The following is a 131,603-nucleotide window of genomic DNA, read 5'->3' as shown; positions in this document are numbered from 1 at the left end:
GTGTGCTCGCGCCGCAGGGACGCTGTGCTACATGGCTCCTGAGCACCTGAAGAGCATCAACACACGCTCCACCGAGAAATCTGACATCTACAGCTTCGCCATCGTGGTGTGGGTCATCCTCACCGGCCGTGAACCCTACGAGAGTGAGTCTGCTTCACATCCGCTGGACCGTGTACTAGCAATCTCTTAGAAGGGTGTAAAAGTCATGTGATGTATTCTGTTGTTTAGAGCATTCGTGAGGAACAGAATTAAATATGATTTAAATTCATTTTCACTATTCCGGACAGTTTGCACAGCCCAGTTCCTCTTTCTCAACGACACATTTTTAAAGAGCTGAACGATGGATCATATTTTAATTGTGCTTCTCTCTTTTCATTAAACATAATTATGCAATATTTGCCTGCTGGTTATTTGTCCTAAAAATGTGTCATTTTAATTTGCCATTTGTGGTTTCATGCATAACCTCCACAAGTTTTGACGGCGGTTGCCAGATATCAAGATTTGTAATCCCCCAATCAGAGCTTTTCTCTGAAATCAACCCGTTTTCTGTCCAGTGGATTCATTAAAGGGATAGTTCACACAAAAATGAAAATTCAAAGAGAAGAAAGAAATGCGTACATGTTTGGAAGAACCTGAGGATGAGTAAATTATGACAGTTTTTTTTTTTTTTCGGTGAACTATCCCTTTAATCTTCAAAACCTGGCAACCATGTTTTTTCAGCTATCTTCAGTTAAAGTCTCTTGCACTGATATAGTTCATCATGACCATTTCAGATGCATCTGATCAGTTAAACATCTGTTTCATATTTGCAATGTTACAAACTCAAGGCGAAGACTGAGTACTCAGAAAGTGTGAATATATTTGTGGTGTTTCTTCAGATGCCAGGAGTGAAGATCAGATCTGTCACTGTGTGTGTCAGGGCGAGCGTCCCGACGAAGCGCTGATCCCTCGAGAGACTCCTCAAGACATCACAGAGCTCATGAAGACGTGCTGGAAGGAAGACCCTCGGGACCGGCCCACATTTAAAGGTACAAGCCTAAAGCCAGACGGGTTTAACATTCATTGAGTCTGATTCTGAATGGAACCGAATCCTAGACACAGCACTCATTATTATACTCACACACAGGATTCATATGTCATTTGATTTGGTATTTCTAATCAATTAACAGGTGAAAACTGATTGTTCTTAACTCTGCAGTGTTTCCTCTCACTTGACATCTGACTATTGATTTTGGGCCTTGATCACAATCTCATTGGACTCATTTTGGATCTGAGCTAATGAACCTTTTATCTAATTAGTCTTTTGTTTCTTTTTTTACAGATAGCCATGAAAACTTTGTGAATTTTTACCAGGAGAAGCTGGAAGCAAATGTAAAAGCGGATTTGGAAAGTCTAATGGTGAGTGTTTGGACATCAGAATATATTGATTCACAGATTTGTTGTTTACCCATCATTCATCACAGATATTGAATATATTGCTGCTTTTATTGGATTACATTAATTACACTTAATTGATTAAGATAATTTGATCCCATTATGGTGCATGACACAATATGGGCCGTTTGAATAGTCTACTATCATATTCTATTATGTGCAATATTTCAATTTTCACATTTATGATTTAATTGCATTCAGTTCTCTTTGAATAGATGATTTCTTGAGTATGTGCATTATTCAATCTTAAATAATCATCATGATCGTGACACTTTATGTGTTCCTTTACTCAATCTGCAAACATGATTTCTTCTGAAGTGTCATGATTATCACAATTTAAGCTTTATTCGCTTTCACACACACACACATGCACAGACAGCCGTTGTTTAACCTGGAGATTATCTGTGTTTGACACACTCTCTAATGTAAGAGATGCAGTCAGGAAGTCTGTAAGTGAAGTATAAGACCGTGATGCTAGTGTTGTTTTGCGCAGAGATCTTATGAGGGCCCAGAGGAGATGGTAGAAAAGCTGAAGTCCCTCACAACAGACTCACTCACTCCTGAAGGTATGCTGAAGTATTCACTCCTGCTTTATTTACACCAGCAGCCGTTCTTAATTATCATTGTGACATCAGACCACTTGTACATCAAGTATATGCCGTATTTTCTACAATATCTAAAGCATTTACCATCTGTTACAGTTTCACTTTAGATATATATATATGTTGTTTATAATGAATGCCACTTTAATTCATGTTTGTTTTATACTTACATTTGTCCTTCTTTTTCTATTCTGAATACCATTATATTGAAATAATTGATTGTGTAGTAATGGTAATTAATATGCATGTATTTCACAAAGTTTTTACAAAGCGTTTGTCGTAGTAATTAGATAAACTTCTATAGTGCTGAACAGAAAGTGCAACAAATATAATTTTTGTGTACCCATTTGTCCAATATCAAAAGACAGAAATGTGTTTTTATGACTTTTTAACCATATGGAGAGTGAGAAGAGTGAAAGATGTTGAATTTGCTGTCAGTAGCTGTCACTGGTGTATTAGAAAGACAAGCTTTCTGTAATTTAATGCCAAGGTAATAAAACACAAAGTATGGCGTTATAAAGGTTAGGGCTGCACAATAATAGTTAAACGGTTATTAAGGGTCCATTTCTGAATGCGATAATAAAATTTGACTTTGATCATGTGACCATGGATTTCTAAGAGCGATAACGGAGTGATCTAAAATAAGTTGTTTCCTAATCTGTAAAATGTTATCCCAGCTAAAAGGAAACATTCTCACAACTTTCACTAATGCTTTTTTAAAAGTTATATAAATATTAGGACAAAGCATTCTTAAGGTAATGTTTATATAATGTTATTATAAATGTATTCATATTTGAGACGCGTTCTCATAACATTGACATAACTTGTCATTCTGGTGTTTATGATGTTACTTGTAACATTCTAAGAAATGTTTGTGTAACCTGTAAATAATGTTCTGATCACAGCAAGAAAACGACACACGTTAACATTCGTAGAGCAGTGAAAATAAATGTTCAAATAACGTTATATTTTGGGATTAAAATAAAGTTAGCACAGTGCTGTAAGAAACGTATTTGTAACCTTTAAATAGCATTGTAATTGCGTTTCAACGTGGACAATTCAACGTTTTTAGAAACGTTTCAAAACGATGGTTCCACAACATTTGTATAACCCAACTTTGTTACCTGGGATCAGGTGCTTGTAAATGTAATGCTGACCGTTGTTCATGTGTGTGCAGATCCTTCGCTGTGTTCCAGAGACTCTCCAGGGCCCTTGAGGAGCTCAGACATCGGTCCGGTGGAGGCCAGCATTGAAGACCTCAGCTTCAGGACCCCTGAGGAGTCTCTGCTGGAGATAGACGCCGCGCCTCCCAGTCCTCCCAATCTAGAGCTCAAACTGGCACAAGAGTACAACTACCACAAGTACGGCAGTCGTATAGTGGATCAGCCGGACGGCAGCGTTTATAACCCGCTCCCGCAGCAGCCGGCCAGCAGCAGGTGGACCGGAGAGGCTTCTTCTGTCAAGTCTTGGACTAAACCCTCCACTCATCCAAACCCAGAGGAAGAGCTCCATCCCAGACCTGCAGGCTCTTTTGAGGGCTTGCACAGGCCAGAATTAGCAAGTCAGCTCTCCGTGCCGTATTCTGAGCGACTCCCTCATCATCCGCTCTACAATCGAATCAAGTCCTGTCCAGATAGTGCATCTCCTGCAGCCGAATCTTTCATGCTGGATTCTCAGCCTGGCCTGCGTTTCTCGCCCGTCGTGTGTCCTCCATCTGACTCAGGTACAGTTCACAACTAACAAATCATTTCTCTTGCACTTCATACAATACTGATTGTGTCAAAGCAGCTTCACAGGGATAAATAGGAAATAGCAGAATCCATTATCAGCAGCTCTAAAGGACTATATTGTCATTATTCACTCACCCCAAGTCAGATTAGTGTTGGTTCTGTTCAGAAAGGGCACAATTTTATTAAACATAGTCATCTGTAATATTTGCTTGCTGGTTATTTATCCTGAAAACATTTCGTGTCAATTTTAATCTTGCACTGGTAACAGACCTCTACAAGCTTTCATGATGGCGGTTGCCAGATTTCAAGAGTTTAAATCCCCCAATAAGAGCTGTTTTCATAAATGGATCTGTTTGATGTTTTTTATGGTTTTAGTTTCAGTTAAAGGCAGGGTAGATGATTTGGTTCAGAAACATTTTTTGTTATGCTTGTTGAAAGTCTGTTCACATCTCGATAGCGATCACTTAAGTTAAGTGCGCTTAATGTGTTTATATCGTCTGTGGAAGGTGTAGGACCATAAAATGTTCGGTCCTTGGTCGGAGGATTACGTTCATTACGCTGTGTGCTTTTTGCTTGATGCCGTCTGTTATCGTGTCACTAGTTAGTTTCATCTTTGCGCGTGTTTCAGAAGAGGCGTGGCTTCGGAGAGTGATTCTGCAGGAGGAGTGGGATCTTATGCTTTCAAAGCCAGCTTGCTATTGCTAGCCTTTCTGAAATCATCTACCATACCTTTAACAACAGTGTAATCCAAGAAAGTTTTATTTTGGGTCGAGGGGTGGGAGTGGTGGATTTGGGGTAGTTAAATGAATGTATATATCATTTATTTTTTTCCTGATTTGTTTGGTTTTCCATTAGGGTGGCCTGTGGCCATCTCAAACGCCAGTGCGATTCAGATCGGGAGTTACAACACCATGAATCTGCGAGTCTCTGATAACAGCCCCTTCAACTCATTATCCACTGGATCCATCAGCAGAACCAGATATAATGAGCTTCTTCTGAAGTACGGTAAGACACACTCTGTTTCAGACCTAGCGAGCTGCTATCTAATTAAGTATTCACTAATTTGCATACATTTTCAGAACCAAAATCTGAACACTGAATAAAGTAACTTGTTTCGTTAAGTTAACTTGTTATGTTTTTTTTGACACATCAAAGGTCTTCACGGAGGTCATTTTGGATTTCTATTATTTGTCACTCTATTAATCAAAATATTCTGCCAACCGCCAGAAAAAATATCACAAATATTTAGGGATAAAATGTTAATTGTATATGCAATATACTTTAATATACTAATTTCCTTCAGAAAATAAGAATACAAATGTAAAGTTTGTTGTATGTACGTGCAGCTGGAGACTGTGACTGATGCAAATAGATGAAGTGTAAATAAAGCAACACCTAAAACACTAGTTTGAAACAACAAATTATGAAAACAGCCCAAAATTGACCAATGCATGCTTTTTGCCTCAACAAAGCCCTTGTTTTATAGTAATCCTGTTCAAATGAGTGATCTCTCATTGCTTCATGTGTGCTGGACCTGATTGATTTCCTCTGTCTGATTGTGTTGTGATGATCAGAGGAGTATACAGTCACTGAGAGCCACCTGGAGGTCGTGCGTCAGAACGTGGGTGGAAACTGGAAGCAGGTGGCTCGGAAACTGGGGCTGACAGATATAGACGTGGACACCATCGAGCACGACTACGACCGAGACGGCTTGGCAGAGAAGGTGCACCAGACGCTGGAGCGCTGGAAGATGAAGGAGGGTCTGCTGGGCATCACCGTGGGTAAACTGTGCCGGGCGCTGGAGGGCTGCATCAAGCCCAACGTCCTCCTGCAGCTGCTGCTGAAGTCTCAAGACGCCGTTGGAGGGCCTTGAAGCACCACCTTGTGCTTGTGTCATAATCCCATCAGTATCTTCTTCACTGGAGGGAATCAGATTGGGTAAAGGGGCATTTATACAACTCTAACAACCTTCATCAAACAGGGAAACGTTTCAAAGACATACAGTATTTCTGACTGTGTTCATGGTGTTGGATGCTGCGTCATAATGATTACAATTTTGTGAACTATTCATAGCACAGAAGTTATCTTTCTGCCATGTGATCTGAGTTCATCGTAGATTCTTTAAAAAAGTGCCTTTTTCCTGAACCTGTTCAGTTGAATCAGTCTTTATATTTCTGACCCAGTCTTCATGAATGTAAGATGCTTAATGATTTTTTTATGTTTAGGGATGTCTTTCAGATTAAATACTGGTATATAGATCCGTGACAGGAGTTTGCATGTTCTCTCTATGAGTATGTCTCAGTGCTGGGTTGCATCAGGAAAGGCATCTGGCGTAAATCCTGTGCCACATCCGTGCGTGGATAACTCTGCTGTGAATCTATGAGATCATGAGAAGGATATGATAGTAACAAATCAAAAGAAAAAACAACATAAAGTGTATGGTGTTGGGCCATCATTTGCCACCAAAACAGCTTTAATGCACTTAGGCATTGACTCTAATATCTTAAAATTAAAGGTTCTTTATTGGTAACGATGGATGGATTTCATGCAATCTTTCCATTGCACAAAAAGTGCTGTATACTGAACGTAAGGTTCTTCAGATTATTAAAAAAGTAATGGTTCTCTGAAGAACGGATCACTTAAAGGTTCTTTGAGGAATCCAGAGCGGTGCATCTGTGACATTACTGTATGTACCCATATGTTTCATCAATGCTGGTTCATCGATCAGCTTTGTGTTGGTTTGCAGGGACACAAACCATGTCAGAAGAATGATGGTCAATGCATAACAGCCAGGATTGTCTTTTCATACGTCACCCATCTTATCATTTATCAATCATCTAAATCTGACTTTTTTATTAAAATGTATTTTTTTCTGAGATGAAATCATCTTTCATTTGTCTGTATTTCTACATAGGAAGTGCCCTTCTTTGTAGCTAGAGGTCAGTAGAGAGTATCTAAACCCTAAATCAGCACTGTTAGTTAAACCTTGATCTTCAAGCAGCAAACACAGCATTTGGTTTTACACTCACTGTTAAAAGCAAGAGAGAAAGTTGTACTTTTTAGACACCTAAAAGAAGTCACATACAGCATATATTGCAATTTTGTGTGTGTGTGTGTGTGTGTGTGTGTGTGTGTGTGTGTCTGTGTGTACTGGTATCCACTATATTGGGGGATCAAATGTCTTGCCTCGCAAGGATAGTGCAGAACCTGATTTTACCAAGTGAGACATGTTCCTGGGACAACATCGTTGTTAACCCTGGAACAACATTGTGATTAACCAATCAGATTTGAAGAACCAGTTTATAGATTTTGTGAAATTTACGCTTAAAATCAGTGTTTGGTGCTTGTACATCAGTGTCATTCATCTATCATTTCCTCTGATTTTAGGGATTACTCATGGTTAAGGTTAGGTTTAGGTGTAGGGATATGGTTAAGAATATATTTTTGGAGTAAAATGTTGTTCCAGGGTCAACAAAAGATGTTGACCTAGGAACACATCGAACTTGGCAAAATCAGGACGTGCTAAGGATAGTAATCCCTTCATTTTGAGCTTGTGGGGACATTTTTAGGTCCCCATGAGGATAAAAGCTTATAAATTATACAGACTGAAGTGTTTAAAAAATCTAAAAATGCCTGTTTGTACAAAAGAGAAACCATTACATCTATGGGATGAGCCAATAATTATAGAAATGCCCTTGATGTGTCATGTATACCAAAGCATGTATGTTTTCATTCATTCAATCTTTCCAAAACCCAGGAATGATTGAAAAAAAAAAAGGTAATTGGAAATGATTTCCAGTTCATTATTGAGTTTAACAGAGTCAGTTTCATTAGTTAAACAAGTCTGGGAAAAAGGAAAGAAAAAAAAAACTGAAGTTCACGAAATATGCCTGTTTATTGATTGCAAGAGTTTTGCAACAGAAAACTAAGCAAACATTACAAATGACATTATAAATATTATACCATGGCCACTCGAACTCGTTCCCTCGAGGTACAAATGAACACAGTGCTGGGTACTGAGTGATTACATGTACTCATCATAATTAGATTATATTACATTTTATTATGATCGTAATCAGATTAGTGTTTTTATTATGGATTACATGATTACATATTCACACAATGGCATTAAATTATTTATAATGTGTATATATTTTTTTAAAGAGTGACTTCAGACGATATCTTTTGTTGTGTGTCCGTGGATTACTGGAGTATGAATGCATTCTCTCTATCAGCTGAAAGCACGGTGTAGTTCTCAATACATCACTGCTCAACGGCTCAGTTTGACAAAATGGTATTAAATGGAAATAACAACAGTTAAGTAAACAGACATCAATGTCACTGATAAACTTTTGCTCCTACCAAACAGTTCTATAGACACAAATTTAAGATTTAGGAACTTGAATTGCTTATACAATGTTCATTAATTTGGATTACTATCAGAAACTAAATGTGCATTGAATTATGTTTACAATCCTGAATAAATATCACTGTCCATGGTGCTGAATGCATCAGATTATTGACACGTACTGAGAAAGCGTGTCCACAAACAGGAAGTTGATTTGGGGAGAACAAAGGACAAAAGTATGGGTTGTCCTCTTTTACCAAGCACATCTCATCTCATCATTTCATATCTTCCTTCACCTTTTCATAAGTTAATACAACTGATCAATATCTGAAAAAAGCAGCTGTAGCTCCTTTTATTGGTTTAATACAAATCAAAAACACAGTCCAAAAACAAAACTCCCTGTTGAAGAACTTTGCTATAAATGTATTTTCATCTGTGTATTTGTGGATCTACAGCTTAATAAGTTTCAGTAGAGAACAAACATACAGATTCCATAGAGTTCATATTTACTTTTAATAAATGCTGTTCTAGAAAACACTGTGAATGTGATAGTAGCCAACTTATGGAGTGTTTGGACTTCAGTACACTGTCTGTTACAACAGTTATGAGTCTGATGAGGCTAATTAATAAATATTACACTCCGATCGCCCAATATTTGGTTCAGCAAGGTACCGCTGGACTTCCACAGTAGCGTCTGCTGTAACGCTGTGCTTTCCTCTGGACTCCATCACTCTGTCACCACAGTTTGTTACCTGACAGGTATACAAAGACCTTGTTAGTGAGTGACGTTATTAATCCAGAAGGACCTCAAAACCAAAAACTGCATTACCTGGGGTTACAAGTTCAGCCCCCTGTGATGCTGATGGTGTGGTTACCGTGGCAGCACACTCTGATGTGAGTCTTTTTATGGCCCCTAAAAATCCCATGGCTTTGAACCTCGGGTCCAGCATTGATGCAAGTGACATGATGCTCATAGACTGCAATGTGTTGAGCGTCTCCCTTAGCTGTAGTTTCAGATGCTCTCTACCGGAGATGTCATATTCGACATCTCTTCCTGCAGATTCACATCGAGCATTTTAAGCAGTGGCAGCACGTTCGACCCTGAAACCGTCTTTTCTTCTGACCGCTCCACGGTGGCATCATTGAAGCCAGAGAGCAATGAGAGGCACGCGCTGACGGAGGTGAATTCGTCCGGGCTCAGTGGGGGTGTCCCAGCGGTCAGACTGGCTAAAACTGCCCCCACAGGCTCTCTGAGCTCCACCAGACGGTGCAGCATCTGAAAGGTGGTGTTCCAGCGGGCCTCCACCTCCTGAACGAGCTTCAGTGCAGGACTTCACATCTCCTCCTGCAGCTGAGCAAGCTTTTCCTGTAAAGAAAAGAGAAACTATTAATCTTATAAAGCGGAGAGTTCCACTCCTTGATTCTGATTGGCTGAGCCCTGATTGACATCTACAGAAGTCATTACTGATGATGAATCAAACCTGTTTGTTGCTCCTCCTCCTTTATTTTGGATTCTTCTGGATCACTGGTGTCTTCACTCTCTTCTTTAATAAACTCCATCTTTCTCAGTATAGTTTCATGAAGAATGTGCTGTTACAGGAGCTAGACCTGATTGCTCCTTAATGCCTGGATTCACTTATTCCTTCACCCTCTTCTCTAATTAGCTCCATGTTTATAATATCATGTTACATATATCTCTGCTTTTTCAAATTGAGTTTTTCCTACTGGTCTGCTCACTGTGTCACGTGATGAGAATAATTACCTGAAATAAATAAAAGCAGAATTATAAATATTTCTGTTACTTGTGTGTGGATGCGCTTTACTAATCATTTATACATAACAGCAGTACAATCATTCTACTTTCATTGCACCACTTAAATACTGACGGTTCCAAACAATAAACAACAAACCTCGTAGGCGACTTATTATGACGTCACAAAAGACACATCAAAATAAAAGTATAATAATAATAATAACAATAATAATAATTCTGAGTGGAATCCCGCTTGGTAGTGTATGTTCACAAATATTAATTACACCAAATAAAATTATCCTGTGACGTATATGTAATGTGGAAACAAGACTTTTATTTTGAGTCGAGTTGACGTCATCATGCTGCGCCAGTGTGTGCTGGGATTCGACTGTGTGAAATTGAATCAGTATTAAATGTATTTATATTGATTTTTTTTACCCCACAGTGATTAAGGTGGAGTGTTGTCTGTGACTAGTGCAACATAACCTTACCTTGTGTTTATCTTTTTTAATTAATTATTTCCCCCCAGTTCTTTATTCTCATCCTCCTAAACATTACATAATGTGGTAAACATGGAGTTTGTTAAAGAAGAAAGTGAAGAAATAAGAATTCCAGACCCATGGAGAGTCAAAGATGAAGATACGGAGAAGAAAATAGGTGGGTTTCTATTCTCATTACACCGATTCTCTCTATAAAGAAATTTATATTTATGACAATCTTTACACTCATATAAACAGCTATCTGATGCCACTGACATCAGAATTACATAATTAGCTTTAAGTTATTTAATGGCTGATGCTTTGTGGCATTAAAAATTATTCCCAGTTTTCTATCTTTTTGAACATTTATTTGGTTGATTTTAGACCCGAGGCCGCCGAAAGAGGAAAGCCAAGAAGACCATGATTTCACAAGAGGAGAAAAATCCCTTAGTTGCTCAGAGACAGAAAAGAATTGCTCGGAAAGAGGAACTCAGAAAACAAGATCTAAGAGTTCTTTCTCTTGCCATCAATGTGGAAAGAGTTTCTCGTGGGAAAGACACTTTCATAGCCACAACAGAATCCATACAGGAGAGATCTCACTTAGCTGCCAGCAGTGCGGGAAAAGTTTCCAGAGACAAGGACACCTTCGTATCCACATGAGAACGCACACCGGAGAGCGACCGTTCACCTGCCCTCAGTGTGGGAAGAGTTTCTCACACAGAGGAAATCTGCGGTGTCACATACGCCTTCACACGGGAGAGACGCCTTACACCTGTCTCCAGTGTGGAAAGAGTTTCGCTCAACACAAACAGCTGAAAAGGCATTTGCAACTTTACTGTGGAGACGTCCTGCAGTGTTCGGAGTGTGGCAAGACGTTTGCAGACAAGATCAACTTCTTCAACCATCTGCGCATTCACCCTGGAGGACGCCTGTTTAACTGCGATCACTGTAGTAAAAAGTTTATTTTGCAGTCTCACTTAGAGATGCACATGAAAAGCCACGCTGACGAGAGAACTTATGAGTGTTCTTTGTGTGGGAAGGATTTTAAATGGCTCTGCAATCTGAAGTCACACCAGAAAATGCATGCAGGTGTAAATGGCTGTGTGAGAGCGAGCCGCTTGAAACAGCAGCAACAGATCCACACAGACGAGGATTCCTCACAAACACAAGAACTGTACAGCTGCGCTTCATGTGGGATGAGTTTCAACACTTCAATTTTTCTGTTGGCTCATAAAAAAAGGAACTGTCAGAAGAAGCCAAAATAAATGTAAATGGTGTAAAAAATATATATATATTGTCTCCAAATAAACAGTAATTTGATTCAAATTCTGCATAGAACGCTTAAAAGAGGTCACAATATTAGTTTAGTAAACTTGTATGGTTGTGCGATACCACAATGTTTAAAGGGATGTTTTTTATTCATGTTGGATTGTGGACTAGCATTGATATAAAATTGATTATATTAGTAACAGACATTCCCTAAAATGTAAAAACTATTGTTTTTACAACTTATAAAATAAATACAATCATCAAACACTAACGAATGAAACGTTGACGCAGGAACTGGTTTAGGACTGGGGCTTTGGGGTGTTGATGGAGGACATCGATCTGTCTTGATCAGCGTCTGAATCCCATCTGGATGTAGTTTTTGACAAAAACATGACTTTCTCAGCTTTTTGATCAAAATGTTAAATTTTTATGAAACTTACCTACATCTAAGTGTTGATAAAAAAGAATGCATGAAGCTTGAATAAAAGCTTATTTGTTATTGTAGCTTATTTGAAGTGTTGAATGTTCAGATATTGATTCAACAAAATATTCTGGAGGCCATACATTTTTTGTGAAAATTATTGAAAATGTTGGCGTTGGCTGGCAACTTAAAAAAATAATAAAAATGATGGTAAAAAAAAAAAAAACAGCTGACAGGGAAAGAGGGGTTTTAATAAAATCAATCTTTTGTTTAAACATTAGTGTGCAATTTATTTGATTGTAGGTACCTAATGTGTCTGTGTTTTCTTCTTCCTCTGTTGAGTGTCTGTGGCAGTCCAAGAATCTCTTGCAGGAAAGTTGTGAAATTTGGCACACATCTTTAGCCATAACTCAACATTAACCATAGCAAGTTTGGGGTCTCTAACTCAAACGCTCTAGCGCCACCAACCGTTCAAATTTGCACTAATGTTTATGCAAATTACTTTTGAACCATAGAGTTTAGAAACAAAATTATCCTTGATTCCAAAACTAAAATTGCTACAGGTCGAGATTTAAAAAAATGTTGAATTATTTTTGAACTCGTCCTAGATGGTTTATCTGATTTCCACCAAAATTGGCTCAGATCATCTTTAGACTTTGCTGACAAAAAGATATGGAATGCAAGTTGACAAGTCAAACCATTCTTGAATAACACGCAAACAAATTCAATGAAGCCGCCATATTGAAGGGTCGTTCCAAAACTACATGCTCAAAACTGCCCCCTTCGAAGGGTATAACTGATGGACACTTCAGGCTCCCATGATCCTTTGTGCAGATTCTTTGCATGATGATGGCATCTCCGTGTGAGCATGTGATGATGACAAAGAAGGGCACTTGTTTGGTCCCCTACACCCTTCAACCCTTCTAAGCTCTCACTCCGAAAGGATTAACCTTTGAAGGGATCAAAGAGCCCTTCTGAAAGTAATGCAGGGTATATCTCTGCAAAGCTTTAGCAAATTCAAACCAAACTCGGTGTGTGTTATAACAATTATGGCCTGAGGCTACACACACAGTTTCAGCACAGCACTACCTAGCGTTCAGGAGATATGAAAGGCCAAAACTCACAATACTGGACTTTTTAGATTTGGTGCAGCATACAGGGTCACACAATATCCAATTTAGATTTTTGCTGTATAATAGCATATTTTACTAACACATTATCGTATTATCAGAAACGTATCATGTGTCATTGGCTCCATGCTCTGGAGGTACACAAAAAGCTTTGGGGCCACGACACCTACAGGTGAAATACACCTCATGGATTTTGTGTGAATAGTTGAAATGGTTTTCGTCTACAGTGTTGAAAATTTTGTTTAAACGAACTGTACTTTCTGTAAAGAAAATCTTAAACCAGTTGATCCTCTTTTTCAATGTTAAGATTTTTTTAACCTGCTTTTACATAATTAAATTTATTTGTTACTTTTTCTGTTGTAATTTAAATTGACATTTATTCATTTAGCAGATGCTTTTATCCAAAGCGACTTACAGATGAAGACAGTGTAAGCAATCAAAAACAACAAAAGAGCAATGATATATAAGTGCTATAAGTCTCAGTTAGGTTAACACAGTACACGTAGCATGGGATTTTAACTAATATAATAAATAAAAAGAAAACAGATAGAATAAAAAAAGAATAGAGCAAGCTATAGAGGTCTTTACACACACACACACACACACACACACACACACACATACATACACAATTGCATAATAAATGAAAAGAAAATAGAATACAAAAAGATTAGAAAGGTAGTTAGAATTTTTTTTAAAGAATAGAATTAGAATAGTGAGTGTTAAAGTTAGAGGATCAAATAAAGATGGAAGAGATGTGTTTTAAGCCGATTCTTGAAGATGGCTAAGGTCTCAGCTGCTCGGATTGAGTTGGGGAGGTCATTCCACCAGAAGGGAACATTTAATGTAAAAGTCTGTAAAAGTGACTTTGTGCTTCTTTGGGATGAACAATCAAGCGACGTTCACTTGCAGAACGCAAGCTTCTAGAGGGCACATAAGTCTGAAGTAACGAATTTAGGTAAATGGGTGCAGAGCCAGTGGTAGTTTTGTAGACAAACATCAATGCCTTGAATTTAATGCGAGCAGTTATTGGAAGCCAGAGCAAATTGATAAACAGAGGTGTGACGTGTATTCTTCTTGGCTCATTAAAAATTAATCTTGCTCCCGCGTTCTGAATTAATTGTAAAGGTTTAATAGAATTGGCTGGAAGACCTGCCAAGAGAGCATTGCAATAGTCCAGCCATAGAACAAGAGCTTGAACAAGGAGTTGTGCAGCATGTTCCCAAAGAAAGGGCTTGATCTTCTTGATGTTGAATAAAGCAAATCTGCAGGATCGGACAGTTTTAGCAATGTGCTCTGAGAAAGTCAGCTGATCATCAATCATAACTCAAAGGCTTCTATTTATGTATTTTTTGTATGTTTTATGGTAGTTCTAAGCGGCAATGCATTATAACTTTTTTCCTTCTTGTTTTCTCGTTATAACGACTTAATTTTCTCTAAGAAGGTACAAAACTGCGCCAGCAGGTGGCGCTATAGACCTGAATATAACTGAAGGGGTGTTGTGCACTGTCCACTTCACTGTACGCGGACCTTCCCCGTGATCGCTATAATTTGTGCAGTCTTGTTCATTACTGACATTTAATTAATTCATAAATGCTAAATGCTTGAATCAATATGATTATTTTGTGTATTAAATTCTTGCTAGATGCATGAGTTTCACCCACGCGTTTTGTGTCATAAAATAATTGCTTATCAAAACCAAAATGATGCACATGATATGATATCTGTCACGGCATATAATGACTACTAAAAATGACAAATTATATATAATTTTATTTCAAATACATACAAATAAAGGGAAAATTAAAAGTGAGTTTAATCCAAGCAGCTCTAAATAGTTCTGCATCCTTCTGAAGTGTTCGCGGTGTTACCATTTAAACATGTTAATTACAAAAACAAAACGTTCGTTGTTCTGTCTCTGGAAAAATCAACAGTGACTGATCAGCCTTTATTTATATACAGTATTGTAGACGTTATTAACTAGGCGAAGCAGAATTAGCAGAAATAGTCTACAGTAAGAGCTCCTGCATGACTGTCCATCAGATGCGAGTCAAAGTTGAGTTTGTTACTATAGCAACAGTAAAACTGTCATGTCGTCATAACGAGAAAACAAACTTTCGTTATGTCGAGATAACGATAAAATTAAGTCGTTATAACGATCAAACAAGAAGGAATAAATTATAATGCATGGCCACTTAGAACTTCCGTATTGTTTAATATAGTAGCAGCCTATTCATGTTGTCAAGCTGATTGTATATGGACGTAAGAATAAAAGAGTATGTTCTAGATTTATTGCACAAAAATACTTAGAAAAATGTGTATTTTTGATCAATTATTAAAGTTGTTATTATTCAGGTTTAAATGATTCGATTTGATTTGACACATCCTCTGTCGGAACTACAGTTCGCGTAATAAGCAGGGGGCAGTAAATATGAGACGGACGCGCTTCCTGTTTTGAATCGGGCTGCTTGTCGTTGGTGAAGATGGTGATGATGTGAGTCATCAGCTGAAGAGCGTCCTGCTGAAGACATGGCTGTGAGCTCGGGCTGCAGTACGGTGCTGATGTCGGTGCGGGTGTCGGTTCGGCCGCTGTCTGTGGGCTCGGACTCACTGCGACTGCAGCTCAGCATGAACCCGAACCGCGCGGGACTCTTCACGCTCACACTCCGACACACCGACCGCGGAGGACGCAGCGTGGTACTCACACACACACACACACTGTTTTCTCTCTCTCTTTCACAAACACACACACACACACACACAAACACAATTATACACTCACACTCACAAACACACACACACACACACACACACACACAGGCTCACTGTCCTTCCTCTCATGTATCACATCAGTTCTGTCTGTTTATGTGTCAGTCTATGTAAACACTGTTATACACCTGTAGTCTAGTCTTGTGTAGCTAAATAGAAAGTTCACTAAACATCTTGATTAAGTTGTTACAAACAGTATCCCTACATTCTCAGAATAGTGGTTCAGAAGCTACTAGTGCACTGTTGTGGTTCTGCCGTGAAGCTGGTTATGATCTGTTCTTCAGTGTCGTGATCTCTTCTCTCTCAGTCTCTGGCAGAGTTCGATCTGCGCTCAGTCAAGTACGAGGTCAAAACGGCTCGATGTCACGAAATGCGTCTCAGCAAGCCGCCCCACGACTGCCTCACGTTCACCTTCCGCAGCGAGCAGGAGGCGCAGGAGTGGGCCACCGTCATGATGTCATCGCTCCGAGAGTCTCACAGAGGTCAGAGGTCACTGCTACTGTCAATCATCTGCACAAGCCTCCAGAACACCTCGCATCTTCTGAGGAGCTTTTCTTTCTTCAGCTCTCAATCATTCAGCATTTCATTACATGTTCGGATCATCAAACTGAGTGTTTAAATATAATCATCTTTTTTTGTGTAGTCTCTTGTTGGATTTTAAGCAGACCCGTGGATCTTAAATGCATGACAAGCCGAATGTGAAAACACAAAAGCCTCACACTCCACAGATGCTTTGCTTCTCTGTTTGTGAAATGATCTGGTTCTGATGTTCATTCACTCTTTTCTGTCTTAGTTGCCAACATTTCTCATCCTTCAAATGATGGAGAGCAGAAAACGAAGTGTGGCGAGAGAAACGCATCAGTCTTGTCACTGTCAATGAAAGGTTAGCGTTCTAACGGAAGTGTTGACATGGTTAAACCGATCCACTGCTGCTGAAGGCACAAAATAACCTGGATATATATTATCAGATAAAGGCACACTTTTGTGATGCTGAGCTGTGATTTATCTATTGACCAACAGCGACAGAAGCCTGGTTTCATCACAAATCAGACAATAGTTATTAAAAAATATTATTTATATAACATATAGATTAGTAGTTTTACAACATGACCTTTTCAGTATTTTTTTTTTTTTTAGATAATTGTAATTATTTCAAACTTGTTTTTACCCTAATCATGCCCTTTAGCTGTTCTAAAATCACTGTAAACCACCGTTTCTTGGGGCTTATTGCTTTATTTAACTCTTTAAAACAAATTAATAAATTTATTCAGAGTTGCTAGACTCATGGAAAAATTAGATTGTATTTTTCAGTTTTATATAAATCAATTTGTTTAGACTTGTTGTTGTGGTCATATAAATATATTCATATGTATTAAGAATTTATAATAAGAAAATAACATTATTTTACTACGTTTTATGAAGATTAATTGTAACAAAAAAATAGTAATGCACTCAAGCCAGAATCTGTTCAGACATCTTCTCACATTATATCACAGTTTATTTGCTAATAGTTTAGAAAATGGTAATAAAGTCTGAAAAGAACTGTTTTGGAACGAATTAATCTCGATGATGTCAGATCACACTTAAAGAACTTTTGGGTATAATGTGACGGTTTACTTTATTTTGCTATCCTCACTTACATAAATGACCTAGAGAAACTAGTAACAAAAGAAGTTCTATCTGGTGTCCAGCTGGTTTTTGGTTTGCCTGGTTGTGGAAGAGCTTGAGTGTGGTCTTCAGATGTTGTTCTGCTCTGTGTGCTGTAGAGGAGCTGTGTCTGGAGCTGTCTCGAGCGATCGAGGCTGGAGATGCTCACGCCGCTGTGCACTACGCCACAGATCTGGCCAAGCAGCAGATCACCCTGAGCATCCAGCCAGCGCCGCGGGACACGGACCACACCGAGATCAGGTCTGGAGATATGATAGTCTTCTGTTGATCGTGTCTTAACCACAGCTGCACGCTTCTGGGAATGTTACAGTGTCACAATCATATGGCCATACACAGCCCTAGCGATGATATTCTGATGTGTGTAACACGGTAATAACGATACTGTGTGTTTATTAATATTACTATTGATTGTTTCTGCAGTGAAGTTCACTAGCAAAGATGCACAACCGTGTCATCTGTATGAATGTGTTAGTGTCTTCGAAGTCTAGAGAAACGAGCTTTGAAAGACAGCAGCTTTAAACCAGTATACAGAGAGATCCTGATGGTGGCAGATTGAATGTAATCTTTGTATTTCAGCTTGGCTGTGGTAATAGAAGACGCGTCGTCCTCCTGCTGTGTCACAGTGAAAGTCGTCCCTCACGTGACCGTGGCCTCTCTGAAGCAGCAGGTGTGAGGTCAAGCCGTCTCCAGGTGGATCTGATGTGTGATTGCTGGTGTGACGGTGTGTTTGTCTGTTGCAGATGTTTGTTGAGTATGGTTTCCACCCCAGGGTGCAGCGCTGGGTCATCGCTCAGTGTCTGTGCTCGGACGGACGCTCTTTAGCGTCGTATGGCATCTACAGAGACGGTGACACTGCGTTCCTCTACCTCCTGTCTGCTCGGCACTGCCTCGGTCAGCAGCAGGAGAACGGTGTGTCCATGCCCCTGAACACCACGCTCGGCCCCACGCCGGCCCCCAGCGGCCCCGTCAGCCACGACTGGAGAGGATACAGCACGCTTCCCCCCCGCCTGAGCCACAGCAGCACAGGTGTGTTCGATACTTGCTCCTCAGCCAAAGATGAGTGAATACAGGACGTTTTACTTGTATGAAAAAATGCAACATAACACTTTTTTTTTTCCCTTGTGACAGTGGAATTATTTAAGTGTTTCCTGGTTTGTTCAGGACATTGTGTCAGTATCATCACAAGCCTTTAAATCAGGCGGCTTTTTATTCTAGCACTTATCCTTCTGTTCAGATGTTTGGAGTCTCTTCTGCTCAGCGAGGCTGCATTTATTTGATCAAAAATACTGTGAAAATTCTGAAATGTTATTATATTTTAAAATATCTGTTTTCTGTGTGAATCTGTGTTAAAGTGTAATTTATTTCTGTGATGCTCCGCTGTATTTTCAGCATCATTCCTCCAGTCTTCAGTGACAGTGTCACATGATCTTCAGAAATCAGAATAATATGATGATTTACTGCTCAAGAAACATTTCTGATTATCATCAATGTTGGACACAGTTGTGCTGCTCAATATATTTGTGGAAACTGATATTTTTTAGGATTCACAGATGAACAAAGTTCAAGAGAACAGCATTTATTAGAAATGGAAATCATTTGTAACATTATAACTTTTGATAAATTCATTTCAGCCTTGCTGAAAAAAAAAAAGTATTTATTTTAAACAAAAGCTAAATATACTGACTGCAACTTCTGAACGGTAGTGTGTGGATGTTCCTCTGTCCGCTGTTTTACTCACCATTATAACTGCTTCAGTGTGTGCTTCTGATTGGTCAGCAGGCAGCAGTGGGTGTGGCCCAGAGAAACCCAGCGTCAGTGACATCATTAACCTTGAAATGTTGCAACTTGGAGGATCCAAACTGAAATCAAGTAACACACAGGTAATAATTAGATACATTCACATGTTCCATTTCTAGACACTAGCAGATGCAGACAGCTTGTAAATAAGTGGATCACGTCCACAGACAGCTTTAAATATTACAAAGCATAGAAAACACATGGATCAGTATCCCCGAATATGGATCTGTCTTCCAGTTTAATGTTCGAATCATCTCTCTGTCTTTAGTCAGGCTGGTCCTGTCCTTCCTGTACGTTCATAAATAAGTCTACGAGACCCGGCTGTGAAATCTGCAGCACAGATCGACCCAATCCTCCCGATCACAGCGGCGTTCAGCAGGTGATTTCACTCTCATCTACACCTGTTCCCTGTGCAGAAACACTGCCTGTGCTAATATTTACTCTGTGTCTGTTCTAGGAAAAAGCAAGAAGATTGAACCAGTGAAACTGTGCTGTAATACACACAGATAGAGACACAACCCCTAAAATAATCTCCCATTCATTCACATTCAAACAACACGTGAGGACCTACAATGCTTAGTTTTAATAAGAGTTACTGCAAACAAAGCTTCAAACTCTCATAGTGGCTCTGCAGCATATTTCATCTCTATTAGTTTACAGTAACGAGTAACTGACCAGCTGATTTGTTGCTTGGCTTCCCTTGAAGGAGTCGTGACGTGGATTGGCTTTTGAGCTCGATTAAATGCTTTGTTTATAAGGAGGAGAATGTTTTAAGATGTGAAACCTGAAGGATGTTTTAGTTGTACAAAGACCTCTTATATGTCAAAAGATCGAGGACAATGTGATTTCTTCTGACGCCTTTAAGTGTTGAGCAGTATTAGGCACCAGGAGTTATTCAGGTTCATTGTCTGAGCTAATAAAAAAAACAAAGGAGACGATGCACATGTTAGAATTTCTAGATTTCAGTCCATTTGCAGACTGTGCTTCTCTTGCTGTTTATTCACCAGCTTGTACTGTAATTTCTGCTCGTGCATCTGTTTAGGAATCTTCTTCCCTCACTTCACGGAGTGTAAATCGGTGTTCATGTCTGCTAGAACTAGAACAGGACAAATATTTGTTTTTAATATATGTTCATCAAGCTCTATTTTAGGGGCTTCAGTTTTAAATGTGACTGTATGTCATTATGTGACGAGGCCAGTACATGGTGAGAAGAACAACTGAATGAAACTTGCATAAATGCATGTTATGTCAAATTTATGGTTAATTATTCCTTATCTAATCGACTGAGAATTCTACAGGGTTATGAAAAACATTTATTTTATTTTTTTACATAGCGTGTTATTTAATGAACAATTGCTTTGAAATGAATTATAATTGCATTGAATATGTGTGTATTGTGAATGATTGTGTTTAAAGTCTACCTGCATTTCTCCATGGCTTTGCTGTGAATAAACATAATAAACGGAGAAGCTTCAGAGTAATCTTAAGTTTGTGGAAAATATGAGAGATTTTTACCTCTGTGGGGGTGTACAGTCATGCTTTTTTTAACTGAAATGATTAACGGCTTGATGATTAACTGCCATGAATTGAAACTATTTAATCTGATAATGTTTGAATATGTATAAAAGTAGAAACAGGGTTGTAGTTTTTTCTGAGTTGGATTTAAGGCTGATAGACATTGCATAATTAGCATTTTAATTTTTCAAAGTTTATTTGTATAGCGCCTTTTATGATACGAATCATTGCAAAGCATCTTTACAGAAAATTAATTTTCTACAATATTAAGTAGTAGCTTATAAGTGCAATTATTATATGATGCAGTCACACTTGTAGCAATATTTCTTAGTTCTGTTTGTTGATTCAGGGTTAGCATCATCTGAGGGTCAGCATCATCTCTTCTCAGGTGTTCTGGATCCAGACTGGAGTTTGTGTAAATCCTAGACATCCCGCAGCAAAACATAGAAACAAATATAGCAATGATTAGCGTAGCTGCTGTTCCAACAAAGTACAATTAATTAGTTTAACCCAAGCTAAAGAATAATTATCTAGTCTCGTTGAGATATATATATAGTTGAGTATTTTCAGCATAACAGTGGAAACTAATCCTGTATTTTCTAATAATATTACCAAGGGGAAAAAGTATATTGAAAATAGCAGAGGACCTAGGACAGATCCTTGTGGCACTCCATATTTTAATGGTGATAAATGAGATGACTCCCCATTTAAATAAACAAAATGGTAGCGATCGAACAGGTAGGATTTAAACTATCTTAGAGCCTGCCCTTGAATACCCGTATAGTTTTGTAATCGATCTATGAGTATGTCATGATCTATGGTGTCGAACGCAGCACTAAGATCAAGTAAAACTAGCAATGAGATGCAGCCTTGATCTGACGCAAGAAGCAGGTCATTTGTAATTTTAACAATGAACTAATTTATGTAGTTTTTAATTTAAAAAGATTTCAAATGAGCCATAAAGTTTGTGCGAAGCAAACGAGCGGAAAGCAGTATGGGAATTTAATTTAATGTAAACAAACTTAGGAAATATGTCAAAATTAAGTATTGGAGCTTTTTTATAGCATTGTGTGTTGTGTGGATTACAGATACTGTTGGTGCAAAAAATGCAACACCTGAAGCATAAGCTTACAGAAGAGAAATTATTGTCTGGGTTCAGTTTATAGTCCAGGGGCCCGTTTCATGGTTCAACCAACTCGGAGTTTAAACTTGAATTCTCCAGTTACTGTTGTAACCTCGGTTCCCTGAGAGACGGGAACGAGACATGGCGTTAACGCTTTGGAAACTCCCTTCCTATTGCACAATGCCAGTGAAGTTGTAACTCTCACTGGGCAATGCCAGCTGAGACTGCAAATGAGGGCGGGCCCCGCCACTATATTATGCGCCGTATTGGCGGCATAAACTCAGAATCTTCCGACTGAGTCGACAGTACAGCAGATCAGAGCAGTGAACACGCCAGCCTATGCCATGTCTCGTTCCCATCTCTCAGGGAACCGAGGTTACAACAGTAACCGGAGACATTCCCTCTCGAGAACTGTCTCTTGACATGCCATTGTATAAAACAAATCCGTGGGAAAAGTGAAAGAACCACGTGTCGTGCTCACTGATAGGACCTGTGAGGCTAATGACTGCACGTCCAAATTGTAGAATCTGGCGAAGCTATTCTGCGAAGACTATCCTGCCGCCATACAAATATCTTTGATAGAAACTCCCTTAGTCCACGCCCACGAGGAGGCGACAGCCCTCGTCGAATGGGCTCGAACACCAATAGGACATTCCATACCACAGCTAGAATATGCCACAGCAATATTCTAGACGACCCAATGTGACAGCCGCTGCCTCCGAAGCATACAAACAGCTGCTTGGATAGCCGAAACGCAGCCGTGCGGTTGACAGAGTCATAAAGCCCTCACCGGACACAACACCTGACTCGGGCCGATGTCCAATGAAGTCTCCGATTCTGGAGAGAAGGCAGAAAGAGCCACCACTTGCGCTCTAAACGATGTCGAGAGCGATTTAGGCATGCAGCCAAATGCCAAAATGCAGCGTGACGTTACAATCACCTGGTCCAAACTGAAGGCAGTACGCATTCACAGAAAGTGCTTGCAAATCCCCCATGCGCTTGCACGAAGCAAGGGCAAGCAGCACAGTGGTTTTATTCGTGAGCTCTTTCAAGCTGACAGACTGAAGTGGCTCGAATGGCAGGAGGGCTAGTGCTCCCAGCACCAGAGCCAGATCCCAGGATGGCACTGTAGGGGGGCGGGAGGGTTTTAATTTTCTCGTGGCTCTCAAAAATCTGATCACTAGATCGTGTTTCCCCACTGAGCACCTGTCAACAGCAGCATGAAAAGCTGAGATAGATACAGTGTAAACCTTAAGCGTGGAGGGCATACTGCCACCGTCCATTAGTTGTTGCAGACAATCCAGAATGTCAGACATGGGGCAGCTTTCCGGGTCCCAACCATTCGATTCACACCATCTCTCAAACACTGTCCATTTACAAGCGTACAGGCGTCTCGTAGAAGGGGCTCGCGCCTCCGTAATAGTGTACGTCACGTGTTGAGACAACGAACCCGGGTTTACCGGTTCCCGCACAACATCCACACCTGAAGTTTCCACCATTCTGGGTTGGGGTGTCGTATCGAGCCGTCTACCTGAGACAGGTAATCTCGTCTCAGCGGGATCGACCACGGGGGAGCCGTTAGCATTTCTAGAAGAAGACGGCCCAGTCTGAATGCGTTCAAAGCGGACATTAAATCTTGTATGCACTCCTGGCTCAGACACACCCTCATGGATAGAATCCAACTGCACCCCTAGATATGATTGTTTGGCTGGGGCGTAACACGCTTTTATGTTCGTTCACACAAAGACCCAAACTCTCCAGGTGACGTAACAGAGCGCGTTTGTAGCTGTTGAGCACATCCTCTGAATGTGCCAAGATCAGCCAATCATCCAAATAATTCAGTATGCGCATTCCGCTCGCTCTCAGAGGGGAAAGTGCTGCTTCCACACATTTTATAAACTTTCGAGGCACTAGTCCTAGCCCGAACGGCATCACCATGAACTGATACGTTATGCCTTCGAACGCAAATCTCAGAAAGCGCCTGTGAGGAGGGGCGATCTGGATATGAAAATATACGTCTTTCAGGTCCACCGAAACAAACTAATCTCCAGGTCGAATCTGTGTGAGTATCTCCTTTAGCGTTGTCATTTTGAAAGCTTGTTGATGGGTCTCGGTCAAATATTGGACAGAGACCACCACCTTTCTTGGGAACAACAAAGTACCGGCTGTAAAACCCACTCTCTCTCTCTCTCTCTCGCTCGGCGGGTCCACTTCTATTGCGTATTTCGTGACGAGATTGAGAATTTCCTGCCTCAGAACCAGCTCATTATGAGCTGGAACTGTCGACATGACCACACCATTGAACCGGGGTGGTCTGCGCCGAAACTGAAGCATGTAGCCGTTCTCTATGATGTTCCGTAATCAAACCGAAATGCCCTTAACATTAACAGCCTTGCCAGATACACGGGGAAGCCTGATTCTATTGACGGTTTCATGGCTGTTTGTAAGGCCGTTATCACTGATGGAGGATAAAAAAAAATTCTTTTTTTGTGAGGGTGTCACAGACTTTGGGCATTTTGAACATACACAACACAGACGTTCTCGTAGTCGCCTGCAACCGCTTTGATGCTTCGCAGTGGACCCGATGCTCAGCACTCTCCTCCTCTGCGCCCTCTCGTCAGGAACAAGGTTTTTGATCTGACGGAGGAGCTCCCGGGACGGTTCCAGCCTTTCTTGGAGCCGTGACTCCTTTCCTTCGGTGTCCTCTGCCACGGAGTTTTGGCGCGAACAGATGGCTGCAGATCTGGTTCTGATGTAGTGGAAGCAGCGGGGGGTCGCTTCAAAGGCCGGTTAGAAGCAGATGAGGATCTACTGCACGCAGGAGGCTGTGCTGCAGCCAGCCGCGGCAGGAAGTGATTTATCACCCTAGAGCATTTCTGTGCCTTTGAGAATTTCCAAATAGGCCAGATGGATATAGAGGAGCATTGAGCAGCGCCCTCCTGTCTGCATCCTTCAGCTCTGTGAGAGCCAGCCACAGGTGCCGGTGGAGCACAACCATGTAGCCCATGCTCCGATTTCAGAAGCTGTGCCTGGAAAACTTGGAGCATTGCCATCATGTGCAGAGCTGAAATTGCTTCTCCCGAGGCAGTGTACAGTTTGTCTGAAACGGCAAGGCCTAGATGGCAGCGTAGCACCTGTCTTCAGAGAGGCAGAGGTCCGCAGCGATGGATTCCTCGACTGTTGGAATGTGCGTATATTCACAGGCTTCCATTCCGTCGACTTTAGTGAAAATCTCCGACCCAACAGTGTGAGTGCAAGACAATTGGGGCGCAGCCCTCGCCTAACCGACCTCGTCGTCCCCAAGAGGGAAATCAGTCTTCTCAACAGCCGTCTCCAAAGGATAATGAAAGAGGAAGATTCTGAGTTTATGCCGCCAATACGGTGCATTATATACCTCATTTACCGTCTTGGCTGGCATTGGCCAGAGAGAGTTGCAACTTCATTGACGTTTTGCAATAGGATTTCAGGTAGGTTAGGAAGGGAGTCCCCAAGGCGTTAACGCCACGTTGAGAGACCATTCTCGAGAGGGAACACTAAACCTAGACAAACTTTAAGCTCCACCCCAGTCATGCTGTAAAGAGACATTTGAGTATCAAAATTATTTGGTTTGCATTCTTAGGTTATTAGGACACACCTCTTAATTCTGGTGTGTCCACACTTTCGAATTCTGGTGTTTCAATCAGACTCATTTCCACATGTGTTTCAAATCAAGCACTAGCCTTTTAGTCTGCATTTACAAACAATAGTGAAAAACACTAATATCACCACAAAAACTGTGCAGGAGCCTCACTTCACAATTTTGCTGTATTTCTAATTAAATGCAGGCTTGATGAGCAGAAGAGACTTTAAAAACATAAAAAATCTTACAGTTCAAAAACGTTTGACTGGTATTGTACGTATTTGTGTTTTTATGATGGGGAGGGGAGATCATATTGAATTAAATAGCTGAAGGACCACTTTACACACTTTTTTCTCACTGAAAAATTAACAATTATTCATTCAAAACATTTGACTATTACACAGTGTGTCTCATTTCTCGTCATCTGTAATTATAGATACTCCCTCCCTTTCTGAGGATTTGTAAAGATCTGGCAGAAAGCATTTTAATTTAATCCATGACTGATTTTATAATTCAGTAGCTTGTATGACGAAACTTTTCCATTAACTGCTTTTCATGTTATTATCTCTCTGTGTTGGTAGGTCAGGATGAATTTACATGGAACGCAATGAAACGAAAGATTTCAGTTACACTGAATCATAGATGTATTATTAAATTCAGTTTTACACAGTGTGTGCATGTGTCTCATGTCAGAAACTCACTTGCTTCAATGCAATCGACTCTGTGAGCCAGATGCTTCTTACTTAGAACGGTGTTTCTGTGCAGAAATCCTAGTTTTTGTTGATAGTTTCATTGAAAATGTTAAACTGGTTCAAATGCTCAAGTTAACGGAGCCACCTGAACATTTTCAACAAGTCAAGTTTAAGGCTTAAAAAAAATAAAAAAGTAGAAGAAAAACAATACTTTTGCATCAAATGACCAGGATATGTTTTGAACGTTTAATTGGACAATAAATTAAGCAAAGTGTTACATTATTTGTCCCGCCCTCACAGACATAAGAGTTTAGTATTATAGCAGTTTTCATTCATCCTCAGGCACGCTGATATTAAGTGAAGATGTATTCTCATGCAAGTCTCCCGACTTTATGAAAATACCTCGGTGCAAAAACATTCTGGGGTTTTGCATCGTCTGCTGATGAGAAATGCCACCAATCTTTAACTTAATAAATAAAAGCAGCTTGACTGATGGAGCCCTGATTGTGTGCGATGTGCAGAAGTGTTGGGAATGTGGATGTTACAGACGCTCAGATCCAGTGTGTTCTGTGCTGAACTCTTCCTGATCGCTGGCAGACTCCGGATCCGTGTTATTCAGCAGCTCCACTAATAAAGCGATGAGCTCTTGGTCCTTCCAGTCGTCCGAGGAGGCTCTGCGGTCGGAGCGCAGTCTGCGGTGGATCATGGCCTGCAGGGACGTGCGCAGATCCCACAGTAACTCCCAGACGTGAGGAGGAAACTCCCATCGGATGAGAGAGTGACCGGGTAACACCACCTCCACACCGTCTCCAACAACTGAGCAACACACACAGACAGCATTTCAGAGCACACATACACTGACCAATACGCTAGTATAGTTTTAGTCAAATAAAACGTAGTCATGCTGCATAATAGTTAAACTAATAATCACAATTATTCTGCACAAAATTATGATTTGAGAAATTGCATGAAAATAACTGCACTTTCTCCGGTAAGCACACATGCTGTATTAAACCTCATCTGGTTTACGGATTTATTATATTATCAGAAATATAAACACTTTCTACATTAGGAAAACTGGTTAAACTGATCTATTTATAGAGCGAAGCTCTGAGTGTGTGGGGGATTAAATGTCTGGTATCTGGCAACCGCACACAAACTTGTGAAGGTCTGAATTTTAGAAAGTAAAAAAAAAAGGTTGAAACTAGATTTTAGCTTCATCTTTTTTCATTAATGATAGTGACCGTTGGCTATAGTCACAGTTAGTGTTGTCTCATCTCAGTAATTGATTAATCAACAGGTCAGTTTTCCTCCACTAGGGGAGCACTGGAGCTGTGCTTGACCTCTCTCGCTGAGGTCACAGTCTGTGAGGAGCAGCAGGGCCAGCGGATGAACCACCGACGAGTCTCTGATGAACACCTGACCGTTTGATTTGACCGCAGAGAAGAAGGTGAGCCAGCGACTCGACAGATCCGGATTTCCTCTGAAAGACACCAACACAAGAAGAAGAACCGCTTCATGATTTAACAGTGCACAGACACTCGAACGATGCTCATCCAGAATCAGAGAGACCAACAGATTAGATCTGATCTTCAGAGGACCAGTGAGATGTAGAGGAAGTTACTTTAATATCACTGAGAGACCGTCATTTAAATTCTGTCTAAACGTCTAAAATTTTATTATTTTCTTATTTTAGTACATCCTGAAACTAAATGAAAATGAGAAATAAACAGGTAAACCAATCATAAGAAAGCATTATAAAGCTGCAATATGAAAACAGACGTAGTTCTGATTTAATGTGTGTAATGCTCAGTGTATCATGTCTTCAAAAACGTATTTTCCTGTAGAAACTCAGGTTTGAGCTCAAAAAACAATAAGACCCGTTTCATCCAGAACTAGTGTGTGTTTACCGGTTGACGGAGGAGCGGTGCAGAAGCACAGGGCCGCTCTCGGTACGATACGACACACTCTCCGGACGAAATCTGCCCCCTTTGGTCACTGTGCCTCTTTTCACCTGAAGGTCAGATACAGTTATTGTGCTGTGGTCAATAAACACTGACATTACAAATCTATACGGTTTTACAATTCAGCTTTCTGCACAAGAAATAACTTCACTGTAGTGCACGTTTAATGAATGCAATGCTTTTCAAATCAGAAATAAGAAGTGATGTGATGTGTGTGCACCTGTATGAGGTGAGGATAGAGGCCGGCGCTCAGCACGGCTTTGACCAGCTGCTCCTGATGACTGTGTAGATTCAGACGAGACGACAGACGCAGAGCTTCAGCAGAAGCCTCCAGAAGACCGGCTTCACACAGATTCTCACTGAACTGCTGCATCAGGCCTGTCAGAGGAAACAGGACAAACCAGGCTCAGATCATGAAGTTGGCATGCTACTGTATTCTCTTTCTTTTACTGTAACTGACAGATTCCAGCCAAAACATATACAATCCGGGAGTGGGTGGAAATGGGAATCATTCTTCTGGTTTTGGGACGGGACTTTCCCCCAGATTTGAAATCCCGTGTCACCCTCTAGTTTTAACGTCATGTTTTGACTGCGTGCCGGTCTCACCGTGTATGAAGCGCAGACTGGCTCCAGACAGAGTGTGTGTGTCCAGAAACTCCTGCTTGTCCTGTCCCTGCTGCTCTCTCCAGCTCTGGACGACCCGACTGAAGACCAGGTGATCGCTGCAGCTGGAGCCGCTCAGAGACGCCTTGGCCTGCAGACACACAGCAGACCACAGGAAGATGAACACAGGCACAGAAACAGTCGAGCGCTGCTGTGTGAGGACTCTCTGACCTTAGAGACGAGCGCCCGGTTCTGCATGCTGTTATAGAAGGGATCTCGCGTCAAGCAGGCCACCACAGACAGGACCGGGAGAACACAGGAGAACAGAGCCGAGAGAACCAGAACCTTCCCCAGACGCGGGTCACACGACACACAGGCCACACGCTCGCCCAGCGGCGTCAGGTTCTCCGACGCGTCCAGCACGCCTGACACACACACACACACACACACACACACAGCCGTGATGTGAGGGAGGCAGCTGTGCTTCTGTCAGGGTCAGCACGGGTCACTAACACAACGAGATGTGTCCTCGACCGCTACTGGACAGATCACGTACTAACAGAGACTAACCGAAAACTAAATCTAAGAAAAAACGAAGAGCGGTAACATTTAAAAATAAAGAGAAATTTTCCTTGGCAGCTATTAGAAAGTTTAAGTACTAAAAGAGACCTAAAAATAAAAAAATAATAAAATATATAGATGCATGAAGGAAAGACAAAAACAGAACTTTAAACTTTAAAATTAAAATGAATACAGATTTTAAAAAGATCAATAAAATTCAAGCAAAATAAGAAAACCTACTACAGTATATCAGTGACACTAAAACAATGAAAAAAGAGAATAAACTAAAACTTAAAAATATAAGTAAATTAATACAAATGTATGAATGACAAAAACAAAAATACAATAAAATGAATACAGAAAAAAAAAACTAAAAATAAAATCAAAGTAAAATATGAACAAAAATTACAATACACTAAAACAACAAACACACAAAAAGAACACACAAAAAAAGAACATGTTTCCTTGATAAAATTAAATATGTTGAAGTACAAAAATAAACTCACCTAAAACTTAAAATAAATAATGAATGAAAGACAAACACACACGAGTTGTCTACAACAGGACTATCAGGATGAACACAGAGATGGCTTTAGTCCAGGCACAGGACAGAATGAACCGGTTTCATTTCACACTGAACACATGCTTTAAAAGATTACACTACACTAACACTACTGTATAAAAACACTGACCAATATCCATCAGGTTCTTCACAGCGACTCGGACAGCTTGAGTGTCCGGGGAATCCAGCACTCGTGACAGGAAGTCCACCGCCTGCAGAGGAACAACAACCGGTTCAGAACATGTTCAGTCCTCGTCACACACAGCTGACCAGAGGCTCGTGTCCCGCTCACTTTGCTGTGGGGACAGTGGATCTTGGCCTGGATGAGGACACTCTCCAGAGGGGTGCGCAGGATCTCTGGGACCGGGAACACTGCCATGTTCTCCAGCTGTTCTCCAGGGAAGAGATGATAGCAGTGACCCGGCTGACAGCGGCCCGCTCGCCCTCTTCTCTGAGTCACGTTCGCTTGTGAGATCCAGACCGTGTTCAGAGCGGACACCTGGCCACACACACACACACACACACACACACACACACTCAACATCTGCCATCTCTGCATCCCAGGACACACTAAAGGGATTATTATTAATAGCTAGAGCCAGACTGTATGTGATCAGCAACCTCTCACTGATGAGTCAATGTTACCATCTTATTACTGCATTTACTCCTCTTTTATTAACTAAAAAACTGAGAAACTCTTTGAAACGTCAAATTATATGATCACACACAAACTCAGTATTGATGAGAAATTTGAATATATATATATATATATATATATATATATATATATATTAACCCCATCAGAACTAATACAATTTTATTAAATTAATTAAAGTTATAACTAATGATTGCTCAAAAAGGTCCAAATTAATGAAACCTACATAGTTTAAACAAAACATCAGAATATCAAATATTACTCTGAAAAGTTTTCAAATTAAATTAATTTGACCTTCAGAAGAAAAGTGATCATTGTCTTTTTTGCAATGGTTTGTCAATAGATCTATACATTCACCTTCATCAACAAAACTCAGTCCAAAAGTGTGAGAGATAGAGGAAAATATTAAATATATATTCATAATTTTATAAATATTTTAACAAATAATAGTAAAAAAAAAAAAAAATTAAAGTTCTGTATTCAGGTCAGTTTGTCTCTGGTATTTATGGATTATTAGGTGTTTCTTAAATAGTCTGTGGAGTCATATATAAATATAAGTTAGAAGTAATATTCTAAGTTTCATTTGTTTTCTTCTAGAATCTTCTCAGTTCTCTCTCTCCTGTGTGTGTTCAGAGTGTGTTCTGTGTGTGTGTGCTCTGTGTGTGTGTTCTGTGTGTGTGTTCTGTGTGTACTCGGAGCGTGTGCTCGGAGCGTGTTCAGAGCGTGTTCAGAGCGTGAGGACGGGTGGAGGACCTTGGTTCTGGGGTCGTAGTTCTGCTCTTTCTGACAGCCGGCGTCCACCACGTGCACGATGTCGTCGATCGTGATGGAGGTCTCTGCGATGTTTGTGGTCAGGACGATCTTCCTCTGTCCGTCTGGAGGACGCTGGAACACCGTCTGCTGGTCCACGACAGCCATACTGGAGTGCACTAGAGAGAAACCCATCATCTAACAGAGTCGAATACAGCACAGAGTCCAGGAACCGGCTGCCGCTGTACTCACACGGTAAGATCAACTGGGACCCGCGTCTGAAGGATGCTTTCTCTTCCAGCTTCTGTTGCACAGCTTTAATATCTTGCCATCCTGGGAGGAAACACAACACAGCTCCTGCAGCGGAGAACAAACACCTCAGTCAGTACACGAGAGGAAGAAGAGCCTGGACTGAACCAGGAGAGACATCTGCAGATCAAGAACCAGCTCTGAACTCATGTGAGACAACAGCTGATGCACTTCTTCACTGGAGGAGTGTTATATACTATGTGTTTGAGTTAAAATCATCTTAATGCATCTTCTCCAGATGTTCACTGGTGGACTGGAGTGCTGTGGATTATTGGGATGTTTTTACCAGCTGTTTGGACGCTTATTCTGACGGCACCCATCAGGGCTATAGACAGAGATTTTGTGATCATTCACACTTGTGCGACCACCTGACTGCAGAGGATCACATGAGTCTGAAGCATCTTTACCTGGCTCTCCGTTTCTGTGTATGTGATCGATCACATCAGCCACCAGATCCAGATCAGGAGCCACATCCTTTTCTTCCTTGAGACACAGAACAGAAGGAAGACGGTTCGTGACTCTGCAGATGATCACACGTCCTCACAGCGTGAAGCAAGCGTCTGAGACTCACCGCTCGGTCTCTCCTCGGCGGCGCTCGACCCATCTCCGTCAGCACCTCCTCCAGGAACCGGGCCTGCACCGGATGCATGAACCCCGGCACACGCACCACCGGGCATCCTCCGAAATACTGCGAGAGGCGCTGCGTGTCTCCGGTGGCACTCATGAGCAGCACTCGCAGCGCTGGGTTGTCCTTGATGCTGGAGAGCAGCAGCGCCAGCAGCAGGTCTGTGTTCACGTCTCTCTCGTGCACCTCGTCCACGATCACGTGACTGATGCCCTGCAGACCGGGGTTGGACTGGAGCTTGCGCAGCAGGACCCCGACGGTGAGGAAGAGCAGAGCTCCACCGCTGCGCTCCGGGGGCCGCGACTCCAGACGCACCTGAGACACACACAGGGTTACAAACCCTCAAACATGAAACACAGACAGACTGAGAGCTGTAGCATGTTCTTGCCTGGTATCCCACGCAGTGGCGGAGCGCAGGTCCCATCTCCTGCGCCACTCGGTGTGCCACAGACACGGCGCTGATCCGGCGAGGCTGAGTGACCAGGATGTTACACTCGGCCCCCTCTCCTCTCCTGACCTGCCCCTCCAGCAGGAAGCGCGGGATCCGTGTGGTCTTCCCGCAGCCCGTCTCTCCTGCGATCACAACCACCTGCGAGGACCTCACCGCCTCCAGCACGCTCTCTTTATACGAGTCCACGGGAAGCTCCACCCCTCGGCCAGGCCCCGCCCTCATCCACAGGCTGAGCAGGTGATCGCTGCGAGACTCTGCCTCCTCAGGGCGTAAAGCACGGTATGGCTTACCGGTGATAGCGTCTGTGATGAAGTCATCATCCTCTTCATCATCAGTGCTGAAGGACCGCTGCTCCTCTTCATCCCACAGCTTCTGAACCTCCGCCTGCACGGGATACTACAACACACATCAAACAGTCAACAACAAAAACCTGAATGCAGTTAAGTGCACATTTAATTCATGGTGTGAAACAAGCAAGAGTGTGTTTTCCTGAATATTAGTGCTTGACTCCATAGATTTTATACAACATTTTACCAAACAATTTATTAATATTTAGTCAATTGCATGCTTTTTAGACACATTATAATTTTTTATCTATTTAGCCAATGAAGATAGTTCCAAATAAAGCCGGATCAGAACATTTGTGCAGTGTTTTGTTGCCGAACGGATTCGTTTATTAGTCAATGATTCAAATATCAGTTCATACAGATATTCGCTTGCTTTGTTTCTAAATGAATCGGTTATTTTGAACAAATCGTTTGAATGAATGATTCAATGAATCAATCATTAATACATGGAATTGCTGCCCCCTACTGGCAGTTTTAATGTCCTTGACTTTTCCATGACATGCCTAAACCAGCACATTAAAACTCAGCAAAATATTGTTTAACCCTTGACCACAAACTATTGAGAATTTTGTGTCATTATTGCACATCACTGGTTTCCGTCTGACTTGTAATTAAGTTGTAAGAGTTCAAGCACAAGCCAAAAATCATCTATCCATCTGTATTCTAACATGCAGGATTATGAAGCCTCCTCTCTGTGCCTGTGATTGGCCGAGGCTGGGAGTGAGACGGTGTGTGTCTGACCTGTGTGAGGTACTCCTGAATCCTGCGCTGGAGATCCGAGGCGATCAGGACGCGACAGGGTCGTCGGTGTCTCTCTCCAGCTTCACGCACATCCCGCTGATGGTACCCGGCGTGAGTCAGAGGATGGTTCTGCTCATCCAGAAGATTCAGCTCCTGTGGACAAAGTGACCGTTCTCAGATTCAGTGAAGCTCGTCGGTGCACATAACTTGTGTTAATATATTTCTGACAAGATGCAAAACCAGATTACAGTTGTGTTTCCTGCAGCAGTGACATACTACAATAAAATCATAGCAGGAGCTGTGGTGTCTGATTCAAGATCAGATGTCTGTACGTGCATGTTTTCATCCCAACCTTAAACCGGAGGCAAGCCAGTGCTGCTGCGTTTGTCTCTGCTTCCAGCCTGCGACGGCCATGAGCAGTGAAGGTCATCTCCTCCGGCCAGCGTACGGTCAACTCACACGTCTTTACCTTTCCACCGGTCGTTCTGTACTGAAGCAGCTCCTGCACGGGAGGACAGAGAGACAGAAACACAGAGGAATGAAAGCAACAGGATTAAAAAGGAAATCGATGTCTCTCTCTCAGATGTGTGCGCTGATCAGAGATGTTTATAACTTACTCTGACTCTGTTGGATGACGTGGCCACCTGAATGACGCTGCCAAGAACTGCCTTGGGTTTTGGAAATATGGAGAGCGCCTCAGTCACTGCTGGATCCTCTTCTATAGGCCTATAACACATCCAACATCAGTGTACCCAGAAATGAACATTATGTCATCATTTACTCATCCTCATCTCGTTCCAAACCTGTACGAGTTTCTTTCTTCTGTTAAACATGAAAGAACATATTTTGAAGAATGCTGGTAATCAAACAGTTGATGGTCCCCATTGACTTCCATAGTATTTCTTTCCCTACTATGGAAGTGGAAGGGGACCAACAACTGCTTAGTTCTTCAAAATATACTTTTTTGTGTTCAACATAAGAGAAAAACTTATACTTCTACAGAAACAATAACGGATATGACTCAAGTCGTGTAAATTAATAAATGGGGTACCTCAGGGCTCACTCCTAGGCCCCATCCACTTTTTAACATACACAAAAATCACTAGGCCTTATTAATCAGGCACATTGTGTTTGATTACATCACTAACAAGCTGATGTTAACATGAAAACATCTTTAATATATCCAACAACCAAGTGCACATCCTTGCAAGCATAATTTGACCATGATCTATTCAAAATTTTTTACAGATTTATTTTTCACCATATTATGTTCAATGTGCCCAGTTTACACTTCCAAAGCACAAGAGTATTTGAATATATGGTGACTTCAATCTTATTGTGCATATCATTCCCCTACACACTTGTATATGACTGGAATGACAAACTTAAAATAATAGACTAATAATAATAGAATTAGACTACCCTTGGGCTCTCTCCTTCTGGGTTTTCTTCTGGAATGGCAGATATTTAAGACGATCGAGGACCGCACCATCCTCTTCATCTTCCCAGACAGACTTCTGCCTCCCTTTCCGTCTCGTCATTCCGGTTACAGACGATCCCTGACTGAGGACGCCCAGCTCCTAAACACACAACGCAGAATCTTCAGGATTGCTAAACATTCAAATAGTGGTCTAATGATCTATCCTTTTTTTGTAAACCACACAGAAAACAAACCTTATTTGTGAAATTACTTTTGCACTGTATTGGTTAAGTGAATCGGAATGTGTTTTCAATAGATTTGGAAAAAGTTTTATGAAACCTTTGTGTCTCCATTTCTGGTTATTATTTCATGGTAAACAAAAAAAAAAAAATATATATATATATATATAATAAAAAATAAACCCCTGCCTTGAGAATATCACCATATAGTTCACCAAGAGATGAGTGACACCGAATGCAATGGGAACAGGTTTGTAGAAATGTAGCACTGCATCAGTGTCTCATCAGTGGATGCTCTGCAGTGAATGGGTGCCGTCAGAATGAGAGTCTGATAAAAACATCACAATAATCCACAGCACTCCAATAATCCATAATAACACTTTAAACAGCTCTAAACTAATCTGTGAGAGACAACAGCAGATGCACTTTTTCACTGGAGGAAGTGTTATTCTGGATTATGGACTCTGTGTGTTTGAGTTAAAATCATCTTAATGCTGGATGTGTTTCATCTTTTGTCTTCTCCAGATGTTCACTGTTGGACTGGAGTGCTGTGGATTATTGGGATGTTTTTATCAGACTCTCATTCTGACGGCACCCATTCACTGCAGAGCATCCATTGATGAGACACTGATGCAGTGCTACATTTCTACAAACCTGATGAAGACACAAACTCATCCTGATCTGGGATGGCCTCAGGCTCATCATACATCAAGCAAATGTTAATATTGGGTTGAAGGTCACCCTCTCTTACTCTGAGCTTGTAGAGAGCCGCAGCTGCCGCCTGACGCTCCGCCTCCACCCTGCGCGCGCCGAAGCCCTCGGTCTCGAGCCTCACGGGCCACTGCAGCGTCACTGTCGCCCGCTGACAAAACACAATCAACACAGTACCCCCGCGTCACGTGTGTAACAGGTCAGGAGCACGAGAAATTCATCGACACACCGTCATCACGATCTCACCTTGACCTCTCCATCGGTGCAGCTGTACTGGATGTACTGTGACAGATCCGACACACGCAGACACTTGGACAGAGTGGCGAACAGCAGGTTCTTCGGCTGGGGAAACTCTCGGAGCAGATCTGGACCTGCACGCACATGTCAGAAGATGATAACGCGCGTCTTGAGATGTGTTTGTATGCGCTGACCTCACGCGTCTTACCTTCTGGACCCGTTTCCGGCGAAGAACGCCGGTGTTTATGTGTGACACCAGCTTTAGTCCTGTAATGACACACCGACGTCCAGTTCGACCAGACGTCTTTCTTGATTTCAATCTGTTTTCTCCCTAAAGTGACCAGTGCGCGAGCCCTCATGAGTGCCGCACAGGACGCCGCCATGTCTGATCTCTTCTTCGACGCTTTTGGCGGGAAGCCTGCTGGCGGTAGCGCCGCCTACTGGAATCTGCTCAAATATGGAGTTGTGTCTTTTATATTTTCAAATACATAAAATAAGAGTCAAAAATACATTTAATTCCACTCCAGTGCATATATCATCTACTCTTTGCATTATGCAGTTTAATAAACAAATAATATTAAACATTATCGTAACCTTTTCTTTGTTTGTTTTTTGATACTGACCTTACATAAAGGTCTAAGCCTCACACTCCTCTGCAAAAACACTCTCAAATGACTAAACTGATTTTAAGTCATTTATTTAAAACAAATTAAGATTACAACAGAAATATAGACAGAACGACAGATAAATAGACAAATGTTTTTCCTTCTGAACAAGAGCAGCTACTGCAATGGCTACAATCTTAAAATACAAACAAGTTTATAGTTTATAGTGAGGATTAAAACATCTTCAATCACGTTTCCCTTCACAACAATGTTCCAGCATCATCACAGAAGTCCAATATAATGAGCCACGCTGCTTTAACTCTTCAGTTCAGATCAACCGAAGGATTCTGTAAAAACAGTTGCATCAGACCATGGTTTCCATCATTGGTGAGCGATAAATAGATCAGATAGTTATTAAAACACAGTTCTGTGAGTCTGTGGCAGGTCTCTTCATCTTCTCTCGAGGCTGGTCATCCTCAGCTCTCGACAGCGCTAGCAGTTCTCATCAGCTGCTCAAAACAAACATACAGACATTTGGCAAAGCATTTGAGAATTTTTTTTTTTTTTTAGCAAAATCCTTTTTTACAAAATAAATTAATACTAGAATATGCATTCAATCGATCAAAAATGTTGTAATGTTACAAAATAACTTTCTTTTAATCTGTGAATCCTGAAAAATAAAATATATCACGGTTTCCACAAAAACATTGGGCTTTTCAACTTAATCAGAGAGCAGTAAATCATCATATTATTCTGATTTCTGAAGATCATGTGACACTGAAGACTGGAGGAATGATGCTGAAAATACAGCGGAGCATCACAGAAATACATTACACTTTAACACAGATTCACACAGAAAACAGCTGATTTACATCATAATAATATTTCACTGTTTTTACAGTATTTTAATTAAATAAATGCAGTCTTGTTGAGCAGAAGAGACTCTTTCAGAAACATTAAACACAGATCTTTGGGCCGCAGTGAGCGGTCTGTGATACTCACGCTCTTCTTCTTCTGTTTTTCTGTGTTTTCTCCAGACACACAGTATGACGGCGGTCACTGTGAGAGCCACAGGAATCAGCAGCAGACAGAAGAGCAGCGAGTCGTCTGGAGACATAAACAGATCCAGACACACAACTATTAACCAATGCATTCCTCTGTGCATTTACTGCCACAGATTAAACTTCTGCTGTCTCAGATGATTGAGGAACTGATTAAGTCCTGTATTCAGAGCCCAAATCAAATGTGGCAAAGCATTAATTACATCTAAACTCACTGCTTCTTCTATTTATGACAACACTGTGATCTGAGGTCATGTGACCTGCAACAACCAATCATGTTTGACGCCAGACTAGATTGAGGTTCCACATGTTTTTTTTGTTTTTTTTTTTTAAGAAGAAAGACATGCATAAATGATGGAAAGCCAAAATATTAAATGTCACCGATGTATATATACAGAGTAATGCACTACTTTGTAGAGTAGGAACAAAATGTCAAGTTTCACCTGAGATTCGAAGCCCAATTACGGGAGGGTCAAAATGACTTCAGGAAGACAGCAGCATGATGATGATATTTTTACACCGAGACTGAAGCTCTGTTATAACATCTGTTCACTTTAGCATTCTTTGTTGCATTATATGACAATAGTGAGTTTTCAAAAATGGCAAAAATATATTTTGATTTGAAGAAAACAGCTAGATTGTACAGACATTTTCTTCTTTTGTATATAAAGCAGCAGAGGGTGAGGAAATGACGACAGGATTTGAACGTTGGGCTGAATTCTGCTTCTAGACGTCAGTGCTCACATGCAGACGAGTGTAGTGTGAGAGGACGAGAACACACCTGAAGCAGCTGGACGTGGCTGGCAGACATCACTGATGTTCAGGAGCGTGCTGTGGTTACTGATGGAGTTACTGACCACACAGCTGTAGCTGTTTCCATCATCATACTCCACATCCAGAGGAAGAGAGAGCGAGCCGCTGGAGTCAGAGCCGCTGACGCTGGACACCAGATCACTGCCCTTGAAGAAGGACAGAGTGGCCCGGGACGCGTTGGTCACCGAACACATGAGGACACACGCTGGACCTGCAGATCGCTCTGAAGCTGTGGAGGAGTTCTGAGAGGAGTCGGTGCTGATGATGGGAACCGGGAGCGGAGCTGGGATAAACACAACCATCCGTGAGTCTCTGACCGTTAGTCACAGCGCTGGCCGGCTCAAATATCTGCTTACCATAGACTACAACATCAAACCTCTTGCGGGAGGTCTTTCTGTCATGGGTGATTGTTAAGGTGTAAGGTCCAGAGTGTTCGGATCTGCTGTTTTTAATGGTCAGGGATCCGGTCTGATGGTTCAGCTTCAGGGCGTCTCTGAACGGCATCTTTCCGCTCACGTATATGGAGAGCATGTAGGACCACTTCATGAGCTCTGCGATCTGGTTGTGTGGACTGTCCGGTCCAAACACCCACACGATGTGATCGTCTCTCCGGACTGTGTCCAGGTCAGTGTGAAGAGTGACCGGATCTCCCAGCATGACCCTCACGCTCTCAGTGTTATCTGTGTCTGCTCCGAACACACCTGAGGAACACACACACACACACACAAACTGAGCCTAAAGCAATTTACATTTTACTATTACTGCACATGAATAACATAATTTGAGTTTCATACCTTTATTTACTATTTCATACAGTTGTGTTTACAAGCACTGTACAGCACACACATTTTACAAGCAACTATCAAAGTTATTTTTGTTGAGTTTCCATATTATATGAAGATTTTCCATAGACATAATAATTCTTGTACTGTGCAAACTGTAATGTTATGCCCCTAATCATCACACAAAACTTTCTGCATTTTTACATTTTCCCCAAAAAAACAAAAAACAAAAATAATATTTTTTTCTATATAAATGAAGTAATAAAAAAGGTTATGCTTTGTCCTAAAAAATATTTTAAATATCAGGTAGGTAAATTGTAAGTAAATAAAAATTAATTATATTATCAAATCTGAGTAATTAATTTATGTATTTAAATATTTGGCGTCAATTTGAGCCCACACATTAAAAACATGGTTGAAATGTGCTCATAACAGAAGAGTTAATACATCTAACTTATTCCTAGCTCAGAACATGTGATTCTTAAACAAAATCTTGTTCAAACTTTCTGATAAGCTACAAACATGTGTTTGATTAAACGTGTGATGTCATTACTTAAGATCGAGAAGAGGGACAGTTTTTCTTATTAAATGCATCTGGAAAGAGAGCGTTTGTAGATCAGCACGGAACTCACCGAGCAGTAAACCGAGGAGAAACACGGGTTTATGAGTCATTGTCCTCCACACAGAATCAGCTCATGTGTGCGTTCAGACAGACTGCTGGGTAATGATCCTTGTCCAGAGTCAGGGATCAATCCGAGCTAATATCGGAGTCGGATCCGGATCCAGCGCGGCGTGTTTACACCTGAAGCGTGTTTGAGTCCGGAGCGAGGACAGAACAGGTTTATAACCGAGTCTGTGAAGTGTGTGTGCTTCTGATCCTCTCTGAGACGACTGCCGAACCTCATCGAGAATGATTTGCTTTGATTTTGAATCCTACATTCAGATTAACTTATTTAAAATAAATGTAAGCCACGGTTGTGGAAGAAAACTGGACATTTGCTTCGTTCGACACTGTACTTCTGTCACTAACAGCCTTGTTTTCATGACAGAAAAATCCCCTTATTGATATATTTTGATGAATATTGTGAAGTGCCTGGCATTTCAAAACATCTGAATGCATATTTCGATTCATAAGGACAATAACATGATTTTTTTTTTTACAGTCTATAATTATAACCAGTCATGTGCTTTCAGGTTAGATCTGTATTAATGCAGAAGAATTTGAAAATGCAACTTTTTAATAAAAAAAGTTTTCTAGTAGAGTTATCTGGTCAGTAACAGCACGATAAATAATAATAATATATATATATATTTTACATTTAAACTTTTTTTCAGTATGAAGATGTTGAAAATAAATGTAATATATTGTAATATGTTATATATAATATGTTAAAGAAAGACTTCATTTCATTTTAATCACAAATATAATTTCACAAATATAGTATTCAAATAAAATTACGTTTATATAAACTCATAAAGAAATCGGATATAGTGCCCTCTAAGGGATGATTTAAGAAATTTGAATTGAAGAGGACATAACAGAAGACACGATGAAGATTTAAACAACTGTTGCTCTTGAACCATAGACAGTAGTCTTGAACGAGAGGCTTTTATTTTAGCTTGACGTCGTGACGTCACGGAGACGGTGCGTGCTGCGTGCGCTGACGAAAGGTTTGTGGTTTCTGGCGCTTCAGTGTTTAAACGAAATGAAACGTTAAAGGTTTATTATAGTTTTGGCAAATGTGCTATTAATAACACGGAATATTTCTGAAGTAATTGTGCCTCAGTAATGTGTAGTGGATGTGTTTAATTGGGGAATGTGTTAATGCAATGATCTGTGGCCTGTTGACATCAAGAATGAAGCGAATCTACAGCGTTTATTATTAAGATCAGTTCACTGTATAATCTTCACACTCACTATTCTTGTGTCACTATATATATATATATATGTGTGTGTGTGTCTTGTTTTAAAGCGAGTGAAGTATTGGAGGTTTTATTCTGTGAAGCATTGCAGCATTCAGTTTGGATGTGACTGTAACCTGTCATCATTTATAGTTCATATTATACCACATAATAAAATAAATAATATATTCTGTTGTACTTAACTCTTTAACTGTCAGCCCCCTTAAACATAGACATGAAAGTGCACTCTCCAAACATTAATTTTGGATATAGACCTAAGAATGGGCTCTTCTTAAAGAAGACAATCAGATTATTGCAGAATTGGATTTTAAGTGTCTAGTTTAACTTTAAATGTAGTGTAAACAAAATACAATTTACTATTATACACACACACACACACACACATACATATATATATATATATATATATATATATATATATATATATATAGATAGATATGTATAGTTAGTGTGTCATTTAATTACAATGAATTTGCGTTAAAAAGGACAAAAGTCTATGTTTAACACAGTTATATAGAACTCATTGTAATTGTGTAGTATTACTTGAAGATTCACCGATTTTCTCATTATTTACATTTGGTTTGTCAGATTTGGATCTCCACAGCACATGTGATCAACATCTGGAGTAAAGCTCATCCCACATTCGAAGTGAAGCTCCTCCCACCTCTGAAATGAAGCCCCTCCCACAGCTGAAGTGAAGCTCCTCCCACAGCCGGAGTGAAGCTGAGGAGGCCAACAGGCAGAAATCACTGTAAACCATTGAAGGATGGAGTTTGTCCGAGTGGTGATTGGAGACGTGAGTGATCCAGAACCATTCACGATATTAAAGGAGGACCCCGAGGAACAAAAAGGTTGGTTTCCAATTATGTTACTCATTTATATAGATCATTTATGTAATTCAATGCTGATTATTTCAAAGGGCTATTCAGAGTGCACTTTTAATTGTTCTAGTTTTTAGTGTGAACACACTGCATGCACCAGAAGAACTCTGTGTTTGTTTCAGACCCGGTGGAGGTGAAGGAGGAAAGTCACGAGCTGAATGAAGTGGAGGAAGAACCTCGTGCGATCATAAACAGCTCAGAGACTGAAAATAAAAGCACACAGAAAACAGCACTGGTCTGTCCTCACTGTGGAAAGACTTTCAGACAGAGAGGTCATCTTGAGGATCACATCAGGACTCACACAGGAGAGAAGCCTTACGCCTGCCTCCAGTGCGGGAAGAGCTTCACACACAAGGGAAACCTGAAGGATCACATGAGGATTCACTCGGGAGAGAGACGCTTCTCCTGTCAGCACTGCGGGAAGAGGTTCACACATAAAGCCAACCTCACGGATCACATCCGGATCCACACGGGAGAGAAGCCGTTCTCCTGCGATCAGTGCGGGAAGAGCTTCACACACGCCACCAGTCTGAAGACTCACCTGCTGTCTCACTCCGGAGAGCGGCCCTTCAGCTGCCATCAGTGCGGACAGAGCTTCATCCTAGCGGCGCACCTGAAGAGACACCTGCGGATCCACACCAACGAGAGACCACACGTGTGCTCCTTCTGCGGGAAGAGCTTCCTGTGGCTCTGCTACTTCAAAGACCACCAGAAGAAGCACTCGGGTGTGAAAGCTCACGTGTGCTCCGAGTGCGGCAGCGCCTTCACGAGAGCCAGCGAGCTGAAGATGCACCAGAGGACACACACCGGAGAGAAGCCCTACACCTGCTCGTGCTGCGGGAAGAGCTTCGCCGAGTCTGGAAACCTGAAGAAACACCAGCGCGTTCACACCGGAGAGAAGCCCTACCAGTGTCCCTCGTGCGCTGCCAGCTTCAGTCAGTTCAGCCATTTACTGAGACACCTAAAACACCAGAGCTGTCCGAAGCTGACGCAGTTCCTCTTCAGGCCTCCGGGGGACCAGTCCTCCTCAGCTCAAACACTCACCATTCACCCGAAGGAGGAGCTTCTGCCACAATAACAGATCAGACTGAGACATTTATAGTTATATGAGAAGACTAAGGTGAAGTTTGGGAGCAGAATGATTTTTAATGTTTTTTTTGTTTTTTTTACAGGAGTTTCTTCTGTTCATCAGGGCTGCATTTGAATAAACGCTGTTCTTTTTCTTTTTTATTTATCAAAGAATCCTGAAAAAAACTACCACAGTTTCCAAAGAAATATTTGTCAGCACAACTGTTGGCGATTCTAATATTAAATCAGTATATTAGGACGATTTCTGAAGATCATGTGACACTTTATACTGGAATAATTATGCTGAAAATACAGCTGCACATCACAGAAATACATTATATTTTAAAAGGTATTAAAATAGAAAACATTATTTTATATTGTAATAACATTTTGCAAGATTACTATTTTTTTCTGTATTTTTAATCAAATAAATACAGCTTTGATGAGCAGAAGATATTTCTTTTAAAAAACATTACAAGTCTCACTGACTCCAGACTTTTGAGAGTTAGTGTACATCCCGCTGACAAAGTCTAGAAAAGAAAAATAATTGTATTAAAAATAAAACATCTGTCGATTACTGTATCTGTTATTATATCGTGTTTTATCTAAACAGAAGCTGACATGTCAAACATGTTTTCTGTGCAAGAAGAGAAGTTTGGAACAACGTTGGACACTTGTGACCGAAAAAATAAATAATCAACCCCTTTAAAATAATCACATGTTGCTTTGCAACCTGAAATGAGATCAACATGCACAGTTTTTGTTTGTATTTGCTGAAAACTGTCCTCAAGCTAGAAACTCTGAAAGATTCACCTGTCGGTCATTAGCATTTCACCTAGAAAATATCTAACATCTGATTAACTCCTTAAAGCACATTTAAATACATTTCTATATCTTTCCCAGACCTCATGTGATCATTTGTGTTTCGCCTTTATATTAATTTAACATTTTGTTCCTGGCTCTTCTAAGCTGTATAAGTCAGTGAATGGATGATATTCATTAGTCCAATAAAGCATAAACCTAGGGTGGCTTATTTGTGTGTGAACTGTCCCTTTAAGCCCCGTTCCATCATCCAGTTCAGTAGAAGGCAGTAATTCATCTTAATTTATTCAAAATTAAAGTCCCTAAGAGCTCAAGGATTGATGAGCGCTGAATGATTGCCCTTGCTTTACTTTATGGTTTGGGATTGTAAATGTGAACAGTGTTGAGCCTGCTGTCTTTCACTTAATGATCTGTATTAAAGTTATAAATCTTCATTAATTTATGATCGTTCGTACACTGTAGAAAAAAATGACGGACATTTCCTTCAACATTACACTCATGCCTGACATTTCAATGTGAAACTAAGTCAACTAAACAGTCTAAATTAAAAGCAGGGCCCCGGGTGTTCTTGAGTATCTCGTGCCATGTGCCAATTGGAGGAAACTTCTTTTTTGTCTTTGCCTGCATGTTCAGTCTAAGTTCTCAGAGTAACTTCAAACCTGTGTCCAGTCACTGAGACAGTGTCTGTGTTTGATAAATGTCCTGACACTCTTTATTCATGACACTTAACTGCTTTTCATTAACAGTATGCTACAGAATCTGTCTGAACTAAGAACAGGCTCTTGAAAAGTATGATGTCTTACAGATGTAAAAAACTCTGGCGTTCAGAGCTATTGAAGCTTGAAAGGTCCATTCAGTGTTTCCTTACAAGCAGAAATTCAGCATCATTACTCCAACAACATGTATGTTAGACCCTATACCATCTAAGCTCCTAAAAGAGGTGCTTCCAGAAGTCATAGATCCTCTTCTGACTATTATTAATTCCTCATTGTCATTAGGATATGTCCCCAAAACCTTCAAACTGGCTGTTATTAAGCCTCTCATAAAAAAGCCACAACTTGACCCCAGAGAACTAGTTAATTATAGACCAATCTCGAATCTCCCTTTTCTGTCCAAGATACTAGAAAAGGTGGTATCCTCACAATTATATTCCTTCTTAGAGAATAATGGTATATGTGAGGATTTCCAGTCAGGATTTAGACCGTATCATAGTACTGAGACTGCTCTCCTTAGAGTTACAAATGATCTGCTCTTATCATCTGATCGTGGGTGTATCTCTCTATTAGTTTTATTGGATCTTAGTGCTGCGTTTGACACAATTGACCACAACATTCTTTTGCATAGACTTGAACACCTTGTTGGCATCAGTGGAAGTGCACTAGCATGGTTTAAATCATACTTATATGACCACCATCAGTTTGTAGCAGTGAATGAAGATGTATCATATCGATCACAAGTGCAGTATGGAGTACCTCAAGGCTCAGTACTAGGGCCGCTACTCTTCACGCTTTATATGTTACCCTTGGGAGATATCATCAGGAAACATGGTGTTAGCTTTCACTGTTATGCTGATGATACTCAGCTCTATATTTCCTCGCAGCCCGGTGAAACACACTAATTTGAAAAACTAATGGAATGCATAGTCGATATAAAAAATTGGATGACGAGTAATTTCTTACTGCTAAATTCAGAAAAAACAGAGGTGTTAATTATAGGGCCTAAAAACTCTACTTGTAATAACCTAGAACACTGTCTAAGACTTGATGGTTGCTCTGTCAATTCTTCGTCATCAGTTAGGAACCTAGGTGTGCTACTTGATCTCAATCTTTCCTTAGAAAGCCACGTTTCTAGCATTTGTAAAACTGCATTTTTCCATCTCAAAAATATATCTAAATTACGGCCTATGCTCTCAATGTAAAATGCAGAAATGTTAATCCATGCATTTATGACTTCAAGGTTAGACTATTGTAATGCTTTATTGGGAGGTTGTTCTGCACGCTTGGTAAACAAACTACAGCTAGTCCAAAATGCAGCAGCAAGAGTTCTTACTAGAACCAGGAAGTATGACCATATTAGCCCGGTCCTGTCCACACTGCACTGGCTCCCTATCAAACATCGTATAGATTTTAAAATATTGCTTATTACTTATAAAGCCCTGAATGGTTTAGCACCTCAGTATTTGAATGAGCTCCTTTTACATTATACTCCTCTACGTCCACTACGTTCTCAAAACTCAGGCAATTTGATAATACCTAGAATATCAAAATCAACTGCGGGCGGCAGATCCTTTTCCTATTTGGCGCCTAAACTCTGGAATAACCTACCTAACATTGTCCGGGAGGCAGACACACTCTTGCAGTTTAAATCTAGATTAAAGACCCATCTCTTTAACCTGGCATACACATAACATACTAATATGCTTTTAATATCCAAATCCGTTAAAGGATTTTTAGGCTGCATTAATTAGGTAAACCGGAACCGGGAACACTTCACATAACACCGTACTTTCTACATCATTAGAAGAATGGCATCTACGCTAATATTAGTCTGTTTCTCTCTTATTCCGAGGTCACTGTAGCCACCAGATCCAGTCTGTATCCAGATCAGAGGGTCACTGCAGTCACCCGGATCCAGTACGTATCCAGACCAGATGGTGGATCAGCACCTAGAAAGGACCTCTACTGACCTGAAAGACAGCGGAGACCAGGACAACTAGAGCCCCAGATACAGATCCCCTGTAAAGACCTTGTCTCAGAGGAGCACCAGGACAAGACCACAGGAAACAGATGATTCTTCTGCACAATCTGACTTTGCTGCAGTCTGGAATTGAACTACTGGTTTCGTCTGGTCAGAGGAGAACTGGCCCCCCAACTGAGCCTGGTTTCTCCCAAGGTTTTTTTCTCCATTCTGTCACCGATGGAGTTTCGGTTCCTTGCCGCTGTCGCCTCTGGCTTGCTTAGTTGGGGTCACTTCATCTACAGCGATATCATTGACTTGATTGCAAATTAAAACAGACACTATTTCAACTGAACAGAGATGACATCACTGAATTCAATGATGAACTGCCTTTAACTATCATTCTGCATTACTGACACACTATTTTCCAAATGAATGTTGTTCAGTGCTTTGACGCAATGTATTTTGTTTAAAGCACTATATTAATAAATAAAGGTGACTCCAGCCTTTAGTGTCACATGTAACATCCAGTCTATCACATGATCATTTAGAAATCATTCTAATATTCTGATTTATTGTGAGTGTTGGAAACAGTTCTGCTGTCTCATATATTTGATCAATAAAAGGTTAAAAAGAACTGCATTTATTCAAAATAAAATAAAAAATCTAATAATATATATTCTAATAATATATTTTCTTTACTATCACTTTTTATCAATTTAACACATCCTTGCTGAATAAAAGTATTTTATTTAAAAAAAAGAAAGAAAAAAAAATACTGACCCCAAATTACTGACCAGTAGTGTATATTGTTATTACAAAATATTTATATTTTAAAAACATTGCTTTTTTCTTTATTTTTCTTTATTTTTATTTTTTTTACTTTTTATTCATCAAACTATCCTAAAAAAGTATCACATGTTCTGAAAAAATATTAAGCAGCTGAACTTTTTGATCAAATAAATGCAGGCTTGATGAGCAGAATGCTTTCAAAAACATTAAAAATAGTAATGTTTCCAAAATTTTGGTCTGTACTGTGTGTATATATATATATATATATATATATATATATATATATATATATATACATATATATATATATACATATACATATACATATATATATATATATATATATATATATATATATATATATATATATATATATATACATATACATATATATACATATATATATATATATATATATATATATATATATATATATACACACACCCTAAAATGAAAATCCTAGAATCGCCCCTGTGAACAAAAGAACACCGCCCAAATATGTACACACCTCTGGTTTGTGTTATTGTGATCCATTGCAGTGAAAACGAAAGTGATAGTATTTACTGGGTGAATGCTCTGAACTTGTTTTCATTAAGCACAAGCTTCACTTCAGATCAGACGCTGTCAGGGTCTAATTGCTGCGCAGAAGAATTTGGTAAGATTCAGCTTAATCAGGGTCCGTGTATCATCCGATCATTCAATTATTCCATTTAATCTGGAAAACCAAAAAACGAAATAACGAATCAATATTTTGTTTTTCTGTTTTTCTGTATGAACCAAATATGAAAAACTGACGTTTGTTTCATTGCTTTCAGCTCGAAACGGGAAATATAATAAACAAGGAAACCAAAGCGAAATAATGGATCAAATTTACGTTTTCTCAATTGTTCTTTATTTGTTGTAGTAGGTCTAACTATTTCCCACGGTGCCGTCCTGCTTGCTTTGCGCATGCGCAGTGGATAGTTTCAAAGGAATTGCGCTTACTTCCGTGTATTCCTCGCGGGGATAAAGAACACGTTTTTTTTTTTTTACGATCACAGGCATAGTTACAGTATGTCCAATAACAATACAACACGCTCTTATAGATTATATTGGTTAATATAATGTAATAAACCAATCAGAGATGGTTTAAATGTCCTTTGAAATCACACTAACCACTTGTTTTGGTATGTGAGGCATTTTAAGTAGATCATTAATTAAAACATTTATATTAGCAGATTATTTTATTAATAATGAGATCAACAAATGCAATCAAAACGATATATATACGATATATATACGATATATATATATATATATATATATATATATATATATATATATATATATATATATATATATATATATATATATATATATATATATATATATATATATATATATACGCCGATTTTTTGAGGCACGCAAACCCAGGGCAAATCTAGGCCCAGTGGACGTAGTAGCACCTAGTCTAAAAAGTGTGTCGGTATCTGAGGCGCTTGCGTCTGCTGCAATGTAGTCATGAACATGATTTATGAATCTTAGAGTTGTATCATATAACTCCCGAGGGTTGCATTTGGGTCGGGATGCTGGTGATAAAGCACAACGGATTGTTATTGACAAACTTTTGGGGAATGTGGATATTTTATGTTTACAAGAGACCTTTTTATCAAAGCAAGATCTTGATAAACTTAATTCTCTTCATGAGGATTTTCATGGTGTGGGAGAATCCACAACTGATTTGAATATGAGAATATTGCGTGGCAGGATACCAGGGGGTGTGGCCATACTCTGGCATAAGAAATACGATCCTCTGATTAGTGTAATTAGATTAGAGGTAGACTGGTGTATAGCAATCAAAGTGGAACATAATAAGAAGGTATTTGTAATCCTGAACGTGTATACTCCATATGAATGTAGTCATAATGAAGATGAATATATGAATAGGCTTGCTTTCATAAGTGCTTTTATAAAGGAAAGTTCATGTACAAGTATATTTATATTGGGGGATATGAATGCTGATATCTCTGATCATAAGTCGTTGTTTGGCCAACAGCTAATTAGGTTTTGTCACGATAGTAAGTTGACTTTTTCCAGCCAAATATTATTGCCTGCAGACAGCTATACATATATCAGTGAGGCATGGAATACAACATCTTGGCTGGACCATTGTATATGTACAGCAGATGCACATGATTCCTTAGATAAAGTTGAAATATTGTATGATCTGGCCACAACAGACCACATACCAATCTCAGTTATGTTAAATATTGAAAGTTTACCTGGGATGACTATTTGTGAAAATTTGGAACAACATGGAAGATTACATTGGGCAAGACTCACAGTAAATGATCTTCTGGGATATAAACTAATGACAGAGAAGAGGTTGAGTAATGTGGAAGTGCCAACTGAGACAATTATGTGTGATAACACAGATTGTAAGAATCCTAAGCACAAGTATGATCTATGTCTGATGTATGATGAAATGATGGATTGTTTGGATAATGCTAGTAGACCTTTTTGTCAAAAAAGGGTTAAAAATTATAATTTAAGGGCTGGATGGAATGAATATGTCTATGAACTGCATTTGCGGGCCAGAGCAGCATTTAAAAACTGGGTCTTAATGGGTAAGGCTAGGTATGGCCCAGAATTTGAGGAAAAGAAGCTGGCAAATGCTAAATTTAAATATGCTGTACGGTATATAAAAAGGAACGAGATGTCGATAAGGGCAAACTCAATGGCCAAGAACTTTCAGCATAATAATGTATATGAATTTTGGAAAGAAGTCAAAACTATCAATAATAGTAAAATACCACTTCCAACTAGTATTGATGGGGTTGTTGGGGCGGGGAATATTGTTAATTTATGGAGAAAATATTATGGAGATATTTTTAATTGTGTTGAGAGGAAGGAATTTAAAGTTGGTCATGTGGCGAATGATGAAGGTATGATAATTACAATTGATGAGGTCAAGTACGCAATTGAGAAACTGGCTGAGAATAAAGCTTGTGGTCCAGATCGCATAACTTCTGAACATTTGAAGCATGCTAGTCCAAGGATCTCAGTGTTACTTGCTTTATGCTTTACAGGATTTTTAGTCCATGGTGTGTTACCTGATTCCATGGTGTCAGTTTTACTGGTACCGGTAATTAAAGATAAAACAGGTAAAATAACTGGTACAGAAAACTATAGGCCAATTGCACTGGCAAGTGTAATTTCTAAAGTATTTGAGCGAATCATTATGGATAAGCTTAAAGAGTATCTAACAACCACGGATAATCAGTTTGGTTTTAAAAGTAAGCATGGCACTGATTTATGCATATATTCATTAAAGGAAGTAGTTAGTAAGTATAATCTACATAATTCAACTGTTTTTTTGTGCTTTTTAGATGCATCTAAGGCGTTTGATCGAATAAATCATACTAAGTTATTTTTAAAATTGCAAGAAAGAGGGGTTCCCCCATACTTTATAAGAATATTATATTTGTGGTATGTACATCAAACCTTAAAAGTTCAATGGGGTAAGAACGTATCGGAACCGTTTTTTATGACGAATGGGGTTCGGCAAGGGGGGATATTGTCACCTCTTCTTTTTAACCTGTACATGGATGGTCTTTCTGTGGAGTTGAATAATTGTAAGACTGGATGTTTAATAGGTGATAGTCTCATTAACCATTTGATGTATGCTGATGATCTGGTTATTATGTCTCCTTGTAGCGCAGGATTACAAAAGCTGCTTCGAGTATGTTCAAGGTATGGTGTGCAGCATGATATTAAATTTAATGTTAAAAAGAGTGTGATTATGATTGTTAAAACCAAAGAGGACCTTAAGCAAAATTTTCCTTCTTTTTATATAGATGACCAAGTATTGAATGTGGTAAATAAAGTGAAATACTTGGGTCACATCATTAGAAATGATTTAAATGATGAAGATGATGTGCAGCGCCAGTGCTGTAGGTTATATGGGCAAGCTAATATGCTGGCTCGTAAATTTTATATGTGTACTGATGCTGTTAAAATAGCTCTATTTAGGGCATTCTGTACATCTTTTTATACAGCTCACTTATGGTGTAGGTATGCTAAAGCTAAAATGCAAAAACTCCAGGTGGCATTTAATGATGCGCTAAGAATTTTGCTTAAACATCCAAGGTGGACAAGTGCAAGCCAATTGTTTGTATCTAATAATGTACCTACTTTGCATGCTGTCTTAAGGAAGTGTATGTATAATTTCATATGTCGGCTGAATGATTCAAAAAATGGTATCATAATGGTCTTAAATGATGTTACATTAAGTGATACAAGGTATTTTTCCAGCTTGCGGAAGCATTGGAATGCAAGCTTGTATGTCTTTTAAATTCTCTGTGTGTATTTTCCTCTTAATTCTTTCTTCTTTTCATATGGACCATGAGTCTGAAATAAAGAGTAATATACGTTTTGGTTTTAGGACAGCTTTGATTAAAAGATTTGATCCACTTCAAACTTTGACTACTTTATACACACACACACAAACACAGAGAGAGAGAGAGAGAGAAAACAAGTAGTTAGAATATAAATATTTAGAATATATAAAGAAAGTGTTTTTGTTAATCTTAGTAGGCTAGATAGAAAACGAACAGAGAGCAAGTAGAGGGTCAAGCGTTTTCTTTATTTAAATGCAAACATGTAAACAAATATGTACAAAATTATGTGAAGTTACATATTTACATTATTTTTACAGTTATATTGTGTTACATATAAGTAGTAGTTTTCAGATGTGAATGGGTGGGGGGTATTTTCTTGACGTCATCAAACCAAATTAACAGCAAGCGTAGACTTATGTATCATTCCTGAATCCTGATATGAATCAGTCTTTGAAAGACCTATTATTATAGACAGTTCAGTGACAAATTATTAAACACAGACACTTGAATTTATTCCTGAAAGAATCTGAATCTTGGACGAAGAGATTGAATAAAATGCTTCTTTATTAACACAGTGACTTACCGACACATAGTGGCGACATTACTTTCAGAATTATCGTAAAGTAGGCCTATCATTTCATTTTGTCATTACATATTTCTGTGTTAAAAATGTTGTATTAAACATTAATCTCATTTCATTATACAGTTGTAATTGCTATGTAAAGGCATGTCTGATCAGCATTAAACTGTAAACAGGCCTAATACATCTAAAATCAACTTCAGACGCAGCTATCTCTGAAGGCTTAATTAATACTGATTTAATTATTACATGTATTCCAATTTAACATTATCATCATCATTAAGAATTTAACATTAAGGATGAGATAAATACAAACCCGATTCTCAAAAAGTTGGGACGCTGTACAAATTGTGAGTAAAAAAGGAATGGAATCATTTACAAATCTGATAAACTTATATTCTATTCACAGTAGAATATAGATAATATATCAAATGTTGAAAGTATTGGCTCATTTTGGTTTCATGAGAGCTACACATTCCAAAAAAGTTGGGACAGGTAGCAATAAGAGGCCGGAAAAGTTAAATGGACCAATTTGCAACTTATTAGGTCAATTGGCAACATGATTGGGTATGAAAAGAGCCTCTCAGTATCTCTCAGAAGTCAAGATGGGCAGAGGATCACCAATTCCCCCAATGCTGGGGTGAAAAATAGTGGAGTAATATCAGAAAGGAGTTTCCCAGAGACAAATTGCAAAGAGTTTGAAGTTATCATCATCTACAGTGCATAATATCATCCAAAGATTCAGAGAATCTGGAATCATTTCTGTGTGTAAGGGTCAAGGCCAGAAAACCATCCTGGATACCCATGATCTTCAGCTCTTAGACGGCTCTGCATCACATACAGGAATGGTACTGTAATGGAAATCACAATATGGGCTCAGGAATACTTCCAGAAAACATTGTCGGTGAACACAATCCACCGTGCGCCGTTGCCCACTAAAACTCTATAGGTCAAAAAAGAAGCCATATCTAAACATGATCCAGAAGCGCAGGTGTTTTCTCTGGGCCAAGGCTCATTTAAAATGGACTGTGGCAAAGTGGAAAACTGTTCTGTGGTCAGACGAATCAAAATTTGAAGTTCTTTTTGGAAAACTGGGACGCCAAGTCATCCGGAATAAAGAGGACAAGGATAACCCAAGTAGTTATCAGCGCTCAGTTCAGAAGCATCTCTGATGGTATGGGGTTGCATGAGTGTGTGTGGCATGGGCAGCTTACACATCTGGAAAGATGAGCTCCATCAATGCTGAAAGATATATCCAAGTTCTAGAACAACATATGATCCCATCCAGACGTCGTCTCTTTCAGGGAAGACCTTGCATTTTCCATCATGACAATGTCAGACCACATACTGCATCAATTACAACATCATGGCTGTGTAGAAGAAGGATCCGGGTCTGAAATGACCAGCCTGCAGTCCAGATCTTTAAAGAGGAAGATGTGACAAAGAAGACCTAAGACAGTTGTGCAATTAGAAGCCTGTCTTAGACAAGAATGGGACAACATTCCTGTTCCTAAACTTGACCAACTTGTCTCCTCAGTCCCCAGACGCTTGTAGACTGTTATAAAAAGAAGAGGAGATGACACACAGTGGTAAACATGGCCTTGTCCCAACTTTTTTTGAGATGTGTTGATGCCATGAAATTTAAAATCAACTTATTTTTCCCTTAAATTGATACCTTTTCTCAGTTTAAACATTTGATATGTCATTTATGGTGTATTCTGTTTTTATTCACAATGTCACAATTTTTTTTGGAATCGGGTTTTATATTTAGGCCTAATACGACATTCTGTTTAAATGGTTAATAAAAATGATTTGTGATAGAATATGACACTGATAGAATAATTTCTAGTGAGTGCAGGTTTGGAGTAAATTAATTTCATTTTTCAGATTTCAAAATTAAATAAAAAAAGATGTGGATGAAACCCTGATTTTATGCTTCACAAAAACTACAGTTTTCTTTAGGCTATTCATTTATTTTAGGTGAGAATTAAGAATAAAAATATTCTGCTGGCAGAATTTGGAAGAATACAAATCATTAAAGCACAAAGCTCTGCATTTATCTTAAAGTAATTAGTTATTTTCCTACAAAGCTGCTAAATATAATTTTTCACTTGCTGCCTTTCCAACCTAAGGAAATAGGCAGCAGAACTCTGCTCACTTGTTGCCAATTCAGACGAGATCTGATAAAGCCATGGATTTACAATAGGCCTACAAAGTGTATAGTTACTTCAACCCTGATACTACATCAATAATTTGATAACTGCAGAACGGCACACAGCAGTAGATAAGCTGATCCTAGGTTTAGACATAACACAAGGAATAAATTAATTTGTTTTATTTGTACAGATTGCAATGTAACTGTAAAATAATGTAAATATTTAACTTTGTAGTTCTGTGCATACAGTATTTGTTTACATGTGCACTTTTCAAAGTACATCTGTGCAATAAAGGTGTTTTATTCTATAAATTCAGTATAATAAAAGGATTTAATATATTTAACTGATACAGTAATTGTAAAATACTATAACAAACATTATTACAGTATGTCAACCATTACCTTTTTAATTACATTGTCACCTTTAATTTTTTTTTTTTAATTGTGCAAAGCTAAATATATATAACATGCAGTACATGCATCTTCAAGAAACATCTAACGCATCTCTTTCATCTTTGACCCTAGAACTCTAGCACTATATATTCTAATTATATTTTATCAAATTTTTATTTATTTATTCTAACAGCTAGTTTTTCATCCAACACTAGCTTTCTGTATTATTTTTCAATTATTATTTTTTTCTATTGTATTGTATGTGTGTATGTAGATAGATAGATAGATTGATAGATAGAGAGATAGATAGATAGTATTTAATAATTAATGATCTACTTAAAATGCCTCACATACCAAAACAAGTGGTTAGTGTGATTTCAAAGGACATTTAAACCATCTCTGATTGGTTTATTACATTATATTAACCAATATAATCTATAAGAGCGTGTTGTATTGTTATTGGACATACTGTAACTATGCCTGTGATCGTAAAAAAAAAACGTGTTCTTTATCCCCGCGAGGAATACACGGAAGTAAGCGCAATTCCTTTGAAACTATCCACTGCGCATGCGCAAAGCAAGCAGGACGGCACCGTGGGAAATAGTTAGACCTACTACAACAAATAAAGAACAATTGAGAAAACGTAAATTTGATCCATTATTTCGCTTTGGTTTCCTTGTTTATTATATTTCCCGTTTCGAGCTGAAAGCAATGAAACAAACGTCAGTTTTTCATATTTGGTTCATACAGAAAAACAGATAAACAAAATATTGATTCATTATTTCGTTTTTGGTTTGCCAGATTAAATGGAATAATTGAATGATCGGATGATACACGGACCAATCAGCTCCATTGCAATGTATTTTTACTGATTCACTGATATTCTAAATGTTTGTAGAATGTTATATATATATATATTATATGTCATTATATATATATATATATATATATATATATATTTATATATGATATAAACTCGTAGTTTTTACTTTTTTTCTCAGACCTGCATGATATAAATTAGCTTAAGTTAGAATACAAAGACATAAATATGCAATCAGGGGCGAACTGGGACCAAAAAGTTGCCCTGGACTTTCCGGCCCACAGCCCACCACATCATAACGCATCCGCCCCTGTTTTGATATAATTTATTAATTTAATATTTAAGTAAACAGTTCGGGGATTTTAACCAATAGGACAACTGATCCTCCGTTGAAAAAAAAAACCCTGCGTGCAGCAGCTGTTCATTTAGCAAGTCCTAGTGAGCGATACATGTTCATTGTAACCCATCTCTCCCGGGTCCTCGCCACCACACCTCGCACTCGCTCCGACTGGGCTTCGAACCCGGGTCTCCGTTATATCATCACGACACAAACATTCTCATAGCACTCACACTCTACATTCAGTTAACAGATCCATACGAATCGTGCATTAAAAATTGAAGTTTATAAACTCAAACGATAGCTTTATGTGCTTTACAGATGAACTTGAAGTCTTTATTCATTCGAGATGTTCAATAATAGATCATCTTTGACTCAATAATACAAGTTAATGATCCGATTTGTGAACAGATGATTCTTTTGAGTCAGTCTTTTAAAATAATAATTTATTTTGTTGAACAAAACCAGTGTGGAAACCAATGGTTCACAAACGAAATAGATCTGAGGTGCAGGGCATGTAAAATCGTAAAAAGTCGGGCTACAAAATATGTAGTATATCTTGAACAGTGATTTAAAATTCATAACATGATTTGTGTTGTTCACACGATTGAAGGGGTAAAACGGATCGTAGATGATCTTTTGCACTTGTTTCTAAATCTTGCCGATTCAAGCATTTTAAACCATTCGTGCACGTTCGGAGCTTGTGCGCACTCGTTCAAAACACCCGCTGAGAGCAGCATTTCAGACAATGCGCGTTCACAGAATTAATTCATCTTTCGCTAAGAACACTAAGAAGACCTCGAAAGATATATCTTACCAAAGTTTTTTATGTTCCTAAGTGTGTTCCCCGAAGTGTCGATAGGAAGTTTCTTAACAAGCTGCCATTTACGTCCGACGTTACAAGAGCGCTGTCCAAAGTGAGGGTGCTTAATTTAGTTGGCATCTATTGCTCAGGAATTGATTTTCCACTTCACGCGAAGGTGCATTATAGCGTTAAGAAAGACAACATATTCTATGAAAATGAAACATTCCTCAAATTATTCCAGTAACATTGATTTTAACATAGTTTAGTTATCAGTAAAATATAGACTATAAATTAAATGATCAAATGGTCAGTAATATGTTGTGACGGTTAGACGAACCGGGTCTCCCTCGCTAATCATCCTCCCTCCTTATCCCGTTGTGCCGCTTGTGCCGCTTCTTGACATGGGTTTAACGACTTCTAAAAATTATATAATACACTTTTATATTAATGGTAAGGTACTTTACAATAAGAATTGATTGGCAGGCAGCTGCAGTTACTTCAGTTTAATGCGGTATTGATTGCCATTGCTTAATGTTTTCAATAAAAAGCAACCTAATGGGCCCCCCTATGCATAGGCAGTCCTAATGCCCCCTGGTAACTCCCATTACTTTCCTGCAGAGACTTACACTTGAAATAAGACGACGTGAAAGGGGGTGTGTCTCAAGATACGCAATGGAGTAGACCAAACTAAACAGGGAGGGAGGGCAAAACACTCACATGCATGCAAACAAAACACACTCCTTGCGCGATTGAACTCACTCATCTGTTTGTGTAGAAAAGAGATGTAATATTATGATTTCCGTCCTTTAAAAAATATGTATATATTTGTGTACCGGGTGGGCTGGCCCACATTGGCCAGCAGCCCACCGGGAAAATTCCCGTTGCTCCAGATGGCCAGTCCACCCCTGTATGCAATTCTGAGAAATAAAGTTCCCTTTCATAGGTCACTTCGTATGGGAACACCTCTCGGTGTGACGAATGTCTGAAGCCCTATACCATCCCGCCAATCCTATTGGCCAAATAGCACTTTGGCACCGCCCCATGCATGCGTACACATTATATACCGGAGTGCCGCGTGCTATTTCGTTTAGATTTCATTTCCTTCAGGAAAGCGAATCATCTGTTGCCTAGGAATCATCTCTCATTCTCAGCGGTTTTCTCCGAGCAGTGTTAACTCCTTTTCGCGGATGCGATGAATTTTCGGAAGTGTAAGGAACCGTGTACCAGGTTCATCACAAAGGGAGACGCTCATGAAAGGTGCGTAGTGTGCTTGGGCTTACATCATGCTCAGGCAGCACTTAGTGGCCTTTCTTCCTGCGTCTTAGAGTACTGCGCTCGAGGGTAGAAGTATTTTCTAAGGTCGCCCCCGTGTCTAACCTCCGCAGTGTCACTTCTGCGGCTGCCGAGGCACCGCGCGAGGCGATGGCTTGGGGAGACATGTGCGACATGGATTATGAGGACAGTGCTGCACTGGGGTTTTTTCCAAAGGGGCTACAGAGGAAGTACACCCCTCTCAGATGGAGTCTATTTTGTTGTACCAAAAAAAGGCGGTGGTTTGCGACCCATTTTGGATCTACGCAGTTTGAATCTTGCACTCAGGACGAGCAAATTCAAAATGTTAATGGTGTAGTCTATTTTGTCTCAGATTCAACCAAACAACTGGTTTGTCACGATCGATCTGAAGGATGCATATTTTCATATTCAGATCATCAAGAGACGCAGGAAATTCTTCAGATTCGCTTTAGAGGGCAAAGCGCATCTATACCGCATTCTTCCCTTTGGCTTAGCTCTGGCTCCCCGAACTTTTTCGAAATGCATGGACGCAGCTCTGGCCCCATTGCGGCTCCAGGGCGTTCGCGTGTTGAATTACTTAGACGATTGGCTGGTGTTAGCACAATCGCAGACTCAAGCACACTCTCACCGGGATCTTGTGCTGAATCATCTAAACAGCCTGGGCTTATGCACACATTTCCAGAAGAGTGTTTTAATTGTAACATTGATGATTAATTCACATTATAAGGGTAATTATGCATTATTCTTGATTGAACTTACTTTTCTTTGTACAGCCGTGAATTTCACATTTGTGAAGGAAACACAGCACAGTCTTCTCAGTCTAATAATTCTTCCTGTCTCTGCTCTGAAACAAAGGTGAGATTTAAAACGTGTTTAGTCAGTTTTCAGGTTGGACCAATTTATTGTTTTATTTGTGCATTTTCATTTAAGATGTACACTTCAAAATCAGAATTAGCTTTATTCGCCAAGTGTGTGCAAATACAAGGAATTTTTTTAGGAGCTCATGGTACATACATATGATATAAGAACAGGAAGAACAATTAAATAAGACTAAACAAAAAAACAAAACATAAATAATAATAATAATAACAATAATGGTGTCAAATCTGGAACAGAAGATGTATGTATAGATTTGTGCATTACTTACTGTACAGTTGTATAAATAAAAATATGCATATGTATTTACATAATATACTTGAAAATCAGGAAATGGCTGGAAATTAAGAAAATTTTAGATTGATGTACACGTTTACTTTGCAATAGCAGAATATTGCTTCCTTTGAAGTGTGCAGGGCAATTTATTTTGAGCTTGAACAATTAGTGAAATATATTTGTATTGAATATACAGTAAATTATTGAATATACAGTATGGATGAATCATACGTCTTGACAAGCTTTATTTAGAGAGATACTTGCTAATTTTCGTTATCTCGGGGAAGAAAGGTAGCGTTAGTTTCTTTTTATAACATTAATGTATTTGACGTGATTGCTTTTTTTTTTTTTTTAGATGGCTATGTTTGATGATGTTGATAGAATAACTCTGGAGGTCCTCGAACATATTAAAGAATCCATATCTACCCAGGACCTTCCAACAGCGGTAAACACGATCAAAGAAGTCCTTGAAAAACAGGATCTTGTAGAACTTAACATTGGTGTGACGGGGGAGTCAGGTTCTGGAAAATCCACATTTGTGAATGCATTCAGGGATTTAGGGGATGAAGAAGAGGAGTCTGCTAAAACTGGCCCTGTAGAAACCACTATGGAGCCTGAAGCTTATTTTCACCCAAAATATAAAAATGTGAAAGTGTGGGATCTTCCTGGCATTGGAACACCAAACTTCAAAGCCAATGAGTATCTTAAACTGGTTAAGTTCGAACGTTATGATATTTTCATCATCATCGCTTCAGATCGGTTCAGAGAATGCCACATTCTGCTGGCCAAAGAGATTGTGAGAATGGGGAAAAGGTTTTATTTTGTTCGTTCCAAGATTGACCAAAGCATTGATGCTGAGAAGAAGAGTAAGAAGAAAAGCTTTGACCAGAAAAAGACATTGGATACCATCCGAGAGGACTGTGAAAAGGGTTGGTTTTTGTTAATAGTTTATTATAAAAATGTAATGACTTATTTCATGATGCACTTTCCTATTTCTGTCTAGGTCTGAAAAACATTGGTATAGAGGATCCTGTTGTGTTCCTGATCTCTAGCTTCGAGCTCGGCAACTATGATTTAAATCTTCTGCAGGAGAGAATGGAGCAAGAGCTTCCACAGCATAAGAGACTTGTGCTGCTGTTGGCTTTGCCGAATATCACACAGGAGATCAATGAGAAAAAGAAGAAAGTATTAGAGGAAAACATTGGAAAAGTTGCCTTACTGTCTGCTTTGGTGGCTACAGTCCCTGTTCCTGGTCTTTCAGCTGCTGTGGATTTAGCTATTGTAACCAGGGAGATAGAAACATACTACAGTGTCTTTGGTCTGGATGATCCTTCCCTGCAGATGCTCTGTGAAAGATCTGGAAAGACCATTGAGGAATTAAAAAGTTTAATGAAGTCCCCACTGATTGGTGGGATAAACCCAGCTTCAATATTATCCTTAGCGAGTGCTGAATCCCTGGTTGTGAGTGCAAACACAGTTAAGTATGTTGTGAGTCTCATACCCTTACTTGGTTCTGTGGTGGCAGGAGGATTGTCCTATATGACAGTCTCAAGAATGCTGAAGAGAGCTCTGAATGACATAGCAGAAGATGCCAAAAACGTGCTAATGGCTTCAGTGCAGACTGAAGTGTAAACACAGAATGTGACACAGAAACTACATGTATTCAATAGCAGCTACTTTTATTCAAACTTATAGCACATTTCTGTTAGCAAACTAAACGTGATCTTGCATTTCTTATTTCCTTAACTGAAATGTACTTTCCCTTTGGAAAAATAATGCAGCATCATGGCATCTGTTGCTATATTCATGATACATTACAATTAAAAACATTTATCACTTTACTGTTGTATTCATTTATTTACTCAGTATGATATAAGGCAAACTTTTGACTATAATTTCAATTTGGTAAAATTTGAGGAACAATACTCCAAGTGCTTATTGTGCTTACGAGGCCAAGATAAAGATCAGAACAGGATGTTCACATGTTCAGTACAGGTTTTAACAATTTATCGAATGGCAGTAAAATGAAAACAAGTTTAGAGCAATGAAAACTCAAAATGTTTTTGCTGCACTTATATTAACAGCAGGTTTTGTTTTACAACATACTGTATGCATAGTAATAAATGATACAACTTGTATTGTATGCTTTGTTGACAGCACTGTCAGTGGCAGTAAAGTTTCACTGACTCACACTCGCTTATTAAAGCTGTAACCTCACTCCTACAGGCTTATACCACTTCACACATGTTTCATCAGGAATGCAACTAAACCACGTAGAAAATTGAGAAAAATGTCTCATATTATTTTTATTATATTTTATCTTAACGATAAAAGAACACAATGACGTGTTCTTTATTTCTCCCGCAGTTACACCCATTTAACACATTTACAGCACATAATTTATCCAGGTCATGCTGATACTTATTGAACCCAATACAACATTTAGCATACTAAAGTTTATTATAACAGTACTGTATTATTGAACAAAGCCAGATTATTTAAACAAGTGTGATTAAGTGTCTAACCAAGCTAATATAGTTAAACTTAATAACACTAATAAATAGCTTCAAAGTGTGATGTGACATTATTGGAAATCAAGTGACATTAACAGTGAGTTGCTCAGTGTTTGAGTATGCTAAATGAATGCTTACTTATGTTCAGAGGTGGGTAGTAACGAGTTACATTTACTTCGTTACATTTACTTGAGTAATTTTTCGGGGTAACGAATACTTTTCGGAGTATATTTAAAGATGGGTACTTTATACTCTTACTTGAGTACATTTTTTGGGGAAAATCTGTACTTTTACTTCGTTACTGTGGGCGACGCCCCTCTCGTTACTTTATCTTAATGCAATAAATGTTATAAATGCTTCAGTTTATTCCAAACGCGCCGTCTACTTTTCTCTGGGCAATGAGCGATGCCCATTCGCGAATGATTCATTCTTTTGAGTCAACTCTGTTCAAAGGCTTGATCAAACCAATTGGCAAACGAGTGAATTGGTTCATGAATCAGTTTGATTGAGTCGTTCAGTTCCCTGCCGCACGCGCTGAGCTCTGAAGCGGTTCACGCAGAGTTGTAACGTTTAAGAATACCAGCAGCGTTGAAAACGTGGCTATGGAACTGCACTGAATTGAAAGCTAATCTGCAAAGGCTATTATTTGCTTGCGATGGAGATCCTTATTAGATGAACGCGTGTGCTGTCTACTGTTTAACAGGTAATAACTTGGGCTACATTCGATTACAGTACACGATACCACTGTGACATTAGTTTGTTGTACGTGTGTGGCTTATAACAGGTTGAATGCAGCTTCCAAAAGACAAAGAATAGCCGATTAAGATTTTATTAATTTTAATACAATCACACCAGTGCGAGTACGTTCAGCAAGTCATATCATCAGCTGCTAAATTCAGATCTGTGATCGCTTGCTGGCGCTGAGCCAGAGACAGAAGCGTTTTTACAGCACTGTGCATTAACCAATCACACACGATTCTGTTGAGCTTTTGAATGCAATGGCCAATCAGAGGTGTTCCGATGAGTCATCGCTGAAATCCCGGTGCTTCCTTCACTCGCTCGCTGACTGAACACCTCTTTCTGCCGAATTCTCTCGTCAGAAACAACAAAGTGCAGATGTGTGTACGAATCTATAATTAAGATATTGATTTCACAGTGTTAACAGTTTCAGTGATTTTAATGGTAGTTTCTGAGAGTGAATGAAATCTAGACTGTCAGTGAAAATTATGTTTAATAATGTAAATGTTATTTGCTCTCTTTCTGAACAATGAAAGATTAGTAGCAATATTTATATCACATTAACTTTCAATGTTAAATTCACATTTAAAATAAAGTCAGTCGTATTAAAAATATGTTATGGCATGATACCTATATTTGTTACTTAAATAAAGGGTTTTATAATAAATTACATAAATTGGATTAAAGGCTGATGAAATATATACATTTATACACACACACATACATTACATACATTTTTTGTCTATATATCTATATAAAAAAAGGCTCCGTATATATGACCCAAAGTAACTAGTAACTAACTACTTGAGTAGATTTTTTTATGCGATACTCTTTTACTCTTACTCAAGTAACTATTCAAGACTAGTACTTTTACTTTTACTTGAGTAAATATTTCTAGAATTACTTTTACTTTTACTTGAGTAAAGTTTTTGGGTACTCTACCCACCTCTGCTTATGTTTATATATATATATATATATATATATATATATATATATATATATTAAGGCCGGGACTCGATTAAAAAAAATAATCTAATTAATTAGAGGCTTTGTAATTAATTAATCAAAATTAATCGCATTTTAATCGCAGATAAATATTTGACCTGAGAACAGTGAGAAGTAATTTTTTTTCACATGGATTTATAGTATACCATTGAATAATGACTGAATACATAAGCTTAAGCAACAAAATATTGTTTATTTTTGTTCAACCAAGTCTAGCAGACCAGTGCAATTTTTGCCATTAAGTGTAGAAATAGCATATTTAGAAACAATTTAGAAATAGTACATTTCAGAAATTCAGGAAGCTTATAGGGTGCTGGAGCCTTATGTAAAGTGTTTTTTAAGTAATACACAATACTGTCAATTACATTCAGAACATTGGAAACCCTGACTATTAGAAAACATCTCTCTGTTGCTTCAGAGGCCATAACATACTAAAGTCCAACTCTCAATAACCTTGGCCAAAACAATAAAGAGTTCAACATAAACTGTTGCACCAACAAAATAATACATAGTTCAACATAAAGTGTAAAGTCCACGCTAGCTGCTATATGTTTTGCGTTGAGGTGATACTTGAGGCTCAATGTGCTGCTGCGGTGATATGCGAATGCTAGTTGGTGCTCCAGTATAATCGGTCCCGCCGAAACTCATCCAGTGAGAAACGTTCCGCGGTGCAAAAATAAGTTACTAACAATGCGGGATTTTTTTCTGTAATTAATTAATCTTAGTTAACGCTTAATTTTTTTGTGTAATTAATTAATCTCAATTAACGCGTTAAAGTCCCGGCCCTAATATATATATATATATATATATATATATATATATATATATATATATATATATTCACGAGTTCACACTTACATATAATTAGCTGAAGTATTATAATGCATATTTGGCGTGCTGTCCGGGGAAGGGTCTCCGAGCTCAGGAATGGCCCGAACCTATAGTACCCCCCAAAAAGCAATAGCGGACAAGACAGCTGCCAGACTAAGGACCCCCCACAATAGCATTGAGATCTGGCGGGGGCTGATATTTAGAAAGTCAGCTGGTTGGCAGGTCGGAAGAGCCTATGTACTCCGATGGGAGCTCAATACTCATGGCATCGAACGGGTAAGCCTCGCTGACTGCAGGAGGAAAAGGTAAGGGTGTGTGACCTGGAGGCTCACGCCAGCATCCCGTGGGAGCTCAATACTGACAGCATCGGATGGGTAAGACTTTTTTGACCAAAGGATGAAAAAAGTTGTCTAGTCGGGAGACTCTCACCAACATCCGACGGGAGCTCAATACTCACGGTGTCGAATGGGTAAGCCTCGCCAACTGTAGAAAAGAAAAAGTAATGTGGTCTAGACGGGAGGCTCTCACCGACGTCTGATGGGAGGTAAATACTCACGACATCAAATTTTTATTTATTTATTTATTTTATTTTATTTATTTATTTTTTTTAACAGAAAAGGCAAAGGTTGGCTCAACCGGGAGCCCTCTTGCAGTGCCTGACAGGGGGTTCAATACTAAGAACAATTTGGTTGTCTAAAGGGTAGACGCTATGAGGATTACTTGCATAATTGTTTAACAAATCCAATGAGCTGCTTCCGATAAAAAGTCACAAAATCTTGGTGGAGTCATTGTATTTGAAAAATTAAGTGTACAAAAATAAATTGAATTTCCTGTCCCAGTGTACCCCAAATAAGTGCCATGAATCAGCGATATGGTCATTGTCAATCGTCATCTTGTCAGCGCGTGAGATCGACGATACGTATCGAGGATGTAATCGTGCTTGGGTGAAGTAAGAGAAAGACTCTGTTCTTGTCATGGCATGACTATTGCAGTTTTAAACCATACAGGTGAAAGAAAGAGAGCCTATGGAATCACCGATAGTCTAAAGAATATATACTTTCAGATGCACTGATAAACTGACGTTAAATATAAAATTACTATATTTAAAACAGCTAGTTCATGTAGTCGGGTACTACTGTCATCTCGTTTTCTTGTGAAAAATTTGCCGCATCTGCACACGGAAGTTATCTGTCTAAATGATCTGCAAATCGATCAATGGTGAAAACAATAGTGGATTTCATTTAAAGTTCAACAATTAAACCCTAATATGGACGTAAATTAATGTGTTAAATATAAAGTATTCAAAGTTTAGTTGAAACTGATGCATTGGTCGTACGCGCTCCGGACCACGCGCCTCATGATGAGACCAACACACCACCACAGAAACAAGAATGAGATGCATTCTAACATAACTGTGGCATTAAACTCAGTTAGTGAGGCTTGTTTAAAATACTGCGCATACCAGATTACCCGTTAAAGTGCAATGAAATACCTTGTATCTGCAGACGATGTACGTCTGTTTGTAGATTGAGACTTCTTCACCACCTATAGACTCAAATCATCCTTGCAAGCACGGGCAAGCGTGAAATGGAATAACGGAGCAGTTTGGTAGCCGAATTATAGTAGGCCACCTAATAATGATAATAAAATACATTAATAGGAGAATGAGCCTAATATTATCTTGACTATAATCGATACGTAAAACTATCACCACCACCTAGGATGAATAGGCATAACTTTGAAGCGGAGGTGATGTCAACTTTTGCCAGAAGAGAACCACGACCCATGGAATGATGAAAACTGTTTTTTTTTACATTTTTTTTAATATATTTTTTTATTTCTTTCTTTCTTTCTTTATTTTTTCTTTCAGGCGATTATGTTTGAAAACGGCGAGTTATGTAGAGCTGAAAGATCGATTAGGAGTTCTGACCCCGGAATTATCGAAGCAGCCGCTCCAATGGCTAATGCAACTGAGAATGTGGGGCATCGAAGCTGATCATGAACCCTTAAAGTAATGAAAATCAGAAAAATTGCAACCTTTGATGTGCATATTCAAGGATTTTATATATATATATATATATATAGATAGATAGATAGATAGATAGATAGATATAGATATAGATAGATAGATAGATAGATAGATAGATAGATAGATAGATAGATAGATAGATATTTGCTCCCCGGCTGCGGTAGTGAGGAGATACGGATAACAGAGAAGTAAAGGGGAGGATGAGAAGAAGAGGAGAGATAGCTGCTTTGGACGCCTGCCGAGCTAGCTTTGGCTGCTGTACTTGTTGAAAGTGAAAAAAGTGAAAGTGACATGACATGACATTCAGCCAAGTATGGTGAACCATACTCAGAATTCGTGCTCTGCATTTAACCCATCCAAAGTGCACACACAGAGCAGTGAACACACACACACACCGTGAACACACACCCGGAGCAGTGGGCAACCATTTATGCTGCGGCGCCCGGGGAGCAGTTGGGGGTTCGGTGCCTTGCTCAAGGACACCTCAGTCATGGTCTTGCCGGCCCAAGATTCGGACCTACAACCCTAGGTTTAGTAGTCAAACTCTCTAACGACTAGGCTACAACTTCCCCCTCCTTGGCTGTGGGAAGAGTAGACAGGTTAGTAATATTTGATGGGGTAACCTAAAAATAAATGCGTAGCCTACTGTGTTGCCAGCTTAGCAATTGGTTGCCTAATTTGACAATTCCTTAAGCCTTGTCCACATTAGTATGTTCCTGTTGGAAAAGCATCATTCCTCTCGTTTTGGCCTTCCGGCCTTTTTAAACAGCCTCCAAAACGGATACATTTGGAACACTGGTTTCACATTGTAGTATAGACTGTGGAAACAGAGGCTTCTGAAAACTATGAATATCATTTAGTCTTGTAAAACATACCAATAGACATGATTATGGTAATAACATTAATTGCAGTTATGTGCTATTAACTTCCAAGCAGTTTCTAAAGATATTTACTTGCATGCTTTTCATATTACAGTCCTAGAAAGACAACAGAATTTTACTCACACTTGCTGTCCTGTGGCAAAACGAAGGTAGTGGTGTATTAGACAAATTCTAAGTGATCACGCCAGTAAATGGTGAAATATGTCCCTAAATAAATTGGTCCTGCCAGAATAATTGCATGAAACTTATGTCTGTATAATCTCAGTGAGGTTTAAACATGCACGGTAAGGCAGATAATATCTTTGGACATTTCAGTGTGGATGACGACTCTGGGAAAAATGCCTTGGCTTGATGGTAAGAAATGGCATTGTCATCTGACAGACCAAGTCATAACCTCATTTAACAAACTTTAAGCCACCTTTCCACAGCACACGACATTCGGACACGATTGGCGCATTTCTCCCTCTAGCAGCAGTCGTGGAGAACTTTCAAATTGGTCGTGCAGCAACTGTTACCTTGGCATGTTCACCATGGTAAAATTAATAATTTTAATGAATATAATGACACAAATCAGATGACCCCCAAAATAAAAAAAGTAGGTTTTATGGGGCTAATCAACGTAAATAATGGAGGCAGCCTCAAACTGCGCCTCGGCCAGAAAAGCCGTGGTAAAAGGCTGAGCCGCGAAGGGAAGTGAGAGTCTTGCTGCAGTAAGAACTGGGGTGCGGTCCAGCCTGGTTGAATGCCTGCTGCTGCTGCGATTCCAGCGCTCGAGGAGAGCCTGGCCTTGATCGGATCAATCGTGATGTCAAGCGAGGCCAAGACGTGTTTCTTGTTGCGATGACGTTTGATGGTGCTCAACGGCTGTGTTTAAAGATCATGGGTAACAGCAAAAGTAGCAGATCTGAAAAATGTGGAGGTGGTGGATGAGGAGATACCCCCTGTCTATGACAGCAGGATAAAAGGGCACAACCGGCCTACACTGCAAAACACCCTTCCTTATACTTGTGACACACACAACCACTCCAATCAGCACTGGTGAAAGAACCCCGAACACGAGGAATCCTACCCCTCCCTTAGGCCTTCAGCTCCTGTAACAAGCAGAAATCAGGTTGTACACTTGAAAAGACACAAAACAAGTAATCGAGCTCACATAAAAAAAAAAAAAAAAAGAAGGTCTAAGATGGCGCCGTTGTGTGTGGAACGCCTTCTGCTGCTCTCTCAAGTCTTCCTTAGTTTTTATGTTTTTTATGTATGCCTTTTATTAATCACAAGCTGCAAAATGGTGTTGGTTTATGATCGCTAAACACTTATGGACATTCAAGCGGTTGTTGAAACTGCCAGGTATGACATCTGTGTGCCTCGCACTTCTTTTCTGCTTATGTACTCATATCTCCCTGTAAACCAGTGCTGGCGTCTGGCTGACTTTCCTTGGAAAAGGAAGCATCGAAGGAAATGTGGAAAGCGGAGTTGAGTTGCTGTTCGACTAAGATCCTTTGCACGGATGTCACCTCCATTGTCAGAATGTCCTGGTTTGGCCTGTGAACACAACACTCGTGGGAGTCAGCTGGATGATGCATCATATTAATGTCTTCGACCTGTGGTACCTAGCATCCTCTCCATGTCTTCACACTGTCCTCCAGCCCATGTTCTCCGCCGTGGAGTGAATACCCTTAATCTTCGACCGCTGTGTCAGACAGTGCAGCTTCAGGGAGATTCCTCTGTATATAAGGTTGCTTTGATCAATGGGCACTCTCTGGTAAACAAAACTTTTTTATTAAACAACTTTTTTACTTCACATGCCTTGGATATACTATGTGTAGCATCTGCTTAGGATCATGTACGATTTTTTGGGCTTTATGTTGTAGGGATTCCTTTAGCCCTTTGATATTTGCATATAAATTACAGAATCTGGGCCCATGGTATTCATTTATATGAGTGCTTAATGACAATGTTTACCCCCATTATCTGGAAGATACTAAACAGGTCTCCCCATCCGACATCAAATGCATTCCGAGATAACTAGTTAGCCCTCGATGCCAGACACCAAAGGGGCCTGCCTGAGCAGCCAACTCACATTCTCACAATACACAACACACTAGGGGTGTCCCTGACTAAGAATTTTCTTAGTCGAATCAGAATTTTCGAATCTTGCTGATATTCGACTCGCAGATAACAAATGCCTCGCAGATACAAACGGGGTAAATAATGTTTTGATGTTTTGATTAAAATATAGTTACCACTAAACATCAGCTAAACCCTAACAATTCACAGTTTTTACAATAGTGTTCTCATAAGTTAGCCTATATCACAGTAGTAATTAATGGTCTGCATTTCTGGTTTGAGCTGAACGCGCTGAAGATGACGAGTAGAGTGAGCATTTGATAGCAAGTTTTTAATCAATGGGATTAAACTCATAATTTCATGTAGAATATGTTTTTTTATTTATACAACATAACATTAATATTAAGACTTATAGGCTATCTGCAAAAAGAGCCCGAATGCACATGAAAATATCTGTGGGGCTCTGAATGCGAACTCCTTTTGTGGACACGTTCTTCACGAAACAATGTGCAGAAACATGGCAGCTAAACTCAAAAAATTCACAGCGTTTTATTATAATGGTCTTCTCATTATAATAGAATGTAACAGTCCCAGTTATAGTTATTAACATTCTGTATTGTAGTTTGTCCTGCTTGTGCTGCGCGCTGAAGAGATATCACCATAGTACTACAATGAAGCTCTTGACTCAAAACCAAATTCATCTTATACCAGGTAAATAATATATCCACAATATATGTACAGTGGCTGAAATGTTTTGAAATCGCTTGTACTACCTGTTCGAAAAAATCCAGTCTCTGCCCGTGTCAGTTTGAGTCTTGGTAGTTTTACATCCCTCCCAAGACGCTCTTCTATCAGTCACAGATTATGGAAAACTATAAGGGTGGTTGGATATATTCACGCACTTTAAAATATTAATTTGAAGCTTCTTTCTTTTCAGAGTCTTATTCATGGCTTTATCATAATAGGCTGCATTTTAACTTATTGGGAGAAAACCGCAAGTTCTATGTGAAATCAGACATTTGAATGCTCACATATAGTCAGAATGGCATAATCATAATAGCCCATGAATATTCAACTTTGAGATTGGAAGTTGAATCAGGCTCCTCGAATTTGGTTTCACCAGTAATCAATAAGCGCCTGCAAACGTCAACTATTTGTCAGGGTGTGCCCTGGCAGCTGTGTCTATTTTGTCTGTTTGGTGTTTCTCTGTTTTCCCTGTGTATGACCACATGTTTTTGTCTTTGTTTATGCTGGCCATGTGCTCCTTTCATCCTGCCACTTTGTTTCACATTACCATGCCCCCCTGGTTTAGTCCTTGTTTGGTGCTCATAAATCGATTGTTCTCACCTTGTCTTTGTGTGCTTTCCTTCACATTTATTGTGCTTAATTTCCCTCATGTGGTTGCTGGTTCATTTTGTATGTGAGTTAGTGTTTGCTTAGCTTGCTAGCTGATCTTTACTAATAGAGTTTTTCCTTGTCTGTTAAAGTCTGGTATTTCACCACTCACCATCATGAACAGCACTGTGACTGCAGTGGAGTCATTCAGATTCCTGGGAACCACCATCTCTCAGGACCTGAAGTGGGACAATCACATTGACTCCATTGTGAAAAAGGCCCAGCAAAGGTTGTATTTCCTTCGCCAGCTGAGGAAGTTTAACTTGCCACAGGAGCTGCTGAAACAGTTCTACTCAGCCGTCATTGAGTCTGTACTGTGTACTTCTATAACTGTCTGGTTTGGTTCAGCAACAAAATCGGACATCAGAAGACTACAGAGAACTGTTCGGACTGCTGAAAGGATTATTGGTGCTCCCCTGCCCACCCTTCAAGAACTGTATACATCCAGAGTGAGGAAAAGGGCTCAGAAAATCACTCTGGATCCCTCACATCCAAGTCACCCCATCTTTGAACTTTTGCCATCTGGCCGGCGTCTCAGAGCCGCAAACACCAGAACAGCAAGGCACAAAAACAGTTTCTTCCCCCAGGCAATCTACCTCATGAACAGTTAAATTTTCCCCACTTATGCTTATGCAAACAAAAGTGCAATATCCTTATATTTATTCGTTACCCCTCCATCCTAGTACATCCCTGCATCTTATTCAATCCTATTCCATTATCATTTATAGCACAATTGTTTATACACTTATTTATTTGCCTAAAATTTTATTATTTTTTTGTCTGTGTGTTGGTGTCCCTGTGTACTGGAAGCTTATGTCACTAAAACAAATTCTTTGTATGCGCAAGCATACTTGGCAATAAAGCTCTTTCTGATTCTGACTCTTTTCAGTGTAAACAAAAAAATGCTATTGTATGGTGTTCATGTACAAGATTAGACATAAAATCAAGAGTCTTCAGACAGAAGTATACATTTCAACATTTATAGAACAAATGGGCAAAGTGGCAACTTTAAAACCATATATCAGATGTGTAGAGGTTAATTAGTTACATTAAGTGTTGCACATAAACTAAGTACTTAATAAAACACAACATGATCAAATTTACCTAGACATGAACAAATATGACGTGTAGATTTGAGTTGTGTAGCATCGATGAATGATGTTCCTCGTTGTCCCATCAGCGAGCAGGTATGTCTGTGTGATCTCTTCTCTGCATCAAGCTGTTCTTGTTAGTGCTTGCAGATAAAAGACAAAAGTAACATTCAGCTCTCCAACTAATTTTATCTATATTAGTTTTTCATATACAACCCATCTGGCAATAGACAGAAATATCCAAATGTACCTTTTTGAAGATGTTTTTCAGTTTGACAGGATGACATTTTTCCAGGTCCCTTGCAGCCTTATGATGATGGTGGAATCAAATGAAGATTTTAACAAAATATACGATTTCTGTCCCCTGAATGATGTCCATGCAACTACCACTTTAATACTTCATAAACTTCATAAAGAGAACTAATCCATAAAGAGAAATAATCCATACGTATCATGTGGTTTAGTCAAAATTTTCTGTTTATGTTCCCTGATCAATGTTTAAATGTGTGTTAAAATAACAAATTTCTTTGTCTTTATATTTCGATGCCGTCTGACCATTCTTAGTCCTAGCATGGGCCCATGGGAAGAAGTAAATAAACATCAAGCCAAGTCTTCTCACAAACTTCTTCCCAGTTTATTATTACATTCAAACCTTATAAGTCGCATTGCAAGGGGTTGTGCTTTAGTTTATCCAATGAGATATGGATTATATATGTGTTGACTATGAGCCAAAACAACAAGTTATATAAAGCATACATGTTATCAGGAATTACTGGATATATAAGGAATAATACTGGCACTGAGCCTTTCAACTTTCTGTAAAGAACAAACTAAACTCAACAACCTTGGCCCTAAAATGTCCCCCCACCAAACTTCACCGATTCACATCTAGGTATCATGTGCGCATGCGGGTATACATTGAGGTAAAGAGACATAAGACTAAAGAATGGAGAGAAAGCACAGATGGGAGAAGACAGAAAGTTAAAGGAAAAGGGAAAAGGAGGGCAGGAGATAGAGAGAAGCACCGGCGACGCTCTGACCCCCCCCCCCCCATTTGACCCCCCCCCCCCATCCTCTTCCTTATTAAAAAAATATATATAACTTGGATAAAGATTAAAAAAAAGTTTATCTTCAAAATACGCAGAACAATAATAAATAATAATTATTTCGACATTTATTCGTACACTGAACCGAGAACCGTTTCTGTCGAACGCGTCCGATTCGAGAACGGAGGAGCTGATGATACTGCGCATGCGTGATTCAGCGTGAAGCAGACTGACACACAGAGTGTCTGAACCGAACTGATTCTTTTAGTGATTAATTCTGAACTGATTCTGTGCTAATGTTATGAGCGCGGGTAAACCGAAGGCTTGAATGAAGGGCCATTTTCTTTCAACTGGTTTATTTGATCGAATTGTCCGAAAGAACCGGTTCACTTGAGCACCTGCCCCTTTGCCACTTAAAGCTGCAGTAGGGAACTTTTGACGCTCTAGCGGATAATAAACAGAACTGCTTGCGTCTTGTGGAAGAACATCGTAGCCGGAACCACTTCTCTCTGTTTATGTCTATGAAGAATCACAAAGGTACTGGGTTACTCCGCCGCGGTACCCCCGAAGCAATCTAAAATAGTCCAAATATAAACACTTATTATAGGTGTACCCTAGTGATTCAGGACAAGCCAAAAACACGGTTTGGAAAATGGATTCATGGTGTACTAAATTATTATATACATTTTGTAAATTTTGAACACATAAAAAAGTTACGGACCACAGCTCTGATTGGTTGTTTCTTACCGGGAGCAGTCCGTAACTGCAAATGGCAATAGACCCCTTTTGCGCGGACGTCACAGGTACGTCACGGCGCTAGCTGGAGGCAAAACAAACCAAAAACTGGAGGCGGCTAAAATACAAACCAACACAGGGTCGGCTACTCAAGGAACTTAAAATGTCGTCTTGTTGTGTTGTTGGTTGCCAGAATCGACGGAGAACATTTTATATACATTGTTGTGATTAATTGTGACCGGAATTTAAGAACATGGTAAGAAAGAATAAATACAGAAAGTTTATAATTAATTAGCAGTCTTCAGAATTTTTATTTCTAGAAAATATTTGCATCTTAATAATAATTTTACTGTAATGTCACTCTTTATTTAATCTAAGGATTTATACGCCCTCAGTTTATCTTTACTACACACGCTCGGTTTCTGTATCAGGTAAGTGTAGATGTCAGGCCACTCAATCGGAGGTAATCCTGTCAGATCGTCCATCCAATGAGTGATTGTGTACGGGTCGACCAATCTGGTTCCGTCCGTTAAAGTTAACTTTTTCAAATAACTATCGCGGTCCCGGACAGTGAGTGACCTTAAATATTCAGATAAAGCAGATACATTCAGATTTTCTCCAGCCATTGTTAAAAAAACAAGCTAAGAAAACTCGCTAGCTACCGTTTGTTCAAGTGTTGAGGGGAATCTTTCTGCCTCCAGCTAAGCCCCGCCCACACAAATACGTCACATTGTTTACCAACTGTAAAAGGGTCTATAGGACCACTGGGAGGAGCCAGAGGAGCTTGATTTTTTTGCACAGATTATCTGTCTCATATTCTACTGTCAGGACATAATGACAGGTTTAACAAATATGTAAAAAAAATACATTTTTACAAAAGTTTCCTACTGCAACTTTAAGTGCCCTTTTGTCAAAGCAAAATTTCCTCGAATTTTTTTTGTAATAACATACCCTTTTGTGAATGCCTGCCCATGCCCAATCATAACATTAGTACAATTTATGAATAATAATTTATTCCGGAAATAAAATGACCAACATGATGACCTTACACCTGACGACAACGACCTCATCCGACCAGGACTATTCCTCACGCCGCACGCACATTTTTTAATTGCTAAAGGATATTTACAACACCGTAGCAGCTGGTAAGTGGTGTTTCATTCTCAGCGAAGTGATTTTTATGTTTATTGACTTATTATTATTTTACAAGAACGATGTGATGTGAGAACATACAGACATGTTGTTTATATTGCTGTGTGTAGCCTGTAGTGTAGAAGTAACACTACAGGCTAGTGCTGTTTGAGAGAGAAAAGTTTCAAGGGCATCGAGGGGTCTTATCTTTTTTATGTTATTTGACTAAACTATTATTATATTACAGTATTTATTTATTTTTTGACATGTAGAGTGCCTTAAAATTAATTATCACAACACTGGTAAGGCTTATTCAGATTTTCTCATTCTCTGAATTATCATTATAAAAATAAAAACAATTCAGAAATTAATTATATAATTATATTTTAAATGTGACACAAATATTTTTTTTATTATTTGTTGCAACAGTGTTTACAACAGCAAGACCACTTTAGCCTGTAAACTCAATAATATCTCCGGAAATAAATGTAAAAATATCAGTCAATAAAAAATGCATAATATACTTGACATCAAAGTGCAGTGTGAAGGATATGAATAACACATGTAGTCTGTCATTTGTTTACATCGCAAAGGTGTTCAATTTAAGACAACAACAACTACAATAGTAATAATAATATTAATCACTATATTCCAGTGTATCAGTTTTTTTAATGTTTTGTATCAATATTTAAGGACTTATTGATTAGGTGCAAGAGTAGTAGTGATGGTAAAAATAATAGATTAATGCTGAAATAGTAAAATGAGCCTTGTTCCTAGATGGACAGAGAGTGGAAAGTAATAGATCAGATGAGGAGATGGAGAAAGAGGAAGAAAAAGAGGGACATGTAGAGGCACAAGTGACAGAAAAAGCAGGTAACAGCAAGCCAGGAGACAGAGGCTGGTGAGAAAGAGGAAAATGTAGAGGCACAAGTGTTTTCTATAGTTTTTACTTTAACCGCTGTTCTTAATTATTCTGTAGAACAGAGAACAAAAAGCCATCAGGTTGGGACAATTTAAGGCATTTCAGTTTTTAATCACAGAGCTATTATTATTTTAAACTTAAAATTGTCTTCTCTGTTGTTTATTTTTCAAAACTGCATCAAAGCATTTGCTGCTGTATAAATACATAACCATCCATATCTATATGTGAATCAGCAAGGAATGCATCACAATATATTGCTGTACTGATATTTTAAACAGTGCCATGTAAAGCCTTGTTCCATGTGCCCCTTTTATACTTTGAGCACCTGCCCCTCCAAAGGTCTCTGCCCGGCCCTGTTCGGAGGGAGTGTCAGCCACGTTAAAAAAGTTAACCGCTTAAGTCATTTGTGGATTAATGCTTATTGGAGACGCAAAACATTTCAAACAATTCAGTTCGATTTGGTGAACTGGTTCAAGAAGATCCAGTTACATCTAATGGTTCGTTCGTGAATCGGATATCACTAAATTTCAGTGTTTTGAAATCTCACACAACAGACACTGAAGAGAAGACAATGCTGAATAAAGTCATAGTTTTTGCTATTTTTGGACCAAAATGTATTTTCAATGCAGTAATATGCAGTTATTAGCCGTGCCCACTGTATTTTTTGTTGGTTTTCATGAGACCCCCCTTGAAATGACCAGGACCCCCCATTGCCCCGCCAATCAGAATGGTCTGGAGCCGCCACTGGAGAGAAGACAAAGACACTCATATGTAGCAAAAACAGGAAACATCTGTGGAAGGAGCGGATAAGAAGGGAAGAGGGATTACAACCTCACAGTAATATCTGACAGATATTGTTTTATATAATAAACAAAATAAAGGATCTCTGCCCAATTCCCCTTCTCTTAACATTAACTCAGCATTTTTCCCATTACACTTAAGATCAGCACATTGAACTATTCTATTCATCCTTTTCCAACTTGTGAACCAAGGCAACAATCATTCTGAGTATTCGATACTTCCCTTGCCTTACAATTCCTAATCATTCCTAGAAATATTCAGTAAACCTTTATCAATCAGCATCAATCAACCTTTATCAATCATTTACAATCCACCACATTATGAGGGTTATCTGTGGAACATGAAATTCCCACTAAAACACATTTTCCCTTTAAACATAATCAGTTCATTTTGCAGTGCAGCTAACTGTAAGCCTTGTTGCTTTATCTTGACCTCAGTATTAACATTATGATTGGCTAGTCACTTCCAAATGTCTAGAGCAAATTTATGGTGTACCTGCATTATCTAGCCAGTTTTACTCAACCATATTTACAAGGAAATATGTACAGGTGAGAAGGTATTCAACACAACCACACTGTAAAAACTCTTTTATTTTATATTTTTTTCACGTAATTTTGAAATACAGTTTAAAATATCCTATGTAAAATCACATGAAAAACATGTCAATGTGCATAACGCCCCAAAAATATTTGTGAAGATTTATTTCACATAACACACCAAAAACAGTGCGCTATTTGTATGTTTATGTGTAGTATGTGCAGTAGGAATCACTCGACCTTCAGTTTCAAATTCAATCTTTGATTTGAGGCGAAAATAAGGAAGTAAAGTTCATGTTTTCTAATTTTGGTCATTACTATATGTTATTTCTACTATATTTGAGTTCTAGCATTTAGAATGTTTACCTTTTTGAATCGTTAAACCAGTGTTTCAAACTTTGGTGCTGACCAGTGCCGTTAGTCGTTAAATCTGGCTAAAACCATTGACCAGTTAAAATCGTAAATGAAAAAAACAATGTCTGCAGTGTGTCATCTGAGAATTCATATAACCTTGTAATCTTGTAGTCTATGCCTAGGGAAAAAAGTTTCACAACTTCTGTTTGTGATGATGACAGTTTTAATCACCCTTCTATAATTAAAGACTGTTATTGAAGCTTATAGAGATTATTGATAGGCTCACTGATAGGGATGAACAGGTGACGCAGATAAGGTTCAAGGTATTATAAGGTATTATATAGATATAATAAACTTATCAATATATTTGACCAAGTCATAGTTAACGACCACATTACCATCTTCTGCGACACTCTGAAGCTGATGCTTGTTTCATACTACTGCTTGAAGATGTCATACCCAGGAATCCAAGGAGAAACTCAAGACACATTTTCTCACATGCATTCACACACACACTCAACAGTAACATATGCATCCTCACACTCTCACATATAGTCTCACACTCATCTTCAAACTCACACACTCTCACATACACACACTCACAAATGCATTCTCACACTCGCACACTCACATCCACATTTTCACACATGCATCCTCACACACACACACACACACACACACACACAGTCTCTCTCAAACGCATCCTCACACTTACATACTCTCAGATAAACACACCCTCACAAACGTTTCCTCACTAATACACGCACTCTCAAAGCAACTGAACAACATTCATTAGGAAAACAGTGTGTCAATAATGCAAAATGACCAGGGCCGTCGCTAGTGGGGAGAAAGGTGGTGACGATTATAGGGGCCCACGTCTGAGGGGGGGGGGGGGGCGGTAGGGGAGCCCAACGATCTCAACCGACTGGCTGAGTCCAGCCTAAAAAGATGCTCAGGACAGTTGAAGGGCCACTGCTGCGCATCGTCACGAAAGCTTATCTTTTTCACATGTTTTTAAGCCTTACCGCTTGTCGATGTAAACATTAAAGCATCCAAACACAAGACGCGGAAAAGCTGAACAGAGTAGCTGGTTACTCGTGCGCTGTGTTTGGTGCGCACCAGAGAGAGAGAGCTGCGTATCATGGACAGCGACACTGAACCGAGCTCTCTTCTGCAAAGTTCTTCTCCAAGTCCCTCCTGCACCCGAACAAACAAATAATTTTCAATTCAATTCAAGTGACCCCAACTAAGCAAGCCAGAGGCGACAGCGGCAAAGAACCGAAACTCCATCGGTGACAGAATGGAGAAAAAAACCTTGGGAGAAACCAGGCTCAGTTGGGGTCAGTTCTCCTCTGACCAGACGAAACCAGTAGTTCAATTCCAGACTGCAGCAAAGTCAGATTGTGCAGAAGAATCATCTGTTTCCTGTGGTCTTGTCCTGGTGCTCCTCTGAGACAAGGTCTTTACAGGGGATCTGTATCTGGGCTCTAGTTGTCCTGGTCTCCGCTGTCTTTCAGGGATGTAGAGGCCCTTTCTAGGTGCTGATCCACCATCTGGTCTGGATACGTACTGGATCCGGGTGACTGCAGTGACCCTCTGATCTGGATACAGACTGGATCTGGTGGCTACTGTGACCTCGGAACAAGAGAGAAACAGACTAATATTAGCGTAGATGTCACTCTTCTAATAACTGCCGCCCACAGTTGATTTTGATATTTGAGTTTTGAGAACGTAGCTGTAACGGATATGCAGTTCATCGATTCATGGGTTCTGAACTAATGAATCATGGTTCGTTGAATCTAAAACAATGCAAACCCAAAGCTTGTAGATTTTGAATTCAGGCATATAAACCCAACTCTCTCTAAACTAAATGCCTGGCCTGGCGCCAGCCTGGCTGGATTTAAATTATTAACGACACTGGACAAGAAATTCCAGAGTCACGTGAGCAGCCTCAAAGGAGAATGCTTTGTAACGATTTGTATTGTAAAAAGCGCTATACAAATAAACTTGAATCTGAATTGAATTGAATTGAGAAACGAAACGCCCACATTCCTAAACACACACACAAACTTTTCTTTATGCTCTTTATGTAAGCCCTTAATAATGTATTTTTATTAGGTTGGTGCTTTGCATAAAATGGTTAATCCTTGTTATGCGAGGATTATAAATTGCTGATTTGTAAATTGGAAATGCCTCTCCTAATTTAATGTTCTCAAATAAGAGTCATGAGTCAAAAAAGATAAATTACTGACATTTACAATGCACATTCTCTTTATTATTAATAGTATGCGGTCCGATTTTTCCCGTTGTGTCTATCTTTGCTATGCAGGGGGTATGGCTTATCTTTAAATAAGAGTCATGATTCTGTAACCCTACTCCTGACCAGCTCATAAAACTTTATGATCCCACTGGGAAACAGGACAGGAAAAAGCCAGCCCACTGGCACCTTCTCTCAATGTATTGCTATGATGACTTCCTGAGGCCAGCCTAAAAAGATGCTCAGGACAGTTAACGGGCCACTGCTGCGCATCGTCACGAAAGCTTATCTTTGTCACATGATTTTACGCCTTACCGCTTGTCGATTTAAACATTAAAGCATCCAAACACAATACGCGGAAAAGCTGAACGGAGTAGCTGGTTACTCGCGCGCGCGCTATGTTATGTGCGGAGAGATCGAGAGTCGCGTATCACGGACAGCGACACTGAACCGAGCTCTCTTCTGCAAAGTTCTCCTCGAAGTCCCTCCTGCACCTGAACGAACAAATACAAATCGCAGTTTGAACAAACAAAAAGATGTGAAAGAGGCTAATTCAGTACTCGCAGTGTTCTGGTGTTCAGGGATCACGCAGATAAAGGCGTCTCTAAACACTTGAACATCGAATTTGCTTTCTTGTGCCGACAAATACATACAAAATATGTCAAAATATCCACCTTGTAAAGTATGCTCGAAAAAACTGTCAGTTATTTCTTAAGTGAAAGTAAACGGTTGAGGGAAAAAATGGGATGTGTATTATATTGGATGCGTTCATCTTCTCATCTTAAAGTGACCGCGCCTAATTTAGCTACTGGCTGCTGTAATGTTAATCCAAGAAAACAAAAGAAAATCACTCACTGCTCTTGACTGAATTACTTTGTAGTTTTAACAGGCAAACCAAAAATTATTCAGATACCAGATATAATTTTTGATATATATGTGACCCGTCACGGAAACCAGTGGCACAAGTTGGCAGCACAACTTTCGAGCAAAATGAGAAAGAAGCGTTTTTTTTTTTTTCAAAATTGGTGATTTTCGTTTTTTTGCAGAATCTGTTAGTTGATATCACAAAGAATCCTCTCCGTGTTTGAGATAGCAGTATTGGTATATTTAAAAGCGTACATTTTGAGGTTGAAATCAGCTAGTTTGTCAGAGATTCTAGCACGCAGTAGGGGAGTTTCATTGTCTGTCTGTATTTCCATACTGGATAAGCCGGCTTTTGTTTCTTTTGTTATTTCCCCCGCCCTCCGAGGGAAGCGTGGCTACTTAGTATGCAGCGCTCTGGCCGGCTGTAGCTGATATCAAAATTCAGTGAAGATGTACGTCGCAAAGATGAATGCAGACGAGCTGAACCGTGGCCGTTACACCGAAAATGCTTTGAAGTACTTCTTCGACAAGCCGAATGCTTATAAACAAGCGCTCACTGATTCTGAAGATGATCTGAGCGACGATGAAAGCTGCATAATAAGACTGTAATATCCCTAATCTACAACTGAGCGAAGATGATGACGAGGAAGAATGTATTGGACTGGCGTCAGACGAGTTGGACCGTAAGATATCAGTGGCTATATCGATAGTAACATTTGATGGGAATAAAAACAGAGAAATGGGGAAAATCCATAACATTTAGAGGCAAACAGACGCACAGTGCAAACTTCGGAGATGGTTACATCCACAAAGAAGACCCCGACAAAGAGAAAGTGTGCCCGAACGACTTATTTCATTGGAGGCATCGAGATCTACGAGAATACTTTTGTTACTTATGGGGTGAGTTTTCATGAACATCAAAGTTTGTCGTTTTGTGTTCATTCTAAGAACACGTACACGTTATCTCATGTTTAGTCCATGTTTAGACCTTCCCATATCTACCTATTGTTATTAGTTATCGGTTATCACAGAATCCTGTTAAAAAAGTCCTAATGCTACACAATGAAATCAATTCACCAAGTTATATGTAGAAAACCAGCAAATAACAAATAAAATTAGCATAAATATGTACTTTTTGTTTAAATAAACATTAAAATAATAACATTAAAAATGATGGCCACATTTTAAAGATTAATGATTTTTTATAAAAAGCTAAAATTCACATATTTCAGCCTCTAAATCATTTTTTATAAAAGTCAAAAAAGATAAATTACTGACATTTACAATGCACATTCTCCTTTATTATTAATAGTATGCGGTCCGATTTTTCCCGTTGTGTCTGTCGTTGCTATGCAGGGGGTATGGCTTATCTAAATGAGATGTAAATGAGCCCCATTGTCACTCGCAGCAGTGAGAACTGCACAATCTTTAGAGGCTATTTTCTACTTTTTGAGTTTTTTTGAGTGCCTACCTTCAAATGGCCACAACTTCTCCAAGTATTATCCGATTTCCATGTGTTACACATCGTTGGAAAGCTTGGAGACTACACTTTCAGAATCTGTGAATAACTCAAAATGCCCCAGAACCCACTTGTGTCCCTACTTTCTGTGATTGGTCACATATAGCAAAACTGTAATAATGTGAAAAATGATGAATAAATGTAGGTTTGATTGTATATTTCTTTTTTACATTGAAGACTATCCAGTGCTATTTTACATTTAATTATTTGGTTTCTGTACTTTGACACGTACAAACTTGAAAAAAACTTAAACATTGGTGTGAAACAGGCGTAAGGTTGTTTGCACCTTGTGCAATGTGGAATTAGTTTACAGCTTTTTCAAGCACATTGTGATGCATTTTGGAAACAGAAAATGAGCCCCTTTTCTAATGCACCACCTAGCTTGATAAACCCCTTCTCAAAGACTTACTGTTTGTCAATTTTATATGGGTAACACACATATTCTGAATGCCTTCGGCAGAATTCGAATGAACCATTTTAATCTAGATTAATCTAGATTAATTTCAAGATCACAGTGAGATTAATCTAGATTTAAAAAATTAATCTATGCCCACCACTATTAAAAACCAATATATATTCATGTTTGCCTCTAAAACGCTCACATTACGAGTCAATGAAATGTCTGATCTTTAGCTACAAGCTCTTTACTTTTAGTAACGAAATTTCATAATGATAGGATAATTTTTTCATTGCCAGAGAATATTTTTCCTTGAATTATAAGGATTTATAACTTTATTTAAAGTTGATAAGTTCATCTTACGGCCGTTTGCTGGACAAACCACTGTTTGATTTGCGGTAATTTACTGTAAGATATATCACTATAATTGATATGAAGAATGGAATATTGACATATTAATGAGTAAATTACAGTGCCTTGTAATGAGTTATTGATATACACAATTTACCTATTTTTCATCTTCAATAATTTTTATGTAACTGTCATATGAGATATATATATATATATATATAGTGTTGGGAAGGTTACTTTGTAAATGTAATAGGTTACAGATTACAAGTTACCCTGTTTAAAAGGTAATAGTAGTGTAACTTTTTCAATTACTTTATTAAAGTAATGTAACTAATTACTTTTGAGTACTTTTTGATTACTTTTCAAAATTTGTGAAAATTAAAGAATAATAAATAAAAGCATATACATCAACTTAAATTCAGTTATCTAATGAGCATGTGACTGTAATAATAAAAACTTCCTAATCATCGGGAAGAAGGAGGCGGGAACCGGCGGACAATCAAAATGACATTTTAATAATCACAAAATAAACATAAAAAAAGCATCAGACCCTCACGGACGACTGATGCGCACAAATAAAAAGCAAACATAAAATAAAGCACAGGCCTGGTCCTCTCTCGTCCTTCACTGTCATCGCTCCAGTTTTATATCCTTCCATCTCCTCTGTGGGACTTGAGACCGGTGGTGGGTCGCAGGTGTCACTCATTTCCCAATCACACCACTCGCTCGTTCCCACATCCCTCGGCCCCGCCCCACTCGCCACAGTGATGTATTCTGTGTAATAAACTCCTGAAACATTGGTGTTTTTTTTAACTGCTGTCTCTTTGTATATGATGATAGTTTTCTCCAAATAAGTTAAATGCACATGAAGTGACACAGAGCAGTTCTAGAAATGATGTTTATGTGCTCGTGAACTCCTATATTGAGGCGGCAGAGGTTGAAAACACTGCAAGCTTCAGTAGGCCTATGTGTAGTAAATGAAACTGCATGTCTTTGCCATTAATTTACAGGAGGGGTGGACTGGGAAAAAAATTCAGATTGGAAAATTCAAACTCATACAAACAAATTCATGGACAAAACTATTTTTTGTATGGACCTGACATAAAACTGCACCTTCACTTCCATTTTTCTCTTCAGTCTCTTTATTTTGCCCTGTTATCCATCTCTCTCATGACTTTAATACCCAAGATTGGACAAAACTATACTTTACAATACTCTACAATACTACAATATCTTTATAGAAAAATCTTAATACTGTACATGAGTCATGTTTTTCCCTTACAAAAATGAACCATGCTTTTATTAGCCTATATAAAAGTAAAATAACCTTTTTTGTTTTTTCTTCTTTTTTTTCAAATGGATTTGTATTTATTTTTAAATAAATACATCTGTAAAATAATTTAACATTTTTGGTTACCACAGTTAAACAAAAGTAGCCATTTCTCTGGATTTATAGTTAAATATTAATATGTTAATTTTCGTAAGGATTGTGTTGTTGTCTGTCATAGCTCCCCCTAAACCTATTTTAAAAAACAGATTTTTTTTCAGCTAAATTACTACTGTAACATTCCAACAGATAATAATGATGTCCTTTATATAGTGATGACTGATGAGCAACGTGCTGCTGCTTGATTAAAAAAAAAAAAAAAAAAACTAAGACAAAAAAGCATCTTTACAGGGAATAGTTCCTGTTCTCCCGGTGTCCAGTCCGCGCCTGATTTCCAACACGCAGAATGTGCAAGTCATATATTGCATTTTTGGGGCTTAATATTCACAGACACTAGTCCATGTCATGTTTTGATTCAAGTGTACTGACCTACTTTTGATGTAGTCATCCAAAATGTGGCATATTCCGTCCGCGTTAGGCATTCCGTTTTTAAGACTGGATTCTTACGAACCAGACTGTGTTTCCGCATCCCGGAAATAATTAGGACGGTATGTCTCAGAATAGTCAGTGCAATTTGGGAAAGAAATCAGTTAAGTCTGTATGTGGATGTGTGTAAATTTTCAAATGTAATCTCCTTTGTAATCGTTAAAAATTTCATAAGTAACTGTAATTTAATTACTAATTTTTCCTTAGTAACTGTAACTAATAACAGTTACAATAATTTTGTAATTAAATTACGTAACGCTGTTACATGTAACTAGTTACTCCCCAACCCTGCTGAATTCAATGATGAACTGCCTTTAACTATCATTTTGCATTATTGAAACACTGTTTTCCTAATGAATGCTGTTCAGTGCTTTGACGCAATGTATTTTGTTTAAAGCGCTATATAAATAAAGGTGACTTGACTTGTTACTCATTTATATAGATCATATATATGTAATTCAATGCAGATTATTTCAAAGGGCCATTCAGAGTGCACTTTTAATTGTTCTAGAGGAAAGTCACGAGCTGAATGAAGTGGAGGAAGAACCTCGTGCGATCATAAACAGCTCAGAGACTGAAAATAAAGGCACACAGAAAACAGCACTGATCTGTCCTCACTGTGGAAAGACTTTCAGACAGAGAGGTCATCTTGAGGATCACATCAGGACTCACACCGGAGAGAAGCCTCACGCCTGCCTCCAGTGCGGGAAGAGCTTCACACACAAGGGAAACCTGAAGGATCACATGAGGATTCACTCGGGAGAGAGACGCTTCTCCTGTCAGCACTGCGGGAAGAGGTTCACACATAAAGCCAACCTCACGGATCACATCCGGATCCACACGGGAGAGAAGCCGTTCTCCTGCGATCAGTGCGGGAAGAGCTTCACACACGCCACCAGTCTGAAGACTCACCTGCTGTCTCACTCCGGAGAGCGGCCCTTCAGCTGCCATCAGTGCGGACAGAGCTTCATCCTAGCGGCGCACCTGAAGAGACACCTGCGGATCCACACCAACGAGAGACCACACGTGTGCTCCTTCTGCGGGAAGAGCTTCCTGTGGCTCTGCTACTTCAAAGACCACCAGAAGAAGCACTCGGGTGTGAAAGCTCACGTGTGCTCCGAGTGCGGCAGCGCCTTCACGAGAGCCAGCGAGCTGAAGATGCACCAGAGGACACACACCGGAGAGAAGCCCTACACCTGCTCGTGCTGCGGGAAGAGCTTCGCCGAGTCTGGAAACCTGAAGAAACACCAGCGCGTTCACACCGGAGAGAAGCCCTACCAGTGTCCCTCGTGCGCTGCCAGCTTCAGTCAGTTCAGCCATTTACTGAGACACCTAAAACACCAGAGCTGTCCGAAGCTGACGCAGTTCCTCTTCAGGCCTCCGGGGGACCAGTCCTCCTCAGCTCAAACACTCACCATTCACCCGAAGGAGGAGCTTCTGCCACAATAACACATCAGACTGAGACATTTATATTCATATGAGAAGACTAAGGTGAAGTTTGGGAGCAGAATGATTTTTATGTTTGTTTTTTTTTTTTTACAGGTGTTTCTTCTGCTCATCAGGGCTGCATTTGAATAAACGCTTTTCTTTTTCTTTTTTATTTATCAAAAAATTCTGAAATAAGTACCACAGTTTCCAAAGAAATATTTGTCAGCACAACTGTTGATGATTATAATATTAAATCAGTATATTAGAACGATTTCTGAAGATCATGTGACACTTTATACTGGAATAATTATGCTGAAAATACAGCTGCACATCACAGAAATAAATTATATTTTAAAAGGTATTAAAATAGAAAACATTATTTTATATTGTAATAACATTTTGCAAGATTACTATTTTTTTCTGTATTTTTAATCAAATAAATGCAGCTTTGATGAGCAGAAGAGACTTCTTTAAAAAAACATCACAAGTCTCACGGACTCCAGACTTTTGAGCGTTAGTGTACATCCCGCTGACAAACTCTAGAAAAGAAAAATAATTGTATTAAAAATAAAACATCTGTCGATTACTGTATCTTTTATTATATCGTGTTTTGTCTAAACAGAAGCTGACATATCAAACATCATCTGAGTGTAATGTTTAAAAGCATTTCTTCAGAGTGAAGATGAATAGATGAGAGTTGTTTTCTGTGCAAGAAGAGAAGTTTGGAGCAACGTTGGACACTTCAAAAAAATAAAAGCTTCAGTGCATCGCTCTGAACAAAAGACTTAATAAAAGTGCAATGCTTGTTCACCTTCAGAAACTCTTGTGGATACAGTTTCTTTGTCATTTATGTGCACTGGGTTTGCAAACATCAGATCTATGCTAGCTTTCAATGTAGAATTCACACTTCACATTTTAAATATTTAGTAAAGATATCCCTTTACTACATTAAACTATATACTGCCACAAAATACACAGCAAAACACAGTTTATTTTTATTAAATGTCTGTGTGTTTGAACCGGTATACAAATCATACAGTGGCTATAGAAAATAATCAACCCCTTTAAAATAAAAATAATGATATTGCTTTGCAGCCTGAAATGGAGATGGACACAGTTTTTGTTTTAGTTTGTATTTACTGCAAACTGTCCTCAAGCCTGAAGCTCTACTTTTAATATACTGCTTGATTCACCTATAGGTCATTAACATTTCTCCTGGAAAGCATCTAATATCTGATAAACTCCTTAAAGCACATTTAAATACATTTGAAATCTTTCTCAGCCCTCGTTGTGATAATTTGTGTCTCACACCTTTATATTAATTTAATGTTTTGTTCCTGGCTCTTCTAAGCTTTATAAGTCAGTGAATGGATGATATCCATTAGTCCAATAAAGCATAAACCTAGGGGTGGCTTAGGAGTGAGCTATGGGGAACTCCTTTATTTTTGTGTGAACTGTCCCTTTAAGCCCTGTCCCATCCTCCAGTTCAGTAGGTGGCAGTAATTAATCTTAATTTTTTGCTCACCGACAAAAAAAAACAACACACAGTCCATAGAAGAAGAACAATAACAACTGGACATCTTCTGTTGTGTTTGGTAAGTGCCGGTTTTAGTTTAGTTAAATCATTGTTCTCATAGTTTAGATGTGAATAATTGTAATGTCTATAAGGTGTATCTCTGTAACTAAAGTGGACTCAGAACTCTCTCCCTCTCTCTCTCTCTCTCTCTCTCTCTCTATATATATATATATATATATATTAATACTGTAGACTATATTACACATACAAAGTTTATTTTTGTATTTTTTCTTCCAGATCTGGTCCTCCATTCCGCATAACAGTGAGCTGTGTCATAAAGATGGAGTTTATTGAAGAGGAAAATAATGAGAATACATGCCATCAATGTGGAGAGAGCTTCACAAGTAAAAGAAGCCTAGAAGAACACAAGTATTCACACTGGAGACAAAACGTTTCAGTGCAGCAGGAGATTCACTCTTTCCAAAACTGCACTGATGCACAGAAAGAAGCAATGCCCACCAGCAATTACCTTTGTTTTACTTTATCGTTTGGGATTGTAAATGTGAACAGTACCCTTACGAAAAATAAGTTTATTCAAATGTGCTATAAGTATACTTATTTTAAAATAAAATTAGGAAAGTATGCTTTTAGTTTACTTTTTATGTACTCCTCAGAAATATACTTAAAATGACATTTATGTACACTTATACTTACAAAAAGTCTAAATATATTTGAGCTATACTCCTAGAATCCGTGTTTTCATTATTATACGGTAGAGGGCGCTAGTACACATCTTGTGTTAAACTTCTAGAGATGTACTTTTATTAAAGCATGAGCACTGTGAGGTTCATGGCTTCAATATAATCCTGAGTGTCTTCAAAAGTGTTTTCTTTTGGCCTTTTCTTGTCACCTAATGAGTGAATTTACTAATTTACTTACAAAATTATACACATGCTACAGTACTAATCAAGGGTAAATATATATATAATCAAGTGTAAGTAAATATATATATATATATCTATACCCAGAAATATTTAGACATAATAATCCATTCTTTAATTTACTTCCACCGCTTTGTGAGCTGATACCCATAAGAAATAATTATTTCTTCCATATTGATGTATCTTGTATAAATTCTGTCTTGATGAAGATTTAACATTCAGTAAATGTTAGAGGAACAGAAATGGAATCAGTTTATTTTAAGGGAGTCTCAATTCACTCAAATTTAACTGTAATAACCCCTGCTGTATAAACTGATACATGATCTGATGTCCTTTCACTAACATGTTAGTTTAGCTCAGTTTAGGCTGTGTTTTAACAAGCCACTTTTGAATCAAAGAACTGTCTATAAACTGTTAAATAAAGTACTATGATTTACTAATGTTATCTTGGTCCTTGAGATACTGTGAACCAGCATTGCGTTTACCACACTATGGGGAAAACTTTTCTCCAAACACTGAAGCCTGTCTGTGTACGGCCTTTATTTTCACAGAGCGTAACATTAAGGCCTCATGACTGCATCGTGATCCCATAACAATTATGAATGAAATGTACTGAACATGCCTATAGAGAAAAAAAAACTGTATTTAAGAGAGTACAGAAAAAAGATTCGAGAGATGGCTCTGCAGTTTTTCTCAGCTTTATTTCATCTGAAGAATAATGTCTATCTTCTGCCATCAAAATTCCTTACAGCACTGGCAGAAGCCACAAGACCTCTTCTGTCAGTTTAAATAAAGAACTGTTCTCTGAGCTTTTTGTCACTTTAATTAGACTGAATAAGCTCTTTTGCACTACAATCATTATATCTGCACTGTTTATTTACTTCTAGAAGCAAATCTTGTGCAAGAAAGTGTTCCTGTGTCTCAGAGGTAGAGCATTGCCTTAGCAGTGATAAAAGTTGTGGTTTCAATTCCCAGGGAACACATAAACTGATAAAAAAATTAGAGCCTGAATGCACTGTAACTATTGTAAGAGTAGATTTACTGTGTGAATATAGTTTCTGTTGCTGGATTTTTATTTTACTTCCTGTGACAAAAATATACAGAAAATGTGATCACCTGTTCAAATTTTTTGTTACGTCCTTCATACCTATATCAACACATCTTTGCCTGTTAGACAATTTGCATCCTATCGCAGTATTCTTAATTATGGGAAGGAGATTATTCCAAGCGTTACATCGAAAAATAATGTGATAAAATGTAACTTTCTGAATAACTACTTTTTACGCTGTTGCTTGCAGGGGATGTGCATCTGAATCCGGGCCCATGTGTGGACAAGATGGGTCAAGATTGGCAACATCAAACTACATTTGCTGGGAGTGTGTATCAGCGTTCGACTTCAGAGGATATTACCTTGAGATATGGTTATTTAATTGACGGTGATTTAATTGACATCCTTCTTTGTTGATTTAACAACGGTGACTACATTTCAGGCCAGCGTTCCACCAGGTGATGTTCCATTAATCTGGTAACTGGACTATCTGACCATAATATAATTTTGATTGTAAGAAAGATAACTAAAATCTGATTTTATTTAATATCTGAAAAGAAGGTAGAAAAATATAAAATACCTAAAAGTAATTTGGATAGTCTTGAAAAACAATTTAAAAAATAGACTGGGACACATTTAACATATGAGGGTATAGATCAAAATTCTACATCTTTTATGACTGAACAAATTGGTTAAAAAAACTTCCATTTACATCTCAATGTTAGCAGAACTGTTTGTATCTTTTGTTTTGTTTTTCAAAGTCTGAAAATAGAGATCTGGATCCAGATGTCACAGTTGCAGGTAAAAGGTTATCAGTAGTTCAAGAGTATAAATATCTATGTGTAATACTTGATTCACAACTAACATTTAAAAACAAGTTAAAATAGTTGGGAATAAAATACATTTTAATTTGTTACATTTTAGTTATATTAGAAATAATTTAACCACTGAGGCCTCAAAGTTATACATTAATGCTATGATTTTTTTCACATATGAATTACTGTCTCACCAATTGGACACAGACAGCTGGGACTATTCTGCAATCAAACGAAAGACTTGAAAATAAAAGGTCTAATTCATAGCATTGTGAAATTTTAACTAAATATGGATTTTTAAGTTGGGAAAATATGATTAAATTTGCTGATATTTGACTTGTGTTCAAAATTTTGCATGGTTTGGCTCCGCTTCCACTTAATAAATTGATCAGGAAAAATGTAAATTCTTTTACTACTGCCATTAGAGGGGACTGTATAAGGGGCAGTTCACATATCGCGTCTTTTGCGCGCTCAAGTTCGTTATTTCCAATGTAGGCGCGCGGAATGCGCATTCATAATGGAAGCTCGTTTTTTCCATCATTTATATATATATAAAAATATATATTTACAAATGTGTTTAATGTCACAAACACAACTCTACCTGGCATTTATTTGTGTACCGCTGTCTGTGCATTTGTAAATTACTGCACGCATTTGTGGATCGCTTCCTGTGCATTTGTGGATTTGAAACACTTCTAGCGTCGACGTGCAGATAAATCCACAAATAAGTGGACTCCACCCACCGTCTACTTAACCCAATCAGACAACGCCCATGTTGCACTGACCAATCGCAGCACGCTCTCTCTCCAACCAATCACGTTTTGCCTAACAACCAGGGCGGGATCAGACACATGAACGCGAGTCACTCGCTACAGTCTCTTCAACATGGCCGATCAAGAGGAGTAAAGACAGGTGAGTGATGCTAACACAGTAATTAACTGAAGTTTTACCAGGTTCTTGATATGTCATCATTTGTCATAACTAGTGAGGTAGTTTGACAATTTACACCATGATTTAATAAGTTATTATTTGCTCTCAAGCACCATTTCGAAGACTGTCGCATTTGTCTGCCACATACATCAAGGGTGTCTTCATTCTAAAATGGACCATTATTCATTGTGAGGTGTAAATTGTTGTAATTTCTTTACTTTTGAATTTCTTTACTTGTGGCCTACAAAATGCGACCTCCTTGAGAAAGCAGCCATCGAAACAGTCAGCGGATTTATTTTACATTTAGAATTACTGAATTAGTTTATTAGATTAAATAAACTATTACTTAATATTGAGTGCAAGATGAAGAATATGTGAAGCTGCGGGTAGATTCGATGTGCGCCTGTAGTAAGGTTGCCAACTGCCCTAATTATACAGATATACGTTTGGGGTAAGATCTTCCACTGCATATTACATGAGACTCGGTTTTATTCCCCCTTGTCACCCCCCGCAGTGGCATCGTCTCAGATACTACGAGTATGTGTGAACTGAGGGTCATAAGCTGTTGTTACGTTACCTGGAATGCATGACATGTTAATTGAAATTAACTGTCGAAAAGAACCAGTTTTCGAAAAAAGAACCTGACTTCCCATCACTAGTGAAAAGTTGGCTTTCCTCATTATTATGTTCCCTTGTATATAACTGGAACGGTTACTCCATGCACCTTTAAACTACAGTCTGTTCAGTTAAATATTTGACTGCAGTTTGTGTTTACTTACTGTTTGTTCAGGGCCTTTCTGCACAAGGTGAAAGTGCTGCTCGGGCATTAGTGCAGATCATCGCCAGGGATCTGACACCAGGGCCAAGCCGCTCCACTAATTACTATTATATATAATGCTCATTACTGTAGTAACATCCAAAATAAAACTATAACGTTATTTGTAATTGAACTAGTGTTTCCCAGTTTTCTACCTCTCTGGTGTTTTCTGAACCCATCCGTCCGTCTGTGTTATTAATTTTTTTTTTTTTAAGGTAATTAAATGACCACTTGGTCATGTAGCATGTTACATTTAAAAATATTGTTGGAATATTTGCTATCTGCTAAAAATAAAAAAATCTAAAGTACTGTGCTGTATTTACCAATTAGACTAATATTTCATTGTGAACAAGGTTTACTGCATTGATCAAAATGTTCTGTGTTTGTTATTATGCATTGTAGGACAGTGAGGCAGCAAATGACAGACTAATCCACTTTCTGAAGCTTGGATTACCCCAGGAAAACATCAGTAACATTTTAGGTGTCACTCATACAACTATCGTTCGTCGGATGAGAGAATGTGTTTGGCCAGAGAGAGAATCCAATAATTAACCCTGAGGTAATTATTTCTTCTTACAATGCTTTATTGGTTTTGCTCTGTTAGATTAACCCCCCATATTTAAAATGATTTATTTGTTTACCTTTAGATGGAGTATTCAGACTCAATGGCAGTTGAACAAGATGGTGGAGATGCTGACGATGTTCACTTTGCAGTCAACGTGCCTGTAATTCACAGGCCACAACTCACAAATGAGCAAATTGACCCACTGCAAGTGTCTGATTCATTTGGAGTAGTTGTATACCTCAAGACTCTCACATATGTACAGACTTTGATTGAATAAAGGGATATTTGAAGGTTTATTTCTGCTGCTCTAATTTTGACAGCAAGGTTGTAAATGTGTATATATAGTTGTATCTTAAGTAAAACTTGTGGAAACAACCTTTTAAGACATGTAAAATAATTAAATTTATTTTAAAATGTTATTGAAGTACTTTATTTATTATTATTACTTGTACATAGAAAAAAAATTACATAGAACCAGTGTCCAGAATTAAATGAGTCCAAATCCAGTGGAGGATGTGTTAGCACAAGCTTGCAATGTAGATGCAAAGTTATCCATTGTGGTTATTTCAGCTGGTATCATCAGGGTCCTGCTGCAGGTAGAAGCCTTGAAGTATCTTCCATTCCAAACATTTACCTGGAGATTCTTGGATGGGACTTCCCATCCAGTCCAAAATGATGTAAGCTTTTGTAGCTGGTCTGTAGTAACTGTGTGGAAAAATAATCAGAAGATGCATACAAACAACTCTTAACATTTTATGGAAGGTTGTATGCATTAAAACTGTCAAACTGCAATGAGTCTTAGAATGAGAAGTTTGAAAAATACTTTTTACAGGATTTATATTGTAATTAAGCCATTTATAATACATATTAAAACAATAAATATCGCTAATTTGATTTGCAAAGTATTAATAAAAAATATAATTTTAAGAACATCTAAGTGTACTCAACTGTGCTCTTTTGAGACACCATAAACTAAAATGTGCTTTTAATATACTACCTCTATTTAAAACAATATGTATTTAGTTACCACTTGTAGTACAAGAAGTTCAGTTGGACTATAAGTGGTAACTAAATACATGTTATTAATACTTCCAATCATAGTAACCTGAACGACATACCAATTTTTCCTCAAATGTGCTTTATAATAAATTACAATAAATCTATGAACAGGCTGTGGTCATGTCATGCATTCCAGGTAACGTAACAACAGCTTATGACCCTCAGTTCACACATACTCGTAGTATCTGAGACGATGCCACTGCGGGGGGTGACAAGGGGGAATAAAACCGAGTCTCATGTAATATGCAGTGGAAGATCTTACCCCAAACGTATATCTGTATAATTAGGGCAGTTGGCAACCTTACTACAGGCGCACATCGAATCTACCCGCAGCTTCACATATTCTTCATCTTGCACTCAATATTAAGTAATAGTTTATTTAATCTAATAAACTAATTCAGTAATTCTAAATGTAAAATAAATCCGCTGACTGTTTCGATGGCTGCTTTCTCAAGGAGGTCGCATTTTGTAGGCCACAAGTAAAGAAATTCAAAAGTAAAGAAATGACAACAATTTACACCTCACAATGAATAATGGTCCATTTTAGAATTAAGACACCCTTGATGTATGTGGCAGACAAATGCGACAGTCTTCGAAATGGTGCTTGAGAGCAAATAATAACTTATTAAATCATGGTGTAAATTGTCAAACTACCTCACTAGTTATGACAAATGATGACATATCAAGAACCTGGTAAAACTTCAGTTAATTACTGTGTTAGCATCACTCACCTGTCTTTACTCCTCTTGATCGGCCATGTTGAAGAGACTGTAGCGAGTGACTCGCGTTCATGTGTCTGATCCCGCCCTGGTTGTTAGGCAAAACGTGATTGGTTGGAGAGAGAGCGTGCTGCGATTGGTCAGTGCAACATGGGCGTTGTCTGATTGGGTTAAGTAGACGGTGGGTGGAGTCCACTTATTTGTGGATTTATCTGCACGTCGACGCTAGAAGTGTTTCAAATCCACAAATGCACAGGAAGCGATCCACAAATGCGTGCAGTAATTTACAAATGCACAGACAGCGGTGCACAAATAAATGCCAGGTAGAGTTGTGTTTGTGACATTAAACACATTTGTAAATATATATTTTTATATATATATAAAAATATATATTTACATATAATGGTTAGAGGGTTGTGGCCTAATGGTTAGAGGGTTGGACTCCCAATCAAAGGGTTGTGGGTTCTAGTCTTGGGCCGGACGGAATTGTGGGTGGGGCGAGTGCATGTACAGTTCTCTCTCCACCTTCAATACCACGACTTAGGTGCCCTTGAGCAAGGCATCGAACCCCCGACTGCTCCCCGGGCGCCGCAGCATAAATGGCTGCCCACTGCTCCGGGTGTGTGCTCACAGTGTGTGTGTGTGTGTGTTCACTGCTCTGTGTGTGTGCATTTCGGATGGGTTAAATGCAGAGCACAAATTCTGAGTATGGGTCACCATACTTGGCTGAATGTCACTTCACTTTTTTTTTTATTTGCAAATCTCATTTTATTTATTTGTGCGTTTTATATTTTTTTGTGAAACTCTTTACATTTATTTGTGAATTTGATATATTTTTGTGAATCTCGTTACATTTATTTATGGATAATAATCTATTTATTTGGAATAATGCAACAATTCTGACCCCATACAATACTAGCAATTAGCACAAAATATGTACTTATTAAATAAGTTAATTGCCCATTAGGCAATGTATTAGAAAAGTATGAATTAGTAGAATATCCAGTGTTATGAAAACTACATAGAATAAACGCCTATACCTAGTGTATTTATGGCAAACTTTTACGGTAATATTGCATTTATGGGCTACATAAATTTCACCTCAATATATGTTAGCCTGAAATTAATGCATATGCCTGGGATGAATGCAATTTCCAATGATAAACTTCTGGGATTTTGGAGCACCCACCTGTAAAAGTGCTTAACCGTAGGTCAACATAACTACAATGCGTTCTTTGATTCGCGGTCTTATTCTGCCCTCTAGTGGCTCATACTGAACTTAACACAAGCCTTAACATAATGAGACTTATGTCGAAATAACGACATAATAAGTCGAAATAACGACATAATAAGTCGAAATAACGACATAATAAGTCGAAATAACGACATAATAAGTCGAAATAACGAGTTATTATGTCGAAATAACGACTTAATAAGTCGAAATAACGAGTTATTATGTCGAAATAACGACTTAATAAGTCGAAATAACGAGTTATTAAGTCAAAATAACGACTTAACTCGAAATAACGACTTAATAAGTCGAAATAACGACTTAATAAGTCGAAATAACGAGTTATTATGTCGAAATAACGACTTAATAACTCGAAATAACGACTTAATAAGTCGAAATAACGAGTTATTATGTCGAAATAACGACTTAATAACTCGAAATAACGAGATAAGTTTCCTTTTTTTTTTCTCCACCATGCGGTTCAGGGCTTCCGTAAGATATAAACGCACAATTGCGAGAGAGAGAAAAAAAATCTGATTTTATATCGCGCAAAAAGTTGAATTCTGAATAAATGACTGGCAATTGCGAGTTTACAATATCTGTCACGATGATATTCCCGCAATTCTGAGGAAAAAAGAATAATCGGGAGATAAAAAAAGTCGCAATGACCTTTATTTTTATTTTTTATTATTAAGTGTCGAAAACGGTTCTCTATAAATGTAACATGGATGATGAAGGGTAATTTTGCAATTATTTGCACATCTTGATTGAACTTATTTCAAAATTTTCTTTGTACAGAAGTCAATTTGACATTTGTGAAGGAAACAGCACTGTCTTCTCAGTCTTATAATTCCTGAATCAAAGGTGAGATTGAAAACATGTAAGAGTCAGTTTTCAAACAATAGCAATTTATTGTTTTATTTTTGCATTTTCATTTAAGATTTACATTTTAGAATCAGTGTGAAAACACACAAGGAATTTGTGTTTTTTTAGACACATAGAGGTGCTTCTCAATAAATTAGAATGTCAAAATGTAATTATTTTGTTCTTTTAATTGATGATTTTGGCTCACATTTAACAAAAACCCACCAATTCACAATCTCAACAAATTAGAATACCTCATAATTAATAAAAAACAATTAGAGAATGGTTTGCCTTCTGGAAAGTATGTCCATGTACTGTACATGTTCTCAATACTTGGTAGGGGCTCCTTCTGCTTTAATTACTGCCTCAGTTCGGCGTGGCATGGAGGAGATCAGTTTGTGGCACTGCTGAGGTGGTCTGGAAGCCAAAGAAACATCTTTGACAGTGGCCTTCAGCTCATCTGCATTGTTTGGTCTCTTGTTTCTAAATTCCTCCTGATAATAGCCCATACATTCTCTCTGGGGTTCAGGTCTGGAGAGTTTGCTGGCCAGTCGAGCACACCAACACCATGGTCATTTAATCAACTTTTGGCACTTTGGCAGAATGGGCAGGTGTTAAATCTTGCTGGTAAATTAAATCAGCATCTTCAAAAAGCTGGTCAGCAGAAGGAAGCATGAAGTGCTCCAAATTTTCTTGGTAAATGGGTGCAGTGACAATGGATCAACTCCAGCAGATGACATTGCTCCCCAAATCATCACAGACTGTGGAAACTTAACACTAGACTTCAAGCAACTTGGGCTATAAGCTTCTCCACCCTTCCTCCAGACTCTAGGACCTTGGTTTCCAAATGAAACACAAAACTTGCTCTCATCTGAAAGAGTTATTCTCCTCCTTAGCCCTGGTAAGATGCCTCTGACATTGTCTGTGGTTCAGGAGTGGCTTAACAAGAGGAATACGACAACTGTAGCCAAATCTCTTGACACGTCTGTGTGTGGTGGCTCTTGGTGCCTTGACCCCAGCCTCAGTCCATTCCTTGTGAAGTTCACTCAAATTACTGAATCGATTTTGCTTGACAATCCTTATAAGACTGCGGTTCTCTCGGTTGGTTGTGCATCTTTTCTTCCACACTTTTTCCTTCCAGTCAACTTTCTGTTAACATGCTTGGATACAGCACTCTGTGAACAGCCAGCTTATTGCCAATACATTTTTGTGGCTTACACTCCTTGTGAAGAGTGTTAATGGTTGTCAGAGATACTTTGAAGGCTCAGGAAATCTTTGCAGGTATTTTGAATCGATTAGCATGTCATCATATTCTAATTTGTGGAACTGGTGGGGTTTTGTTAAATGTGAGCCAAAATCATCACAATTAAAAGAACCAAAGACTTAAACGACTTCAGTCCGTGTGCACTGAATTTAATACATGAGTTTCACAATTTTAGTTGGATTACTGAAATAATTGAACTTTTCCACGACATTCTAAATTTATTGAGAAGCACCTGTACATACATATGACACAAGAACAGAAAGAACAATTTAATAAGTCTAAAGAAAAAAAAGAAAAATAAATAATAATAATGTGGTAAAATCTGGAAAATAAGATTTATGTACAGATCTGTGCATTATTTACTGTACAGTTGTATAAATAGGAATATGCATATATATTTACATAATATACTTGAAAAAATGTCAATTGCTGGAAATAGAGGATATTTCAGATTGATGTGCATATTTAATTTGCAGAAGCACAATATTACTTTGAAGCGTGCAGGGCAATTAATTTTGAACTTGAAAAAAAGTTAAATATATTTGTACATATTTATTTGTATATTTGTAACTACATAATAAAATGTTTAGTTGACAGACCATTTGACCTCCCAACAGATAAAACAGGACATCAAATCTGAGTTAAAATAGGCCAAGTCAGAGAAAGTGGCATCTGACATTTAAAATAGGCTAAAACTGTTCATTAGCACTGCATTAACCTTAACACAAACTCTGGAAAGCCTCATTTGATAACATTCATATAGCTGCATGACCAAATGGCATTTCAGGCTGTCAAAATGCCATAACATTAGAATCTTTTTCCTTCTGTGCAAAGATCATCTCATAGCTGGATTCTGAATGAAGAAAGAAGACTGCCACAGCTGGCTTGATGAATGGTTTCTGCAGGCTGGGTGCCGCCAGTGACCTCCAAGTCAGAGACCTGCTCTGTTCTTTCCTGAAGTTCACAATGAGCTCACTATCTACTGCCTCTCTACTGCCACTTCTTAGTCAAAATATTCTGAGGAAACAGCGCTCAGCACTGACTGAGACAAAATGCCATTTGTCTATGCAGCTCATAAATGTTATCAAATCAGGCCTCAGTAATTTGGAGAAACAGAGTTTCCCATAATCTAAAAATTAATGTAATGCTCATTCTCATAATATCAGGATACAAAGATTAAGTTAGTTATGGAGCAATTTCTTTTGTATAAAATTTTTGAATTTGACTTGTTTTTTTTTTGTGGTTATTGTTGTTTTTAGATGGCTATGTTTGATGATTATGATATAATAACTCTGGAGGACCTTGAAGATATTAAAGAATCCATATCTACCCAGGATCTCCCAACAGCTGTAAACACAATCAAAGAAGTCCTTGAAAAACAGGATCTTGTAGAACTTAACATTGGTGTGACGGGGGAGTCAGGTTCTGGAAAATCTACGTTTGTGAATGCATTCAGGGGTTTAGGGGATGAAGAAGAGGACTCTGCGATAACTGGCCCTGTAGAAACCACTAAAGAGCCTAAAGCTTATTTTCACCCAAAATATAAAAATGTGAAAGTGTGGGATCTTCCTGGCATTGGAACACGAAACTTCAAAGCTGATGAGTATCTTAAACTTGTTGAGTTTGAACGTTATGATTTTTTCATCATCATCGCTTCAGATCGGTTCAGAGAATGCCACATTCTGCTGGCCAAAGAGATCAAGAGAATGGGGAAAAGGTTTTATTTTGTTCGTTCCAAGATTGACCAAAGCATTGATGCTGAGAAGAAGAGTAAGAAGAAAAGCTTTGACCAGAAAAAGACATTGGATACCATCCGAGAGGACTGTGAAACAGGTTGGTTGTTCAGTTCACACGGTTTTTGTTAATAGTTTATTATAAAAAATTTAATGACTTATTTCATGATGCACTTTCCTATTTCTGTCTAGGTCTGAAAAACATTGGTATACAGGATCCTGTTGTGTTTTTGATCTCTAGCTTCGAGCTCGGCAACTATGATTTAAATCTTCTGCAGGAGAAAATGGAGCATGAGCTTCCACAGCACAAGAGACGTGTGCTGCTGTTGGCTTTGCCGAATATCACACAGGAGATCAATGATAAAAAGAAGAAAGTATTAGAGGAAAACATTGGAAAAGTTGCCTTACTGTCTGCTTTGGTGGCTACAGTCCCTGTTCCTGGTCTTTCAGTTGCTGTGGATTTTGCCATTGTTAAAAAGGAGATAGAACGATACCACAGTGTCTTTGGTCTGGATGATCCATCCCTGCAGATGCTCTGTGAAAGATCTGGGAAGACCACTGATGAATTCAAAAGTTTAATGAAGTCCCCACTGATTGGTGGGATAAACCCAGCTTCATTATTACCCTTAGCGGGTGCTGCATCCCTGGTTCTGGCTGAAAATGGACTTGAGTATGTTGTGAGTCTCATACCCTTACTTGGTTCTGTGGTGGCAGGAGGAATGTCCTATATGACAGTCTCAAAAATGCTGAAGAGAGCTCTGAATGACATAGCAGAAGATGCCAGAATCGTGCTCATGGCTTCAGTGCAGACTGAAGTGTAAACACAGAATGTGACACAGAAACTACATGTATTCAAGTAGCATCTGCTTTTATTCAAATTCAATTTCTGTTAGTTAACTAAATGTGATCTTGCATTTCTTATTTCTTTAACTGAAATTTACAACTGAATGCTACAATCATGATACATTACATTTCAAAACATTGTATTCAGTTATTTCCTAAATATGATATAAGGCAAACGTTTGACTATAATTTCAATTTGATTCCTTTTGAGGAACAGTACTCGTTTTGCTTACGTGTCCAAGATAAAGATCAGAACAGGATGTTCACATGTACTGTACAGGTTTTAACAATTTATTGAATGGCAGTAAAATGAAAACAAGTTTAGACCAATGAAAACTCAAAGTGTTTTTGCTGCACCTATATTTACATTTACAGCAGGTTATGTTTTACAACATACTGCATGCATAGTAATAAATTATACAACTTATGTTTTATGCTTTGTAAACAAAACTGTCAGTGTCAGTAAAGTTTCACTGACTCACACTTACATCTACAACCTCACTCCTACAGGTTAATGCCACTTCATAAGTGTGTTTGATCAGGAATTGAATTAAACTACTAATATAAAAAAAATGTCTCATCTTATTTTTATTATAGTTTTTCTTAACAATAAAAGAACACAATAATGTGTTCTTTATTCTTCCCTCAGTTACACCCATTTAACCCATTTACAGCATATCATTTAATACAATTAGGTATAAATGATATATTATGCTTATACTAATTTAACCCAATACAACTTCATTTTGCATACTAAGGTTTATTATAACATTACTGTATTTTTGATCAAATTAAGTGTTTGTGATTAAGTGTCTAACCAAGCAGATATAAATAAACTTCATAATAGTAATAACTTGCAACAAGTGTGATGTGACATTATTTGAAATCAGGTGAGATGCACATTGAACAACTCACTGTTAGAGTATGTTAAATGAATGCTTACATGTGTGTGTGTGTATATATATATATATATATATATATATATATATATATATATATATATATATATATATATTGCTGTTCAACTAAGATCCTTTGCACAGATGTCGTCTCCATTTGAAGTCAGTTGTTTTTACTCGCTTTGGACAACCCAGTGGTTTTTGCAATTATATTTAGGACACCTCATGTAAACAAGGATTTTCTTAATGAATTTGCTGAATTCATGGGGAAAATTTTCATCAATCATAATAGAATCCTGATCCTGGGGGGTTTTAACATTCACGTCTGCTGTAAATATAAGCCACTTTCAAAAGACTTTCTTAATTTATTTACTGGACACTTTTGACTTTCTGCAATGGGTGTCTGGACAAACTCATGTTCAGGGCCACATTCTGGACTTGGGGCTGGAGTGAGTTGCTGGGGCCGGGCGAGCTCGCTGCCGGCCGCCCACGATATGGAGGGGCGGCTGCCGTCCGTGAGGGAGCGGAGGAGTCGGCGCAGTTCGCCAGGGGGCCGGAGCCTGCTGCCATCCGCCGGAACGGGGAGGAGCAGGGAACGGGGGACTCCTGCCAGCTGGCCAAAACCAGAGGAGCCATCACCGGAGTGTAGTGCCATCCGCCGAGGGCCGTCCAGTGCCACCGCCAGGCCCCGCAGAGGAGATGACCCAATTTTTTTTTTTCTCTCGCCTCTCTCGTCTCTGTCGCTCCTCCTTCCATCTCCTTTTCTCTCGCCTTGTCTGTCCTACCCACAGGTTCCTGCAGGTGCCCGTGAGCGGTCCCCCCCGGAGGATGGGGGGGTGGGGGTGGGGAGTAGAGCGCAGTCTCGAGGGTACCCCCCCGGTCTGCGAGGGGTGATGGAGGTATGTGGCGAGTGGGGCGGGGCCGAGAGGCGTGGGAACAAGGAGTGAGGCCAGGTGTAATGATTGGAGATGAGCTGCACCTGCACCCCACCGCCGGCCTTGAGTCCCACGTAGGAGATGGAAGGATATAAAACTGGAGCGATGACCGTGAAGGACGAAAGAGGACCAGGCCTGGGCAATATTTTATGTTTGCTTTTTATTTTGTGCGCACCAGTCGTCCGTGAGGGGCTGGTGCGCTGTTTTGTGTTTATTTTTCTCATTAAAGTTTCAGTTTGATTGTGCGCCGGTTCCCGCCTCCTTCTTCCGGATGATTAGGAAGTTTTTATCATTACACTACACTTGCCACGGTGCATCTTAAAAAAAAACAAACAAGTTTGGATCCTACATTACGGCTAACTTTCATCTTATTTCAAACTTGACTTTTCTTTCCAAAATTTTTGACAGAAAGTGGTTCTAAATCAACTACAATCTTATTTGACTATCAATTAAATCTCTGAAAAATTTCAATCTGGTTTTAAATCTTGTCACAGTACTGAGTCAGCTCTCTTAAGAGTTTTGAAGGATACTTGTGATGACTGGGTGAAGGAGAAGCTGGAAACAAGTGCAAGTATGAACAAATATTTAATGAAGACAAAAACAAAACAAACTAGAACACAAACAACGCTGGGAAGACGATAATCCAAGATGGTGGAATGTGGTGAGTAATCCAGATGGTGGTGGTGAGTTGGTAGCAGGAGAGGGTGGCACAGGAACTGCGGGGAAGCGAGCCGAAGGTAAGTCATGGTGCTTGTGGTGGTTGCGGAAGAGTGGACGAGGTTCCGGGGGAAGACACAGACATCCAACAAACGCAGAACACAACAGAAGGCAAACATGGTTAACGACATGAAACAACGCTCTCACAAACACAAGACGTGAGACAAGCCATTATACATAGAGGGTAATGAGTGACAGCTGCTGCTGATGACAATTAACGGAGACGCCCACAAGCTAATCAATGCAGACGCGAAAAACACAGACTTCACCACAAAGTGCAAAACCCAGAGATCACGGTTTACCGACCATGACAGTACCCCCCCCCCCCCTCTAAGAACGCCTCCTGGAGTTCCCAGAAGGGCCTACCTGCTGATTATAATCAACAATAAGGGAGTGATCCAGTATGTCTCTAGCAGGCACCCAACTCCTCCGGAACGTAAACTTCCCAGTCCACCAGGTACTGGAATCCTCGCCCCCTCCGTCTGGAGTCCAGAATACGATTAACCGAATATGTCGGTTCCCCATCAACGGGACGCGGCGGTGGGGGAACCGGAAGGCGGGATGTATCCTCCTGTACGCTGGAGGTAGTTTGAGGCAGACTGTCACCGGACTAATGATCTTGGTGATAGTAAACGGGCCAATAAATTTGGGAGCTAACTTGTTAGATACGGATCACAGAGGAATGTTATTGGTAGAAAGCCACACTTTTTGACCCACGACGTGACCTTAGTGCGCTCCCTCACCCGGAGCAGAGTCTCGCGGGCTCTGGTCCAGGTGGGGCGGCACCTCTGGACAAACGCGTGAGTGGAGGGGACCACAACTTCAGATTCCAGACTGGGAAAAACTGGTGGCTGGTAACCTAAGCTGCACTGAAACGGAAAAAGGCCCGTGGCTGACACTGGTAATGAATTTTGAGTGTACTCCACCATAGAGAGTTGTTGGCTCCAGGAAGAAGGATTCTTGGAGACCAAACATCGCAACGTCCTCTCTAAATCTTGGTTGGCTCGCTCAGACTGTCCGTTACTCTGGGGATGATAACCCGAAGACAGACTAACTGATGCTCCTAGCAACTTACAAAACTCTTTCCAAAATTTGGATATAAATGGAGATACCCTGTCAGAAACCACATCTACCGGGAGGCCATGAAGCCGAAAGACATGATCTAGGACAGTGACCGCTGTCTCCTTGGCTGTCGGCAATTTGGGCAAGGGAATGAAATGTGCAGTCTTCGAGGACCGGTCCACACTATGGTCAAAACGACCATCATGCTATTAGAGGGCGGGAGGGTGGTAACAAAATCTAATGCGATGTGGGACCAGGGTATCGAAGGTCCCATCAGGAGGTCGGGTTTGACATTTTTGGAACCTGGGCGGTACGATAGAGTAAAATCAAAATGACCAAAAAAAAAGTGCCCACCGAGCCTGCCTGAAATTTAGTCTTTTGGCAGTTCTAATATACTCTAAATTTTTATGATCGGTCCAAACAATGAAAGGTACCCCTGAGCCTTCCAACCAGTGATGCCACTCCTCTGAAGCTAATTTGATGGCCAACAATTCTCTGTTACCAATGTCATTATTGCGTTCAGCAGGAGATAAACGCGCAAGGATGTACCTTATCGTCCGAGGCAGCACGTTGGGACAGCACTGCTCCTAACCCCACCTCTGATGCGTCGACCTCCACCACGAACTGCCGTGTGGGGTCAGGAACCACAAGGATGGGAGCCGAACAAAGCGGCTCTTTAGGTTAGTGAAGGCAGTCTCGGCTGTGTCCGACCACCTGAACAGAGTAGAGGGAGAGCTCAAGGCCATCAGAGGTGAGGCTAGTTGGCTGAAATTGTGAATAAAACGCTGATAGAAATTGGCGAACCCCAGAAACCACTGTAGGGCCTTACGGGAATCTGGAGATGGCCAATCTATCACAGCCTTAACCTTGTCAGGGTCCATACGTATTCTCTCAGATGAGATGATATACCCTAGGAAGGGAACAGACTGTGCATGGAATATGCATTTCTCCGCCTTGACAAAAAGCCCATTCTCTAGTAATCTCTGGAGCACTTGTCTGACGTGTTGAACGTGTTCCTGGAGAGATTAAGAAAAAAATCAGCATGTCATCCAGGTAAACATCCCCCACAGGGCGTCTTTGCCGGATAGTAGAGTCAGGGTGAACGCAACCTTCAACTCCTCGGTGGCGAAGGTGCGGGGCTGTAAGCAAAAGTGCATGAAACACTTAAGGAAAGTTTTGAAGAAGGTTGGCTCACCAGAACAATTCTCTGGCTCCGGAAGTTGCAGCTCTGGCCGGAAGTGGTCCTGGGAGGTCTCCCGGGGGACGGGCGGCACAGGCGGTGCAATGGGCGAGTGGGAGAGGTGAGTTGATGAATCCGCTGGGTGAGCTCGGACACCTGTGTCACCAGCGCTTGGATCGCGCATCCAATGTTTACCATGCTCTCCTGCTGCTGATCCATATGATTGACGCTGTGATGGATAAAGTCAGGTAGTGAAGTGGTGCTTGCTGCGTCCATGATGGTGAGAGCATTCTGTGACAACTGGGTGAAGGAGAAGCTGGAAACAAGTGCGAGTATGAACAAATATTTAATGAAGACAAAAACAAAAACTAGAACACAAACAATGCTGGGAAGACGATAATCCAAGATGGTGGAATGTGGTGAGTAATCCAGATGGTGGTGGTGAGTTGGTAGCAGGAGAGGGTGGCACAGGAACTGCGGGGAAGCGAGCCGAAGGTAAGTCATGGTGCTTGTGGTGGTTGCGAAGAGTGGACGAGGTCCTGGGGGAAGACACGGACATCCAACAAACACAGAACACAACAGAAGGCAAACATGGTTAACGACATGAAACAACACTCTCACAAACACAAGGCGTGAGACAAGCCATTATACATAGAGGGTAATGAGTGACAGCTGCTGCTGATGACAATTAACGGAGACGCCCACAAGCTAATCAATGCAGACGCGAAACACACAGACTTCACCACAAAGTGCAAAAGCCAGAGATCATGGTTTACCAACCGTGACAATACTATGCTAATTACTAAGGCTCTGGTTCAGTTATGCCTTTGATCTAACTGATCATGATACACTTATATCACGTCTTGTAACTTGTGTTGGCCTCCGGGGTACGGTGTTGCAGTTGTTTCGTTCATTTCTCACCAATAGGAGGAATGTTATTAGTATTAAGAAAACAATCCTCATCTGAGACTTATTTAAAGTCTGGTGTCCCTCAGGGCTCAATTCTTGGTCAGTACAGTTTTCTTTTTATATGCTTCCTTTAGGATCTATTTTAAAAAAGTTTAGGCGTTATTTTCATCTGTATGCCGACAACACTCAAATCTACATCCCTTTGAAGCGGATTACAAACAGTACAAGTAATTTCTTAAGCCTCAATGAAACTAAAAGTGAATTTTTTTTTTGTTTGGCTCAAATGACCACTGTGTAAATTATTTTGAATCTGAACTTCTTACTCCTCATAGAACTACATGTGCAAGAAACTAAGGTGTTTGGTTCGATAACAATCTTAACTTTGATAAGCATATAATTGCGGTGGTCAAGTCTTGGTTTTATCATCTTCATCTTCTGACAAAGGTGAAGCCATTTTTATCTTTAAAGAAGTCTAAAATGGTCATGCAGGCTTTTGTAACGTCACGACTGGATTACTGCAACTCATTTTATTTCGGTGCTCCTCAGTCATGGGTTTCTCATTTACAGTTGGTTCAGAATGCAGTGGCTCAGCTTCTTTATGGGAAGCACAAACATGAGTGTATCACACCAGTTTTATTTCATTGCATTGGCTGCCAGTCAAATATAGAACTGATTTTAAACTTGTACTGTTTGTATATAAATCTTTCCATTATCAGGCTCAATAGTACCTATCTGATTGTTTACATCCATACATTCAGGCAAGAGCACTCATGAGAGGTGATCATGCTTTTTCTGTTGCTGGCTATAAGTTGTGGAATAGTCTCCCAATTCATATCAGAACTTCTCCAACTCTATCTGTTTTTAAGTCTCCTCTTAAAACTTATTTCTTCTCCTTGGCATTTAAGATTTAAGTTTTTTGACTTACTGTGCAGTGATCCTTTATTTTAGTAAACCTCATCCATTTTAGTGTGTTTTATACTACAGGGCCGTTTAATGCTTGAATCTGATTGGCTGACGAACATTCTGAGGTGTGCAATTATTTTCAGGGAAACACACGGCGAACGTAGTTGCAGGCAGCTCTCCTAACTGCAGCAGAAGAGTGTTTAGAGATGCACAGAGGTACATTACCCTAATTCACACAAGCTCTCTGTTTCTCTGTCGCTATCGCTCTCTTTCTGGTTACTTCATTAATAACTGTATCAGAATTCTGTCGAACCTCAGCGTCGTTTTATCATGGTGTCTGGAAAACTATTTCATACCTAGGTCTTGCTGGTGTTGAAATAGTGTGTACACCTCTAATTGGGATAAGAATTTTGTAAATAAGGTGATTGCTGCTTTACCTAGCCTTAATTCACATTATCTGATTTTAGGTGGTGATCTAAACTGTGTAATGGACCTAAATTTGGACCGCTCCAACCCAAAACCGCAGACAACTTCTAAAATGGCAAATTATCGACAAAAATCTCCTTTCTTCAGTAAAGGGAGTTGAATATTCTGCTACTGTAGAATCTGATCATGCTTCCTTACAATTAGATCTCTTCATTCCATCTTATTTTACGACCCACATATGGCGATTTAATTCTACACTATTATCAGATGACTCATTTTGGAAACATGTATCCTCTTAAATTGACAATTTTTTTAAATTCAACTCAAAGAAGTAAGTCTCCCCCTCTCTCCTATGGGAGACACTGAAAGTAGTGCTCAGGGGGGACATTATTTCATATAATCCTTTTATTAACAAAGAGAGGGAAAGCAAAAGCCAACAGCTAATTTAGATGATATCCAAAATTTACAGTCAATACTCTACTTTTCCTACACCAGAACTTTATAAAGAAAGGATTGAGCTTCAAAACGGGGGACTGCCCAAGGGTCTGACAAAGACGGCCCATTTATGACAGCCTACAAAACTGCCGCTTTCTTATTAGCAGCAGGGCCTTATTGTGCATCCTGTTGGAATAAATCTTGCTGTAAACACGCTTTAGGATTACATACAATAAAACGCAGCGACCTTGACACATGCATTCCCTGTTCTTATTTACGGCATGAGCTTTCCATGCTCAGAAATTCTATGTGGAGACATCACAGGTCTTGAGGCCATTAAAGCCTTTTCGAAAGAAACTGCAGTGCTGTGATGAGAAAAAAGGGGCTATAGAAGAAGTATACCCCACTCAGATAGAGTAAGGTTTTTGCATCTGATATTTTGTGCCAAAAAATGGTGGCTTACAACCAATATTGGATTTACACCATTTGAATCTTGCACTCAGGATGAGCAAATTCAAGTTTTGAGGGTAAAATCTATTCTGTCTCAGATTCAACCAATTGACTGGTTTGTCACGATCGATCTGAAGGATGTATGTTTTCATATTCAGATCATCAAGAGACAGGAAGTTCCTCAGCTTCACTTTAGAGGGCATAGCGTATCAATAACGTGTTCTTCCCTTTGGATTAGCACTGGCTCCATGAAATTTAACAAAAAGGATGGATGCACAACGTGGGCGGCACATAAACAGATTGGAGCTGGTAGCGGTCTTTGGCAATGGACTGCGTCATCAGAACATCCACCTCTGACATTTGGGCGCTCTTGGAGAGGAAGGCAGGAGAATGAACAGGCCCAGGTACAAGGTCATCAACCAAGAATCCCTTGTCCACCATTATGGCCATGTCAGTTGTTAAGAGTGATGTAATCCCTGACAGACGAAACACCTCTCAGTCGCTCATGGAACCCTCAAAGAGTGCTGACACAAAAGTCAGGGCTCCGTGAGGGGACATGCCCACCATAGCCTTAAAGGTGCAGTGGGACTTGTAGTTGGAAAAACTTGACTCTGAAGGAGAAGGGATGACGGTGTGACACCGTAGCTCTGTACAATCAAGCACTACTGTGTGTCGCTGTAGCTGCCATCAAAGTCAGGTGGAAGACTGGACTTCACAGCTGCAGGAGACCTCCATACACAGACCGAGCCCAGTAAGCTGTAGAGGAAGTTGGCCCAGGTCAAAGAGCCAAACTGGTCAAATTATAGTCTTCAGATTTACTTCAACAAGGCCCTTGTCTGTGGAGGTATGAATATCTTGTTTGTTGAATATTATTATTGTTTTTTGTGCTGTTTACAGGGATAATATTCTCATTTGTTGTTGTTTTCCAGTACATCTTGTCTTGGGAGCAGCCTTTGATTTGACATCTGTAAGTAGTTATCAGTTAAAGTAATTGACCTTCATGATGTTGTAGCATTGATATTTAAAGATTTCTCTGTGTTTGTCTTCCAGTGTGACACTCCAATCATACAGAGATGATGGACTCTTATTCTTCTGGAGTTTTCTCTGAAAGGCACTGGACGTTTCCTCCAGCCTACCATTATTACATTTTCACACTCTTCTGACCAGTCTGAAATGAACTAAGATACATGTATATTACAGAGCAGAAACCCTACAAGAGGCCCTTCCACTCGGATAACAGGCTATACTTAAATATACAGTATATATACTGTATATATATATATAAACACATTATTAAGAAAAATTAAAGTTACATTTTACTTTAGTATCCTGTAATGAAGGTGATACAAATAATCTCAGACAGAAGTTCTCTCATCTGCTCCGGGGCCAGTGGAAGAGCCCTGTTCCTTATGATGGAGGAAAAGGCCCTCGACAATCTCCTGAAACAATCAGACTGCCCTTCATATTTCCTCTTGTGTTCAGGGGAGTTTTTTTTGTGTTTGTGTGTGTTTCATTGAAATGTTGCAGGTATCACAGAAAAAATATGCATGTGTTCTTGACTTTGAAAAAAAAATTGTGCCTCTGATTTAAATTTACCACTAACAACCTAAAAAATCTGCTTAATATAAAATATATTTTAAAGAAACTGCATTTTAATTTGCATATTGTTTCTTTCTGTATTCTCTTGTTATCTGGAATGCTGTATTTTTGTAGTGGAATAAAACCCTTCCTCCAGTCTAGTAGGTGGCGGTAATGGCGAGCTATACTTAATCTCAAAGGCAGAAGAAGACACATCTGGAGCACTGATTTGGAAACAGAACGAGATTAATAAAGGTTTATGGAGCATTAATCAAATCTGCGGAAATTTTCATTGCAAAAAAAATGGAGCGCATTAAATCAGAGTTCATGGATATGAATGAGGAAGAACCCTGTACAGTGAAAGATGAAGATACTGAGGAACAAAGCGGTTGGTGTCCATTCATGATACTAATATTTATGTATAATGAACATTACACTAATAAATGTCAAGAATGGATCTTTGATTTATTTTGTAAAAAGCGCTATACAAATAAACTTGAATTGAATTGAATTGAATAACAATAGGTTCCTGTCTGTCGGTACAATATAAATATTAATTTAAAATGAAAAAGCAAATCACAAAACATTACATTCAACTGCTGTACTTCAGATATAATAATCAATACTCAAACATTTATGCCACATTATGTATTTTTTTTTTTTTTTGTTCATCTAAATGTCATAACAGATTTATTCAAACATATGTTATGAAAAGGTTGAGTAAATAAGGTCTAACTAATGAACAGATACATTTCAAATGTAACGTTATGTGACGTTTTCCCGCGGTTGAAACACTGTAACAAACGCGCGCTCTGATGTTTTGTTACATCTGATGAGAGCGGAAACATTTGACTGTTACTTGTTACAGTGGTTACTTTTTATTCGTTTTTATTGTTCTTTATTTGTGAAAAATAAAATAAAAAGTTGATATTGAATTAATCTTTTTTTTAAACAATTAAATTATTTTATTCCAAGTAGATAGTAAAATCATTTACAATTTCTTGGATTTGTATAGCAGGTTTTTTTTTTCAGTTTTTTTGTCTCTTGAAATTAATTTAAACTATTTAATGTGTTCACTTTAGGTCTGATGGAGGTGAAAGAGGAACGTCCAGAACTAGACGATACAGAGGAAAACCATCAGGAATCTGTGACCTCCTCACACACTGACAAGAAAATCTCCCAGAAAAGAAAATCCGTCACATGTGATCTGTGCGGAAATAGTTTTGTGCGTAAAACAGTCCTGAATGATCACATGAAGATTCACACCGGAGAAAAACCTTATTTGTGTGATCAGTGTGGACGGAGATTCACGCGCAGACATCTCCTGAACGAACACATGCGAAGTCACACCGAGGAGAAGCCTTACACGTGCTCCGAGTGTGGGAAGGGTTTCTCACTGAGTGAAAACCTCAAGATTCACATGAGCATCCACACCGGAGAGAAGCCGTTCACATGTGATCAGTGTGGGAAGAGTTTCATGCGTAAATGCATCCTGAGCAATCACATACGCAGTCACACCGGAGAGAAACCTCACGTGTGTGTGGAGTGTGGAAAGGGTTTCGCACTTAAAGAAAACCTGAAGTCCCACATGAGAATCCACACCGGAGAGAAGCCGTACACATGCAGCGAGTGCGGACATAGCTTCACATTTAAAGGAAACCTTAACTATCACTTACGGATTCACACAGAAGCGACGCCTTTCACGTGTCATCTGTGTGGGAAGAGTTTCACGCAGCCGGACACGCTCTCATATCATCTGCGCTGTCACACCGGAGTAAAACCCTTTAAATGTGAGGAGTGCGGTAAAGCGTTCATCCTGGCCTCACATCTGAAGAAGCACATGATGGCTCACGCCAACGAGAGAGCTTACTTCTGCTCTGTGTGTGGGAAGAGTTTCTCACGGCGGGACTGTTTTAAACTGCACCTCAAGATTCACACCGGCGTGAAAGCTCACGTGTGCTCTGTGTGCGGGAAGAGTTTCAGAAGAGCCGGAGAACTGAAGGGTCACTACAGAGTCCACAGCGGAGAAAAGCCCTACAAGTGTTCGCTCTGCGACAAGAGTTTCAGCTCATCATGCACTCGACAGAAACATGTCCGACAGCACTGTCCGAAGAGGCCGAAGTGAGCAGGCTGCTGTAACCCTGAACACATTCAACAAGAAGCACAGCTGGACAAACAAAACAGATCTAATTAAAGCGACTTTAATGCACAGACCACTGCTCATATGTGTTGCATCATGATGCATTTAAAAGTATAATGTTTAACATTGTTGTTGCATGTGAAATATAACACAGATAGCATTAAATGAACCTATGCTAAATGTTAATTATTAGTAACTCTTATGCCTTTATCTAAAGCACATATCCACCATGTTTGTAGTTTTTTTAAAAACCTTTTTATGCATGTTTGTAGATCTGAACTGAATACTCCTCCAGAGCGCAATGGATTGTGGGTAATATTAGCCATTAAAGTCTGCATGTATCCACATTTTGTTGGTTTTTAATTGCTTTAATTGTTTTTCTGTGAGTTATAATGAGCGTACTCAAGATGGACAAAATGAAAAAAAAAAACAGTAAAATATCTATTTAAAGAGTTAATGAATACACTAACAAGCTCATAATGAGTTATGAGTTCATAATAGAGTTTTCCCGTTCAAGCAGCTCTAAGATCTGAACAATTCTACAGAAACTAGAATAATTTCTAGAACTAATAAACGGTTACAGTAACAACATCTAAGTCAAGACAAGATCAAGTTGAAGAAACCATAACGATGTGTGTGTGTGTGTGTGTTTACTGGGTTTCCTTGGCAGGTACGTCTCATGCAGGAAACATTTTTTTCAGACTATTCTTATGATCTAATCTAAAATGTTCAAATTATTTAAAAAATGATTAATAAACTGAACATTGGCTTCATGAATACTACTAACACACAAAAGATGATTTTGCTCTTTTTATTTGTTAATGTCATCATGTACAGTTTGCACACATTTGAGCCTTGGTTACGAGAATGCAATTAATCATAACCACACACACACACACACACACACACACACACAGATGGGCTTGACTGATGCTACACCGTAATAATAACCTCATTATGATGCAGACAGATTCTCACACGTGATTAGAGGAAGGTAAAAAACAGCAGCTGTGCCATTATTACTGTGAGAAGGATGACATGTGAATATTCTCCATATCCTACAGGACAGAGAGAGTTGAGTTACAGCAGAGAATGACTTCTGAACTCCTCTCTGGAGACGCTCGGCTGAACATAGTTTGTGTTCAACAGAACAAAGTCTAAATGTTTGGAAGAAAGGTCCTGTTTGTTTTCTGTGGAAACGTAATATTAAGCTTCCAATCTGATTCTTCCACACGCATCACCTCACAACAAACATGAAGAAGTAGATGAAGCTGTTAGAGGAATAGTTCACCCAAAAATGATAATGTAAGTGTGTTCATCCTCAGATCATCCCAGATCAGGATGAGTGTGTTTCTTCAGTCTCTCATCAATGGAAGCTCTACAGTAAATGGGTGCCGTCGGAATGAGAGTCCAAACAAAGCTTTGTTATGGATTATAGACTCTATGTGTTTGAGTTAAAATCATCTTAATGCTGGATGTGTTTCAGGTTTTGTCTTCTCCAGATGTTCACTGATGGACTGGAGTGCTGTGGATTATTGTGATGTTTTTATCAGACTCTCATTCTGACGGCACCCATTCACTGCAGAGCATCCATTGATGAGACACTGATGCAGTGCTACATTTCTACAAACCTGATGAAGACACAAACTCATCCTGATCTGGAATGAGTAAACGTTCAACAGACTTCTTTTCAGTGAACGTAATGCAGATCTAATGTTATCTAATAGTACTGCTGCTCCCCGAAATAACATCTGTGTCCCTCGAGCACAAAACTAGTCTTGAGTCTCTGGGGTGTATTTGTAGCAATAGACAACAGTACATTGTATGGGTCACAATGATACATTTCTCTTTTATGTCAAAAATCATTAGGATATTAAGTAAAGATCATGTTCCATGAAGATATTTCCTACCGTAAATATATCAAAACATAATTTCTGATTAGTAATATGCATTGCAATTTCTCAATATTTAGATTTTTGTGCTCCCTCAGATTCCAGATTTTTAAACAGTTGTATCTCAGACAAATCTTGTCCTCCTCACAAAGCACACATCACTGGAGAGATGATTTGTTCAGCTTCAGAGGATGTGACACTTAAGGCTCCAGGGTCACATTTCGAGCTTCTCGTCCGTCAGTTTGGGGCAGTGCTTCTTCTTATGAGTCAGTAGTGTAGTCAGCCGTCCGAAGCTCTTCCCACACAGCGGGCACTTGAAGGGTTTCTCTCCGGTGTGCACTCTCTCGTGTGCTCGGAGCGAGTCCATGACGGTGAAGCACACCCCGCAGCGAGCGCACTTGTACGGCTTCTCTCCGGTGTGGATCCTCTGGTGCCGCTTCAGGTATATGAGTCTGGTGAAGGCCTTGCCGCAGTCGAAGCACACGTGCGGCCTCTCTCCCGTGTGGATCTTCTGGTGCTCTGTGAAGTTGTTGTGAGTTAAGAAGCCGTGTCCGCACTGAGAGCACATGTAGGGTCGCTCGTTGGCGTGTGTTTTCACGTGTTTCTTCAGATGCCAGGACTCGGCGAAGCTCTTGTCGCACTTTGTGCAGTGGAACAGTTTCTCTCCCGAGTGCTTCTTCATGTGTCCCACCAGGTTCCCGTGATACATGAAGCTCTTGCCGCACTGAGGACAGGTGAAGGGTCTTTCTCCGGAGTGAATGCGTGTGTGAATCTTCAGGTTTCCTTTGTGAGTGAAGTGGCGTCCGCACTGGCGGCAGGTGAAGGGCTTGAGTCCGGTGTGGATCTTCATGTGATGCAGGAGGCTTCCCTTGTGTGTGAAGCTCTTCCCGCACTGATCACAGCCGAAGGGCTTCTCTCCGGAGTGGATCCGGAGGTGATCCGTCAGGTTGTCTTTGTGGATGTAGCTCTTGCCACACAGATGGCACACGTGTGGTCTCAAGCCTGTGTGAACTCTCAGGTGGTTCTTCAGGCTCTGCTTGTGAATGAAGCTCTTGTCGCACTGATCGCAGGGGAACGGTCGCTCCACCGTGTGGATCCTGTAGTGATCCATCAGGTGCTGTTTACACACGAAGCTCTTCTGGCACTGAAAGCAGGTGAAGGGCAGTCTGCTGTCCATGCTCGGAGCCGCTTTCAGCATCAGGCTGGTTTCGGTCTCTTTGCAGCTTTCCCCGTCGTGGATCCTGAAGTGGTCCATCAGGTGCTCCTTGGTCTCGAAGCTCTGTTTGCACTCGAGGCAGGTGAAGAAGAAGCCGTTGGTTCTCTGAGCTCTCTTCTGAGACAAGCTCTTGCCGGACTCGGAGCAGCTGAGGATCTTCTGTCCGCTGAGGAGACGCTGGGGGTCCTCGTCCACATCCAGCTCTTCACGCTCCTCCTTCACGTCCAGCGAGCCTGAGGTGAACACGACAGACACACATCACTGACCGACCACTGTCGAAGGAACGGAAATTAAATGTGCACCTCTGCTTTGAGCCGCAAACAACACATATAACTATTGAATAAATAAAAAAAAAGTTGTTAGTAAGTTGTAGCGCGGGTGTATTACAATATTGGAAATAGTCTCCTTCTGTTTTAAACTGTGAAGGAGAAACCGTGGATATCATATAAGCACCGTGCAAACTGTGTGCAAGTCAAACGTCTTTCACCATGATAGATGGTGCTTTCTGCATCGGACGCACACATTAACACTGTGTTAATTGTGTTTAGGGTATATGCCTATAGGCTATAATTCACTGTAGGCTATAATAAACCTGCTTTAAAAGACATTTTTACTACATTTTCATCGAGTAGTCTCAGCTAATATCCTAATGTTTTTTTTACCTCACGTGCTGTGAGAAAATAATAGGCCTATATTAATTGGAAATGCCAAATACTCTTAATAATGACAATATTGAATGATTTGTTTAATTAAGGTGTCTTCATCTTATCGCCTTATATATATATTTTATACACAAGTAATGTTGGTTATCAGCTTTCATAATTAAAGAATTATCGGTTATCGGCCAATTTTTTCATATCGGTGCATCCCTAATTACAATGCAGCTAAACACGCTGAAAATGTACAGAATAAATCTAAATACAGAATTATTAACACACGTACTTTATATATATTTAAAACGGTTTCAATGCAGATTTTGCTGTGTATTTGACGTGTTTTGGAGTACTGGAGTCAGCAGTGTTTAGTGTAACTGTGACTGGACTCTAAACACAGTCTAGTCATGTAAAGATGAGTATCTGTAGTGTGTGTTACTGTGGACTCAAACCTCTCTGTTCCTCTGTCTGCTCTTCTTTCACCCTCCACGGCTCGGGGATCCTCGTCTCCTCGCTCTCCTCTTTTATAAAGTTCATCTTTCCGGATGATGAAGACAAGGTTCGGAGGCGAGTCTTCATCGCGGCATCTCGGTCAGAATCGCGTGTTTCTACTAGACAGTAACTGCACGTCCTCCCGCTCCAGTCCAGGTGTGTTTCAGCTGATATCTCGCGTTTGTTTTCGACTGTAACGTGTTCTGTTGTCTCTGGCGTGAGCTGCTGCTTCTCGAGCTTCAGCTGCTGGAGGAAGCGCGTGTGTCGCGAGCGCCGCCTGGCGCGGGGACGCGCACGCAGACCGACAACACGCTCAGTCAACAACCGGAGGCTGCAGCGCCACCTACCGTACTGGACGATATAGCGATGGTGCAGTTTCAGGACCCTGTTGGTTCAGTTTGCAGTCACGTTACTTTGTATAGCATTAATATATTAATCTCAGTAGTACTTTTTAAATGTGATTTTTGATTCAAAATGCAGCAGGGGTTAATGACTAAGTGTGCACAGAATATAAATGAAATATCAATTTTGTAAAATTGATGTTGTATATCAATTTTAAAACAATTGTAAAAAAGTAAGAACCTTAAAAGTCTTAGTCTCTTGAATTATACAGTATATTGATTAACCTCCTTAAGGTGAATTAGCTCATTATCAGGTAAGTTAAAGTTGGAATCAGCGTATGGAGTCACTAAATTTCAGCTGATGTTTTAAAAGTTGTTGAGAGGGAAGACAAGACAAGAATGATTCAAGAATGTTTATATATATATATATATATATATATATATATATATATATATATATATATATATATATATATATATACAGTATATGTCATTTTTGCGACAACATCACCAAAGTGAATCCCTTTTCCTTGCAGCATGTTAGAATATTTTGAGATCATGAAAATATGATATATCATCTGTCCTACAATGAGCCTAATCAAATCCATAAAATCACTTTCTATTGGCCATGCAGAACATGACAGAAACTAACTCATGATATCAATGGACTGTATGTGGAGTAGACCTGCAGATTAGGCCAAATTGTAACAAGCTATTCAAATTGCCAAATGTCCCATTCATCATTGCAAAACAATGCCAAAACAACAGGCTATCACATACTGCAACTAGGCAGTCAGTGCAGTTTAATTATGAAAGATATTTAATACATAAATATGGTAAAACTATGACTATTAAGCCAGTATTCACACTAATACATTAAGCTGCAGGTAAATCTTACAAACCTTACATCAACCATGCTCTTGTCATCTGATAAGTTTAATTAATGTGCTGGCTAGATTCACTTATAATACTTCGTCATTAAAACTCAACAAGGATTTATGAAATCATGGCCATGAATTAACGTCGTAGTAATTAATAAAACTAGCTCACAAATTCTTAAATTGGTGGGAATTAATTATTCATTCATAGTTAGCAGTTATCATTATGTAAACTTTGCACCGTTTAAACGTTATAAAATAAAACTGAATTAAATATGGGTACTCACCGTCTGATTGCTGTCCACGTCGTCCATCTTTAATTAGTGTTGATCCAGTATGGTAGGTGGACTAGGGTCCTGAAACTGCAGCCTCCGGTTGTGCAGGAATACCCTTCTCCACTAACCCTAACCCTAACCCTAACCCCTGTCCCCGCATATGTTTTAAGATGTTTGTATGTAACGTTATCCGTGTGTTAATCTATAACAGAACACGACGAGTAATACAAATGTGTGTGTGTGTGTGTGTGTCTGTATGTGTGTGCGTGTCTGTATGTGTGTGTGTGTGTGTGTGCGTATGCATGTGAGAGAGAGATTGTGTCTAAGTGTGAGAGAGTGTGAACTACAACTGCCCGCACAAGGTTGCAATTCTTAAATGTGATCTAACAAAGGTAAAGGTAAAATATAAAAAAAAATCCAGAAATGCAGCAGGTATTTTCTTTTATAAAATTTTTTTCATATTTTTCCAGATTTTTTTATATAAGTCTAAATAAACTCAGGCATAAAGGGGTTAAACATTGATGTTAATGTTATTTTGATTTACAAAATGTTTTCTCTAAAAGAAGTCAATTGTGCTGTGATGCTCAAACCATTATTTAAAAAGTGTGTGATTTTGTTTCTATCTGTCTGCAGGTAGGAAATGCTGTGAGGCAAGGGAAGACGGGGCTTGCCTGCACTGATGTGCAGAATTGTTGGAATGCCGGGACAAAAAGCAATACTGGGCAGCAAAAAATCAGAGATGTGTCTTTCCGAAGACACAGCAGAAATTACCTATACCAACCAGCATCACAGGCATCCTCCTCCAGCATAGTTTCTACACCTAGTCGCAAGGTAAAAGTCCATGAGACACTGGAAGAATGGCAAAATTACTGTCTCTCCACACCAATAGCGGCACTTTTCACTGCACCTGGCAGTGGACTAATGCAGCTCACTTTTAACAACAGCCTCCCTGCTCAGTCTGCCGAGACATCAAAAGCTCCACTGCCCCTACATCATGGTGATCACAACACACAACTGGAATGTGAGAAATGTAGGGCATTCTACACCACATACATTGACATGACCACAACCTAATTTATGTACATTGAGCAGCACACAAAAGAACAGAGCAGGGAACAACTGTGGCATGACATGCGACGGGTACAGATAACAGCAAGCACAGCCAAGAATGTGCCAGTTTGGGCTACCACAGCACCAGACAAATTCTTGTCTGAACACCTCCATCCTACCTTTCACGGTAACGCAGCAACCCGGCAAGGAGCAGAGGGTGAAGAGCACGCCAGGCAATACCTGCAAGACCAAGGTCATGACATCGATGTGAAAGGTTTGGTGCTTTGCCCGAGTGAGCCATGGCTTGCTGCGAGTCCGGATGGTGTCATGAACAGAGACACACTACTGGAGATCAAGTGCCCTGTCTTAGTCAAAAACCAATCCCTTACTGACGCACTTGCTGCTAAACGCATGCCCACAGGGGAATTCCATCTGTCCTTCAATGGGCCAAAGGGATATTACATGCAGGTGCAACTGGGCATGCACTGCACAGGGCTACGGCAAGTCTTGTTGGTGATTTGGAGTAACACTGAATGTCTGCAGCTCAACGTGCTCTACGACCAAACCTTTGTTGAGGGACATATCTCAAGGCTACACTCCTTCTATTTCACCCACATGTTGCCAAAAGTTGTAGATGACTTCGATGATGGAAGGCTGGATTGTGTTCCAGATACATGGATGTTGTAAAATCAGCATGACCTGCTTATGTGTACTGGGGTAATTTGTCATTCCTTTTTTAACCCCTTGTCCCCTGTTGTCCCCTTTTACTTACTTTTATTTATTTTTATATAAATCACTTATTTCTTTTTTTATTAATTTTATTTATTTAATATTTTATTCCAGTCTTTTTCTTTTTGTGCTATTGTGAGATTTTTTCCCTGTATTTACTTTGTTTTTATTTAACTATTAAAAAAAAATCATCCATTAAGGAGTTAGTGAAATTGTTCCTTTGTTATGGCATAGGATCAATAAAAATGAATTCATTTCTTCTTGAATCAATTTGTTTATTGTCATGTGTCAATATTTACAATACAAGAAAAAGAATAGCACTCACAAGTTTTTCTTAGTTAAAACTCTGTTTTGTCTTATCAATAATCACAACACCAGAAAGGGAACAATAAATTTACTCAGGTTTTTCTAGCTGAAAGTGTATATACATATTTATATATATATATATATATATATAAAATAAAAAAGGAATATGTACAATAAAAAAAAAAAAAAAAAACTGCAGGTAACCCAGGTTTTACTTTTCATAGGGACCTAAACCTCATGTGGCAGTCGGATGAGTCTGGACCTCATGTTTGCTAAAGCAGCACATATGGTAAGAATCTTGTCCAACCGCGGGGTCATGGAGATGGGGACAGTTTGGGACAGAATTTTGAAGACTTTAAGTCTTCGGATTGCCCTCTCCACATGTATAAGGACATTGGCCACTCGTCTAGTCCGCGTTACCTCCTCATTGGTCAATTGACCACGCTTGTGGGTAAAGGCAGGAATATTCAATTTCACCTTCCTTTCATGTAGTACATCTCGAATCGTGAAACCCCTGTCAGCCATTACCTCATCACCAGGCCTTAGGGCCTCCAGAAACCCACTGTTTATAGTGATAAACTTGTCACTGCTTTTACCAGCATAGGCCTCTGATATAAACATTATCAGCCCATGAGGTGACACGGCAACAAGATATTTGGCTGTATTGGTTCCCTTGTAATGACTGAAAGCGGCACTCCTACAGTTAAGGTTTGTTGCTCTCTGAATAGCCGTTTCAGCACAATCGATGATGCAAGTGGTCTGGGGGTGGTTCTTTTTAAAGGATGGTGGCATGTTAGCACGTATAACACTTCTTGGCAGCCAGGCAACCATGGGTTCAACCTGCTCACCCAATGTATCAATCCAGTGAGCAATCACCTTACTTACTTCACCTTTAGACACTTTAAAGCGCTTTGCCACATCCCCTAACACAAGGTTCAGTTTCAGTTTCATGAGGGTCATCAGTATTTGGTCAACAACAGGAATACTACATGATGGTTTACTAAATGGCAACATCGTTTTCACCAAAGTAAAAAAATATACCAGCATATCATCAGCCACAGTCTGACCCCCAGTCTGCATCGATTTGTTCACGACACGTGGTCCAACTTTGCCGCGTAGCTGTGGTCAGTTTTTGTTAGGTCCTCCCATTGTGTTGCAGCATCTTTAAACTTCGGCTCAAGGCACACTTCTAAAAGACAAACAGCATCAACTATAAATGTATATACCCCACTAACATAGGACAGAGACACATATATCAACAGTCGAACTTATGCTGCAAACTTTAGCTAACCAGAAAAATATAAAGATACACTTACCATCCGATTGCGTGTCACTTGTGTTTCTGTCGAGTTTATGACTCTTTTGCTGGGGAGGTCGCTCGTATCCCAACCAAAGTTCTGGGAAAGGGTTTTCCTCTGTGGGCTTTTTATCAATGAAGTGATAAGAACAAACAAACAGACTTTTGGGCGGATTCTTCAGCTTCACAGCCGCTAGCCACTTCCGAGATTCAACATCTGTTTTTGGTTTCTAATACAACGCATACGGGGGAGCACATCCACATTGGCGCCTTGTAGATGGTTGATGGTAGATGGAACAGCACAATATATCCCGGAGCCGTGTCGGCGTATTTCACTCAGGAAACTCGTCTATATACCTAACCCCTAAAACCTACCCGTCAGTAACCCCTCATAAAATACACCTGGGGCATAAAGTCCTATTTTTTCTTATAACCCTACATCATCTACCGCCCTAAAACCTAACCCACTTACCTGTAAATCCGGTCTGGACAGCCCTTTACAGTACACCCCGACCATTTACAACCCTCTTTACTAAGGACATTGGTGGCTGACCCCTGGAACAAAATAAAATAAAACAAACACACAAAAATAACAATCATTTCATTCACTTCACTAAAACTAACCTCACTCACCTGGAATCCGGTCCCGGTCGGTCCACCGTAGCACACCACAGCCCAAGAAAGGCCTCACTGATACAAACCTAGAAAAAAAATAGAAAATCACAGAGAATACACAATTTCTGTACATAAGTAGGTAGGTAGGGAAATATAAAACAAAATTATTATTATGATTATTATTATTACATAACACAATCAAATATAAAACATATAAATACATTATGAGATGATATGGTGTTGACATTATTACTATCATCAGAATCAGATATAATGGGGACATTATGGCAAAGCATCATTTTCGTTTCTTGACCCAGGCTGACCTTTAGTAGTGAGAAGAAAGTAGGACTGTGCATAACCATTTCGATCTTTAAATCTTCATTCCTCTAACCCATACAGATGTTGAGTTCTTAAAATTTGAAAGATGCACTGCACCAAACAACACCCTAACCTTAACACCCATTCTGTTGTGCAAACCTAATGGAAACAACCATAAGCATTCTAGCCCTATTTTGGATTTTTTGCACTGATCCAAGAGCACTGTTGTTTGGTTTTGGACTTCTTCAGGGCTGCGTGGGCCTTCGAGATTGTTCTTTTCTCGACCTGGGGTGCCCTTTAGTGGTCAAAAGAAAGTATGTCTGTGCACAACCTGTCACGATCGGTGATACAGGAAACCACGGAGATAGAACCAATTGCAGGTAAGTCTTTATTAAAGGGTAATCCAAAAGAGTAACAGTCCAAGCAGGGGTCAAAACCAAAACATCCATCCAAACATAAACAAAACAAGAATACAAGGCACGGGCAAGACAGATTGACGGACATGAATTCACATTCAACAAGGACTCCGTGACACATTCTAAGACAGACCGGGTATAAATACACAGAAGGTAATGAGGGAACTGGAGACAGGTGGGGAATAATCAATTAACACAAACAAGGAGGAAGGAGACCAAATAAGGGAACAGAAGGTTCATAAAGTGACAGACACCGTGGGAAAGGAGGACATCTAGTGGAAACCCAGGGAACACAACCCAGACACTGTGACAGTACCTCCCTCTATGGAGCGGCTCCCAGATGCTCCACAACAAGACACAAAACTAAAAAAAAGACTAGCAGAGAGGAACACAAAAACAAAAAACAACATGAAGCCCCCCAGGGCGGAGCAGAAGACCACCACGTCCTTGTGGTCGAAGCCAGAGTCCTCCAGGGTGGAGCGGAAGACCACCACGACCGTGTGGTCAAGGCGGAAGCCCTCCAGGGCTGAGCAGAAGACGACCACAACCGTGTGGTCTGACCAACGGGAGGACGACAATCTGGCAATCCCATGGTGTACATACTGGACTCCAGAAGATCGATGCTGACCCGACACTGCTCATGAAGATTCTTGGGGACTTGCATTTGTACATGAAGATCATTGGTGACTTGTATTTGCTCATGAAGATCAATGGTGACTTGCCTTTGTTCATGAAGATCACCGGTGACTTGATTCAGTCCTTGAAGATCACCAGTGACTTTACTCAGTCCTTGAAGATCACCAGTGACTTGACTTAATCCTTGAAGATCACCAGTGACTTGCCTCTTCCCTTGAAGATCACCAGTGACTCTGTCCTTGAAGATCACCAGTGACTTGACTCAATCCTTGAAGATCAACGGTGACTAGCCCTGACTCTGGAGGGTCCATGAACACCTGACTCGACTTTGGAGAGTTCACTGGAACCTGACTCGACTCTGGGGGTTCAACAGGAACCTGACTCGACTCTGGGGGTTCAACAGGAACCTGACTCGACTCTGGAGAGTTCACTGGAACCTGACTCGACTCTGGAGAGTCCACTGGAACCTGACTCGACTCTGGAGAGTCCACTAGAACTTGACTCGACTCTGGAGGGTCACCAAGAACCTGACTCGACTCTGGAGGGTCACCAAGAACCTGACTCGACTCTGGGGGTTCAACAGGAACCTGACTCGACTCTGGGGGTTCAACAGGAACCTGACTCGACTCTGGGGGTTCAACAGGAACCTGACTCGACTCTGGAGGGTTCACTGGAACCTGACTCGACTCTGGAGGGTTCACTGGAACCTGACTCGACTCTGGAGGGTTCACTGGAACCTGACTCGACTCTGGAGGGTTCACTGGAACCTGATTCGACTCTGGAGGGTCCACTGGAACCTGACTCGACTCTGGAGGGTCCACTGGAACCTGACTCGACTCTGGAGGGTTCACTGGAACCTGACTCGATTCTGGAGGGTCAACAGGAACCTGACACGACTCCGGAGGGTCAGCTGTGACTGTAACCCCATACAGCAGCACTGGGCCAGCAGCCATCTTGGGTCCTGACTCTGGACAGGCGCCCATCCTGTGCTGTGGTGCTGGGCTGGCGACCATCTTGTGCTTTGGCACTGGATTGGCGGCCATCTTGGGCCATGACTCTGTACATGCGGCCATCTTGGGCCGTGGCTCTGGACCAGTGGCCATCTTGGGCATGGGTGCTGGGTTAGCGGCCATCTTGTGCTGTGGTGCTGGGTTGGCGGCCATCTTGGGCTGTGGCGCTGGCTCAGCAGCCGTGACATGAACAGTCTTGGGAATCTCTAGGATCCTTGACAAAGTGGAAAAGTAATCCAAGAACGTGTTAGCGCCACCGTGGCGGACGTGCACTTCCTCTCTCCTCTCCGTCCGCCATGGTGAGACGGTGGCATTAATCCATCCCACACGAGCCCTGGGTCGAAGGGTGGCCCAGGTTGAGAGAGGTGCTGTGTATCCTCTCGACCACTCCCTCCTCTGCGACCTCCTCTGGTTCCCTGGAAAACCACCAGGCGAGTTCCTTCAAATCCATTCCTCTCCTGCAACGTGGCTGGGGAGGAGACATAAGCCGACATACTGCTGGTTCTTGCAGTGACAGAGTCGTTCTGTCACGATCGGTGATACAGAAAACCACGGAGATAGAACCAATTGCAGGTAAGTCTTTATTAAAGGGTAATCCAAAAGAGTAACAGTCCAAGCAGGGGTCGAAACCAAAACATCCATCCAAACATAAACAAAACAAGAAGACAAGGCATGGGCAAGACAGATTGACGGACATGAATTCACATTCAACAAGGACTCCGTGACACATACTAAGACAGACCGGGTATAAATACACAGAAGGTAATGAGGGAACTGGAGACAGGTGGGGAATAATCAATTAACCCAAACAAGGAGGAAGGAGACCAAATAAGGGAAAAGAAGGTTCATAAAGTGACAGACACCGTGGGAAAGGAGGACATCTAGTGGAAACCCAACACAACTCAGACACTGTGACACAACCATATCTGGGGCCTCAAGGCCCTAGATCTTGGATTTTTCAGTCCTCCTTTAAAATGAAACCCTTTTTGGTGTAAACCACGGCAATATAGCCCATTTGATTGGAACCCATGGCATTCAGCCTTATATTTTATTATTTTATAATTATATGTCTCTCTATGGCATGACCATTTTCTTTTTTGGGCCTGGGGTGTCCTTTGGTGGTCAGCAGAAAGTGGGCCAGTGCATAGCCATTTCTGGGACCTTAGGGTCCTGGATCTTCGATTTTTCATTCCCCTAACCCTTTCTTCTATCTTTTTACTCTATTTCTACCCTTTTGACTCTTTTCAGACTTGCACACCACTTTTCTAGGGTTACAAACACAACCCGAAACTTAACCGTCATTAACCCCTATGGCTACACCCACCCTGGCCCTAAACCTACCCTTCAGTAACCATTAGCCACATTTCCACTGTCTGGTCAGTGCGAGCCAGGGCTTAAAGTGGGCGGGGCGGGGCTCATAGTCTCCGGCCAGTAGCACAGAGACCAGTATAGCGCAGCGTTTCCACAGTCAGGGCCTAAAGTACGCTGTCCCCCGAGAGAAACCCCGCCTTTGTTCATAACCCCTCCTCTAGCCCATAGCTGGCCCGCTTTGGACCAAGGTTTTCGTCGGGCCAACAAACCCTGGCCGTTGGCCCCGAGGAAGCCCCGACGAGGCACGATCAAGCCCCGGAAGAGACAATGGAAACGCGACTGGCCCTGGCACGCACTAGCACGACCGGTTTAGGCTCGACAGTGGAAACACGGCTAATGTTCCGTAACCAAAAATATTTGAGACCATTGTATGGCTATATCTGTTTTCTGAGGGGTCAAGAGGTCATACTCCTAATCACAATTAAGAATAAGAGGGGGTCTGGATCGGTCTTTAGTGGTCAGTGGACAGAGCACACCAGGTTCAGAGCTTAGGTTTGAACCTTGGACGTTTCATTCCCCTAACACCGTTATTGAAATTGTGCAGGCCATCTTACCACTTTTGATACCTGTAGTGGATTCCACGTTGGTGGCAACTTTGTGATGAGCAGAGGGTCTGATAAGGTTACTTTTCAAGCGCATCTGTGGCAGAACATCTCATCAGGAACCAATTGGTTGAGTATGTGCTTGAAAATGCAGACACATGTGCTCGAGTTGCAGCGATAGTCTTGTTGTTTGTGACATACTGAATCATAGGTTCCAGATCTTTTGTCGGGGGGTACAGTAGGCCTACGTCATCTACACTTTCATCAACTGGACTGGTCTGATCTGTGCTTTGGACTGGAATTTTGTAATGTATTTATGGAGGCAGGATCTCCTTGACCTGATACAAGGGCAATGCCAAGAGTTCTGCTTTACATTGTGACCATTATTCTTCCAAATTGGGCATGTGGCTCAGACTGAAATGCACCTCTTTAAAAATGGCATTGTGGCCTTTGTTTCTACAAGGGTTTTTGTTTTGGGTGGTCAGGCTCTGTTTTTTTGTAAGCGGTCTGTCTTTTTTCCGCTGCTGACCTGACCACTTCCTCTCCAGTGGTGGCACATCAAGAATGGTGGTTGATGCAAAGGTGATCAAGGCGATCTAGGGGATTTAACCATTTTACTGCAGAATTTTGGAGATATGTCAGCTTATTCTAATTCAGATGCCTATAAAGACCTAATTTCAAGTAAGTAGAAAAAACAATGGTCAATTCAACACATTCCTCACACATGAAATTGTACATACTTTACTGAAAAGAAACGTATACGTATAATTGTTTGAGAAGTTTGCCAGCAGTTTTTAAAAAGTGTTATAGGCTAGATAGCACCTGTGCGTGATGACTCCCACTTGTGTGGTGCAGTCTTCACTGGTGCGCACAAGCAGGGGGAATGAACCGTTGATAGTTTGTGCTATACGCTCCCACGTCTGCTTCTTTCTCCGTGCTGTGGCACCGAGCCGGAATTTTCCTTTAAGAATGGTCTTGTGTCCATCCACTAACTGGTAAACACTGTTCCTCTGTCCAGTTGGGCTTTCCATGATTGATACAGTAAAACCAACATTCAAACCACCACTTAAATAGACATGCCAGCAATCAGTGTCATTGGAAAGAGTGGAACAATATTTATCATTCTAAGCCAATAAAAAACCTTATAGGAAATTGACAGCATGGTTAAAAAAAAAAAAAAGAAGTATTTATATATATATATATATATATATTGTGTGTGTGTGTGTGTGGAAAGGAAAGAGAGTACAACATCAGTGAATGAGTTAAATCCTTTATTCTTCAACCGGGCTGTTACACAATTGTTTTCGTTAAAATTATTATTTTTTGTCCTTTACTGTGTCATGTTCATCAGTGATATTTAAACCCAAGTATCTAAACTAACCTGCTGCTGACGGCAGAGGGAATGAACCACGTTGATGGATCAGAGAGTTGAGGTTGTTCTTGATATTTAAAAAATAACTCTTTAAGCCTTTGATCGGTTCATATTTTGAGTAAACAATATCCATTAAAGTCATCAGAACGTTTTGTGTCTTACACGGGCGAGGAGAAGCATAATCAACATTCATGGCACACCATTCTACTTCATAATTTTTCATAATACATTCTGATATGGTGACAGGAGCGAAATAGTAAGCACCCACAATTATGTCTTGACTATAAAACATATTTGAATTGCTCTTGTAGGTCTTGTATTGGTCCAGCAAATGATCCAGGTTCTGTAAATATACATCGATTGCAGCGATAATATTAAGATATTCTGATGCAGGTTTACCAGTCTGAATATTCAGTCGAGCCTCGTGGATCAACATCTGGACGTGGAAGACGGCTCCGTTGACCCAGATTTTGAACCCACGGCTGCTCATCTGTCTGTCATGCATCAGGGAGTTTCTGAGAATGGTGAGATGATTGCTCAGCTGTTTTTCCAGTCTGCTTATTTCCTCCAGTAATTGTTGGTCTTTGTTCAGGTACATGCGATGGCGTTTCAGATACTCTGACATTGTGTCGCGGACACTCGAAGCTTTCTCTTCACCAAACACACGTTGCAACATGTTGTATGTGTCATCACTTGTCTGAGTGTTGGCCTTGATGCTGATCTCTATGATCATAGAAATCATCAAAGCTCCAAGTCCAACAGCATTTGAAGTCATCGGAGACAAAACGGATCCCAGCTTACCGATGTAGTCTGGAACCGTTTTGAGCATCTCCTTAGAAAAAGCCTGCAGCACCGCATTCGAGTCGGTACCAGAATATTTCAGCACAGACTCATCTATGCCTACGTCTGGTAAGAGGCATGCTTGATGCTGTAAAGCGTTTTCATAAATTGAAAGAGCAGACCTCTCATAGTCCTCTTGTGAAAATTCGGAGCCCATGATTTTTCCTCTCAATCCGTGATCGCTTACACATACGTATATATATCGTACAAGTTCTCAAATTCACATCTACGTGCTCTTGAGTTTTGCTGCTCTTTTACCTTCATAGCTCCCTCACATATAACCAGGATGACAACTCCAACAGCCAATAAGACATCTGGAAAATGTTTAGGCATATTTGTTGACTTGTTTCTAAAGTCCAATATGTTCAAGGTCCAGAAAAACAAGCATGTGCATTATAAGTCTTTTATAAGCTACTTAAAGAAAACATTCCCAGAATCTACCTCAGAAACAGGAAAAAGCCAAAAACATAAAAGGGATATTGACTTAACCTACATCAGCATTTATACTATACAATATTTTGTAAAATAAAAAATAAAAAACACATTTCACATGATTTGTTATTTTTGTTTTAAAAAACTTGACTGTAACCCTGTTCCCTGAAGAACCAGGACTTAGATGCTGCACTTGATTCAGTGCTTATGGGAACGTCTTTAGGAGTTTAGGAGTTATTACATTTTTATTTTTATACAAGGTCCAGTACTTTTTAACTGAATCTGAATATCTTCTATATTTATGACTGTGTATTTGAATGTTGGTATGTCGTGTGTAACTTCATATCACCTTGTACCATGCGTCTTATCTTGGACAGGTAGCGGTTGCAAATGAGAACTTGTTCTCAACCGATTAAACTGGTTAAATAAAGGTAAAATAAAATAAAAAAATAAAGGAGTGACCAGCTTGTGAACACAGTGTGTGCAACACGTCAAATTGAACTAGAACCTTTATAGACTCTGTTACTGACATCATCAGAATGTGGAAGCATCAGAAGCTATAATTAAATGTGTTGCAGGTGCATCTTCAGGTATATTACTCTAAAGAGCAGTCCTGGAGCATCCTCAGTGCGGCAATGAAGTGCAGCATCTCGTTCCTGCTTTTTCAGGGAACAGGGTTAAGGGCAAGTAACCCAAGATGTTGCAGTGCCACAGGCTGATAGCATCCATGCTACACCTCACTGAGGCAGTAATTCATGCAAAAGAAGCCCAAACCAAGTACTGAGTACATGATTATACTTTTCAGAGGGCTGACATTGCTGCATTTAAAATCCTTTTTTTATTGATTTCATGTAATATTCAAATTTAGAATTGGGGGTTTTAATAAGCTGGAAGCCATAATCATCAAAATTATGATGTTGAAATACACAATCCAAGATCAGACAAAGGAAGAACAAACACAAGGGAAACCACTCTGAAATGCTAGACAAGCTAAACAAGACTTTGCAGTGAGTAAGAGTGATTGTAGTGCTTATGTGTGTGTAAATGAGGTGCAGGTGTGGCAAGGAGATTAGGTGATGAATGAGGTGCAGGTGGCAAGGTGATTGTGATGCAGTGAATCATGGGAGATGTAGTTCAGGTGTGGTGCAGCAGTATGAGAGGTGCTAGTGTCCAAGTGATGATATGGTGACATCTGGTGGTGGATGGGTGGAATGGTCCTGAGTGGAGTGCCCTCTACTGAAGTTCATGGGTACTCCAGCTAATGATCCTGACAAATGCAGTGTGCACACACGACCTATATTCACCTATATGTTTTTGGAAAAATATTTTTTCCAGCTATTAAATGCTTTAACCTGTTAGCCAGGACCCCCCATTATGGGACTCACAGCTGAAAGTGCTCTACCTAACTTATAATTGTAACAGTTTCCTACTTCATTGTGTTACAAACATAATTTTGGTGTCTTTGGAAAGAAGACCCTTTGGGCTTTAGTTTTTATCAACCAGATTTGATAATGGTTGGACGTAGATGTGTTTGCTGTCTTCTCCACAGCCGAGTCGATAAAATTGTACTTTAAATGTCTCTATTCTGTTTTTAAATGGGCTAAAAGGTTAGCTTGACAATCATAGTACTGCACCTGAAACTTAAACCTTGTCGATGCCGTCAAAAAATAACCCCAGGGCATTAAACCCCTTCAGCCGCAACCTGAGGCCTCTGACAACATGGCGATGGCTGACCAAATGCCAGGTCCCATCCTGGAAGAAAAAGACATGCCACGGAAGATTTCGGAAAAGATCATTAGTGCCTTTGATGAGAGATTCGATAAACTTGAAGCGACTCTTCGAACCATACAAACGGCACATCGAGAGTTAAGGGAAAGTGTCGAGATGTTAAAGAGCAGGCCAGTGACTATGAAACTCGTATTGTCTCCCTGGGAACTTCCCTAGGCACTTTAAACAAAGAGAACAAGATGCTTAAGTCTAAGCTCAACGATCTTGAGGGCCGATCGCGCCGTAATAACATCAGAATTGTCGATATACCAGAAGGAGCTGAAAAAGGAAGGCCAACTGAGGGGCGTAAAGTGCTGTTTTTTTCTGGATTATACGGCTGAAGTAATGGAACAATGCCGGAGCTTCAATGAAGCGATGCAAATTTTAAGAGAGCTTAATGTGCGTCATATTCTGCACTTCCCTGCCAAGCTTTGCATCACCCATAATGGAAATACAGGAATATTTACATCTCCCACGGATGCAAAGCTATACATAGACAAAGTTTCTTGTAAAAATAAGATTTCTGCTTTCAAAGATTTGAGATAGGTAAACAC

General features: G+C 39.6%; 10 protein-coding genes and 1 long non-coding RNA gene across 17 annotated transcripts in view; 8 read left to right on the top strand and 3 right to left on the bottom strand.

Moving 5' to 3' along the window:
* LOC128022063 (receptor-interacting serine/threonine-protein kinase 1-like) overlaps nucleotides 1–6,649 on the top strand; it is a 9,501-nt gene extending 2,852 nt beyond the window's left edge. For both annotated transcript variants that reach the window (XM_052609285.1, XM_052609294.1), the window contains exons 5-11: nucleotides 1–143; nucleotides 879–1,028; nucleotides 1,322–1,398; nucleotides 1,928–2,000; nucleotides 3,214–3,759; nucleotides 4,622–4,771; nucleotides 5,341–6,649. The exon at nucleotides 1–143 is cut by the window's left edge and continues 89 nt beyond it. In XM_052609285.1, coding sequence (XP_052465245.1) covers nucleotides 1–143; nucleotides 879–1,028; nucleotides 1,322–1,398; nucleotides 1,928–2,000; nucleotides 3,214–3,759; nucleotides 4,622–4,771; nucleotides 5,341–5,639 — 1,438 coding nt within the window. In that variant the 3' untranslated portion in view covers nucleotides 5,640–6,649. The remainder of the gene's footprint in view (nucleotides 144–878; nucleotides 1,029–1,321; nucleotides 1,399–1,927; nucleotides 2,001–3,213; nucleotides 3,760–4,621; nucleotides 4,772–5,340) is intronic.
* A 3,575-nt stretch (nucleotides 6,650–10,224) lies between these two features.
* Nucleotides 10,225–12,119, top strand: LOC128022226 (gastrula zinc finger protein XlCGF8.2DB). Its single transcript, XM_052609578.1, has 2 exons — nucleotides 10,225–10,524; nucleotides 10,731–12,119. The coding sequence occupies exons 1-2, from the start codon at nucleotides 10,440–10,442 to the stop codon at nucleotides 11,609–11,611; spliced, it is 966 nt and encodes a 321-aa protein (XP_052465538.1). The 5' UTR covers nucleotides 10,225–10,439; the 3' UTR covers nucleotides 11,612–12,119.
* A 3,479-nt stretch (nucleotides 12,120–15,598) lies between these two features.
* sharpin (SHANK-associated RH domain interacting protein) lies at nucleotides 15,599–20,869 on the top strand. 2 transcript variants are annotated; one of them, XM_052609494.1, is made up of 9 exons: nucleotides 15,599–15,863; nucleotides 16,243–16,417; nucleotides 16,729–16,818; nucleotides 17,702–17,843; nucleotides 18,180–18,270; nucleotides 18,344–18,629; nucleotides 19,383–19,483; nucleotides 19,669–19,779; nucleotides 19,858–20,869. In XM_052609494.1, exons 1-9 carry the CDS (start codon nucleotides 15,696–15,698, stop codon nucleotides 19,882–19,884), a joined length of 1,191 nt encoding a protein of 396 aa, XP_052465454.1. In that variant the 5' UTR covers nucleotides 15,599–15,695; the 3' UTR covers nucleotides 19,885–20,869. The 2 variants fall into 2 exon arrangements, with proteins under 2 accessions (XP_052465454.1, XP_052465450.1); XM_052609490.1 differs by having other exon boundaries at nucleotides 19,380–19,483.
* A 5,712-nt stretch (nucleotides 20,870–26,581) lies between these two features.
* Nucleotides 26,582–36,945, bottom strand: dhx30 (DEAH (Asp-Glu-Ala-His) box helicase 30). The gene is made up of 20 exons (XM_052609243.1): nucleotides 36,733–36,945; nucleotides 36,534–36,658; nucleotides 36,328–36,438; nucleotides 35,340–35,497; nucleotides 34,535–34,643; nucleotides 34,270–34,419; nucleotides 33,918–34,070; nucleotides 32,767–33,225; nucleotides 32,325–32,693; nucleotides 32,161–32,236; nucleotides 31,697–31,801; nucleotides 31,448–31,623; nucleotides 30,332–30,538; nucleotides 30,170–30,251; nucleotides 29,148–29,341; nucleotides 28,920–29,067; nucleotides 28,534–28,691; nucleotides 28,260–28,363; nucleotides 27,693–27,832; nucleotides 26,582–27,165 (listed from the first exon to the last, which is right to left on the bottom strand). The coding sequence occupies exons 1-20, from the start codon at nucleotides 36,905–36,907 to the stop codon at nucleotides 26,891–26,893; spliced, it is 3,474 nt and encodes a 1,157-aa protein (XP_052465203.1). The 5' UTR covers nucleotides 36,908–36,945; the 3' UTR covers nucleotides 26,582–26,890.
* A 260-nt stretch (nucleotides 36,946–37,205) lies between these two features.
* LOC128022259 (SLAM family member 9) lies at nucleotides 37,206–40,738 on the bottom strand. The gene is made up of 5 exons (XM_052609621.1): nucleotides 40,418–40,738; nucleotides 39,360–39,704; nucleotides 38,972–39,286; nucleotides 38,132–38,236; nucleotides 37,206–37,638 (listed from the first exon to the last, which is right to left on the bottom strand). The coding sequence occupies exons 1-5, from the start codon at nucleotides 40,455–40,457 to the stop codon at nucleotides 37,622–37,624; spliced, it is 822 nt and encodes a 273-aa protein (XP_052465581.1). The 5' UTR covers nucleotides 40,458–40,738; the 3' UTR covers nucleotides 37,206–37,621.
* A 648-nt stretch (nucleotides 40,739–41,386) lies between these two features.
* On the top strand, nucleotides 41,387–87,442 carry LOC128022199 (gastrula zinc finger protein XlCGF8.2DB-like). Of its 4 annotated transcripts, none has more exons than XR_008185885.1 (4): nucleotides 41,387–41,456; nucleotides 42,297–42,559; nucleotides 42,712–44,006; nucleotides 86,981–87,442. XR_008185885.1 is itself a non-coding variant. In XM_052609541.1 (4 exons), the coding sequence occupies exons 2-4, from the start codon at nucleotides 42,475–42,477 to the stop codon at nucleotides 86,641–86,643; spliced, it is 1,041 nt and encodes a 346-aa protein (XP_052465501.1). In that variant the 5' UTR covers nucleotides 41,387–41,456; nucleotides 42,297–42,474; the 3' UTR covers nucleotides 86,644–87,442. The 4 variants fall into 4 exon arrangements, 3 of the variants coding, with proteins under 3 accessions (XP_052465501.1, XP_052465477.1, XP_052465491.1); XM_052609541.1 differs by having other exon boundaries at nucleotides 42,712–42,861; nucleotides 85,838–87,442; XM_052609517.1 differs by having other exon boundaries at nucleotides 42,712–43,015; nucleotides 85,908–87,442.
* Nucleotides 48,544–101,841, top strand: LOC128022167 (interferon-inducible GTPase 5). Of its 2 annotated transcripts, XM_052609469.1 has the most exons (4): nucleotides 48,544–48,602; nucleotides 97,062–97,127; nucleotides 99,651–100,224; nucleotides 100,317–101,840. In XM_052609469.1, exons 3-4 carry the CDS (start codon nucleotides 99,651–99,653, stop codon nucleotides 100,943–100,945), a joined length of 1,203 nt encoding a protein of 400 aa, XP_052465429.1. In that variant the 5' UTR covers nucleotides 48,544–48,602; nucleotides 97,062–97,127; the 3' UTR covers nucleotides 100,946–101,840. The 2 variants fall into 2 exon arrangements, with proteins under 2 accessions (XP_052465429.1, XP_052465438.1); XM_052609478.1 differs by lacking the exon at nucleotides 97,062–97,127 and having other exon boundaries at nucleotides 48,581–48,602; nucleotides 100,317–101,841.
* LOC128022143 (interferon-inducible GTPase 5) lies at nucleotides 58,503–61,702 on the top strand. Its single transcript, XM_052609423.1, has 4 exons — nucleotides 58,503–58,673; nucleotides 59,483–59,564; nucleotides 60,217–60,790; nucleotides 60,865–61,702. The coding sequence occupies exons 1-4, from the start codon at nucleotides 58,609–58,611 to the stop codon at nucleotides 61,491–61,493; spliced, it is 1,350 nt and encodes a 449-aa protein (XP_052465383.1). The 5' UTR covers nucleotides 58,503–58,608; the 3' UTR covers nucleotides 61,494–61,702.
* A 6,407-nt stretch (nucleotides 101,842–108,248) lies between the features above and the next one.
* Nucleotides 108,249–110,604, top strand: LOC128022295 (uncharacterized). Its single transcript, XR_008185896.1, has 3 exons — nucleotides 108,249–109,727; nucleotides 109,813–109,850; nucleotides 109,934–110,604. It is a non-coding gene; the product is annotated as an uncharacterized LOC128022295 (long non-coding RNA).
* Nucleotides 110,605–110,616: 12 nt separating this feature from the next.
* LOC128022191 (gastrula zinc finger protein XlCGF8.2DB) lies at nucleotides 110,617–112,948 on the top strand. Its single transcript, XM_052609504.1, has 2 exons — nucleotides 110,617–110,849; nucleotides 111,544–112,948. Exons 1-2 carry the CDS (start codon nucleotides 110,765–110,767, stop codon nucleotides 112,584–112,586), a joined length of 1,128 nt encoding a protein of 375 aa, XP_052465464.1. The 5' UTR covers nucleotides 110,617–110,764; the 3' UTR covers nucleotides 112,587–112,948.
* Nucleotides 112,949–114,379: 1,431 nt separating this feature from the next.
* zgc:174263 (uncharacterized protein LOC569949 homolog) lies at nucleotides 114,380–117,131 on the bottom strand. Its single transcript, XM_052609410.1, has 2 exons — nucleotides 116,815–117,131; nucleotides 114,380–115,942 (listed from the first exon to the last, which is right to left on the bottom strand). The coding sequence occupies exons 1-2, from the start codon at nucleotides 116,939–116,941 to the stop codon at nucleotides 114,708–114,710; spliced, it is 1,362 nt and encodes a 453-aa protein (XP_052465370.1). The 5' UTR covers nucleotides 116,942–117,131; the 3' UTR covers nucleotides 114,380–114,707.
* Nucleotides 117,132–131,603: the final 14,472 nt, after the last annotated feature.

This window comes from Carassius gibelio, chromosome A2 (assembly GCF_023724105.1).
Source record: "Carassius gibelio isolate Cgi1373 ecotype wild population from Czech Republic chromosome A2, carGib1.2-hapl.c, whole genome shotgun sequence".
NCBI lineage: Eukaryota > Metazoa > Chordata > Actinopteri > Cypriniformes > Cyprinidae > Carassius > Carassius gibelio.
The sequence above is the reverse complement of the archived record's forward strand: the minus strand, read 5'-3'. Positions and strand labels throughout refer to the sequence as shown.

Coding starts and splice junctions, on each gene's coding strand:
- LOC128022226 (XM_052609578.1), top strand. CDS start 10,440: ATGGAGTTTGTTAAAGAAGAAAGTGAAGAAATAAGAATTCCAGACCCA. Junction 10,525..10,730: donor AGATACGGAGAAGAAAATAG/GTGGGTTTCTAT, acceptor GGTTGATTTTAG/ACCCGAGGCCGCCGAAAGAG.
- sharpin (XM_052609490.1), top strand. CDS start 15,696: ATGGCTGTGAGCTCGGGCTGCAGTACGGTGCTGATGTCGGTGCGGGTG. Junction 16,418..16,728: donor GCTCCGAGAGTCTCACAGAG/GTCAGAGGTCAC, acceptor TTTCTGTCTTAG/TTGCCAACATTTCTCATCCT. Junction 18,630..19,379: donor CCTGAGCCACAGCAGCACAG/GTGTGTTCGATA, acceptor CTGATTGGTCAG/CAGGCAGCAGTGGGTGTGGC.
- dhx30 (XM_052609243.1), bottom strand. CDS start 36,907: ATGGCGGCGTCCTGTGCGGCACTCATGAGGGCTCGCGCACTGGTCACT. Junction 34,644..35,339: donor CAGAAGGAGAGAGCCCAAGG/GTAGTCTAATTC, acceptor GATGTGTTATAG/GCCTATAGAAGAGGATCCAG. Junction 30,252..30,331: donor TCCACTGTCCCCACAGCAAA/GTGAGCGGGACA, acceptor GTTCCTCTGCAG/GCGGTGGACTTCCTGTCACG.
- LOC128022259 (XM_052609621.1), bottom strand. CDS start 40,457: ATGACTCATAAACCCGTGTTTCTCCTCGGTTTACTGCTCG. Junction 39,705..40,417: donor TCTCCTCGGTTTACTGCTCG/GTGAGTTCCGTG, acceptor TGTGTTCCTCAG/GTGTGTTCGGAGCAGACACA. Junction 39,287..39,359: donor GTTTGATGTTGTAGTCTATG/GTAAGCAGATAT, acceptor TGTTTATCCCAG/CTCCGCTCCCGGTTCCCATC.
- LOC128022199 (XM_052609517.1), top strand. CDS start 42,475: ATGGAGTTTGTCCGAGTGGTGATTGGAGACGTGAGTGATCCAGAACCA. Junction 42,560..42,711: donor GGACCCCGAGGAACAAAAAG/GTTGGTTTCCAA, acceptor TGTTTGTTTCAG/ACCCGGTGGAGGTGAAGGAG. Junction 43,016..85,907: donor TGTCAGCACTGCGGGAAGAG/GTTCACACATAA, acceptor GTGCGGGAAGAG/CTTCACACACAAGGGAAACC.
- LOC128022143 (XM_052609423.1), top strand. CDS start 58,609: ATGAATTTTCGGAAGTGTAAGGAACCGTGTACCAGGTTCATCACAAAG. Junction 58,674..59,482: donor AAGGGAGACGCTCATGAAAG/GTGCGTAGTGTG, acceptor TTCTTTGTACAG/CCGTGAATTTCACATTTGTG. Junction 60,791..60,864: donor CCGAGAGGACTGTGAAAAGG/GTTGGTTTTTGT, acceptor ATTTCTGTCTAG/GTCTGAAAAACATTGGTATA.
- LOC128022167 (XM_052609478.1), top strand. CDS start 99,651: ATGGCTATGTTTGATGATTATGATATAATAACTCTGGAGGACCTTGAA. Junction 100,225..100,316: donor CCGAGAGGACTGTGAAACAG/GTTGGTTGTTCA, acceptor ATTTCTGTCTAG/GTCTGAAAAACATTGGTATA.
- LOC128022191 (XM_052609504.1), top strand. CDS start 110,765: ATGGAGCGCATTAAATCAGAGTTCATGGATATGAATGAGGAAGAACCC. Junction 110,850..111,543: donor AGATACTGAGGAACAAAGCG/GTTGGTGTCCAT, acceptor TGTTCACTTTAG/GTCTGATGGAGGTGAAAGAG.
- zgc:174263 (XM_052609410.1), bottom strand. CDS start 116,941: ATGAAGACTCGCCTCCGAACCTTGTCTTCATCATCCGGAAAGATGAAC. Junction 115,943..116,814: donor GCAGACAGAGGAACAGAGAG/GTTTGAGTCCAC, acceptor TGTTCACCTCAG/GCTCGCTGGACGTGAAGGAG.